Source organism: Schistocerca piceifrons, chromosome X (genome assembly GCF_021461385.2).
Source record: "Schistocerca piceifrons isolate TAMUIC-IGC-003096 chromosome X, iqSchPice1.1, whole genome shotgun sequence".
NCBI lineage: Eukaryota > Metazoa > Arthropoda > Insecta > Orthoptera > Acrididae > Schistocerca > Schistocerca piceifrons.
Window position 1 is genome coordinate 781,037,818 of NC_060149.1, and position 144,179 is coordinate 781,181,996.

The following is a 144,179-nucleotide window of genomic DNA, read 5'->3' on the forward strand; positions in this document are numbered from 1 at the left end:
GAGCAGGAGCACCAGAGATTTTCACTGGCTTGTCTACATACTGGACCCTGATTCGAACAGATGATCTGTCACCTGCATATTACTCAAAGACTCCACCTACTCAGGGTTTTCGACCATATTCCGCTAAAAGATGTTTTCCCTTCGGAGTGGCGTGGTAGGATCTTCGTCCTAATCCTTAAACCAGACTGAACCCTAACTTCATCGACAGCTACCGACCGATTAGCCTGACCAATGTGCTCTGAAAACTGATTGAGAAAATGGTAGGCCAACGACAATCCTGGATTCTCGAATCGTGGGGCCTTTATCCCCTTACCAATTTTTCCGGCAGGGACGATCCACATTAGACCATCTAATTACATTGGAAACAACAATCTGACGGGCTCTTTTTCTAAACGCCAACATAATACTGTCCACACGGTGCCGTGTATGCACTATGTGATCAAAAGTATCCGGACACCTGGCTGAACATGACTTACAAGTTCGTGTAACCACTCCGCCACAGGCTGTGCATTATGAACAGGTGCTCGATCGTGTTGAAAGATGCAATCGCCATCCCCGAATTACTCTTCAATAGTGGGAAGCAAGAAGGTGCTTAATACATCAATGTAGGCCTGTGCTATGATAGTTCCACGCAAAGGAACAAGGGGTGCAAGGCCCCTCTATGAAAAACACGACCACACCATAACACCACCGCCTCCGAATTTTACTGTTGGCACTACACACGCTGGAAGATGACGTTCACCGGGTATTCGCCATACTCACACCCTGCCATCGGATCGCCAGATTGTGTACCGTGATTCGTCATTCCACACAACGTTTTTCCACTGTTCAATTGTCCAATGTTTACGCTCCTTACACCAAGTGAGGCGTCGTTTGGCATTTACTGGCGTGATGTGTGGCTGATGAGCAGCCGCTCGACAATGAAATCCAAGTTTTCTCACTTCCTGCCCAACTGCCATAGTACTTGCAGTGGATCCTGATGCAGTTTGGAATTCTTGTGTGATGGTCTGAATAGATTACACATTACGACCCTCTTCAAGTGTCGGCGGTCTCTGTCAGTCAACAGATGAGGTCGGCCTGTACGCCTTTTTGCTGTACGTGTCCCTTCACGTTTCCGCTTCACGATGACATCGGAAAAAGTGGACCTAGGGATGTTTAGGAGTGCGGAAATCTCGCGTACAGACGTATGACTCAAGTGACACCCAATCACCTGACAACGTTCGAAGTCCGTGAGTTCCGCGGAGCGCCCCATTCTGCTCTTTCACGATGTCTAATGACTACTGATGTCGCTGATATGGAGCACCTGGCAGTGGGTGACAGCACAATGCACCTAATATGAAAAACGTATATTTTAGGATTGTCCGGATACTTTTGGTCACAGTGTATTTCTGAAACAGCCATTGGCATAGATGACACCATAACCGGACACGAGCACCGGTCCAATCACGATGACCACATGCAGTCGTAATTGACGAAGTCGTGGGTCAACGTAGACGACATAGGGGTCACCTGCTGTGGATACCCGTGTTCAACAATCTATGCTTAGGCGTTTGTTCTGAAACATTTCCGCCTGCACCATCACTGGTCTCTGCCATCAGATATGACACAGATCGCCGACTGACGTTCTCTACAGAGTGGGCTACCCTCCTATCTCCTCCTGTGATAATGTGTAGACAACTAACAGCTTCTCTCCTAGTCGTGGGTCCACCGTCCTTCAACCACTTGCCACAGATGCTCACGAAAATCGTCCACGAAAAGCTTATCGTCTCCGCCACTTCTCAGATGTTCTTTCGAAGTCGCCGGGGTACAACAATCTGGAATCGGATTTTCACTCTGCAGCGGAGTGTGCGCTGATATGAAACTTCCTGGCAGATTAAAACTGTGTGCCGTACCCAGACTCGAACTCGGGACCTTTGCCTTTTATGGGCAAATGCTCTACCTTCTGAGCGACCCAAGCACGACTCACGACCCGTACTCACAGCTTCAATTCTGCAAGTACCTCGTCTCCTACTGGCAGAATTGAAGCTGTGAGGACGGGTCGTGAGTCGTGCTTGGGTAGCTCAGATGGTAGAGCACTTGCCCGCGAAAGGCAAAGGTCTCGAGTTCGGGTCTCGATCCGGCAAACAGTTTTAATCTGCCAGGAAGTTACAACACTCTGCCTTTGACAAAGTCGCTTATGTCAGTGAATTTACTCATTTGCAGCTAGAATAGTTTCTGTTTCGTCTATGCTCTGCTGATATACTTTCCTAACTGCGAACGTGCCCGTAGTGCCATCAGTTTCGCGCTCGGCTGTGGTCATAACGCTTTTGCTCATCAGAGCTAAGTAGGTGCAGTTCCATGACGTATACAGAACAAAACCCACCTGCTGACAATCGCACCACTATCGTAATGCATAGCAGAGTTTTATATAAAAATAGTACTAACAAGGGAACCTCCCCATCGCACCCCCCTCAGATTTAGTTATAAGTTGGCACAGTGGATAGGCCTTGAAAAACTGAAAACAGATCAATTGAGAAAACAGGAAGATGTTGTGTGGAACTGTGAAAAAATAAGCAAAATATACGAACTGAGTAGTTCATGGGAAGGACAGTGGGACAGCAGGAGCGCCGTGGTCTCGTGGTAACGTGAGCAGCTACGGAACGAAAGGTCCTTGGTTCAACTCTTCCATCGAGTGAGAAGTTTAATTTTTTATTTTCAGTTTATGTGAAAAACTCTTATATTTTCATCACTTTTTTGGGAGTGATTATCACATCCACAAGAAAACCTAAATCGGGCAAGGTAGAAGAATCTTTTTACCCATTCGCCAAGTGTACAAGTTAGGTGGGTCGACAACATATTCCTGTCATGTGACGCACATGCCGTCACCAGTGTCGTATAGAATATATCAGATGTGTTTTCCTGTCGAGGAATCGGTTGACCTATGACCGTGCGATCAAATGTTTTCGGTTCCCATTGGAGAGGCACGTCCTTTCGTCTACTAATCGCACGGTTTTGCGATGCGGTCGCAAAACACAGACACTAAACTTATTATAGTGAACAGAGACGTCAATGAACGATCGGACGGATAATAACTATGCAAAAATAAAGAAAGTAAAACTTTCACTCGAGGGAAGACTAGAACCAAGGACCTCTCGTTCAGCAGTCGCTCACGCTACCACGGGACCACAGCACTCGTGACCTCGCATTGTCCATGATGTTGCCTATGTGGCCCATGGACTACTCAGTTCGTAAATTTTGCTTTTTTTTCACAGTTCCACACAACTTCTTCCTGTTTTCTCAATTGATCTGTGTTCAGTTTATCAAGGCCTATCCACTGTGCCAACTTATAACTAAATCTGAGGGGGGTGCGATGGGGAGGTTCCCTTGTAAGTAACGCGAAGAGTTTTTGTGCAATTTTTGATAGATAGATGGAGAAAATTTGCAAATTTCTTTATCAATTTTCGGGAATGTGTCTCCATGTCTTTGCTTCCCGTGCTCGGTTATGAAACAGTAAAATAATAACTTTTATCTTCTCTGTTAATTTGATGTAACGCTTATGTGTTTCTGGGAATTACATCCAGTGATATTCATACAAAATAACAAATAAGCTGTGACGTCGCCAGGACTCGATTACGTACTCTGCCGTGACCTTGCGCCCTCGGATGCCGGTAGCTCATCCGCAAGCGATTCAACTTTGTATCGCTCCATCAGCCATTAATGTTGCAAGCCTGTTCCATATGTATCCAAGTGGAGCGCGTGCAACTGAAGATCGCATGTATGAAACGTCTTTTACATCTAGTTTGACATCCAAATGCCCTTGCACATAACGTGCACCTTATGTTGATTTCAGGTACATTAATTTTTGAAGAAAAAACTGTACGGACAGAGCGATTACTTATGAAGTCAGATGGCCATTCCAATAACCGGTTATGAAGCAACGTTTTCTGCGTCGAACTGTCGGCTCTGCGACGGAGTACTGCCTTATTCTGTGCCCTCTGTCGGAAAGCCTCGTTTCCTAGTGACGTCAGTTTAACTTTGCGGAGAATCTTTCATCTACATCCACATCTACATTTACATCTACATCTGCATCCAACAAGTCACCTTACGGATGGTACTCGTGGCAGGATTATTTTTTATCCTATCCCTATTCCATTTGCGAGTGGCAGCTGAGAAGAACGACCATCGGTATACCTCTGTATTAGCCGTAATACCTCGAATCTTGTCATTATGGTCATTCCGCGACACGTATGTGAGGGAAGTAATTGGTTGCCAGAATTTTCCCGTGTTGTACGTTCTCGGAATTCCAACGGCAAACCACCCCATGCTGCACAACGCCCATCTTGTAATGGCACTATAGTGACTCTCGTGTGTCGAAGAAACGGTCCCCTCACGAAATGCACCGCTCTTCGTGGGATCTTGTCTATCTCTTCTATTAATCCAACCTTATAAGGATACCAGACTGTTGGAAAACACCCAAGGATGTGTCGAAAAAGTGGTTTGTAAACCATTTCTTTCGTGGATGAATTACATTTCCTTAATACTCTTCCAAAAAATATCAGCCGTTCATTTGCTTTTCCTACAATTTGTTCTATACGGTCGTTGCAATTAAGGTCACTTCGCTTTGGTATCTTACGGTACTTGGACCTACTGATAGCAAACAGACCCGAACTTTTCGACTCTGTAAGCGCAGAACAGGGAATCAGTGATCATAAGGCCGTTGCAGCATCCCTGAATACGGAAGTAAATAGGATTATAAAAAAAGGGAGGAAGGTTTATCTGTTTAGCAAGAGTAATAAGAGGCAAATTTCAGACTACCTAACAGATCAAAACGAAAATTTCTGTTCCGACACTGACAATGTTGAGTGTTTATGGAAAAAGTTCAAGGCAATCGTAAAATGCGTTTTAGACAGGTACGTGCCGAGTAAAACTGTGAGGGGCGGGAAAAACCACCGTGGTTCAACAACAAAGTTAGGAAACTACTGCGAAAGCAAAGAGAGCTTCACCGCAAGTTTGAACGCAGCTAAAGCCTCTCAGACAAACAGAAGCTAAACGACGTCAAAGTTAGCGTAAGGAGGGCTATGCGTGAAGCGTTCATTGAATTCGAAAGTAAAATTCTATGTACCGACTTGACAGAAAATCGTAGGAAGTTCTCATATAACGTTAAATCAGTAAGTGGATCGAAGTAGCATATCCAGACACTTTGGGATGATGATGGCATTGAGACAGAGGATGACACGCGTAAAGTTGAAATACTAAACACCTTTTTCCAAAGCTGTTTCACAGAGAAAGATCGCACTGCAGTTCCTTCTCTAAATCACCGCACGAACGAAAAAATAGCTCACATCGAAATAAGTGTCCAAGGAATAGAAAAGCAACTGGAATCACTCAACAGAGGAAAGTCCACTGGACCTGACGGGATACCAATTCGATTCTACACAGAGTACGCGAAAGAACTTGCCCCGCTTCTAACAGCCGTGTACCGCAAGTCTCTGGAGGAACGGAAGGTTCCAAATGATTGGAAAAGAGCACAGATAGTCCCAGTTTTCAAGAAGGGTCGTCGAGCAGATGCGCAAAACTATAGGCCTATATCTCTGACATCGATCTGTTGTAGAATTTTAGAACATGTTTTTTGCTCGCGTATCATGTCATTTCCGAAAACCCAGAATCTACTCTATAGAAATCAACATGGATTCCGGAAACAGCGATCGTGTGAGACCCAGCTTGCTTTATTTGTTCATAAGACCCAGAAAATATTAGATACCGGCTCCCAGGTAGATGCCATTTTCCTTGACTTCCGCAAGGCGTTCGATACAGTTCCGCACTGTCGCCTGATAAACAAAGTAAGAGCCTACGGAATATCAGACCAGCTGTGTGGCTTGATTGGAGAGTTTTTAGCAAACAGAACACAGCATGTTGTTCTCAATGGAGAGACGTCTACAGACGTTAAAGTAACCTCTGGCGTGCCACAGGGGCGTGATATGGGACCATTGCTTTTCACAATGTATATAAATGACCTAGTAGATAGTGTCGGAAGTTTCATGCGGCTTTTCGCAGATGATGCTGTAGTATACAGAGAAGTTGCAGCATTAGAAAATTGCAGCGAAATGCAGGAAGATCTGCAGCCGATAGCCACTTGGTGCAGGGAGTGGCAACTGACCCTTTAACAAAGACAAATGTAATGTATTGCGAATACATAGAAAGAAGGATCCTTTATTGTATGATTATATGATAGCGAAACAAACACAGGTAGCAGTTACTTCTGTAAAATATCTGGGAGTATGCGTACGGAACGATTTGAAGTGGAATGATCATATAATATTAATTGTTGATAAGGCGGGTACCAGGTTGAGATTCATTGGGAGAGTCCTTAGAAAATGTAGTCCATCAGCAAAGGAGGTGGCTTACAAAACACTCGTTCAACCTACACTTGAGTATTGCTCATCAGTGTGGGATCCGTACCTGGTCGGGTTGACGGAGGAGATAGAGAAGATCCAAAGAAGAGCGGCGCGTTTCGTCACATGGTTATTTGGTAAGCGTGATAGCGTTACGGAGATGTTTAGCAAACTCAAGTGGCAGACTCTGCAAGAGAGGCCCTCTGCATCGCGGTGTAGCTTGCTGTCCAGGTTTCGAGAGGGTGCGTTTCTGGATGAGGTATCGAATATATTGCTTCCCCCTACTTATACCTCCCGAGGAGATCACGAATGTAAAATCAGAGACATTCGAGCGCGCACGGTGGCTTCTCGGCAGTTGTTCTTCCCGTGAACCATACGCGACTGGAACAGGAAAAAGAGGTAATGACAGTGGCACGTAAAGTGACCTCCGCCACACACCATTGGGTGGCTTGCGGAGTGTAAATGTAAATGTAGATGTAGACTTGCTGTTTCCAGAGATTTGTCGCCAATAGTGTAATCATACAGTTGTGGATTTCTTCACCTATTTATGGGCAATACGTTGCACTTATTTACGTTCAGCATATGTCCGTAAACTGCAGGCAGATTGCGAGAAATGCAGGGTAAATAAATAAATAAATAAATAAATTCGCTCTGGATTCTTTGTTCACTAGCATTGCTAATATGTTCTGCAACAAAATTTTGACGAGTGCTCATTTTTGGTAGAAAAAGAACGTCAGACATTATCAATTTGAAAGATTAATCGCAAGTATCTGCATTCCGCACCTTCCAGTTACGCTCCCCCATACGCAAACTTTTGGAGATAGACACGATCCGGAGTGTGTGCGTATTGGTTTTCATTTTCTAAGTTTCGTTCATGTGGTATGTAATCTTGCAGTTATAGCAGTTCTTGTATAAATCACGTGCTGTTTCTCAATTCTAAATCAGAGTTAGCAGGATAAGTTGCCACGTTATTTCATTTTAGAGACATATTTTGCGTTCAGACATTTATCTTGTTCTCTTACAACAAACTGCGGCCCTCGATGCAGTGAAGTCCATTCCCCTATCTTCAGCTGTACACCTTGCCCCAAAGCGTCCGTCTATTCTTCCTCATCCTTCACCATTGAATGCATAGTTCTCCTATCTTGGTCCCCAACAACCATAAGCGTCAAATAGCCACGGCATTTAAGTCTAAGGGAAGGGCTTGTATCTTACTCGTTTCACCATTTCATTAGTGGTCTTATTTTATAGCAAATGAAACACAATACATAATCAGTTGTTTTTAATTTAATTGTCTTGATCGCAAAGTGTTTTGAACATTATTCGTTTTGGCTATGCATTACCCATTTTTAAAAACTACAACAGAAGTAAAGGAAGAAAGCGCTACTGTCTGAAACATTAAAAGGTTAAAAATAAAACAGGAATTATGATATAGAAACGATTTACCTAACATTCTGTTGCACTGCACCAATCACAATATGTAGAATAACACAAGTCAAAGTTGCCATGCTGTTTCAACTACTTTATACTCGATGCAAATGCTATTATAGAGGTCGCTGATGCATGTATGACGTGCAGATAAGTGTACAAAGTAATTAAATGAAGATTCTTTTAGAAGTAAAGTTATTAAAAATATTCTCACTTTTATTTAAATAAGCAAAAAACCCTTTGTATTGAAGGTCATAAAATCTATTAGTTTTGTGATAGTTTACAACTTATTAGAAATTTTGCAAATTGTTCAAATAATAAAATTTAATTACAAAAATCAAGCTAAAAGCGTTCTTTTTTCCCTTTATTGCTATTTCATCCGCCTCACCCCGTATGGGGGTGAGGTTGGGGGGGGGGGGGGGGGGAGAGGAGGGGGAGGCTGACAGCGGATGCAATGCGCCGCTTTTCAGCTAAAACTTTTAAAACATTAAAAAATTGTACAAAGCGATAGGAAGTAATGAATGGCTCACACACCAGAAAGACAGTTAGTCAGGTGCATAAACTAAAAGATAAAGGGTGAGTTCTTGATTGATTAAAGTATATATACAGACGAATGGAAAACTCATTTTTCACACAATATAAAAGGTAGATGGTCAGCTGCAGAAGATATAAAATAAAAAAGCCGATATGTTCCTTGATTAAAATAGATATAGAGGAGTGAAAGTGATGAGTGGATGCAGACTACGAGGGATATGGGTGGGAGGGAATTATAGCGTTTGGGATAGCGCATAGGAAGGGATGTTTGGAGGAGTGATTTGGTAGAATGAAGACCGATACTTTTCTGAATCAAGCCTTAGGATGTAAATGGAGGGCAGTGGTGAGGAAGGTAGCCCTGTTGCGCGGAGGAGGTGCGGGTTCTCCTATGTCCGGTAGGATTTGTATATATGAGGGCGGATTGCATGGTCGAGTAATGCAGGCGATTGAAATTTCGTTTGGTGAGGACGTGAATCGTGTGGATGTTTAGTGTTGGGGGAATGTGGAGGTCGAGGCTCCCAGAATACCAAGATCTGTATGTGTGTGTGTGTGTGTGTGTGTGTGTGTGTGTGTGTGTGTGTGTTGTGTAGGGGGGTTGGGGGAGGAAGTAGTGGGTGGTTAGTGTCGAGTTTTTAGGGAACATACGATATTCCGATATGTTAAGTATGGAAGAGTAGGGTGGGGAATTTTATAAGTTGGTTGATGACTCGGCTAAGGGGGGAAATCAGATCCGAAAGGCAAAATGGAGTGGGTGGCGTTCGAGTATCAGAGGAGTGCGACAGAAAGATGGAGTAGCGGAAGTCCATGTCATATCTGCATAGCTGAGAATGGAAAGGATCAGCGATTTATAGGTGTTCAGCATCACGGAAGGGTGCAATTACCATGATAGGCAGGTTAGTAGTTTTACCAGATTTGGTCTATTGTGGACTTTCTGTTGAATTGTTAGTAGATGGGGTTTCCACGTTAGTCAGCCATCGAGTGTTAGCCTGAGGTATTTTGGTGTGTTATTTAACGGCATAGAACGGTCGTAAATGGTAAGGTAAAAGTTGTGCGGGAGGAAGCTGCAGGAGATTTAGTTTATAATTCTTGCCTGGATTTTGGCAGGGTTGCACTAGGAGGTGAATTGATTGAGATGGACCTGGAAGGATCGTTGGGATTCCAGGAGCGTAGGGTAGAGAACGAGGAAGGTGATGTCATTGGCATATTGAAGGAGATGATTAGGAGGAGGGGGGTTTTGCCATCTTGGTGGTATAGAGGACATACAGGAGAGAAGAGAGGGCAGGGCCGCGCGGGATTAGCCGAGCGGTCTCAGGCGCTGCAGTCATGGACTGTGAGGCTGGTCCCGGCGGAGGTTAGAGTCCTCCCTCGGGCATGGATGTGTGTTTATCCTTAGGATAATTTAGGTTAAGTAGTGTGTAAGCTTAGGGACTGATGACCTTAGAAGTTGAGTCCCATAAGATTTCACACACATTTGAAATTTTTTTAGAGAGGGTAGATCCTTGGGGCGCACCTGCAGCGGCGTAGGATGATTTGGTATTGTTGATGGCGAGATACAACGAGGCGACATGGGATATCAATATGCATATATACAGATGGCTGTAGTGTCGCGTACACAAGGTATAAAAGGGCAGTGCATTGCCGGAGCAGTCATTTGTGGTCAGGTGATTTACATTAAAATGTTTCCGACTTGATTATAGCCACACGAATGGAATCAACAGGCTTTGGATGCGGAATGGTAGTTGGAGCTAGACGCATGGGGCATTTCATAGCGGAAATCGTTAGAGAATTGAATATGGCGAGATCCAAATGCAAAGAGTGTGTTAGGAATTTCAGCGGCCGACGGCCTTTACTTAACGACCGAGAGCAGCGGCGTTTGCGTAGAGTTGTCAGTGCTAACAGACAGGCAACACTGCGTGAAATACACGCACAATCAATGTGGGACGTACAACGAACGTATTCTTTACGACAGTGCGGCGAAATTTGTCGTTGATGGCCTACAGCAGTAGACGACTGACGAGAGTGCCGTTGTTAACAGCGCCACGTCACCTGCAGCGCCTCTACTGGGCTCTTGACCGTGTCATTTGGACCCTAGACAACGAGAAAACCGTAACCTGGTCTGACGAGTCCCGATCTCAATTGGTAAGAGCTGATAGTAAGGTTCGAGTGTGATGCAGGCCCACGAACCTATACAGTCAGGTTGACGAGAAGGCACTGAGGAAGCTGGTGGTGGCTCCATAATGGCGTGTACTGTGTTTATAAGGAATGGACTTAGTCCTGTGGTCCAGCTGAACAGATCATTGAGTGGAAAAGGTTATTTTCCCACTTGGACTCAATTTCCAGCCATTCACATACTTCATGTTCCCAAAAAATATGGGATTTTTATGGATGACAATGTGCCATGTCACTGGGCCACAATTGTTCGTGATTTGTTTGAATAACATTCTCGACAATTTGAGCAAATTATTTATCCATCCAGAACGGCCAACATGAATTCCATCAAACATTTATGGAACATAAACGAGAGGTCGGTTCATGCACAAAATCCTACACTGGGGACACCACTGCAAGAGTGGACAGCTACACAGGCATGAGACTTTCAAAAACTTGTTGAGCCCATGCCACGCCTAGCTATTGTCTTTGCCAGGCAAAATGAGATCCGACACAATATTAGGAGGCATCCCATGACTTTCACCGCCTCAGTGTAGGCTGGACGGTGAATGAGATGTTATGTAATGATGTGGACATAATTGGTACGAAGTGCATAGGTCTGGAGCTTAAATAGAAGACGGGAACGTGATACAAGGCGATATGCTTCTTCGAGCTCCAGGGCGACAAAATTAGCTGATTTGCAGCAGTTCATCTGGTGGGACAGGAGATGAATGAGGTACAGGAGATGGTCATCGGAGGAGATGGAAGTCACACTAATGGACAGGAACTGGTAGGAGTTGTAGTCAACGTTTATGTTTATGTTGGGATAGGATGGACTCAGAGTCCTTGATAAAAGCGGAGGTGAAGCTAATGGGACTGTAGGAGGGGGCGTCCCAGGAAAGTTTGTTAGGTTTCAGGAAGAGGAAGATTCGAGAGGTTTCCCACGGCACAGGATAGAAATACCGGTGAAGGAGTACATTGTAAATGGTGGTTAGGATACCCAGGAAGCAGACAGGGCATTCTTTCAGGTGTCTGTAGGTTTTGCAATGGTGACTGGTAGAGGTGTTGCGCTATTTTTAGGTATCTGTTGAATGAATGTCTTGTGTTGTCATAAGAATGTTGAGTTCTGTCTGTGGGAGGGTGTCCAGGTACTGGAAGCTAGGAGCGAGGGGTGGCAGGGAGGTATTATTGGTACGCTCACAGACTGTAGGAATAAGGAGTAATGGAAGTGAAACTGATGAGGGATAGTAAATGTAAATGTCGTGTAATTAGGGCCTCCCGTCGGGTAGACCGTTCGCCAGGTGCAAGTCTTTCGATTTGACGCCATTTCGGCGACTTGCGCGTCGATGGGGATGAAATGATGATGATTAGGATAACAGAACACCCAGTCGCTGAGCGGAGAAAATCTCCGAACCAGGTGGGAATCGAACCTGGGCCCTTAGGATTGACATTCTGTCGCGCTGACCACTCAGCTACGTGGGCGGACATCAGGGATAGTGAAGGAGTCAGAGAGGTAGGATGTGAAGTGGTTGGCTTTGCTTAAATTGTGGTTATTATCGTGCAGGAGAGGGTAGGATGGAGCAGGTTTGCCTTCCAGTACCTAGAAGAATCTATGAGCAGAGTGGCTTTGAGGTTTGAGCATGTTAGGTGCCAAGCTCGTTGTTTCTTTCCGTTCAGTAGATTTATGAAGTTTCAATGTAGTCGTCAATGGTGCCTAAGCGAGTCTCGCTCACAGGTCTGCAGGAAAAAGGAGGGCAAGTAGTGGGAGTTCAGGACGTTGTGGATAGGTGGACTTCGATGGAGTATGGTGAGTTACAGTGTTTGACAAGGTCTTGTGAGGTGGCGGGTGGAATAATTGTTAAAGTTCCTATTATTTATTTAATGCTGTTGTTTGCCATTCTCAACACTGGCTCTCTAACTACAATATTGGCAACCAGAAAGTGATTAGAATTCCTAGTGCCCACTTCATCTGAGAAATACATTTATAGCTACAGCTTATAGCTCTGAGGAATTAGGAGATTGTCTGGGATTCATAATCAGAAACCATTCTCTCTAAAATGTTCACTATATTCTGAAAGTCACAGACCTAAAAGAATCCACACAATCCAGCTACCAGAGCAGTTCAGAGTCTAATGCGCTGATGCAACTATAACTGTTCAAATTAAATGTTTAAGTGAATGCTCACCATAATTTGATGATAATGTTCATCAAACGCCACGCTAAATAATGGTAGAATGTCAGTCCTGCGGCGGCACGTGAAAATACGACATACACAAACTGAAGATAGATCATTAAAGTCATCCCAGAATTAACACTTCACTCGAAAACGATTTCATGGTTAGGCGTATCCCGAGGAACTTATTACAGCATCTGAGGCTGTTTATATCAACGATACCGACGCGACGCGACTCCCGGCACAGGTGGTGCGCTAATCAGCGTCTGGAGAGAACTGGGGCCTTCATCTTCTCGCACAGCGTTCTTACATATAAAGCCGCGGTGCGGACGGCTAAGGGAACGCCTGATCAAATCTGCTCTCCCGACTAGCCGCTGGGCTAGTAATGCACCACTTTAAGTTATCGAATAAATCATTGCTTCCTTTGCTGATGGCCAATGAAGCTTTCAATTTAATTGTGTAATCAGCACACAGGTAAGTAATCATAATAAAAGTCTGACGTGGTAAGTCAAATATTTTGGGCGAGAGAATTAATTTAATTACACTACACGCAGTAGACGAGCTCTGAACTTGCTCTTTGGAGATACGCTATAGCTATAGTTTTATAGTTATTCTGTTGAAATTTCTCACATTATTATGATTATAGCGGATCTCCCTTCTACTTAAATTTAAACATCCTAGCTTTAGTTATTCGCCTACTTAATCTATCTTGCTTCCTTAATTTCTAAGACAAAAATCAGAAAATCATGAATTTCAGCTAAAATTTTAATTTGTGAGATCCAGAATACTGTTTCTACTAAATTATTATGCAAAAGGAACCTAAATATAAATTTTTAAGTTTCTACCTCTTTTCTGTTCTGCCAATGATTTTTACAGAAAAACATCCAAATTTCGAAAATGGTTAAAGTTATTGAACTGATATCCAACACATATTGATCTTGTATTACTCCTGACATGCTAGAAACGTTTCAGGTTATTTATTTCATTTTAAAGTATTGCGCAATATTTATGACGTCAGAGCTAGTTACAGCGGACTAGGCTGGCACACAATGGAAAGACTGATGTGAATTTTATAAGGCGTGAGTATGCTGCTTCCCCACATTCTGTTGGAAGAAGGTGGCAGCATGGTGGATGTCATTGTGGTTTTGGAAGGATAAGGGATGGTTTCCGATTTGGATACCAATGGTTTTTCTGTAGGCATCCCAGTTTGTACGTGAATAGTCATGGATGTGTTTGCAAAAGACAGGAGGAGTAAGTGCATAGGTGGGTTGTGTTGTGTAGGCGATGGCGAGTAGGACAAGTAGAGGGTAACTTCCAATGGGTCGCTGAATGCAACAGTAATGCATCCAAGGAGGGTAGCAGAAGCGAGGATAAAACCAGAAGTGGAATTGTTTTCAGAGCAGTCTGCTGTGCAACATGGACTATATCGCCATAAATTGAGTCAGTATATCGACGCCACTGCTGAAGTTAACTGTGAAAGCTACTATGAATGTTAGTTCAAAAAAATGTTCAAATTTGTGTGAAATCTTATGGGACTTAACTGCTAAGGTCATCAGTCCCTAAGCTTACACACTACTTAACCGAAATTATCCTAAGTTCAAACACAAATGCCCGAGGGAGGACTCGAACCTCCGCCGGGACCAGCCACACAGTCCATGACTGCAGCGCCTTAGGCCGCTCGGCTATGAATGTTAGTGTCAGTGCCGATAATATATGTGGAGAATGTGTGGTCTATATGGGTGACTGAATTGTATGTGCTGGGATGGCGTGGTTGGATGTAGATAGTATCGAGGGTAAGAGTTATGGTCTTGAGGAAGAGTTCGAAGATGAGATGTTCGATAGGAGTACTGCAGACCAGACAGGGATGTTACTGTGGTAGCAAACAGGAAATCCATCTTTGGCGGTAAGTGTTGATGTGGTGTTCGATACGGTATTCATGATGAGGGGTTTGATGGCTGACAAGGAGGGGATATTGTGTAATACTATATTATGCTGCTGTTGTGACGCGATTTTGGAATAGGAATGTTTGTGTGGATGTTGGCTGGGTGAGTTTTGAACTAGAGTGTCGAGATGGCTGAAGAGGAAGTGGACATGATTGAAGGAATGGGTAGCTTATGTGTTGACACGACGCACAGAGTGTACAGTAAGGGAAATTTGTTGTAGAGTATGTGGCCTGTGAAAAGGGTTGACTATCGTCATAGATCAGTTGATGTCTTCTGCTGTGGGACGTGGGCAGAAGGAATTGTTGGGGTGGATGGGGTTGTCAGTTGGTTTGATGGTAATCGTCACCTGGGGTCTGGAAGATGGAGGTTGGGTTTTCTCTTAGTTGTGAGATGGAGCAGGTTACAGACCTTACATGTAGGAGTATAAGTATTGCTTGTGGAAATTGTGGGAATTATAATGGCGGCAGGTGGGAGTATCCTGCAGTTAACAGTGAGGTGGTCACCATACATGTGATATCTTTGGCAGTGGTACGATTGAAGACAGGTTGGACAGGATTTGTAAAACAGGGCCTTTTGTAAAGAAGGTGGTCGATTGTGGGTAGGGATTCACGAAGGTGTAGACTTTGAATGTTGGGTGTGCTTTCCAAACTCCCGGATCAGGATGACAGTTGATCTCGGACTCCAGCTCCTAAACCAAGGTTTCCGCGTCAACCCACTTGATCACACCGGTAGAGATTGGGGGAACAGCGAGGAGGCCGTGGTTGCTTGTTCTGCATTGGTGTGGGAAGGGATGGGAGGTTTGCAAAGGCATCTAAAGTGACACGCAGTATTTTCCAGAGGAGTTTGATGTGGAAGTCTGTATCAGGGGATCTGTTGTGATTGGAGTCGTTTATACGGATGATCTGAGTGATGGGTAAGGAAGAGATATATTTTCGGATTTCAAAGAGGAGAGTTTTGAATTTAAGGAAGTTGCGGGTTCGGATGGGAGAGGAGAAAGGTATAAAGCTCATAGAGGTGGTTTGATCCGAGATGGCAGTCCATGAAGTCTGGGCTTCCTGCTGGCCTTGGAGTCTTTTTGAGATCAGGATTGGGGCACTTTCAGTGCTGATGTTTTTTGATGACTTCCTAATGGGTGTAGACAATACGTAGTGGCGGGCAAAACTGTGGACAGTTGCTGTCAGGATTGTTTGGAATTGGATTTGGACAAAGAGGGTACCACAGTACAGCAACATGTTGCAGAGTCGTCTGTCTGAAATGGTGCAGGTGGATCAACAATGGTGGCACTGCAGGTGTTGGTGCTGCTGTCGATGATGATGGTTCTTGTGCTGGAGTGGCTGAGTGCAAAGATGGTGTTACTGAGGATGGCATGTATGGAGAGGAGAGGACTGGGAGAGGTGGACACGCCTGGTGGAGTGTAGTAATGCTCTACGTGATGGTTGGAGGGTTTTGGGAGGGGTGGCTGTAAACAATGGTGGTGGGAGAAGGCATGACGACATGGAGATACAAGAAGGAGATCGTCAGAAGACAGGCAGAGAAGTTACCGGCTGGTGAGCAGCGGACGGAGTCGTCAATGGCAGGACAGGCAGCGGTGGTGACTGTATGGGGAGAGATGGAGGTGGAGACAGTGACATTGACGCAGAAAGTGAAGTGATCGTGAACCTACACACACACACACACACACACACAGAGAGAGAGAGAGAGAGAGAGAGAGAGAGAGAGAGAGAGAGAAGTATCGCCCACACAATAAACGACACAGACGAACAGGTACAGGTACAGGTACAGATGCAAGTCGCATTGGAGTACCACAAACAGCTTCTGCAATAGGGTGAGTAGCAACAAGCGAAGTAATACTAGGAAGCAGAGGTGTGCACCTATGCTGCGCGGCCAAACCGTGACCCTATCCATTACTGTTGTGGGAGCCTCAATTCGCCTGCGGGGTAAATCGATGGAGACGCACCGAGGCCCGCTGGGCTGACCGGGCTCCGTCGCACTGAGTTCGGCCGAGCGAACGTGTGGTGCGACTACTCGATGAGGCGCGCACCAGCCAGGCACTACGGTATACGGGAGCAAAACGAAATCTCTGTGGCCCGTCTGCAATTTTTTTTTACTTCTTACAGTATCTACGGACACAGTTGTTCACCACCGCTGTTATACACTACTGGCCATTAAAATTGCTACACCACAAAGATGACGTGCTATAGACGCGAAATTTAACCGACAGGAACAAGATGCTGTGATATGCAAATGATTAGCTTTTCAGAGCATTCACACAAGGTTGGCGCCGGTGGCGACACCTACAACGTGCTGACATGAGGAAAGTTTCCAACCCATTTCTCATACACAAACAGTAGTTGACCGGCGTTGCCTGGTGAAACGATGTTGTTCAAAAATGGTTCAAATGGCTCTGAGCACTATGGGACTCAACTGCTGTGGTCATCAGTCCCCTAGAACTTAGAACTACTTAAACCTAACTAACCTAAGGACATCACACACATCCATGCCCGAGGCAGGATTCGAACCTGCGACCGTAGCAGTCGCACGGTTCCGGACTGCGCGCCTACAATCGCGAGACCACCGCGGCCGGCTAAACGATGTTGTGATGCCTCGTGTAAGGAGGAGAAATGCGTACCATCACGTTTCCGACTTTGATAAAGGTCGGATTGTAGCCTATCGCGATTGCGGTTTATCGTATCGCTACACTGCTGCTCGCGTTGGTCCAAATCCAATGACTGTTAGCAGATATGGAATCGGTGGGTTCAGGAGGGTAATACGGAACGCCGTGCTGGATCCCAGCAGCCTCGTATCACTAGCAGTCGAGATGACAGGCATCTTATCCGCATGGCTGTAACGGATCGTGCAGCCACGTCTCGATCCCTGAGTCAACAGATGGGGACGTTTGCAAGACAACAGCCATCTGCACGAACACTTCGACGACGTTTGCATTAGCATCTACTATCAGCTCGGAGACCATGGCTGCGGCTACCCTTGACGCTGCATCACAGACAGGAGTGCCTGTACTCAATGACAAACCTAAGTGCACGAATGGCAAAACGTCATTTTTTCGGATGAATCCAGGTTCTGTTTACAGCATCATGATAGTCGCATCCGTGTTTGGCGACATCGCGGTGCACGCACACTGGAAGTGTGTATTCGTCATCCCCATACTGGCGCATCACCCGACGTGATGGTATGGGGTGCCATTGGTTACACGTCTCGGTCACCTCTTGTTCGCATTGACGGTACTTTGAACAGTGGACGTTACATTTCAGATGTGTTACGACCCGTGGCTTTACCCTTCATTCGTTCCCAGCGAAACCCTAAATTTCAGCAGGATAATGCACGACCGCATGTCGCAGGTCTTGTACGGGCCTTTCCGGATACAGATAAGTTCGACTGCTGCCCTGGCGAGCACATTCTCCAGATCTCTCACCAATTGAAAACGTCTGGTCAATGGTGGCCGAGCAACTGGCTCGTCACAATACGCCAGTCACTATTCTTGATGAACTGTGGTATCGTGTTGAAGCTGCATGAGCAACTGTACTTGTACACGCCATCCAAGCTCTGTTTGACTCAATGGCCAGGCGTATCAAGGCCGTTATTACGGCCAGAGGTGGTTGTTCTGGGTACTGATTTTTCAGGATCTATGCACCCAAATTGCGTGGAAATGTAATCACATGTCAGTTTTAGTATAATATATTTTTCCAATGAATACCCGTTTATCATCTGGATTTCTTCTTGGTGTAGCAATTTTAATGGCCAGTAGTGTATTAAAATAACTGATGGCTGTAACGTCAGGAACAATATGGCTACTTAAATCTCCACCGTCGCTTGTTGTTAAATCAACGTATTGTTATGTGCCTGTGAAAAATCTCCATCCTACGCACCACTGGAAATAGTTAATTTTATTAACGGTCGTTCTACTGATTAGCGTATTTTTGTAATACTAACCTAAGTGTTTAAGGGTTCTTAGGGACACACACAGAAGTTTGATGGTTGTGTCATGGATGAACTGTTCTCATATTGTTTGACGTTTACCTTTTTCTCAGCAAGTAGGCCTTTCCCAAGTCAATGTCTGGCTTCAGACTGCGGATTATTTGACAGACATTTTGTTAAAAATCAAAAGTTTACATTTATTACTTTATGGACCAAACACAAACCTGTGTAATGTGTAATACCGTATCGAATTATCTTTTAAAGGCCTTACAGTTTGGGAAATGTATATAAATTCAAATCAAATTGAGTATACTTCGGTACCCTTCATGATTTTGTAGCAGAAATTCTTCTTACTTCTGATGTGAATGTTAAGAAATAAAAATGGTTCAAATGGCTCTGAGCACTATGGGACTTAACTTCTAAGGTCATCAGTCCCCTAGAACGTAGAACTACTTAAACCTAACTAACCTAAGGACATCACACACATCCATGCCCGAGGCAGGATTCGAACCTGCGACCGTAGCGGTCTCGCAGTTCCAGAGTGTAGCGCCTTTAACCGCTTGGCCACCCCGGCCGGCATATGTTAAGAATATTTTCCTGCTCTACCTGGTAATAACAATCGGATTCACAATCGCTTGAAAACGACAACTTTTGAATCCACTTGAAGTGCAAATTAAAACGAGTAGCTACTCGAAGCTTCCAATGAATCTTCGTCACAGATAAATTTCTGGCTCAACTTAAAGGTGGAGTTTCCAGTGTTATCAAATAAAGCGGTAACAAGTTTATTGCCTGCCACTTCCACATATCTGTGCGAAATGTCTTCTCTCTCTTACACTATAAGAAAAATCCAGACACAAACTTTACAGCGAAAGCAATGTGAAACTGTCTTTAACTTCTGTGGTCCCTAATTTCAAAGTTATGTCACATACAAAGCAGGCAGATCCTCCTCACCGAATTCCAAGAGAGGTTTGAGCCAGTTAATTCGATAATGAAAACTTGCAGAGAAACAGAAAAGTGTAAAATACTTTAATATACACGACATCACAGTGGTTCGATGCCGCCACTAAATTACTTGTAGGGTGCAAACGTATTTGTTAAAATTAAAAGAAAAGTAATGAAGGAACACAAACTGCAGACAAGAAAAAGTATCAAGTTTTCAATAAACTTTCTTGTTTTAAGAGGATAAAGAAATACTCTTCATATCTATAACGACCTTCTGGGTGAAATTATTTCTGGAACAAGGAATTAAGACGTTAGAAATCTATGACAACGAAATTACTATCTGAAATATAGAATGATAATGTAGTGCACTATAACCAGGTCATTCGTATTTTGCCGTAGATTTTCCATTAAGGCAAAGTTATCATTCAAAATCATCGAAAGTTAGATTTTTATTGCATTTTTTTTAAAGCTATATGTGTCTAGAATGTTCGGACGAAAAGGGTTTTCAATCCGTGAATTACAGAAGTTCCTACAGCCCATTGTTCGAAGCAGTGGGAGCTCTCAGCAGGAGGCGCCTGGCTCAGGTAGAAAACTTTTCATGCCGTGACGCAGGTTCACGAAATGATTTTTATTGGAGTATACATGCAAACATATTCGCCGAAAAAGCTGAGGAACAACGAGTGCGGGCTGCCGAACGCAGCATATCCAGCTCAGGTAGATCAGCTTTTCTCGCCGAGAAGAAAGAGGAAATTGCTCTCCACGAACAAGTCGAGTTAGCGGTAGGGTTAGTACATGGTTCTCGATTTGCCGACTAAACGTAAGTAAGGAAAAAACTTCTTTTGCTCAACTTCCGTTCAAAGTTTATCAAAACATAATTTGTGGTCCTCCATATTGGATTAGCCATTTTGCCTTTTGAAAACTGACTTCAGATTTGTGTTCAGTGATATCAAAAATATCTAATAACACGTAGTTTTTATGTAAATTGAATTAATAATAGAAATAAAAGATTATTCTAAACTTTAAATATATTTTTCTCGAGAAACGATTTTTCAAAACAGCACAAAATTAAAAAGATACAACCTCTTAACTTCTACCTTTGACCCCTAACAAGTAATATATGAAACTGGTTCTCATGAGCTGTTTTTGTAAAGCCATAAGGAATGAAAAATCTAAAATATTGAACTCAAAGTTCGAGTTAGTACCATATCGTTAAATTTAAGGTTATTTCATTGTGGTTAGGTGTAAGCTCCCATAAATTTAATGTAGTATCCACTAATGTTATCTATTTTTGATTTCAGATAACTCCTGAGGGTGAAACGTGTCTGTGAAGTCGTTTCATAAGACGCTTGTCGAAATCTGTACAACTTATTCGCTTTACTACCTGATTTTAGCTCAGTTCATGAACTCTTCCAGAAAGACTGAGCACTCAAATAAGGCCTATTGAATATCATACTTGTGTTTTAATGTGGGGTTTCGGTTTTGTTTTGTGGGAAACGCTGAGTTGGTCATCGTCTGCTAGGAGCAGACGATGTTGCTTCTCGTTCGAAACAGAGCACAGGATGACCAACTTAGGTCTCCAGTACCTGAACAGAGAGGTTTACCCATCTTAGTCGAAGGCTGTTTTTGTGTGTGACGTTGGTGACGGAGGGCTATCTCTCTGGTAGCTTCCGCTGCACGGGGAGCTAGGTAATCTCGAAAGAGCAAGCGGCACTCTTCGGTGAACGCTTGGTGAGTACGGATCGTAGTTCTTAAGGGGGGTTTCAGGTGATAGGAAGCACGTTGAGTTAGGACTTCGTTATATTTAACTGTTGAAATACTTAAGAACTTCAGCTTAACTGAAGCGTGTGAAACGAGTTACTTTTCCGAATGTACCATAATTATATTGCTTTAAATAGACGATTTTTTGGGATTTGAGTTAAAAGTGTGGAAGTTATTTGTTCATTTTGAACAACGATGAAGTAGAATTTCAAACGGTAAATCTGATTACGAAAAGCTGGTTAGGGTCACTTCAACCGTACGTGAGTGTAATACTGTGTCTTGCATTTTATGGAAGTTGCTTTTGTCTTTGTGTGTCGATGTTGTGCCACATGTTTGGTAATCAATGACCCTTCTGGTCCACCACGGCACCGCAATTGGCTTTATTTTAACAGTTTGCTTTTTAATGATCTATAATTTCTGCAAGAATATCTGTTCTTTCGTGCGCTTTGTACGAAGCAGCGCAACAGTTTGATTCGAAATGCACTACGTGTTCTTGTTCGGCTGTTTGCAAGCAGCAGACGTAGTTAGTATGTTGAATAATTATGGCACAACCTCGTGCATTGGTTAAACCTCTGTCCAGAATAGTGCATGCGTAGAATCTTAATGCGAATCTCACTGAGATATTTTTATGGTATGAATGCAAAGGAGATGATAGTATCATTGTGTCCCACCTCCGTTTTCTGTGTTTCTTCTTGCTGTAGTTAAGTTGTGCTCTGTTACATTCTCAAGTAATTCTTACTTAAATATTTCTAGCCAGGCAATACTTAGATACAATAAATAATCTACGTGAAAGATAAATTCTGTGGTGTTGATCTTACCCACTTACTCCGATTTCCAATGGAGTGCTATTTATCTGGCTACTTAAAGAAAATTGCATACTTGTAATTAAATTATTAAAGCAATTAAACTAATAATTTTCCAGCTCCGTTTTTTCTAAATGGTTAGGAAGGGCTAGGGCTGGTGGCGACCCTGAATTTCTGAATTTTTATCATTATTTGTGTGAGAGAACCAGCTAGAAATGCGAGATAACGTATATGGCTCGATGAGAAGCGTCGTAAAGATAGTAATACGTTACAAGGGGCTACACTGCACACAGTCTATGTATTTCAAACTCGCAGGCCCTTGACCAAACTGCACTTACGGGCGCCATTTTGTTTTCTATTGTATTGAAAATCTAAAATAAAGTTCAATGTATTATCAATCATAATCTCTGAAGTGCCCCAGCTGGGGCACTTTCGCAGTAAGTCAGTTGATTACGCTCAAATATAACTTCTGCGAGCTGCTAGCAGTTCAAAGCAAATAAGAAGGGTCGTTATTGAAAGTAAATGAATGACCTCTTCGACAACAAGTAAATCTCAATGTGAGACTATCTTCTGAAAAGTTCTGTTTCAAAAGAAACAGACTGTCATCTTCGGCATCAACAATAGGAATAAAATTGAAGTCCTGTCACATTAGCAGTAGCCGGCCTTGTTGGACGAGCGGTTCTAGGCGCTACAGTCTGGAACCGCGTGACCGCTACGGTCGCAGGTTCGAATCCCGCCTCGAGCATGGATGTGTGTGATGTCCTTAGGTTAGTTAGGTCTAAGTAGTTCTAAGTTCTAGGGGACTGATGGGCTCACAACTTAAGTCCCATAGTGCTCACAGCCATTTGAGCCATTTTTTTACATTAGCGGTACAGGTAGTTTCGCGATGGGTGGTGGTCACGGGTACCAAGAGCGACGTCGAGCCCGGGCGGCGGCGTGGTGCTGGTGACATTGCAATTCTGTTTTTTTTTGTTTATTTTATTTTTTTCTCTTTATTGAATTTCGATTCCCCCCGAAAGGGGCGGGCTGGCAGCAGCTTAGTACAATTCTGCTGCGGCGAGGGCTGTTATACCCACATGGCGGATGACTACCAGATAGCTATTGGTCTAACGACGTAGGCTCTGATTGGCTGAGAAAATGACGTGAGGGATGCAGCAAAAGGTCCGTAGATGTGGCGGCCTCTACTGCTCATGCGCGCGCCCTCTGAACTAGCCCGCTTCTTGCAGGTCGGTTGAAGTTCGGCTGACTTCAGCCGTTGCGCCTGCGGAGATGGAACGATGACCCGCATAGCGGTGCTTCATTGCGGGTTGGCCTCGTTGCAGGAGTCCCCCGAAAAACGCCAATCCCAGAACAGACCCTTTGCATGTCTTTACATTGCCTGTAAAAATTTTTCAAAACTTTGATTATTTTTTGCTCATTTGAATGAGGCCCTGGCCTGAAATTTGTTGGTAATAACAAGACCAACTCTACTAAATACTCTCTCGTTAGAACTTAGCGGCAAGAAACAATCAATGCCTTCTCTGCGCGATGACAAAGGAGATACTACCGAAGACAGTGCTGCCAAAGCAGATTTACTAAACACAACCTTCCTAAATGCTTTCACAAAAGAAGACGAAGTAAATATTCCAGAATTCGAATCGAGAACAGCTGCCAACATGAGTAACATAGAAGTAAATATCCTCGGAGTTGTGAAGCAACTCAAATCACTTAATAAAAGCAAGTCTTCTAGTCCAGACTGTATACCAATTAGGTTCCTTTCAGAGTATGCTGAATTAGCTCCATACTTAACAATCATATACAACCGTTCGCTCGACGAAAGCTCCGTACCCAAAGACTGGAAAGTTGCACAGATCACACCAATATTCAAGAAAGGTAGTAGGAGTAATCCACCAAATTACAGGCCCATATCGTTAACGTCGATATGCAGCAGGATTTTAGAACATGTATTGTGTTCGAACATTATGAATTACCTCGAAGGAAACGGTCTATTGACACACAGTCAACATAGGTTTAGAAAACATCGTTCCTGTGAAACACGACTAGTTCTTTATTCACATGAAGTGTTGAGTGCTATTGACAAGCGATTTCAGATAGATTCCGCATTCCTGGATTTCCGGAAGGCTTTTGACACTGTACCACACAAGCGGCTCGTAGTAAAATTGCGTGCTTATGGAATATCGTCTCAGTTATGTGACTGAATTTGCGATATCCTGTCAGAGAGGTCACAGTTCGTAGTAATTGACGGAAAGTCATCGAATAAAACAGAAGTGATTTCTGGCGTCCCCCAAGGTAGTGTTATAGGCCCTTTGCTCTTCCTTATCTATATAAACGATTTGGGAGACAATCTGAGCAGCCGTCTTCGGTTATTTGCAGATGGCGCTGTCGTTTATCGACTAATAAAGTGATCAGAAGAACAAAAGAAACTGCAAAACGATTTAGAAAAAATATCTGAATGGTGCGAAAAGTGGCAGTTGACCCTAAATAACGAAAAGTGTGAGATCATCCACATGAGTAGTAAAAGGAACTCGTTAAACTTCGGTACACGATACATCAGTCTAATCTAAAAGCCGTAAATTCAACTAAATATCTAGGCATTACAATTACGAACAACTTAAATTGGAAAGAACACATAGAAAATGTTGTGCGTTTTATTGGCAGGACACTTAGAAAATGTAACGGACCTACTAAGGAGACTGCCTACACTACGCTTGTCCGTCCTCTTTTAGAATACTGCTGCGCGGTGTGGGATCCTTACCAGGTGGGACTGACGGAGTACATCGAAAAAGTTCAAAGAAAGGCAGCACGTTTTGTATTATCGCGAAATATGGAAGAGAGTGTCACAGAAATGATACGGGATTTGGGCTGGAAATCATTAAAAGAAAGGCGTTTTTCGTTGCGACGGAATCTTCTCACGAAATTCCAATCACCAACTTTCTTCTCTGAATGCGAAAATATATTTTTGACACCGACCTACAAAGGGCGGAGCGATCACCACGATAAAATACGGGAAATCATAGCTGGTACGGCTTTCCGCGCGCTATACGAGATTGGAATAATAGAAAATTGTGAAGGTGATTCGATGAACCATCTGCCAGGCACTTAAATGTGATTTGTAGAGTATTTATGTAGATGTAGATGTAGAACTTCTCGTGGCACTTGCGACAGTCTGGAATAAGCTGTTGCTCTCAACTGCCACCACACCAGAGGTGACTGTATCTCATCTGGTTTTCACATCAACAGATACATGGAAACTTCACCGACAGTTTCCTCCTCCACCGCCTAAGTTCCAAAGACACATCCTTTGCACGGCTTGAAGGCGTGGACGCTGAAGCTTCGTCGTGTGTATGACATTCTGCAAATAATACGTCTGCGTGAAGGACAAAAGTGCTATATCACGTAGCTGCTAATAAATTCTGTACACTGTTCACACGAATTTACATTTCTCTATTATACGATCAAACATCAAGGATGTCATTACTGATAAACTATTTTTTATGCAAACCCATATAACATCGCATTTACCTTGAAGTGCAACACGGTGGAACCCGCTGCGGCATTAACTTCCTCTCTCTCAGTTATCGAGAATTGCTTTATATGACGCGCCTGTAGTACTAGAAATAATGTGAGCAAATGCACTGGCTTTATTTTCATTTTTCTCCTAAAATATTTCGAGCGCTTGCTTTCGGCGGCGCTGTCCCCCGCATATGTTTTACGATACTGAGGCACACCGTCTTCTTTAATTACGATCTCTTATATACAGAGGGGTCCAAAAAAATGTATCCACTGTTTAAAAGTCCATAACTGGCAAACTAATTGACGGAGTTGTCTCATCTTTGGTAGTGTAATAGTTTGTAGTTCCGGCAATCACCACACAAGCGTTGTATTGCATTGTTTTGTTTTGTCAGATGACAGTCGCCAGATAGTCTGTGTTTTGTTCTTAGTTTCACCTAGTTACTCGAGTAAACATGGCTGGCGCAAGGATTACATTCGATGAAAGGAAGTCAGTTTTGAAGTGGTATTTTGAGTACGAAAACATTATTGAGGTTCAACGGCAATGGCGAAATGGATATCAAACACAGCCACCGACACGTTTAACGATTCGTCGCATTCGAGACAAATTTGAAGCCGAAGTCTGTGTTAAAGATGTACACAAACAACGATCTGGACGACCTGTAACAGAAACAAGTCCAGCTAACTCCCATCGTGTGTTACAACAATTCACTCGCTCACCACAGAAGTCTGTGGGACAGTGTGCCCGTGAAACTGGAGTGAGTCGCTCAAGTGTTCGGCGAATTTTGAAGACAGCAAAGTGGAAGTGCTACATCCCACGATTGCTACACGCAATGAACGAGGACGACCCAGATCGCAGAATGGAGTACTGCGAATGGTTTACAAACATGGTGCGCAACGATGAAGAGTTTGCAGATATGACTGTGTGGTCTGACGAGGCATAGTTCAAACTCAATGGTACAATAAATCGCCACAATAGCATCTACTGGGTCGCCGAAAATCCGAACGTCCATGTAGACAAAGTCGTGAATTTGCCAGGAGTAAATGTGTGGTGTGGGTTGTTTTACCGGGGCTTGATTGGGCCGTTCTTCTTTGACGGCACAGTTACCGGTGAGCAGGGTGAGATTTGTGCTTTTACCAGTTGGGGGGATGTCTTTGGGGGTTAGTAGAATTATACAGGGTGTTTCAAAAATGACCGGTATATTTGAAACGGCAATAAAAACTAAACGAGCAGCGATAGAAATACACCGTTTGTTGCAATATGCTTGGGACAACAGTACATTTTCAGGCAGACAAACTTTCGAAATTACAGTAGTTACAATTTTCAACAACAGATGGCGCTGCGGTCTGGGAAACTCTATAGTACGATATTTTCCACATATCCACCATGCGTAGCAATAATATGGCGTAGTCTCTGAATGAAATTACCTGAAACCTTTGACAACGTGTCTGGCGGAATGGCTTCACATGCAGATTAGATGTACTGCTTCAGCTGTTCAATTGTTTCTGGATTCTGGTGGTACACCTGGTCTTTCAAGTGTCCCCACAGAAAGAAGTCACAGGGGTTCATGTCTGGCGAATAGGGAGGCCAATCCACGCCGCCTCCTGTATGTTTCGGATAGCCCAAAGCAATCACACGATCATCGAAATATTCATTCAGGAAATTAAAGACGTCGGCCGTGCGATGTGGCCGGGCACCATCTTGCATAAACCACGAGGTGTTCGCAGTGTCGTCTAAGGCAGTTTGTACCGCCACAAATTCACGAAGAATGTCCAGATAGCGTGATGCAGTAATCGTTTCGGATCTGAAAAATGGGCCAATGATTCCTTTGGAAGAAATGGCGGCCCAGACCAGTACTTTTTGAAGATGCAGGGACGATGGGACTGCAACATGGGGCTTTTCGGTTCCCCATATGCGCCAGTTCTGTTTATTGACGAAGCCGTCCAGGTAAAAATAAGCTTCGTCAGTAAACCAAATGCTGCCCACATGCATATCGCCATCATCAATCCTGTGCACTATATCGTTAACGAATGTCTCTCGTGCAACAATGGTAGCGGCGCTGAGGGGCTGCCGCGTTTGAATTTTGTATGGATGGAGGTGTAAACTCTGGCGCATGAGACGATATGTGGACGTTGGCGTCATTTGGACCGCAGCTGCAACACGGCGAACGGAAACCCGAGGCCGCTGTTGGATCACCTGCTGCACTAGCTGCGCGTTGCCCTCTGTGGTTGCCGTACGCGGTCGCCCTACCTTTCCAGCACGTTCATCCGTCACGTTCCCAGTCCGTTGAAATTTTTCAAACAGATCCTTTATTGTATCGCTTTTCGGTCCTTTGGTTACATTAAACCTCCGTTGAAAACTTCGTCTTGTTGCAACAGCACTGTGTTCTAGGCGGTGGAATTCCAACACCAGAAAAATCCTCTGTTCTAAGGAATAAACCATGTTGTCTACAGCACACTTGCACGTTGTGAACAGCACACGCTTACAGCAGAAAGACGACGTACAGAATGGCGCACCCACAGACTGCGTTGTCTTCTATATCTTTCACATCACTTGCAGCGCCATCTGTTGTTGAAAATTGTAACTACTGTAATTTCGAAAGTTTGTCCGCCTGAAAATGTACTGTTGTCCCAAGCATATTGCAACAAACGGTGTATTTCTATCGCTGCTCGTTTAGTTTTTATTGCCGTTTCAAATATATCGGTCATTTTTGAAACACCCTGTATATGTTACTAGCTTGGACCGTGGTGTTACGCATGGTTAAACAGCTATTTATAAATAGATGTTAATGCCGAAACTCACTATTGACGCGTATGCACTATCAGAAAAGCCATCCCTTGTTATATCTTTAAAAGTACATTATAGGTAAAGCTGTAAGTAGGCTGTTTATGTTTTCTCTATGTAAGTAGGCTGTTTATGTTTTCTCTATGTAAGTAGGCTGTTTAGGTTTTTTTATTGGTAATGCCACCTCTGTATGAAAATCACTGGCTGTGCTGTGTGCAGTCTGTGGCTGCTTTGCATTGTTGTAATACTCGCCATTGTAGTGTTAGGCAGCTGGCTGTGAACAGCGCGTAGCGTTGCGCAGTTGGAGGTGAGCCGCCAGCAGTGGTGGATGTGGAGAGAGAGATGGCGGAGTTTTGAAATTTGTCATGAACTGCTATATTTATATATGATGATATCAAGGTAAATACATTGTTCGTTCTCTATTAATATCTTTCATTTGCTAACTATCCCTATCAGTAGTTAGTGCCTTCCATAGTTTGAATCTTTTATTTAGCTGGCAGTAGTGGCGCTCGCTGTATTGCAGTAGCTTGAGCAGCGAAGATTTTTGTGAGGTAAGTGATTTGTGAAAGGTATAGTTTAATGTTAGTCAGGGCCATTCTTTTGTAGGGAATTTTGAAAGTCAGATTGCGTTGCGCTAAAAATATTGTGTGTCAGTTTAAGCACAGTCATGTATAAATTGTTCTAAGGGGAAGTTTCATATGTCGACCCTTAGCCGAGGATACCTCACTGGAATCTTCTGATTTTTCTTGTAGTTTGTGTAATTAGTGTAGATTTTGTTTATTGCTAGCGCGTAATTGTAGAGAGAATCTCCTTTGTAGTTGTAGCCTTTCATTGTTGTACAGTAAAACAGTTGTGGCATGCATGTAGATTTGCACCAAGTATTTCGCAGCTGCAATTAACTAGATATTTTTTCTGTGTTATGTTAATGTGTTCTCTTATTTTTGCTCTTCAAATTGTGCTTTTCTGTGTTGTCGTGTGAAATACTGTGACAATAATGGCGTGTGAAAAACGTAATACTAGGCTCCAAAGTAAACTGAGAAATGACAGTGAAAATGAAAGCAGTGTGTTAGCGCCACCGAGTAATGAATTAACAAATATTGAAAACAGTAATTTGGTAACTGTGCATAGGGAAATGGAGCGGGCGTCAAACAATGGCGTGGACAGTGAAACAATTAGTGAAGAGGGAAGCATTATCGATCGATCGGTCGGCAACAGCTCGCCTCAGGAATCCGAAATGACAGGACACAATTTTGCAAATACTGTAGATTCAGGTTTTGCGTCCTCACCGTTTTCTCAAATGAGTCAAGACACATTTTCCTCTTGTCAAAATGTGAATGTTGCCGGTGCAAATTCACTGCCGAAAAGCACTGACGAACATGTTTCAGACACCAGTGCATTGTTATTACAATTAATGCAAGAAATGGGACAAAAGCTTCAAAAGTTAGACACAATGGAACAAAATCAGAGACAAACACAGCAAAAGCTGCAAAAGTTAGACACAATGGAACAAAATCAGAGACAAACACAGCAAAAGCTTCAGAAGTTAGACACAATGGAACAAAATCTTCGGAAGTTAGACACCACACTTGAACAAACACGTGAAGATTTAACTACTGAGTTACATAACATTGAATCGAAATGTCAAAAAGTCTGTAATGACGTAAAAACACAAATTTGTGAGCATTTCCAACCTATTTTTTCGCGTCATGAGAATGCATTACAGAATCACGAAGCAGCCATAAAAGAGCTGCAAACCATTGTTCATGAAAATCATGAGACCTTGTGGGCTAAAATTGACTCAGTTGCATCTACCGATTCGGTTACGCAACTGGCAAAAACTCACGAAAACTTAAAGAACACAGTAGATTCGATTTCAACACAAATGGACACTCTGAAACTTGGTTCAGAAAAACACACTGAGGAAATGTGTTCACTATCGGAGAAAGTAGCCGAACTTTCGGATCAGGTCACTAACTTATCTACAAAGGTAGATGATGATCTGAATGACACAAGACCCGTAGCCTTCACTGACACAGAAGAGTATGAACAAATAAGAAAATTCAAACAAAATCAGAATCAAATTAATACGCAATACAAAAGAGAAATGCGGGAAGTACAAGATCAGCTGACACAGGTAATACAAGAATTACGTATTTCAGAGGACACTCGCGCCCCAATAAGGGAAGAGGGACATAGAAATACGGAACAGCCGCAAAATAATAACACAGGGCATTTCGGTAATTATGAAAGAAATTGGCAAGGTACACCGAATTTTGAGATGGAACCGCCGACACGACGTAACAATGACCGATATGCTACTCGCCGACACGATGATTTTGACTATAAGCTGTTCATTACTACACGTAAATTCAAAACGTTTAAGAATTCTGCCAACGACATTCATCCACAAGCGTGGCTCCATCAATTCTCTCATTGTTTCCCTCCCAACTGGTCATTGGAGCACAGGTTAGAATTTATGTGTGGCTACTTAGAGAATGAACCAGCTGTAAGAATGCGATCGGTCATTCACGATTGTCACAGTGAAGGAGAATTTTACCATGCGTTCCTCTCAGCGTATTGGTCTCAAGCTACACAAGACCGTGTAAAACGCAGCATCATAATGATGAAACACTTCGAACAATCTGAATTTTCCAGTCTTGTGAAATATTTTGAAGACATGTTGCACAAGAATCAGTACCTGTCAAACCCATACAGCCCCTCAGAACTCATCCGCATTTGCTTAATCAAATTACCTGAACATTTACGGCATATTATTTTGGCAGGACGTTGCAAAGACGACATTGAAGCTTTTGAGGGACTCTTACAAGAATTAGAAATTGACACAGACAATCGCGGAACGCGAAAACAAGGACACAACAATTACAGGTCACATCCGTCACAATTCCGTGACGACAGAAACAATAACTGGACACGACAGGTCTATTCTTACAACGCAAATCGTGACCAAAATAGACACCACCCGTACGACAACCGTTGGCAGAGTAATAATAGTTACAGAGAAAGATCGCATTTCCGTAGTAATGACTATCACAGAGACAATCAGAGAAACAGACAATATGGGAACCAAAACAAGTATTATCAAGGGAGGCAGAATAACTTCAGACGCAACAGTTCGGCGCAGAGTTACGATTCAGGGAGAAATTCTCCACATGACCGACAAACAAGAAACTATGTAAACTACTGACAAAACGACAGACGTGAATTTCATCAGAACTGGCGGGATTCTAACAGAGCTGGGCCCTCTCGGCAAAGCGAATTTGTAGAAGTTAGGTCTCCTAATCCCAATAACGGCGCTCGCCAACAAAGAGACAGACAATGACTCGCACAGCAGGCAGCCGCGTGCGCCCGCTGGCTCCGAGAAAAATAACATAAGATGCTAGCCTCGAGAAAAATTCCTGTATTCTTTACCGACGTATACCGCATGATAATTGCATTCAAGTTCAAACTCGGAGTACTATGACGAGTAAAGGCTTACACCATATTTCACACGTAAAACCATTTATTGAGAGATAATCGGCATTTTAACTTTGTCCTTGCCATATAACTTTTCACTTTACATTACTAGTATGCTTTGTCAGACTTAAGAAACTGTTAACATGCAACAATGTTTGAAGTTAAATATCCAGTCAAGAACCAAGAGAACTTATTTAAACAGAAATGACGAATGCATTGTTATAGTGAACAGACGTCACAGTGTTATTGTGTGTGTACATTCTTGCTTGTTTGTTGCACGATTACGTAACGACTATAAGGCTCACATACTTAGAACATTTACCAGTACTGCTAATGAGATTTTAATGCAACATTTTGGTTTATTTGAAAATACATTCTGAATTTAAAGTGCTTTCTGAGAGATACCAGATGACACAGAGGTTAGTTTATGTGACAGCTACACGATTTTTATCACGACACTACTAATGAGTGACAATTTACAATGTTGCTTTTGCGGTGTATCTGTTTTATATCTGCACAGTTTTCTGAATTCTTCTGGAAAGAAAAACATGTTTTAGTAGTAACTTTTGTGGTATAGCAACAATGAGACAGCCTTTTTCGTGGCACAACATTACGTTACAGTACAGTACTTTCTTCATCACGGCAATAAGCGTAATAACTAAGACATTTATACGCAAAGCATTTCACTTTTGTGTATTATGAGGTAAGTACATTGACTTCTGCAGAACTTAGCTTTCGGAGGACGATAACTACGACACTTCCACAGAGATTATGTTGCAACAAGACGCACATTTAGCGCTACAGGACACGCATTTGAGTGATTAATTTTGTACTTTAAAAATTTATTTTTTAAGATATTTGAAGTACAATGATACGAAGTTTTTCCATGATACATTTCATTCCATTGCTGTAATCTGTAACACCTGAGGGTATAATTACATTAATCCTCAGGGGGGTACACGCTTACTTTGTGTACCATGTGTGTGGCAACCACAAGGAACCCTAGCTAATATGGTATTTGCTTATACAACTTTACACATCGGTACCATATTTCTCTAACACATAAATTACACAGCTATCTGATCATTTAACTGAGAGAGACAAACCTTTTTACTACGTTAGTGACAGATGTTTACGCAATTACACAGTTGGGGAACTTCACACTTATGAAATTGTATTTTGTCTGTACTGTGTGAACTCTTCATATTTTTTCGGAACCATTGTGATACTATGAGAGCTTTGAATGATATATTTGGTAAGGGAGCATGATTTTAAAGTACGTTTGAGGTAGATGACATTATTGAAATGAGCAGAGAATATTTTTTTAGGGTTTGAAATTATTGGAGGAAGCTACGACGATTTTGAGATTTGACTGAGGTGTTATGATGTTATTTTTACGACGACGATGTGTATTATGCTGCTGAGGTATGTTTATGATTAATAGGCTGATGCTATATGAGTTATTTGATTATGATACTTATCTGTTATGATGCAATATTGAAGAAGTGTCGACGAATAAGGTAAGGAGTAATGAATAGTGGTTAGGGACGCTGACTTTTGAAAAAGGATGTTGGAAACCGAGAATCGTACTTTAAGAGTTATGAAATGTGTGTGTAAATGCGTGAATGTATCACAATGCCGTCGAAAATTTTTTTTGGACACTGTTATATTCATAGGATTTTGTTTCTACACACTTGCAACGCAAATTCTCGACCCGTGAAATTTTGTATATGAGACTGTCTCTGTAGCGGAAACTGCTGTCGTAAATATTTCCGTAAGAAAGTGACCACCTGCACGTGCGTCGTCGGCACACAGCTGTGTCAGACACCTGGAGAACAAGCCATTAGAGTGAGGGCCTTTCCAGAGGCACAGGTAGAAAAAAAAAGGAAAAAAAAAGGCAGGCCTTTATCCTCACCATTGACATTCCTTTAGAGAAAATATTGCAAATGCAACACCCTCATTACTTCCATTAACCTTGCTATTGATATTCCTTTGTAGAGGGCATCGCTAATGCGACACGCTCGTTACTTGAAAACATATGATTTTTGTAATGCGTTGTGGGCACACAGCTGTGTCAAACACCTGGAGAACAAGCCATTAGGGTGTGCCTTTCATCGCTAATGCGACACCCTCGTTACTTGAAAACATATGATTACTCGTACTTTGTGCTAATTACTGCAATGCTTATGAATTGATGGGAAATATTCGTACATCTGCACACCTGATTATGACAAGTGTCTTTCTATGAGAGTTGAGAGCTACTGACTTACGAAATGCCACATGACTATTGAATGATATTTTTATGCTTTGCTTTTCGTAGTTGCTTATTTCACTTCATATCTGGTTTCCAGCTGTGTTGCAGCATTGCTTTTATAAAATGAAATGCATTTGCTAATGTGAACACTTTCTGTCAACAGATCTATTAAATAATTATTTTATGATCCACATTCTTTAAAAAGGGAGCACTTGGAAAGGAAAGAACAATAAGAAGGAACTAGTAACAGTAACACATAATTTTCTTTTCAAGTACATGGTAATATTTTTTTTACAATAAGTTGTTATGGTGCACCACTTTAATTACATAGACATTAAGATGTGAATATACATTTCCCTTGTCTGCATTATCGTCTTTAGTATAATATTTTTTCTGCTTGCGCTATGTAATGTTTAGGTATAAGTTGCTGCTGTTTGCCAGGCATAGTGTTATTGAATTTGACTTTTGCTAATTTATGCTGCTAGCTTTGCCAATTTGCATTTTTTTGTCATTGCTGTTTGTGTTAATTTGTTATGTGATGCTGCATTGCCTCGTCCCTTGGTATATATGTCTCTGAGCTCAATAGATTTAAGTTAGCTTAAGAGGGGGTAGACTATATAAGAAACTGACTATGGAGAATAGGTAAAGAATGCAATGCGAAGTTATATGAAAAAGGATTTGGGCCCAAATGAGTATTGTACAATCAGAAATAATTATTTTGAAAGAAATAAATACAGAAAGCATGCTTGGATAAGATTTTTTTGGTGGAAGCAAAGGTTGAAATAAGACGAAAGATCTATGGAATGAAGTTTTGGGATGGACTGCAGTACCAAATGTTACACTGAAAACGAACCCTGTCCTTTCCTTTTGTGTTATCCCTCTATGTGTTTGTGTACCCTTGTGTATATATGTTCTTCCTGTCTCTGTGTAGTTTCATAGAATTTTTTTTTCTTTTAATATTAAGCTACATTCACTATGATGAGGAATACTGTTATCCTCGAATATAATTGGCATTAATAATATGTTATTTACTTTGTAAAGATGTTAGACATTATTAATTCTGTTTTGTTTTAATTCTCATGTGTAAAGTTGATGTTCCAAAAGTTATTCTGATATTTTATATATTTACTTATGTCATAATTCCTGTAACTCTGATGGATATGTTAGTTCGATTCTTTTGTAAAGCCTGTACTACAAATGTTATCTGTATTATTATGTTTTTAATGATGTATTCTGTATCTTTGTAATTGTATTCTCATGTTATAAAATTGTAATTGACACCAGTTTATCAAACTAAGTAACTTGTAAGCATTCATTTCACTGCACACATTTCCGTTGGTCATAGTATATGGACAATATGTGAGAAGTAGGGACTGATAGTGTTTGCACGTGTGTTAATAATTCAGCAAGGGACGGGATAACAGCATTGCTGGTTCTAAGGACAATTTCAAAAACTTTGTGAGTGCACAAGTGGTGGTTTATGGACTTGCTATATTATCCGCAAGACTCTTCGATGGTGATTGTGCACCTGCACAGTCACAACACATGGCTGCTGGCCATCTCTATAAGGACTACAGTGGGTCTGCATCTTTGATGGCCCACCAATACCATTATTTCTACAAGGACTGCAGTGGGTCTGCACCTCTGGTGGCCCACCAATACCGTAATCTCTACCAGGACTGCAGTGGGTCTACTCTGTGATGACCTACCTACCAATGTTCTTCAAAACGTCGAATGACTCTGCTGTGGGTTTGCTATGTTGTGGCCCATTACCTGTCAGCATGTCAAGAGTCAGTACTGTCTTTCCGTTGGAAGGACAACACTGCTTCTTCAAGACTCCATGGAAATCCGCTACTTCCGTGTGCATTTTCTTTTACTGCTCAGACTTTGAGAAAAACACTGAAATTTTACAGTGATGAACAATCTGGACTGTCTTTATGGACTGTGAAAAAAATTTTAGCTTTTGACCAGCATTGTATAAATAAGTGTGTGCATTTGATATCTTTGTTATTGTAATTATGAAAAATTTTTTTCAAATCATTATTGGCCACTGCCCAAAAATATTTTGTAAAATTTTTTGTGGGGAGCATGGGGGCTATGTAAGTAGGCTGTTTATGTTTTCTCTATGTAAGTAGGCTGTTTATGTTTTCTCTATGTAAGTAGGCTGTTTAGGTTTTTTTATTGGTAATGCCACCTCTGTATGAAAATCACTGGCTGTGCTGTGTGCAGTCTGTGGCTGCTTTGCATTGTTGTAATACTCGCCATTGTAGTGTTAGGCAGCTGGCTGTGAACAGCGCGTAGCGTTGCGCAGTTGGAGGTGAGCCGCCAGCAGTGGTGGATGTGGAGAGAGAGATGGCGGAGTTTTGAAATTTGTCATGAACTGCTATATTTATATATGATGATATCAAGGTAAATACATTGTTCGTTCTCTATTAATATCTTTCATTTGCTAACTATCCCTATCAGTAGTTAGTGCCTTCCATAGTTTGAATCTTTTATTTAGCTGGCAGTAGTGGCGCTCGCTGTATTGCAGTAGCTTGAGCAGCGAAGATTTTTGTGAGGTAAGTGATTTGTGAAAGGTATAGTTTAATGTTAGTCAGGGCCATTCTTTTGTAGGGAATTTTGAAAGTCAGATTGCGTTGCGCTAAAAATATTGTGTGTCAGTTTAAGCACAGTCATGTATAATTGTTAAAAAGGGGACGTTTCAAAGCTTATTTACAAAATCATCTACATACGGGTACAGATATAAGAGGGGAATTCAAAAAGTAGAGGCACATTTGTGAAAAGTTGGCCGGCCGCAGTGGCCGAGCGTTTCTAGGCGCTACAGTCTGGAACCGTGAGACCGCTACGGTCGCAGGTTCGAATCCTGCCTCGGGCATGGGTGTGTGTGATGTCCTTAGGTTAGTTAGGTTTAAGTAGTTCTAAGTTCTAGGGGACTGATGACCTCAGCAGTTAAGTCCCATAGTGCTCAGAGCCATTTGAACCATTTTTTTGTGAAAAGTTGTACTTATGCTGATGATAGAAAACTGTAACATATTAATAGTATTAATAGTATTATTAAAAACTTTCCGTGTTCGGCTCCACAAATATAAATTTTATGTAAAGTTTTACTCCAATGCGTGGGAAATAAACATCCCAGGTTGGGATGCATAAACTAAAATCAGAGGAGGGGATGGTCTAATGCAGAGGGGGGGAAATCCCCCCCATCCCCCCCTGCAAATCGCACACTGCCGGTGAGGTGTACCTTCAGAAGCTTCAGACATCCATTTTACCTGCCATCCGAGACTTCTATGGAGACGGAAGAGTTTAATTTCAACAAGATGGTGCTCCAGCCCACTACTAAAATCGTGTTAGGGCGTATCGCGACGAAAATCTACCAGGAAGGTCGATAGGCCGTAGAGGTGCTGTGGAGTATCCACCAAGTTCCCCAGACCTAACTCCTCTGGACTTTTACCTATGGGGAACACTAAAGGACGTCGTTTATCGAAAAAAGCCACGCACATTGGATGAACTTCGAGAATCCATCGTACATTCATGTGCAAATATCCAACTGAACTCGTTTTAGTCAGTAGTTCGTGCTGCAGTTCGGCGGCATCGCTTGTGTGTGGATGTTAATGGTGACCATTTCGAACACCTACAGTGATATCTTTAAGTTGGACTTTAAGCTACACTTTCACCAAAAATGAGACAACTCCGTCGATTAGTTTGCAAGTTATGGACTTTTAAAAAGTGTAAACATTTTTTTGGACCCCTCTGTAGTTCTGAATGTTTAAAATATTTAACCAAAATTTAAATTCTATTCTTTTACAAATGCGTCGTTTCACATGTATGAGAGCTCTTCCCTCACTGTCCGCCGCATTCTTAGCGCAGTGTTCCTGTAAATGGCACGCTAATGCCATAGGCAACTGCAGCGTCGGACCACAGTCAGCTTCCATAGCCTTGGTAGCTTCTTGAAATACTTAGAGAAACTCTACTGATTTGCCAGCTACCGGCTAATCCCAGTTCCCAAACAAGCGTATTTTTCCGAATTCACATAAAACTTCAGCGGTATGTTCATATTGCATAAGTACGAATTTTAACATGACACACAAAGTATTCCAGTGAGTCTCAACATATTGCTTTACGTAAACAGCAACCGCGCGACTTTCACTTGGCCATTCCTTTTTAAATAAGTGACGGCATTTTTCGTTTACTCCAGCAACGCGTAAATATTAGGATAATATTCCTGCAACTATTTATTCTCAAGGGTGTGGCGTAGAAGGGTGGTGATGGAGTGGTAGTTGTAAGGAAGGGACGGTAGTTATGTTCTGAAGTGCCTTTTCACATTTTCCCCCTCATGGGATCATAACCCTCTACAGATGGCTTGTAAATATCCCTAACTTGTTCAAATTTTAGTTTAGTTTCCTCCCGTATATTTACAGCACTTTCCTCCATATCACATGGAAATCCTGCAGCAACTGGACCCAACTTTTCCACTGGACTTCTCGCGGTATTGAATGAGTAGTAAGCTTTGCAGTTATTCAAGTGTCGCAACATGTTACTGTTGCTGCCATCATGGAAAGCTAATTACTTACTACAACATTTAGATTTCTTACAGTCTTTGTAAAATTTTGTCGTACCATGCAATCTCCAGAGTTCTTCAGACGAATGTAGTTTCCTTCCCCCTTTCTAATTTTGGTCGTTGCTATTCGATAAGTATTTCTGACATAATAATAATAATAATAAGTTAATAATAATAATAATAATTATTATTATTATACATAAATACATACATACGACAATCGAAAAGCAGTATCAACAAAGCTAAAAAAATTGCGAGTTGCTTTCAGCCTGGTCACTTCAGGGTCTTAGACTGAACTGTCTGCATAGGACTGTATAAGCTGTCCACACGCGAGTGGATGTTAAAGACGGGCCGCGGATATTTCCGACGGATTCTGGAACACGTGCAGTTTCCCTCTGTGAATCAGTGGCGACACGACCTTGCGGCAATCAGCTGCAGTTCTCGGAACAGCTGATACGGTCTCATTATCTGGGTGCACAGGTGCGGACCTCTGCAGCAACGGCCCATTCCACGTTCAGAATGTCCATGAGTTTTTCAGCCGTTTTCACGTGATGGCATGTTCTAGTTACTTTCTGTATTGTGAAGGAGTGGATCACAGACCACATCGAAAAACATAAAATTGTACCGCAAAAGATCTTGTTTGTGGAAAATAACCTAGGAACATTATAGAAAGAAGATTGTAAAGAGTAGAGTGGAGGAAGAGACTGTTGATACATTTATAGACGATGCTCCAGTTGTGGACCAAAGTGTAATAAAAACCTAGCTACAAAATTTTAGGTCATGTTTCCCAAAAAGGCTCAAAAAGTTTTAGGCTTTAGGACGAAACGTGAAAAGGAAAGGATGAATTCTATAAACCAGTGAAAAGTCACTTCTATATACACTACTGGCCATTAAAATTGCTACACCAAGAAGAAATCCAGATGATAAACGTGTATTCATTGGACAAATATATTATACTAGAACTGACATGTGATTACGTTTTCACGCAATTTGGGTGCATAGAGCCTGAGAAATCAGTACCCAGAACAACCACCTCTGGCCGTAATAACGGACATGATACGCCTGGGCATTGAGTCAAACAGACATTGGATGGCGCGTACAGGTACAGCTGCCCATGCAGCTTCAACACGATACCACAGTTCATCAAGAGTAGTGACTGGCGTATTGTGACGAGCCAGTTGCTCGGCGACCACTGACCAAACGTTTTCAATTGGTGAGAAATCTGGAGAATGTGCTGGCCAGGGTAGCAGTCGAACATTTTCTGTATCCAGAAACGTCCGTACGGGACCTGCAACATGCGGTCGTACATTATCCTGCTGAAATGTAGGGTTTCACAGGGATCGAATGAAGGGTAGAGCTACGGGTCGTGACAAATCTGAACTATCACGTCCACTGTTCAATGCGCCGTCAGTGCGAACAAGAGGTGACCGAGACGAGTAACCAATGGCACCACACACCATCACGCTGGGTGATACGCCAGTATGGTGATGACGAATACACGCTTCTAATGTGCGTTCACCGTGATGTCGCCAAACACGGATGCGACGATCATGATGCTGTAAACAGAACCTCGATTCATCCGAAAAAATGATGTTTTGCCATTCGTGCACCCAGGTTCGTCGTTGAGTACACCATCGCAGGCGCTCCTGTCTGTGATGCAGCGTCAAGGGTAACCGCAACCATGGTTTCCGAGCTGATAGTCCATGCTGCTGCAAACGTCGTCGAACTATTCGTGACGATGGTTGTTGTCTTGCGTACGTCCCCAACTGTTGACTCAGGGATTGAGACGGGGCTGCACGATCCGTTACAGCCATGCGGATAAGATGCCTGTCAACTCGACAGCTAGTGATACGAGGCCGTTGGGATCCAGCACGGCGTTCCGTATTACCCTCCTGAACCCACCGATTCCATAATCTGCTAACAGTCATTGGATCTCGACCAATGCGAGCAACAATGTTGCGATACGATAAACCGCAATCGCGATAGGCTACAATCCGTCCTTTATCAAAGTCGGAAACGTGATGGTACGCATTTCTCGTCCTTACACGAGGCATCACAATAACGTTTCACCAGGCAACGCCGGTCAACTGCTGTTTGTGTATGAGAAATCGGTTGGAAACTTTCCTCATGTCAGCACGTTGTAGGCGTTGCCACCGGCGCCAACCTTGTGTGAATGCTCTGAAAAGCTAATCATTTGCATATCACAGCATCTTCTTCTTCCTGTCCGTTAATTTTAGTGTCTGTAGCACGTTATGTTCGTGACGTAGTAATTTTAATGTCCAGTAATGTATATTTTAATTAGGTCGGGTGGGAGGTGGAAACGTTTGTGACCAATCCCAATTAGGTTGTTTAGCCTTTCCAAAGGTCTTCTGCATAGGCTATGACCTCTAGCACGAACTACAATTTGCTTAGCGTCATGCCACTGTCCAAGCACAGCTTCGCAGCTCTTCTTCTGATCAAGCACTGGTAGCGCGCTTCACCAGTGATGCGAGCGCCTCCGCTGCTCGAGCCCAACGTCACTGTACTCATACTACTATCAGCAACAACAGTGTTTTGCGTCAGCTGACCTCAGTCCTTTTGTGACTGAGGACTGCTGTAGCAGCACTCAAACCTGTGTAAACCCACTGACGTTGCAGTTCTCAGGTGCAGGTTTCAAGCTTGCAGCCTTTGCTAAGACGTGGCCTTTCGTGGCCACCTTCTACTGTGACGCCTTAAAACAGCGTCTAGGCGGTGGATACCGTTACCAGTTAATTGTCTGAAATGGAAATTCCCCGCTGGGACTTCTGCCCAGATCGTTTGCAATTTGCAGGGCTTCAGTGTTACTGTTTAGTTCCAGTAACGTAAACGCTACCACGTTTGTCTGGTCTCTGCTTTGTGTCCCTGATTTCCTATTTCGGACTGCTCTTGATGGCTCCCAACAGTCTTAAGCGTAACAACGTACAAGTCATTATATCGTCAATATACGGGAACACAATTCAAGGCACAGCTGTTACATCGGTGCTAACGGGTTTCCGTCGCTACCGCTGTAGTTCCGCGAGTATACGAGTCTCATAACTGTGGCGCTGCGGTCGATACATACTCGTCAACTCGTTTACTCTTACAGCAGCATGGTGGTCGTGGTAAGTTCATGTGGGACTTAACTACTGACGTCATCGGTCCCTAGGCTTAAACACTACTTAATCTAACTTTAATTTACGCTAAGGACAACACACACTCCCATGCCCACGGGAGGACTCGAACCGTGGCAAGTTGCTTGAAACCATGCCGGTAACACGCGCGGCACCGCAGCGTGCAGGAGTGTAAGGCTAGTGGTGACTTTCTGTTAGTACAGAAGACGAGTATACTGTTTTGCTGCCATAAAGTAGTATCGGCAAGACGAAATGACCCATTGTCGGGATCAGATGGCCTTTAACTCTTTGGAGCACGGTGGTATACATAGTATACCACCTTTTGAAAATTTTCTTGGCTCTTTGCACAGTGGTTTAACTGCACGACCACCACTCTAATATGCTCACCTAGTTCTCTACTTATCAGACAGATGGCACTCACTGCCTATAAGGAATCAGTTCCCGCCAAGAATTGCATAGATTACAACTGTGAAAGCTGCGTGCTGAGTTGTGCATGGTTTTTGCGTGTGAATAGTGGTTTATAACGAATTTCTTGTTGCGCCTGTGTTTTTTCCATATCTTGGACGTCACAGCTACGGTATGAACCCATGTATACATTCATATGCACAATCTTCCGTTATTTATATACAATTTATTTTGGTGGTATATTATTTGTACCACCGTGCATGTAGCAGTATTCTATTGCATTTCGTTTCCTAGTATAAAATTCGAAATCCTCCGCTACAAAGTTTAGTTTTTAATTGTGTTGTGACTTATTTTAGCTCTTTCTCCATTTTGTTTTGCTTACGTATTCTTTACTTGGATTCAGGCTGTTGTTTGAAAATGAAAATGTCAAGAAGAGGCTTACGAGATGAAGAAATCGAACGATTATTGTGTGAAATTCCATCAGACGAGGATTCCACTGTTGACACCACAGATGACGAATCTGATTATGAAGCAAGCATTGTTGCGGAGGCTATTGTGTCGTCTGAAGGCGAAGTTTCAGAGAGCGAGGAAGAAAGTGAGTCCACTCCGCCAAAACGCGCTGCTGACACAGCGCCAACTTGGGGACAACAATTCAATGCTACCTCAGGAATGCAGTTCGACAGTGAATCAGGACCAAGTGCTTTTATTAGGGACATTGATGATCCAGAACCTATCGATATATTCGAAAAAATATTTCCAAAAGAGCTAGTTCAGCTAATCGTTTTCCAAACAAATTTATATGCGACGCAATCTGGCAAGTCTTTCACTCCAACAACTGACAATGAAATACGAACTTTCCTGGGAATCAACATTTTGATGGGTATAAAGCGTATGCCAGCATACAGAGACTACTGGTCTAGTGCCCCAGAACTTCATGATCGTTATATTGCATCTCTGATGGCAGTAAATCGGTTTGGATGGTTACTGAGGAACATTCATCTGAATGATAACACATTGCATCCAGAAAAAGGACACCCAGGTTATGACAAACTGTACAAGCTGCGACCAGTGATCAAGATACTATCTGAATCTTTTTCCAAGTGTTACCAACCCAGCAAACACCTAGCAATTGATGAGTCAATGATCAAATTCAAAGGCCGCAACAGTATGAAACAATACATGAGAGATAAACCCATAAAGCGTGGTTACAAAGTGTGGATGCTGTGTGACAAGACCTCTTACAACTTGAAATTTGATATTTACACCGGAAAAGTAGGTGACACAGTGCAAACAGGCCTTGGGGAGCATGTAGTGCTGAGTTTGTCCTCTGAACTCGTAAATAAAGGCCATTATCTTTATTTCGACAACTATTTCAATAGCTATAACTTGTTGGCTGGTTTACAGCAGAGAAACATATATGCCTGTGGGACAGTTCAACCAACAAGGAAACATTTACCCAAATTAAAAACAGACAAAGAATTAAGCAGAGGTGAATTTGACTGGAGGGTCAGCAACTGTGGCATCCTCTACTTGAAGTGGAAAGATAAGAGAGCTGTTCATCTCCTTTCAAATTTTCACAGTCCTGAAGTTACTACAGTGACTCGCCGTGAAAGAGATGGTTCACGCATAGAGCTACCTTGTCCTCAAGCAGTGATGGATTACAATGCACACATGAACAATGTCGACAAGTTCGACCAACTGAAAAAATCATATGAAATAAGCCGGAGAAGTAAAAAGTGGTGGCACCGAATATTCTTTCACCTGCTTGATGTCAGTATCGTCAACAGCTATATAATTTGGAAGGAACTAGGCGATAGAGAAAAAATGACTGCCAAAGTCTTCAGGATGAGTATCCTGCAAAGCTTAGTAACCCAGAAAACACCATTGAGGCCATCTAGACTTCATGAGAGTCAAGTCCACGTAAAGAAAAACAAGCCATATGTTTCCTCACGCCAGCGTCTCGACAATTCATCCCACCAGCCAGAGCGTACTACCGCCAGACGTTGTGCGAAATGCAGTACAAAAAAGAAGCAAGTGCGCACTTTCTGGATGTGCGCTGAATGCAAAGTGCCTTTGTGCCTTAGCAAAACAAAAAGGTGCTTTCAAGATTTTCACAAAAAGGAATAAGAAACATATTTTATTTGTAAGGTTTGTAATTTGATTTTGTATTGTAAATGACCAATTGCCAGAAATAAAATTATTTTACATTAATTATACTAATTATTACTGCTTAGAGTAGAATTTAAAGGTGAGTTACAAGCACAAACCAAGATATCTCAAAAACTTTAGGTACGGCCCTAAGTGGCATGGTGGTATATTATATATACCACCATCTAAAACCAAAATCAATACAATAAAAAATTTTAATTCATGTTTTCCTTTATTAGCAACCCCACCAGACATAGAAAATGCATGTTTTATTAAAAAATTAATTAAACATAAAATCTGTGCATCAAAGAGTTAAAGAAACTGTATTTTATGAGACTGTGGAAGGATCGGTTAGGAGTGCGATGCCGACACGTGTCGTCCGTAGTATGGCGTCCCACGAATACCAGACAGCATGAAATAGAAGGCAGGATCCAGGAAATATCAGAGGTATTCCAATGTTCATGTATAATTTCGCGTATTCACCCGCCAAACATTCACAGTTCCTTATGGCACTCCCTGTTAGTTTACTGAGGAATGAGGCTATGAAGAAAGAAATTTCGGACATTCAACTGCAGATGAATTTTCTGCCAGATCAGGAGTGGAACCGTGATTTCCCCTTCATGTAAGTGGTCACCTTAACTGCCCCGGCTATTCGAGCACTTCCCCCCTCTGACCCAAATCTCGATATGATACAGAGTAGCGCCACCTATCGAATAGACTGCTTGCTCACAACCTAACTGTACTTCCGTAGGTGTTCGGGCACTGTTCTGCATCTGCACTGAAACATTGTAACGCTGTCAAGCGTACATACAGCGTGGTCCATTGATCGTGACAGGGCAAAATATCTCACAAAATAAGCGTCAAACGAAAAAACTACAAAGAACGAAACTTGTCTAGCTTGAAGGGGGAAACCAGATGGCGCTATGGTTGGCCCGCTAGATGGCGCTGCCATAGGTCAAACGGATATCAACTGCGTATTTTTAAATAGGAGCCCCCATTTTTTATTGCATATTCTTGTAGTACGTAAAGAAATATGAACGTTTTAGTTGGACCACTTTCTTCATTTTGTGATAGATGGCGCTGTAGTAGTCACAAACATATGGCTCACAATTTTAGACGAACAGTTGGTAACAGATAGGTTTTTTAAATTAAGATACAGGACGTAGGTACGTTAGAACATTTTATTTCGGTTGCTCCATTGTGATACACGTACCTTTGTGAACTTATCATTTCTGAGAACGCATGCTGTTACAGCGTGATTACCTGTAAATACCACATTAATGCAATAAACGCTCAAAATGATGTCCGTCAACCTCAATGCATTTGGCAATACGTGTAACGACATTCCTCTCAACAGCGAGTAGTTCGCCTTTCGTAATGTTCGCACATGCATTGACAATGCGATGATGCATGTTGTCACGCGTTGTCGGTGGATCGCGATAGCAAATATCCTTCAACTTTCCCCATACAAAGAAATCCGGGGACGTCAGATCCGGTGAACGTGCGGGCCATTGTATGGTACTTCGACGACCAATCCACCCGTCATCAAATATTCTATTGAATACCGCTTCAACCGCACGCGAGCTATGTGCCGGACATCCATCATGTTGGAAGTACATCGTCATTCTGTCATGCAGTGAGACATCTTATAGTAACATAGATACAACACTACGCAGGAAATCAGCAAACATTTCACCATTTAGATTGTCATCTATAAAATGGAGGCCAATTATCCTTCCTCCCATAATGCCGCACCATACATTAACCCGCCAAGGTCGCTGATGTTCCACTTGTCGCAGCCATCGTGGATTTTCCGTTGCCCAATAGGGCATATTATGCCGGTTTACGTTACCGCTGTTGGTGAATGACGCTTCATCGCTGAATAGAACGCGTGCAAAATAATCTGTCATCGTCCCGTAATTTCTCCTGTGCCCATTGGCAGAACTGTACACGTCGTTCAAAGTCGTCGCCATGCAATTCCTGGTGCATAGAAATATGGTACGGGTGCAATCGATGTTGATGGAGCATTCTCAACACCGACGTTTTATAGATTCCCGATTCTCGTGCAATTTGTCTGCTACTGGTGTGCGGATTAGCCGCGACAGCAGCTAAAACACCTACTTGGCCATCATCATTTGTTGCAGGTCGTGGTTGACGTTTCACACGTGGCTGAACACTTCCTGTTTCCTTAAATAAAGTAACTATCCGGCGAACGGTCCGGACACTTGGATGATGTCGTCCAGAATACCGAGCAGCATATATAGCACACGCCCGTTGGGCATTTTGATCACAATAGTCATACAGCAACACGATATCGACCTTTTCCGCAATTGGTAAACGGTCCATTTTAACACGGGTAATGTATCACGAAGCAAATACCATCCGCACTGGCGGAATGTTACGTGATACCACGTACTTATACGTTTGTGACTATTACAGCGCTATCTATCACAAAGCGAAAAAAGTGGTCCAACTAAAACATTCATATTTCTTTACGTACTACACGAATATGTAATAAAAATGGGGGTTCCTATTTAAAAAACACGCATTTGATATCCCTTTGACGTATGGCAGCGCCATTTAGCGGGCCAGCCATAGCGCTATCTGGTTTCCCCCTTCAAGCTAGACTAGTTTCGTTGTTTGTAGTTTTTTCGTTTGATGTTTATTTCGTGAGACATTTGGCACTGTCACTGTCAATGGACCACCCTGTATTAAATACAGCTGGTGTCTTTCCTTCCGGACATGCATGTCTGAAAGAACAGACACCATTTATTCGATTGCTTCAGTGAGGATGCACGACAGTATCTGACCCTTTCGGGAATACAGTTTAGCTGCGAGCAAGTGTAGGAACGGGTATGGGGCGCTACCCTGTAGAGTTCGGCATATGGAGATGTGGGTTGGATGGGGGATGTGCTCGGAGAGCGGGACTGCTCGCGTAAGGCTGTGTAATGGAAGCAGGTAGTAGTGCCTTAAATAATTACTCGTGGAGTAGACTGATTGAGTATACAATAAAAGGTCAATTTTACTGATCAAATCACACAATGGTGACCCAAGGTATAAATCCTATACTTAGTATACCCTAATGACTGCAAGTTAATATAGGAATGACAAACAGGGTGAATCCACTAAATGTTGAATTACTGAAGCAGAATCTTATGAAATACTGTTTCTAGCCTTTAACTTTCATAATACAAAAGGTGGGAATTTAAGGAGATGGGACCTGGATAAACTAAAAGAACCAGAGGTTGTACAGAGATTCAGGGAGAGCATAAGGGAGCAATTGACAGGAATGGGGGAAAGAAATACAGTAGAAGAAGAATGGGTAGCTTTGAGGGATGAAGTAGTGAAGGCAGCAGAGGATCAAGTAGGTAAAAAGACGAGGGCTAGTAGAAATCCTTGGGTAACAGAAGAAATACTGAATTTAATTGATGAAAGGAGAAAATATAAAAATGCAGTAAGGGAAACAGGCAAAAAGGAATACAAACGTCTGAAAAATGAGATCGACAGGAAGTGCAAAATGGCTAAGCAGGGATGGCTAGAGGACAAATGTAAGGATGTAGAGGCCTATCTCACTAGGGGTAAGATAGATACCGCCTACAGGAAAATTAAAGAGACCTTTGGAGATAAGAGAACGACTTGTATGAATATCAAGAGCTCAGATGGAAACCCAGTTCTAAGCAAAGAAGGGAAAGCAGAAAGGTGGAAAGAGTATATAGAGGGTCTATACAAGGGCGATGTACTTGAGGACAATATTATGGAAATGGAAGAGGATGTAGATGAAGATGAAATGGGAGATATGATACTGCGTGAAGAGTTTGACAGAGCACTGAAAGACCTGAGTCGAAACAAGGCCCCCGGAGTAGACAATATTCCATTGGAACTACTGACGGCCGTGGGAGAGCCAGTCCTGACAAAACTCTACCATCTGGTGAGCAAGATGTATGAAACAGGCGAAATACCCTCAGACTTCAAGAAGAACATAATAATTCCAATCCCAAAGAAAGCAGGTGTTGACAGGTGTGAAAATTACCGAACTATCAGCTTAATAAGTCACAGCTGCAAAATACTAACACGAATTCTTTACAGACGAATGGAAAAACTAGTAGAAGCCAACCTCGGGGAAGATCAGTTTGGATTCCGTAGAAACACTGGAACACGTGAGGCAATACTGACCTTACGACTTATCTTAGAAGAAAGATTAAGGAAAGGCAAACCTACGTTTCTAGCATTTGTAGACTTAGAGAAAGCTTTTGACAATGTTGACTGGAATACTCTCTTTCAAATTCTAAAGGTGGCAGGGGTAAAATACAGGGAGCGAAAGGCTATTTACAATTTGTACAGAAACCAGATGGCAGTTATAAGAGTTGAGGGACATGAAAGGGAAGCAGTGGTTGGGAAGGGAGTAAGACAGGGTTGTAGCCTCTCCCCGATGTTGTTCAATCTGTATAGTGAGCAAGCAGTAAAGGAAACAAAAGAAAAATTAGGAGTAGGTATTAAAATTCATGGAGAAGAAATAAAAACTTTGAGGTTCGCCGATGACATTGTAATTCTGTCAGAGACAGCAAAGGGCTTGGAAGAGCAGTTGAATGGAATGGACACTGTCTTGAAAGGAGGATATAAGATGAACATCAACAAAAGCAAAACAAGGATAATGGAATGTAGTCTAATTAAGTCGGGTGATGCTGAGGGAATTAGATTAGGAAATGAGGCACTTAAAGTAGTAAAGGAGTTTTGCTATTTGGGGAGCAAAATAACTGATGATGGTCGAAGTAGAGAGGATATAAAATGTAGGCTGGCAATGGCAAGGAAAGCGTTTCTGAAGAAGAGAAATTTGTTAACATCCAGTATTGATTTAAGTGTCAGGAAGTCATTTCTGAAAGTATTTGTATGGAGTGTAGCCATGTATGGAAGTGAAACATGGACGATAAATAATTTGGACAAGAAGAGAATAGAAGCTTTCGAAATGTGGTGCCACAGAAGAATGCTGAAGATTAGATGGGTAGATCACATAACTAATGAGGAAGTATTGAATAGGATTGGGGAGAAGAGAAGTTTGTGGCACAAGTTGACCAGAAGAAGGGATCGGTTGGTAGGACATGTTCTGAGGCATCAAGGGATCACCAATTTAGTATTGGAGGGCAGCGTGGAGGGTAAAAATCGTAGAGGGAGACCAAGAGATGAATACACTAAGCAGATTCAGAAGGATGTAGGTTGCAGTAGGTACTGGGAGATGAAAAAGCTTGCACAGGATAGAGTAGCATGGAGAGCTGCATCAAACCAGTCTCAGGACTGAAGACCACAACAACAACAATACAAACCCTGATAATCAAAGACTTAACAGGATGTTATTAAGGCAAGAATCTTTAAAACAAGAAATACAAAATACAAAATTATTACTTTTACACTACTGGCCATTAAAATTGCTACACCACGAAGATGACGAGCTACAGGCGCGAAATTTAACCAACAGGAAGAAGATGCTGAGATATGCAAATAATTACCTTTTCAGAGCATTCACACAAGGTTTTCGCCGGTGGCGACACCTACAACGTGCTGACACGAGGAATGTTTCCAACCGATTTCTCATACACAAACAGCAGTTGACGGGCGTTGCCTGGTGAAACGCTGTTGTGATGCCTCGTGTAAGGAGGAGAAATGCTGTCCATCACATTCCCGACGTTGATAAAGGTCGGATTGTAGCCTATCGCGATTGCGGTTTATCGTATCGCGACATTGCTGCTCGCGTTTGTCCAGATCCAATGACTGTTAGCAGAATATGGAATCAGTGGGTTCAGGAGGGTAATACGGAACGCCGTGCTGGATCCCAACGACCTCGTCTCACTAGCAGTCGAGATGACAGGCATCTTATCCGTACGGCTGTAACGGATCGTGCAGCCACGACTCGATCTCTGAGTCAACTGATGGGGTCGTTTGCAAGATAACAACCATTTGCACGAACAGTTCGACGACGTTTGCAGTAGCACGGACTATCAGATCGGAGACCATGGCTGCGGTTACCCTTGACGCTGCATCACAGACCGGAGCGCCAGCGATGGTGTACTCAATGACGAACCTGGGTGTACAAATGGCAAAACGTCATTTTTTCGGATGAATCCAGGTTCTGTTTACAGCATCATGATGGTCGCATCCGTGTTTGGTGACATCGTGGTGAACGCACATTGGAAGCGTGTATCCGTCATCACCATACTGGCGTATCACCCGACGTGATGGTATGGGGTGCCACTGGTTACACGTCTCGGTCACCTCTTGTTCGCACTGACGGCACTTTGAACAGTGGACGTTACATTTCAGATGTGTTATGACCCGTGGCTCTATCCTTCATTCGATCATGCGAAACCCTACATTTCAGCAGGATAATGTACTCCCGCAAGTTGCAGGTCCTGTACGGGTCTTTCTGGATACAGAAAATGTTCGACTGCTGCCCTGGCCAGCACATTCTCCAGATCTCTCACCAATTAGAAACGTCTGGTCAATGGTGGCCGAGCAACTGGCTCGTCACAATACGCCAGTCACTACTCTTGATGAACTGCGGTATCGTGTTGAAGCTGCATGGGCAGCTGTACCTGTACACGCCATCCAAGCTCTTTTTGACTGAATGCCCAGACGTATCAAGGCCGTTATTACGGCCAGAGGTGGTTGTTCTTGGTACTGATTTCTCAGGATCTATGCACTCAAATTGCGTCAAAACGTAATCACATGTCAGTTCTATTATAATATATTTGTCCAATGAATACCCGTTTATCATCTGCATTTCTTCTTGGTGTAGCAATTTTAATGGCCAGTAGTGTATAAAACTGTGATACAGTCATCTTCATTTACCCCTTTATCGAACAAACCATAATCGTGGGAATTACTTGTCTTCGACCCCAGTAGATGATACGTTTTACAGCATCATTTGCAGAAATACAGAAATCTATCATGAATACAAAATAATGATTCCCTTCTGTTGCCGCACGCCTCCCTCTACTATTCCCACTGTACTGTCCAGTAATTAAGCAGCCAGAAGGTGCATATGGCGTGATTACCTTTTACAAAATAAACATTACATGGAGTTCGTCGCACAGACCGTGCTCTCATATACATAGGACTTAGACACTGGTTTGATTGCAATGCAATAGGCATATGTTACACACTGGAAATAACAACATTTCATCAGCTTAACAAATAACATGCCAGCACCTCTAATGAGGTCAGTAGCGTCAGACTGCTACAAAAGCTATTAGAGAAATGCCATTTAGTTTCTCTGGCGCTTTGTAAGGATGCCTTTAATGTTGTTAGACACACTGCAAAGGACTGGCCACCATCAAATGCAGCATCCTGTCTCCAAGCCGGGAACAGTACTCGGTATTTCACACGAGATAGACCGTGACAACACAGTGGTGTACCGTTCCAATAGGCTTCTTCAGCAAAGCCTCAGCAGAAACACAAAACGATCATACCTTAGTTAAAACATCAGCTTCGTATGGGCTTACATCGCTACAAATGCATTTATCACGTTTTCCGATCAATTATCGGTTCTTCTGCAATAAAACTGTATGAGCAGGGCAACGAGAACACTGCATGTTCTCGGCCATTTTCCTTGGCCCACCATCCACGCCTCATCCCCCACCCTTGAGGTTGCCCTTTGATGCAACTGTCGGCATGTGCCAACATGGCCCATACTCCACCCTCGCCCCCCCCCTCCCCCACCCCCACCGTTCATTTCGGCCATCGCCCAAACGCACGTACGTACAAGAAGGATCCGGTTTTCGGTTTTATCTGCGAAAGGTCAGCCCTAAGCTGTTTGCCAGTCCCGAAGTCTGTAAGTTCACGGTAACAGATCTCCAATGGCCCCCCTGAAACGCAGCAGCAGCTGTATTGTGGTTCTCTCTGATACCTTATGGACTCTTTGAAAGTTTGTAATGAACACCAGGTCCCCAATTCGGCAAGTGTTCATTCAGCTGCCTCACTTAATTATAGCGGTTACATTATTTTTCGTAGGTTCGTAAAATCTTCTTTTTTCCTGACCGCCACTTTAAAATCACCTGACGAGGATCTATGTTCTCAGTGGACCACAAATTGCAGAGAGGGATGGGTAATCTATAATTCAAGATCACATCGCCCGGAGCAGCCTTATGACTCTCGTGTCGAGCAGTACTGAAGGCTGTGGCAACGAACGGTCTCATCCACTTTTATACGAGGGCTATCCACAAAGTACATTACGTTTTGGAATTGAAAATAAATAAAGTATTGGAAATTTTTTTATTATATACAGATGAAAGCCACACTTAAATACTACTTTTCTACATAGTTGCCATTTAAATTAAGGCACTTATCGTAGCGATGGACGAGCTTGGAAATTCCTTCGTCGTAAAATTCGGCCACCTGCGCCTTCAACCACGTGGTTACCTCTTCTTGGAGCTGTGGGTCGTCATCAAAACGCTGCGTAGCCAACAACTTCTTCATTGCTGGGAATAAGTGGAAGTCGCTCGGTGCCAGGTCGGGACTGTACGGCGGTTGAGGAAACAACTCGCACTTAAAAGATTCGAGAACTTCACGAGTTGCATTTGCCGTGTGGGCCCGGGCGTTGTCGTGAATCAGAAAGCTCTTTGAGCCCAACTTTCCCCTGCGCTTGTTTTGTATTGCTCTTCTGAGGTAGTGCAGAGTTTCAAAATACCTTTGAGAGTTTATTGTAGTGCCTCTTTCCAGGAAATCCACAAAAATCACACCTTTTCTGTCCCAAAAGAGGTAACCACGTGGTTGAAGGCGCAGGCGGCCGAATTTTACGACGAAGGAATTTCCAAGCTCGTCCATCGCTACGATAAGTGCCTTAATTTAAATGGCAACTATGTAGAAAAGCAGGATTTAAGTGTGGCTTTCATCTGTATATAATAAAAAAGTTCCAATACTTTATTTATTTTTAATTCCAAAACGTAATGTACTTTGTGGATAGCCCTCGTAGCTGCTATTGTATGCTGTTAATGCAGATTTCAAATTTCGAAGAGTTAGGGTGACAGGGTGTTGTTTTAAGGTGACGGATTCCCATATCAAGGCAAAATTGTTGGACTTGGTAGACGTAAAGGTGGTAGCATTATCCATCCCTAAACATTGGGGCGGGTCAAATGTTTCATTAATGCGTTGTAAATTCTGAATAACTCTCTTGGTGTTAGCAGCTCAGTTAGGTAACAATCAATCAAATTGAGTAAAAGCGTGTACACACGCAAAAATAAATTTATTACTACTAACTAATCGAGGCAAAGGCTCCACAAAGTCAGTGTAAATAAGCTGGAAAGGTTTCTCCACTACTTTGGACCCCAAGAATCCCACCCTACTATTCTGTGTAGGCTTACTAATGGCACAGACATCACAGACCGCTACTCCCTTGTGGATCCGCTTATCCATTCCACTCCATATGTACTTCTGCCTGATTTTCCCTGGTTATCCGAATTCCGAAAGGACCACCCCCAGGTGAGTCATGAAAGTAACGGAAGAGCAATGAGCACAGTTCCTTAGGAGAGACAACACTGAGTTGTTTTAAGCCGCGTTCTCTGCAATACACAAATCCATTCTTCATTACATATCTTTCTTCCATTTCATCCCTTTCCAGACTTTTTTTAATCAGACATAGATCCTGGTCCTGATCTTGAAACTCTAATTATACGAAAAAGAGACGGAATCTGAGTCAAAATAGACGCAAATATAGGATCCTCATTTCCATCCGTCGAACCCCGTTAATTCGCTTATTCCTCTATGCCACAAACATTCGGCTCCGTCCATAAGCGATCACATTCGACGAGCCCTTAATACTATACACATCAAATTTTAAACAGTAAATCATAGTCTCCTACCTCCCAACGCGTCCAGTTTTCCGGGGCCTAGCTGATTCCCAGCTGAGGCCTTGGCTGTCGGTTTCCATATAATTCAACTTTTCAATCCCAAATAACATCGTCAATGTCTCCAGTTGATAGAGAGAATGTCTCTTCTTTACTTCGTTCAGGTCTCCGGAGGCACAGGCAATCAATCACCTTTCTACCCCCTTCCTTTTCCAAAGCTGATGCATCTGTTTGTAATATAAACTCTATATTAAAACTCGGACCTGGCGAAGTTTTTAAGCCTTCCTTCATACTGGAAAACGCTGCCTGCTGAGATGGCCCCCAGTAACGTTTACGCCTCTTTTTAAGAAGTTCATTAAACGGTGTGGCCTTTTCAGCAACTCTACCAATGAAAGCTCTTAAAAAAATTTATCATCCCAAAGCATCGAGCTTCTTCCTTTCTGGATCAATACACAAACCTTCTCCCATTATAATATGTGCCAAGAACTTCATAGACGATCCAGCAAATAGTAACTTCATATGATTGAGAGTTAACCCAGCCATTCTCAAACTTTCAAATACTTCACGTAGAAGTTGAACATGCTGTTGTATAGAACAACTGCAAATGACAAGAACGTCCACATGACTGAACACGTATTCAGATTTGATATCAGAAAATACCATATCCATTAACTGGGAAAGAATAGCCGCACCTATCGCTAGACTGAATGGGAGTCAATTAAACTCGAATAATTTCCAGTCAGTAATACAAGCTGTTTCTAGCTTAAAAGCTTCATCCAGCGGTATCTGATTATAGGCCTGGTTCAAGTCGAGTGTGGTGAACACACAACCTCCATTAAACTATCCAAATGCCGAATGCAAACCAGGAAGATGTACTGACCATAACACGACCTTTTCATGAAGCTTCCGGCAGTCAACCACAGATCGCTGCTCTTCACTGGGCTTCGGCACCAAAACATAGGTGCAGCTTAAAGTAATTCTCAGATGCGAATGACAGTCTTCTGTAACATCTTATCCATTTTTCCCTTATCCATTTTTCCCTTAAAAGCTTCGTCATAGATGCAGATAATCTATAAGGTGGCTTCTTTACCAGTACTTGAACCGATAATTCAATAAGATAATCCAGTAATCTGGGAACTTCTAATTTATCCGTTAGAACTGTTGTGGCGTAACAAGCTAGTTACGCCACACTGAGAAGGCAGCCGAAAGGCACGCGTACACACACGCCGACTGGCGTCAAGTCTGGAACAGGATACGTTATGACTGCTATCAAGAAAATACGTAGCTTTGGAATATACTTAACTTTATTCTTTGTTGGTTTACAACGTTCTTCTTGAGACATTTATACGATAACTCTCAACTAGGTAAGGCTAATGGCGCCTTGCTAGGTCGTAGCCATGGACTTAGCAGAAGGCTATTCTAACTGTCTCTCGGCAAATGAGAGGAAGGCTTCGTCCGTATTGTCGCTAGCAATGTCGTCCGTACAACTGGGGCGAGTGCTATATCGTATCTCGAGACCTGCCTTGTGGTGGCGCTCGGTCTGCGATCACACAGTGGCGACACGCGGGTCCGACATGTACTAAATGGACCGCGGCCGATTTAAGCTACCACCTAGCAAGTGTGGTGTCTGGCGGTGACACCACAAGAACAACCCAATGCTCGTCGCACATTCCTTTTATTTCCTCCCTTATAGCCACATCCAAGTGAGCAAGTTGGCTCTGAGTACTATGGGACTTAACATCTGAGGTCATCAGTCCCCTAGAACTTAGAACTACTGAAACCTAACTAACCTAAGGACACCACACACATCCATGCCCGAGGCAGGATTCGAACCTGCGACCGTAGCGGTCGCGCGGTTCCAGACTGTAGCGCCTAGAACCGCTCGACCATGTTGGCCGGCGTGAGCAAGTTGTTCGTTCAACAGTTCAACCTTACCTTGATCCTCTTTTTCGCTTTTCTGTGCCTCACCTGTAGTAAACATGGTGGCCTACTGTTCATGTGAACAATAGAAGGGCATTCTTTGGGGGCTAAATTTAAAATGAACCTAATCACTAGACCGATCGAAAAAAAACCGAAGGAAGTTGTGTCGAGGTCCGGTGTGCCACCCTGCCTGTGGATGGGTTTTAAGGCGGTTTTCCGTCTACCATGTCGAATGCGGGCTGGTTCCCCTTATTCCGCCTCAGTTACACTACGTCGGCGATTGCTGTGTAAACACTGTCTCCACGTACGCGTTCAACATAGTTACTGTACCACGCAAACATTTGGGGTTACAGTCGTCTGGTATGAGACGTTCTCGGGGGGAGGGGGGGGGGGTTCTATTGGGGGCCGAACCGCACAATAACCCTGGGTTCGGTGTGGGGCGGTGGTGGTTTGGGTGGACTGCTGTGGCCTGTTGTCGGGTTGTAAACCACACTAAGGGCTACGGTGGGCGAAGCCTCTCCGTCGTTTCTAGATCCCCGGTTTCAATACAATACAATACAATACCTGTTATGTGATGTGCTGCAACGTGCGTACTGAATTTTGCGAGGTACTTCGTCTAGTCTTCCATCGCCTTGTCAAATTCACGAAATGGCGGCACATACGCAAGTGGTGCAGGGTGTGGCGCTGCCGTTGGGACTGCCGTCTTGTTTGAAGCCACCGAGCAGCTGCGCCATTTGTTGACTCTGAGTAAACTGAGTTGGATCAACTGCAGGCGGCGCAGCAGGTGACTGCGGCGCAGTAGCCATTATCAAGTAGGCAATGTACAAAGACAAACAGTGAGAAGCAAAAATAGCAAGACAATGAAGCATAGAGAAACCAAAAATGGGGTGCAAATGTAGCAACCCCAAAACCTAGAACATAAAGACCTAAACAAGGCAAACCCTGAGTAAGCAAGAACAGCGAAAATCAAGGAAAAAGGTGACAGAACAGGAAGCAGGTAACTTAAAGACAGCCACATATAGGTTCGATAGTTCGTCTCCAGATGTTGTGTACAGCTTCAAAAATGGTTCAAATGGCTCTGAGCACTATTGGACTTAACATCTGTGGTCATCAGTCCCCTAGAACTTAGAAGTACCTAAACCCAACTAACCTAGGGACATGACACACATCCATGCCCGAGGCAGGATTCGAACCTGCGACCGTAGAGGTCACGCGGATCCAGACTGAAGCGCCTAGAACCGCACGGCCACACCGGCCGGCTGTACAGCTTCATATACAATGGTAAGAAGCGGTGGGCTAGAGACTGGTGTGGCAATGTCATCGTAGGAAAGCTGGACAGGAGCGAACAAGCAATACAGCATTAGAAAACCCAAAGAGATTCTGTTCATACATAAAGTACACCAGTGGCAAGATGCAATCAATACCTTCACTGCGCGATAACAACGGTGAAGTCACTGATGACGCTGCTACCAAAGCAGAGTTATTAAACGAGGTTTTCCGAAACTCCTTCACCAAAGAAAGCGAAGTAAATACAGCATTCCTGAATTCCAATCGAGAACAACTGCCAACATCTACATCTACATCTACATCTACATGATTACTCTGCAATTCATCGAACCACAATCATACTATCTCCCTACCATTCCACTCCCGAACAGCGCGCGGGAAAAACGAACACCTAAACCTTTCTGTTCGAGCTCTGATTTCTCTTATTTTATTTTGATGATCATTCCTACCTATGTAGGTGGGGCTCAATAAAATATTTTTGCATTCGGAAGAGATAGATGGTGACTGAAATTTCGTAAATAGATCTCGCCGCGACGAAAAACGTCTTTGCTTTAATAACTTCCATCCCAACTCGCGTATCATATCTGCCACACTCTCTCCCCTATTACGTGATAATACAAAACGAGCTGCCCTTTTTTGCACCCTTTCGATGTCCTACGTCAATCCCACCTGGTAAGGATCCCACACCGCGCAGCAATATTCTAACAGAGGACGAACGAGTGTAGTGTAAGCTATCTCTTTAGTGGACTTGTTGCATCTTCTAAGTGTCCTGCCAATGAAATGCAACCTTTGGCTCGCCTTCCCCACAATATTATCTATGTGGTCTTTCCAACTGAAGTTGTTCGTGCCGGCCGCGGTGGTCTCGCGGTTCTAGGCGCTCAGTCCGGAACCGCGTGACTGCTACGGTCGCAGGTTCGAATCCTGCCTCGGGCATGGATGTGTGTGATGTCCTTAGGTTAGTTAGGTTTAAGTAGTTCTAAGTTATAGGGGACTGATGACCACAGATGTTAAGTCCCATAGTGCTCAGAGCCATTTGAACCATTTTTTGAAGTTGTTCCTAATTTTTACATCCAGGTACTTAGTTGAATTGACAGCCTTGAGAATTGTACTATTTATCGAGTAATCGAATTCCAACGGATTTCTTTTGGAACTCATGTGGATCACTTCACACTTTTCGTTATTTAGCGTCAACTGCCACCTGCCACACCATACAGCAATCTTTTCTAAATCGCTTTGCAACTGATACTGGTCTTCGGGTGACCTTACTAGACGGTAAATTACAGCATCATCTGCGAACAACCTAAGAGAACTGCTCAGATTGTCACCCAGGTCATTTATATAGATCATGAACAGCAGAGGTCCCAGGACGCTTCCCTGGGGAACTCCTGATATCACTTCAGTTTTGCTCGATGATTTGCCGTGTATTACTACGAACTGCGATCTTCCTGACAGGAAATCACGAATCCAGTCGCACAACTGAGACGATACCCCGTAGGCCCGCAGCTTGATTAGAAGTCGCTTGTGAGGAACGGTGTCAAAAGCTTTCCGGAAATCTAGAAATACGGAATCAACTTGAGATCCCCTGTCGATAGCGGCCATTACTTCGTGCGAATAAAGAGCTAGCTGCGTTGCAAAAGAACGATGTTTTCTGAAACCATGCTGATTACGTATCAATAGATCGTTCCCTTCGAGGTGATTCATAATGTTTGAATACAGTATATGCTCCAAAACCCTACTGCAAACCGACGTCAATGATATAGGTCTGTAGTTCGATGGATTACTCCTACTTTCCTTCTTAAACACTGGTGCGACCTGCGCAATTTTCTAATCTGTAGGTACAGATCTATCGGTGAGCGAGCGGTTGTATATGATTGCTAAGTAGGGAGCTATTGTATCAGCGTAATCTGAAAGGAACCTAATCGGTATACAATCTGGACCTGAAGACTTGCCCGTATCAAGCGATTTGAGTTGCTTCGCAACCCCTAAGGTATCTACTTCTAAGAAACTCATGCTAGCAGCTGTTCGTGTTTCAAATTCTGGAATATTCCATTCGTCTTCCCTGGTGAAGGAATTTCGGAAAACTGCGTTCAATAACTCCGCTTTAGCGGCACAGTCGCCGGTAACAGTACCATCGGCACTGCGCAGCGAAGGTATTGACTGCGTCCTGCCGCTTGTGTACTTTACATACGGCCAGAATTTCTTCGGATTTTCTACCAAATTTCGAGACAATGTTTTGTTGTGGAACCTATTAAAGGCATCTCGCATTGAAGTCCGTGCCAAATTTCGCGCGTCTGTAAGTTTTAGCCAATCTTCGGGATTTCGCGTTCTTTTGAACTTCACATGCTTTTTCCGTTGCCTCTGCAACAGCGTTCGGGCCTGTTTTGTGTACCATGGGGGATCAGTTCCATCTCTTACCAATTTATGAGGTATGGATCTCTCAATTGCTGCTGCTGCTATATCTTTGAATTTGAGCCACATCTCGTCTACATTTGCATAGTCAGTTCGGAAGGAATGGAGATTGTCTCTTAAGAAGGCTTCTAGTGACACTTTATCCGCTTTTTTAAATAAAATTATTTTGCGTTTGTTTCTGGTGAATTTGGAAGAAACGGTATTGAGCCTAGCTACAACGACCTTGTGATCACTAATCCCTGTATCAGTCATGATGCTCTCTATTAGCTCTGGATTGTTTGTGGCTAAGAGGTCAAGTGTGTTTTCGCAACCATTTTCAATTCGCGTGGGTTCGTGGACTAACTGCTCGAAATATTTTTCGGAGAAAGCATTTAGGACAATCTCGGAAGATGTTTTCTGCCTACCACCGGTTTTGAACAAGTATTTTTGCCAACATATCGAGGGAAGGTTGAAGTCCCCACCAACTATAACCGTATGAGTGGGGTATATATTTGCTACGAGACTCAAATTTTCTCTGAACTGTTCAGCAACTATATCATCGGAGTCTGGGGGTCGGTAGAAGGAGCCAATTATTAACTTAGTTCGGCTGTTAAGTATAATCTCCACCCATACCAATTCGCACGGAGTATCTAATTCGACTTTACTACAAGATAAACCACTACTGGCAGACACAAACACTCCACCACCAATTCTGCCTAATCTATCTTTCCTGAACACCGCCTGAGACTTCGTAAAAATTTCTGCATAACTTATTTCAGGCTTTAGCCAGCTTTCTGTACCTATAACGATTTCAGCTTCTGTGCTTTCTATTAGCGCTTGAATCTCAGGGACTTTCCCAGCACAACTACAACAATTTACAACTACAATACCGACTGTTCCTTTATCCAAGCACGTCCTGTATTTGACATGCGCCCTTTGAGATTGCAGCCCACCCCGTACTTTCCCGAGGCCTTCTAACCTAAAAAACCGCCCAGTCCACGCCACACAGCCTCCGCTACCCGTGGAACCGCCAGCTGAGTGTAGTGATGAGAAGATGAGAAACATAGAAGTAGATATCCTCGGTGTAACAAAGCAGCTTAAATCATTTAAAAAAACCAAGGTCTCCGGCCCAGATTGTATACCAGTCAGGTCCCTCTCAGAGTATGCTGATACAATAGCTCAATATTTAGCAATTATATACAACCGCTCGCTCACAGAAATATCCGTACCTAAAAACTGGAAAATTGCTCAAGTCACACCAATACCCAGAAAGTGAAGAAGGAGTAATCCGCTGAATTACAGGCCCATGTCACTAGCGTCGATTTGCAGTAGGGTTTTGGAACTGTATTCGAACATTATGAAGTACCTCGAAGAACACTTTTTATTGACAAATAGTTAGCATGCCGACCGCTGTGGACGAGCGGTTCTAGGCACTTCACTCCGGTACCGCGCTGCTGCTGCGGCCACAGGTTCGAATCCTGCCTCGGGCATGGATGTGTGTGATGTCCTTAGGTTAGTTAGGTTTACGTAGGTCTAAGTCTAGGAGACTGATGACTTCAGATGTTAAGTTCTATAGTGCTTAGAGCCATTTGAACCGTAGTTACCATGGATTCAGAAAATATTGTTCTTGCGAAATACAACTAGCTCTTTATACTCATGAATTAATGAGTGCTATCGACAGGGGATGTCATATTGATACCATATTTTAGATTTCCAGAAGGCTTTCGACACCATTCCTCACAAGCGTCTTCTAACCAAAATGCATGCCTATCCACAGTCGTGCGACTGGATTCGTGATTTCCTGTCAGAAAGGTCACAGTTCCTAGAAATAGACGGAAAGTCATAATGTAAAACAGAAGTAATAACCGGCGTTCCCCAAGGAAGTGTTATAAAAATGGCTCTGAGCACTGTGGGACTTAACAGCTATGGTCATCAGTCCCCTAGAACTTAGAACTACTTAAACCTAACTAACCTAAGGACATCACACAACACCCAGTCATCACGAGGCAGAGAAAATCCCTGACCCCGCCGGGAATGGAACCCGGGAACCCGGGCGTGGGAAGCGAGAACGCTACCGCACTACCACGAGCTGCGAACGAAGTGTTATAGGCCCACTATTGTTCCTGATCTATATTAACGACGTAGGAGACAATCTGAGTAGCCGTCTTAGATTGTTTACAGATGATGCTGTCATTTACCGTCTTGTAAAGTCATCAGATGACCAAAACGAATTGCAAAATGATTTAGATAAGATATGTGCATGGTGTGAAAAAAGGCAATTGACCCTGAAAAAAGGAAAGTGTGAAGTTATTCACATGAGCACTAAAAGAAATCCGCTAAATTTCGATTACGCAATAAGCCACACAAATCTGAAGGCTGTAAATTCAATTAAATACTTAGGGATTACAATTACAAATAACCTAAATTGGAACGATCACATAGATAATGTTGTGGGTAGAGCAAACCAAAGACTGCGATTAAATGGCAGAACACTTAGAAGGTGCAACACGTCTACTAAAGAGACTGCTTACACCACGCTTGTGCGCCCTCTTCTGGATTATTGCTGTGCGGTGTGGAATCTGTATCAGGTGGGACTGACGGATGACATCGAAAAAGTACAAAGAAGGGCAGCTCGTTTTGTTTTATCGCGAAATAGGGGAGATAGTGCCACAGGCATGATACGTGAATTGGAGTGGCAATTATTAAAACAAAACTTTTTCGTTGCGACGGGATCTTCTCATGAAATTTCAATCACCAGTTTTCTCCTGCGAAAACATTGTGTTGGCACCCACCTACATATGGAGAAATGATCACCACGATAAAATAGAGAAATCAGGGCTCGCACAGAAAAATTTAAGTGCTCCTTTTTCCCGCGCGCCGTTCGAGAGGGGAACTGTAGAGAGACAGCTTGAAGGTGGTTCATTGAACCCTGTGCCAGGCACTTTATTGTGAATAGCAGAGTAATCACGTAGATGCAGATGTAGATGAGAAACGATGCCACAGGAAATAGAGTTCAGCTCGTACAATAGCAACAACGGTGATGGAGCCGCGACAAGGCAGTGTGCTCAAAGTACAGGAGATGTGACCAGCAGGTGTGCTACAATGGGTCTACCAGATTCCACACGACAGCTATCGGCGTTGCGCAGAAACTTGCGCTTCTGTCGCCAACATAACGCCAGTGGGGTGGTATCGATGCATGATACCACAATAAGAACCTTCGTTATATTTAAAAAAATTTGACGGTTTTCACATAAAAAATTCGGAAGACTTAACCTGTCAGCACGCCTCCATAAAAACTCTAGTTCCATGGGGCGTAGGAGCTGACAGCAGTGAATAGTTCCAGACCGTTAGTTTAATAAATGGTGGTTGCAAAATAACCACGTGACTTGTTTACAGTAGAATGGAGAAGCTGGTACAAGCTGAGCTCGGTTAAGATCACTTTGGGGTATGGAAATGTGCAGGAACACGTGACGCAATATTGACCCAACGGCTTATCATTGAAGATAGGCTGAAAACGGAAAACCTGCACTTATAGAGTTTGTATACTTAGAGAAAACTTTTGACAATGTTGACTGAACTATGCTCTTTGAAATTTCGAAGCTGTCAGGGATAAAATACAAGGAGCGAAAGGTTATTTAAAACTTGTACAGAAATCAGACTGTAGCCATAAGAGATGAAACTGGAGAATAGTTGAGCAGCAATGTAGAGGTTACTCAGTCTGTACATTGAGCAAGCTGTGAAAGAAACCAAAAGGTGAGCTTGAAAGGAAATTAAAGTTCAGGGAGAAAAAAAAAACTCTTTAATATTTACCTTTGACACTGCAATTCAGTCACAGACGGCAAAAGACTTCGAAGAGCAGCTGAATGGAATGAATGGTGTGTCGATAAGAGATTTTTAAGGTGAAACAGAAGTAAAAAAAGGGTAACTACATGTAGCCGAATTAAATCAAGTGATGCTGTGTGAGTTAGACTACGAAATAAGATATTACACGTAGAGGATGAGTTTTGCTATTTGGCCGCTAAAATAACTCATCACGGACGAAGTAGAGCGTCTACAAAGTACAGACAGTCGATAGCAAGTATAGCATTTCTGAAGAAAGCATTTGTCAACATTCATTATAAATTTAACAATTATGAATCTTTTCTGAAGGTATTTTCTGGAGTGTAGCCTTGTACGGAAATGAAACGTGGACGCTAAGCCGTTCAGGCAAGAAGAGAAAAGAAGCTTTTGAAATGTGATGCTATTAGATAATGTAGAAAATTAGATGAGTAAAGGTACTGATGTGAAGGTACTAAATAGGATTGTTGAGAAAAGAAATTTATGGCAAAACGTGAGTAAAGAAAGAAATCGTTTGATAACACTCATACTGAGACATCAAGGAATTGTCAATCTGGTAGTGAAGGAAAGTGTGGGGGGCAAAAATTGTAGCGGAAAATCTAGGCATGAATTCAGTAAGCAGCAGAAATGGATGTAGGTTGTAGTAGTTATTGGGCTTGCACAGGATAGAATAGCGTCGAGAGTTGCATCAAACCATTCTTCGGACTGAAGATCACAATAGCAACAAAATTGTTATTATTTAAGTAATATATAATACATCATAAGAAAAGAAATGGATGTTCTGCGAAAATATTTATGTAAAAGTAGGAAGAAAAATAAATTACAGAAACATTTGACACGTCTTTGAATGGTGCTCGAAATGAAGTACAGGAGGATGTAGTGTGTGGAAGATAGTGTACCTAGGAATGCATCATGTGTGCTTGGCGGTGTTTTAGATTACTTACTTATTTTAGAATCATGTGAAGAAATGTGCACAAGAAACCTTCATAAGCAGTTCCGGCATTTTTTACTGTTTATGTTGTTTTGACACATGAGAGTGTGTTTTGAGCAGCTTTTGTAAATATTATGAACTTCACATATTTAAATTTTATACGATATATTGAAGGTATCTGGAGGATATTATGAATTCTTCAGATACGGAGTTTTAAGAAGATGAGTAAAATTCTGTATATTTTTTAAACTAATCACATAACCAGTGGAGGGTTAAGCCGCACTTCTTCGCTCGTGCACCGCCTTGTACCTTAAAGTGGAAGAAAGTCTTTTACCATGGAATATGTGATATTTGCAAAGTAACTGAGTTTCTTTAATGACATAGCAATTTTCCCTCTCTTAAAAATGGAAATTGATAGTACTTGCCAGCTTCTATTTCAAACTGTTTCAATGTGCAACTGGTTTTTGATAATACTTCTGCTCGATTTGATTTCACTTACTGAATATTGGTGTATAGTGGAGTAATAATGTAATACAAAGTGACATGAAATGTTCGTATGGCACTGATGGCTGGGAGCCTCCACCTAGCGAAGTTCAGCCGCCGAGTTACAAGTTTTTTCGCTGACGCTACATTGGGCGACTTGCGTGTCGATGATAACGAAATGATGATGATCACAACACGACACAACACACACTCCTCGAGCGGAGACAATCTCCGATCCGGCGGGAAATCGAACCGGGGCTCGCTGCGTGGCAGCCAGACGCACTGACAACTCAGCTAAGGGGGAGGACAAAGTAACCCATAAACTCTTCATTACAGTACTGACAAAATTTTATTGTTTGCAACACTTCTAAATTTGAATAGAGTAGTTGTTCATAGATACATGACGATGTACACAGTTCGAGAAACCATACTTCTCTAGGTACTTTTGGCACTTAGAGAAAAAACTGCAGAACACGTAAAGTGAATGCTATCATTTAGAAGTAAATTTTTTAAACTTGAATTGCAGCGCTGTCTAGAGTCGAAAGTGTGAAATGTGTTCCATAGTACGACATTCTCCCCTACAGCAGCTGAGATGTTCTACATGTACATCAACATGAGCCACCACAGAGTGCATAGTGGAGGCTACCTCCTACTAATTACTAGACATTCCATTTCCTGTACCACTCGCAGATGGAGCGATGGAAAGACAACTCCCTAATTTCTCTCCTTTAACTTAATGGTCCTTACGTGAAATTTACGTTGGCAGCTGTAGATTCGTTTTGCAGTTAGCTTCAAATACTTGTTCCTTAAATTTTCTCAGTAGTGACTCTCGAAAATAACGTTGTCTTCCCTCTGTAGTTGTTGTGGTCTTCAGTCCAGAGACTGGTTTGATGCAGGTCTCCATGCTACTCTATCCCGTGCAAGCTTCTTCATCTCCCAGTACCTACTGCAACCTACATCCTTCTGAATCTGCTTAGAGTATTAATCTCTTGGTCTCCCTCTACGATACTAAATTGGTGATCACTTGATGCCTCAGAACATGTGCTACCAACCGACCCGTTCTTCTAGTACAGGTGTGCCACAAATTTCTCTTCTCCCAAATTCTATGCAGTACCTCCTCATTAGTTATGTGATCTACCCATCTAATATTCAGCATTCTTCTGTAGCACCACATTTCGAAAGCTTCTATTCTCTTCTTGTCCAAACTGTTTATCGTCCACGTTTCACTTCCATACATGGCCACATTCCATACAAAGACTTTCAGAAACGACTTCCTGACACTTAAATCTATACTCGATGTTAACAAATTTCTCGTCTTCAGAAACACTTTCCTTGCAATTGCTAGTCTACATTTTATATCCTCTCTACTTCGACCAACATCATTATTTTGCTCCCCAAATAGTAAAACTCATTTACAACTTTAAGCGTCTCATTTCCTAATCTATTACCCGCAGCATCACCCGATTTAATTCGACTACATTCCATTATCCTCGTTTTGCTTTTGTTGATGTTCATCTTATTCCTCCTTTCAAGACACTGTCCATTCCGTTCAGCTGCTCTTCCAGGTCCTTTGCTGTCTCTGGCAGAATTACAATGTCATCGGCAAACCTCAAAGTTTTTATTTCTTCTCCAAGGATTTTAATTCCTACTCCGAAGTTTTCTTTTGTTTCCTGTACTGCTTGTTCAATATACAGATTGAATAAAATCGGGGATAGGCTAAAATCCTGTCTCACTCCCTTCCCAACCACTGCTTCCCTTTCATGCCCCTCGACTCTTATAACTGCCATCTGGTTTCTGTACAAATTGTAAATAGCCTTTCGCTCCCTGTATTTTACCCCTGCCAACCTCAGAATTTGAAAGAGAGTATTCCAGTCAACATTGTCAAAAGCTTTCCCTAAATCTACAAATGCTAGAAATGTAGGTTTGCCTTTCCTTAACCTATTTTCTAAGATAAGTCGTAGGGTCAGTATTGCCTCACGTGTTTCAACATTTCTACTGAATCAAAACTGATCCTCCCCGAGGTCGGCTTCTACCAGTTTTTCCATTCGTCTGTAAAGAATTCGTATTAGTATTTTGCAGCCATGGCTTATTAAACTGATAGTTCAGTAATTTTCAAATCTGTCAACACCTGCTTTCTTTGGGATTGGAATTATTATATTCTTCTTGAAGTGAGGGTATTTCGCCTGTCTCATACATCTTGCTCACCAGATGGTAGAGTTTTGTCAGGGCTGGCTCTCCCAAGTCTATCAGTAGTTCTAATGGAATGTTGTCTACTCCCGGGGCCTTGTTTCGGCTTAGGTCTTTCAATGCTCTGTCAAACTCTTCACGCAGTATCATATCTCCCATTTCATCTTCATCTACATCCTCTTCCATTTCCATAATATTGTCCTTAAGTACATCACCCTTGTACAGACCCTCTATATACTCCTTCCACCTTTCTGCTTTTGCTTCTTTGCTTAGAACTGGGTATCCATGTGAGCTCTTGATATTCATACAAGTATATATTCCCTCTATGGATTCCCATTTGTGTTCATGAAGCATTTCCGTATTATTTGCGTGCTAATGCAACCTGTCTGTTAGAAATCTAGCAGCAGTCCTTTCAACTGCTACGATATCCGACCCCACACATTCGAGCAGTACTCAAGAATAGGTCACCCTAATGTTCTACGCGTTGTCTCCTTTATAGATGAGCTACACTTTCCTAAAATTCTCCCAATAAGCCGCAGCCGACTATTTGCCTTCCCTGATACCTTCCTAACTTGCTCGTTCCATTTCACATCGCTCTGCAATTTTATGCCTACATATTCAGTCTACACGACAATGCCAAGCAGCACATGGCTGAAGTCTTATTCGGACGTTACCGGATTGTTTTCCCTACGCATCTGCACCAACAAACGTTATTCTAAATTTATGGTGTGCTGCCAATCATTGCACCAATGAGAAATTCTGTCCAAGTTAACTTGCATCCTCCTACAGTCACTCGACTACACCTTCCCATACACCACAGCATTATCAGCAAACAGTAGCACATAGTTACTCCCACTGCCTGCCAGATCATTTATGTACATGGGAAAGAAGAGCAGTCCTATCACATCTTCTTGGGGAACTTCTGACGATACCTTTGTCTCTGACGAACACTCGTCGTCGAGAACAACGTACTTGTTTCCATGACTTAAGAAGTCTTCGAGCTACTCACATATCTGGAAACCTAACCCGTATGCTTCTACCTTCGTTAACAGTCCGCAGTGGGCTACCGCGTGAAACGCTTTCCGGATATCAAGGAATATGGAATTTGCCTGTTGGCCTTCATAGATAGTACGCATGATGTCATGCGGGAAAAGCGAAAGCTGAGTTTCGCATGACCGATGCTTTCTAAATCAGTGCTGAATCGTGGGCAGAAGCTTTACAGCGTCAAGAAAATTTGTGATATTCGAACTGAGAATATCTTCAAGAATTTTGCAGCAAATTGCAGGAAATTGGTTTGTAATCATGCCGATCCGTTCTTTTACTCTTCTTATAATTGGGAGTGACCTGCGCATTTTTCCAGCCGCTCCGGACTTGGTGTTGGGCAAGAGATTCGCGACAGGTGCAAGCTAAGTAAGGGGACAATGCTGTAGAGTACTCTCAGTAAAAATGAACTGGAATTGCAGCTGAGCCTGACGACTTATTTGTTTCCTATCAGCACCCGTTTTCTGTACATGATTTTGAGCATTATTCGAAGGAGTGTGAAATGTTTCTCTGACCTGCTTTAGTTCGTACTTTTAGACTAATCACTTCACAAAACATCTGACCGTGTTCTTTTCCGTTTCTTTTGTTTTTTATTTTCAAGGTTTGTTCGGAAAACATGAAATATACCAGTGCGAGGGTTGCCCAGAAAGTAGTGCACCGCATTTTTTCTACAACAGTTCTTTATAAAACATAATGAGAATTATACACACCAAAGAATGGTGTTTTATCTACACATCCTATTTTTCTACGTAATCTCCATCCCGTTCTATGGCCTTCCTTCAGCGCGAAACGAGGGCGTGTATGCCCTGTCGGTACCAATCCTTGTCCTGGTGTCGGAGCCAGTGCTTCACTGTATGGATCACCTCCTCATCTTCCTCAAAATGGCTTCCACGAATGGGATGCTGTAATGGCCCAAACAAGTGGAAGTCCGAGGGCGCTAGGTGAGGGAGCTCCGCTGAACCGCTTTCTGATGATCTCACGCTCTGCGCCCAGTGACTAACTGTACTTACGTCGACAGCACATGCTCCATAGACTTTTCACAAGCGTTTGTGAATATTTCCCACAGTTTCTTTCTCTGCAGTGAGATATTCCATGACGGCACGTTGCTTGTAACGTACATCGTCTATAGACGCCATTTTGAAACTATCCTGCAGCTACGTTATCTGTCGGAAGTGATCGAAAGTTGGCGCGCTCACTCAGGAGAATTCGAATAACACATACGTAACGTTTCGCATTCGTAGTATTGTTTCCGGGCGAGAAATAAAACTGCAGTGCATTACTTTCTGGGCAACCCTCTTATTTAAATATCGATCGCTATTCTATTTGTGTTAAGAGTATATACATCAAAAGAAAGAGACACGTTTCAGTTTACGCTGTGAATTGATATTTGACTCTTTATTTACATATCTAGCACCAGCTGCTGGCGAATATTTCAATTTTCCATCAAATCAGTAATTAAGTTTCTCTTAGTAACTTGGATTAGTTTCAAGCAATTAAACCCTTTGTTGAAAGACTAGACTTGACGCTGGTCAGTTTCATACACAATTTTGTAACACTGAGACCGACGTACCAAGTGTAAAACGCGTAGAGGGGACCTAACGGATGCGCAGACTGATCCCTTACAAAGAAAGTTTTAAATTGTGTAATAATGATGTATCAGATTACAGATTCATAAAGGATACTTAATTACTATGTTCTTGATAGCGAGTACAAACATAATGCATAATTCACAAGTCAAAAAAATATAATCGACCGTTTAATGTACGGCTATTAATTTTCCTCAACCATACGGACTGCCGATGTGTCACCCAGGCTGCAGGTAAGGTTGGCAATACGATCAATTTCTGTCTCTGCGTAGCACACGATTGTGCTGCACCACGAGCCTGTAAAACCACGGAGACACCATCTGTTGTATTTCTTGGAAGGCAACACTTCTGTGCACAGTTTACGATGTACTGGCTTCCTTCAGCTTGAAACTAGTGTAAATTGACAGTAATCGGTGCTAGGTCTCTCGGACGCACATAGCCTACCTGTGTGTTTTATGTACTCTACTATGCTAACGGAGTAAGGACCGTTTGTGTCCATATCCGATATTCCTCATACCCAACTACGTGATGTACTCCCAAAAGCTATTATTTTTCTCTAAACGCGACACTCTACAGACTGGAAAATGAATGTTCTTGTTTTATTGAGTTTCAATGTATTTTACTTTTCGTGCAGGCGAACGGCACATCGACGAGTAGCTCAGAAAGGTAGATGGATGTCACTCTCTGTAATCAGCTTTTGGTCCAAAATCCTTTAATTACTCGATTATACTTCTTTGTTTTTTTCCCCTCTGCCATTTTAATATCATTTATTACGGCACCAGGATACTTGTAGCAAGAGGAGGAGTCTAATGTCTCCAGACTTAGCGGACAGAAGATACACTACTGGCCATTAAAATTGCTACACCAAGAAGAAATGCAGATGATAAACGGGTATTCATTGAACAAATATATTATACTAGAACTGACATGTGGTGACATTTTACCGCAAGTTGGGTGCATAGATCCTGAGAAATCAGTACCCAGAACAACCATCTCTGGTCGTAATAACGGCCTTGATACGCCTCGGCATTGAGTCAAACAGAGCTTGGATGGAGTGTACAGGCACAGCTGTCCATGCAGCTTCAACGCGATTCCACAGTTCATCAAGAGTAGTGACTGGCGTACTGGGACGAGTCAGTTGCTTGGTCGCCATAGACCAGACGTTTTCAGTTGGTGAGAGATTCGGAGAATGTGCTGACCAGGCAGCAGTCGAACATTTTGTGTATCCAGAAAGGCCCATACAGAACCTCCAACATGGTGTCGTGCATTATCCTGCTGAAATCTAAGGTTTCGCAGGAATCGAATGAAGGGTAGAACCACGGGTCGTAACACATCTGAAATGTAACGTCGACTGTTCAAAGTGCCGTCAGTGCGAATAAGAGGTGACCGAGACGTGTAACCAATGGCACCCTATACCATCACGCATGGTGATACGCCAGTTTGGCGATGACGAATACGCGCTTCCAATGTGCTTTCACCACAATATCGCCAAACACGGATGCGACCATCATGGTGCTGTAAACAGAACCTGGATTCTTCCGAAAAATTGACGTTTTGCCATTCGTGCGCCCAGGTTCGTCGTTGAGTATACCATCGCAGGCGCTCCTGTCTGTGATGCAGCGTCAACGATAACCGCAGCCATGGTCTCCGAGTTGATAGTCCATGCTGCTGCAAACGTCGTCGAACTGTTCGTGCAGATGGTGGTTGTCTTGCAAATGTCCCCATCTGTTCACTCAGGAATCGAGACGTGGCTGCACGATCCGTTACAGCCATGCGGATAAGAGCCTGTCATCTCGTCTGCTAGTGATACGAGGCCGTTGGGATGCAGCACGACGTTCCGTATTACCCTCTTGAACCCACCGATTCCATATTCTGCTAACAGTCATTGGATCTCGACCAACGCGAGCAGTAATGTCGCGATACGATAAACCGCAATCGCGATAGGCTACAATTCGACCTTTATCAAAGTCGGAAACGTGATGGTACGCATTTCTCCTCCTTACACGAGGCATCACAACAACGTTTCACCAGGCAACGCCGGTCAACTGCTGTTTGTGTTATGAGAAATCGGTTGGAAACTTTCATTATGTCAGCACGTTGTAGGTGTCGCCACCGGCGCCAACCTTGCGTGAATGCTCTGAAAAGCTAATCAGTTGCGTATCACAGCATCTTCTTCCTGTCGGTTAAATTTCGCGACTGCAGCACGTCATCTTCGTGGTGTAGCAATTTTAATGGCCGGAAGTGTATTAGCAGGTAATAGTTCGTTTGAATGCTAATAGGTAAATGATAACATCAAGGACAACTGACTGTGTAATTAATAACCGCTACAACGTGTGCACTTCCTACTTCTCCTTTGGTTATGAAAATTCCGACAAAAACCCACTGAGTAGTTTCTAAGATGTCTTGTCTTGTTTCTGCTCCACTCAAACATATGGCCAATTAACTACTACCTAAGGAAATCTTATTTTTCGGCATAAAGGTAACACATGTGTGATGCATCTAAGGACAGTAAAATTTCCGAGAAGAAATAATGACAATAAACCATACAATATAAGTAAAGTGTATTATAATCAACATATATTGCTCACTAGAAAAAAAAAAAAAAAACTTGTTCGTATAGGTGTTCCCACAGTTGTCCCGTCATCTGTTCTACCATAGAGTGATTCAAGTGTACCTATTTGTTCTTTTTCTTTCCCGTATAATCTGTAATGTTTATCATTACTATACTGCAAATGCTACGCTGGATTAGCTTACAGTCCCACAGACGCACAGAAACAAAAATGTAACGTCGATTTCTAGAACGAAATGTATTCGCCTGTAATGTGCGCAATTCTGGCGAAAATTCCAAATATTTCTCCGCCAGCAACGAGGGTTGCCAGGCTATTGAATTGATAATGGGGTTTGTCACTGATCACATGTATACTGGTATTCATATATTCCGTGCAGTTAATGAGATTTGCTTGAATCTGATCGTATGGAATCATGAATGTACCAACGTATGTATGAGATGTCAGAGCAGTAACGTACTACAGAGCGAAGGGCAAATTTCGTCTCAAAGTTCGGCTGTACTTGAGGCTGTCGCTAAAGCCGTTCAGTGACCCGTCGCGCTAATGCGCGCATGGTTGATTAAAACTTTAATTTCTCTGTATCCGGGTGAGATAGGAGAGACTGTGTACGAACTCCACTTTACATGTCCACATATATCAATGTTATACAACTACTAAATTGAATTCTGGTACTTTAAATTTTATTTCAGTATCTAACACCTTCCAAATTCGAAAAACATTACTAGAAAAAGAATGCAGTGCAGATATACCACCCAGGTTTCTGAACAACGTGATGCCAGACAGCCTCCTCAGATAAATATGCATGTAATACAAATATATTTATTTCTAGTAGACTATAAATAGCACATCTTCTTTAAATGAGCTTTGTCACACTCAGAAATGCAACGAAGGTTTCTCAAGTTACGTTAATGTTACAACCTGTTGTGATGTCCCCACTCCCCTTTTTGTTGTCGCTGTTGATGTTGAGCCGCTACTGGTACAGCTCGGTCGGTGGAATGGAGATGCGACGCGCAGTGATGGTTGTCCCCGTCGGATAACGTGGAACAGCACCTGAAAATCTCTAAAGAAAATTGTTCCTCGCGAGTCCGTACAGTCTTCTCAGCGATGCGAACTGCTGATTTTAATTTTCTGTTATGGTTTTATGATGATTTGCTGTGCTCGGTTAGTTAGTTATTGCAGTATTGAGTGAATCATTCATCACCGGCGTCGTTTCACACCACTGAAGCGAGGAAAATTTCATTTGCGGTTCGGTATCAGTAGTAGTTGTTACGTTGCTGGGCAGAATTGTTCACTACGTCACAACGCAAATCCAGAGATAATCTATAATGCTATCTTGCTTTCGTGCGTCGTAATATTATTTCGGCAAAACACTCTTTTCAGCGCTCAATGTTCATCAAATTACTCTTTCAATTAAAATGTTCACAGTTAATTAATTTTGATCATCAACTATCACACAGTTCAATTAATGATGGAGCCAACACGTGAGATTTCCATTACTGATGAACAATTTTTATTGTTCCTTCGTAGCAGTTAATTTATAATCATCACACCACACGCACACCGATGGATCAGATCAATTACGATTCTTTTCAGTTCGGTGATCGTGACAATTACGATAACTTTTAAAATCGGCGTATTTGTATTATCTTCGTGTGGTCGAATTAATGTTTCCTACTAAAGGCTAATCAGGTATTGCAGTCTTCGATACTATGTACATTCTTCGTTGTAACTGTTCACTTTGATGAAGGATGAGTCCAACAATAATATCTCCAGTAATTAAAGTTCATTAACTCGTCGTACACTATCAGAATATCACTTCAGTTCAAGTTCTCAAGTCAGAATAACTGAGAACAAAGTCCGCGCATTTCTATCACGCAATAGTACTTTTTTTGAATATAAACCATCTCGTAGCGTTCCTTTTGTAGTACTATAGCAAACGGTGCTCTTTCACGACTTGATAGCAAGCAAGCTAGCAAGTGACTAACATTTCCATGATCGAGCATTGTAGACGCATGGAATTTCCTTTCCGCCGCGTTTACAACTCTCTTTCACAATAAATGTTATCTCTGACCGATATATTACTTTGGACTTTCGTCGTACTGATTTGCAGTTGTTACTGTGATGTTTGATAGATAATTAAAAATAACCTTTCTTTCTTTCTGCCTTTATATCGTGACATACTCAGTAATTATTGAAATCGGTGTTCATCAAAACTTTAAGGTGTTATAATATTGTCAAAGTGGTCGTACCTGTCAGGATAACACTGTTCTCTACTTTAAATTATCATGACATTCTTATTTGGGTTTTCGGGTTTCTTGGGGTGTTACACTGTCAAAAGCCCGAATAACCACCTTTTGCAGTGCGGATCACTACGAGACGTGCAGGGAGGTAGAGACGGTGAAGTTGTAGAAGGTACCGACAGGGACGTGACGGCATGCCAACTCCGGTGCCGCGGCGAGCTGCGCTACGTTTCTCGGTTGAATATCAGCGAACAGCCACAATGATGTGGTTCCACACATTCTAGATTACGTTCATTTCCGGGAACTTCGGGGGCCAACGGAATACGGTTGACTCAACGTGGGGCTCTTTGACCAGGCACGTACACTGCAAGCTTTGTGACACGTTGCATTGTCTTGCTGATACATGCCATCGGGCGGAGGAAAAACAAACTGCGTACTCACCGAGGATGGATGCATACATGTGTTAATCCACTGGGTCATCCAGAATGATGAGAACAGCCAAAGTACGCCAGGAAGACATTCCCCAGACCGGAATGTACCCTCTTCCTGCCTGGACACTTCCAATGACCATTGCAGGGTCTTTGCTTTCAGACATTTCACGCCGTACACGAACACGGAAATCTGTCGCCCGAAAAGGCCACCTGTTGCCACTAGATGGACGTCCAGCTACGGACTGGCATGCAGTTGCCGTCCTTCGTCGCCGATGAACGGCAGTCAGAACGGATGGACGATCCAGATGCATGGTGTGGAGGCCCGTTCCCAGCAATGTTCGCTGAACGTTCTTTGAAGAGATACTGTTGGTAGCCCCCGGTCCATCTGGGCGGCTAGTTCCTCAACTGTTGCACGTCTGTCTGCCCGTACACATCTTCACAACCGTCTTTCATCCTTGTGATATACCGGGTGATCAAAAAGTCAGTATAAATTTGAAAACTGAATAAATCACGGAATAATGTAGATAGAGAGGTACAAATTGATACACATGCTTGGAATGACATAGGGTTTTATTAGAACCAAAAAAATACAAAAGTTCAAAAACTGTCCGACAGATGGCGCCTCATCTGATCAAAATAGCAATAGCTAGCATTACAAAGTACGACAAAGCAAAGATGATGTTCTTTACAGGAAATGCTCAATATGTCCACCATCATTCCTCAACAATAGCTGCAGTCGAGGAATAATGTTGTGAACAGCACTGTAAAGCATGTCCGGAGTTACGGTGAGGCATTGGCGTCAGATGTTGTCTTTCAGCATCCCTAGAGATGTCGATCGATCACGATACACTTGCGACTTCAGGTAACCCCAAAGCCAATAATCGCACGGACTGAGGTCTGGGGACCTGGCAGGCCAAGCATGACGAAAGTGGCGGCTGAACACACGATCATCACCAAACGATGCGCGGAAGACATCTTTCACGCGTCTAGCAATATGGGGTGGAGCGTCATCCTGCATACACATCGTACGTTCCAGCAGGTGTTTATCAGGCAGGCTGGGGATGATGCGATGATGCGATTCTGAAAGATATCGGCGTACCTCTCGCCCGTCACGGTAGCAGCCAACTTTCGGACATTCTGTCAACTTTGGTTTTTTTGGTTCCAATAAAACCCCATGTCATTCTAAGCACGTGTGTCAATTTTTACCTCTCTGTCTACATTATTCCGTGGTTTATTAAGTTTTCAAATTTATACTGATTTTTTGATCACCCGGTATGTCACACGGTGCACAGCCGTTGCCTCGGAGCCAGTTTGTGTAGCACCATTTGTCCACAGAGACACACGAACAGTTTACAATCTTAGCCGTTTTGTAAATGCTTCGACCTTCGGCCATAAAGCCAGTGACCATGCCCTTTACAACGACTGCACTGCTTATCGCGATCCCCGGAATACTCTATGTAGCCTCCAGTACTGGTGCTCCCACCTGCCGCCTATGAATGTTTATTGCACTTTGCGTCGAACATAGGTGACGGTATATTGATGTGACTGAACCACGTATGTACACTACTGGCCATTAAAATTGCTACACCACGAAGATGAGGTGCTACAGACGCGAAATTTAATCGACAGGAAGAAGATGCTGTGATATGCAAATGATTAGCTTTTCAGAACATTCACACAAGGTTGGCGCCGGTGGCGACACCTACAAGAGCTGACATGAGGAAAGCTTCCAACCGATTTCTCATAACACAAACAGCAGTTGACCGGCGTTGCCTGGTGAAACGTTGTTGTGATGCCTCGTGTAAGGAGGAGAAATACGTACCATCACGTTTCCGACTTTGATAAAGGTCGGATTGTAGCCTGTCGCAATTGCGGTTTATCGTATCGCGACATTGCTGCTCACGTTAGCAGAATATGGAATCGGTGGGTTCAGGAGGGTAATACGGAACGCTGTGCTGGATCCCAACGGCGTCGTATCACTAGTAGTCGAGATGACAGGCATCTTATCCGCATGGCTGTAACGGATCGTGCACCTGAGTCAACAGATGGGGACGTTTGCAGGACAACAACAATTCTGCACGAACAGTTCAACGACGTTTGCAGTAGCATGGACTATCAGCTCGGAGACGATGGCTGCGGTTACCCTTGACGCTGCATCACAGACAGGACCGCCTGCGATGGTGTATTCAATGGCGAACCTGGGTGCACGAATGGCAAAACGTCATTTTTTCGGATGAATCCAGGTTCTGTTTACAGCATCATGATGGTCGCAACCGTGTTCGGCGACATTGCGGTGAACGCACATTGGAAGCGTGTATTCGTCATCGCCATACTGGCGTATCACCATGCGTGATGGTATGGAGTGCCACTCGTTACACGTCTCGGTCACCTCTTGTTCACATTGATGGCACTTTGAACAGTGGATGTTACATTTCGGATGTGTTACGACCCGTGGCTCTACCCTTCATTCGATCCCTGCGAAACCCTACATTTCAGCAGGATAATGCATGACCGCATGTTGCAACTCCTGTACGGGCCTTTCTGGATACAGAAACCGTTCGACTGCTGCCCCGGCCAGCAGATTCTCCAGATATCTCACCAACTGAAAACGTCTGGTCAATGGTGGCCGAGCAACTGACTCGTCACAATACGCCAGTCACTACTCTCGATGAACTGTGGTATCGTGTTGAAGCCGCATGGGCAGCTGTACCCGTACACGCCATCCAAGCTCTGTTTGACTCAATGCCCAGGTGTATCACGGCCGTTATTACTGCCCGAGTTGGTTGTTCTGGGTACTGATTTCTCAGGATATATGCACCCAAATTGCGTGAAAATGTAATCACATGTCAGTTCTAGTATATTTGTCCGATGAATATCCGTTTATCATCTGCATTTGTTCTTGGTGTAGCAATTTTAATGGCCAGTAGTGTGTAAAGTAGTAAAATGGGTAACTGAGTTTTTAATGCTGAATTTTACGTGCACTTTCGAAAAAGCGGTCTAAAATGAGTCTACTGCGACGTTTGTTTTATGGCTGTGTATTAACAGGGACACTAAATAACTTTTCTAGTAGCGACTGGGCAGCGCTGCTGCTTGACGGTTGCAGTCAGCGCTAGTCGTGGCGATTCGGTCGCTGCTGGAGTAGTGCTTAGTCTTTTACTGTCCGTGTGAATACATATTGATAAAACTCGTATCGTACTAAACTAATGCGGGAACGCTCTATAGAATGGGAACGTAGAACTCCGCTTTATAAATAATTTTATTTGCAACTTGAAACAATCAGAAGCTTTCCGTGAAAACTGGGTGCTACATGAAACAGGTGATGAGCAGTACTTTTTTGGGCTGAGTCCAACAACATATTGCAAAATGAAATTGCGAATATGTGCAACACTAGAGAAAATGCACCTGACGTCTACTCCAGTCTTCTATTGGTCCGTCCACACCTTCACCCTGGCTCTGTGCATCTCCTTATTCACACCTTAGTGTTCACCTCCTCAACCACCTCTTTCTATCCACCTCCTCCACACCCACTCTCAGTCTTTCTCCTCCTGCCCCTCTCTTTGTTCATCTCCTCTACTCCTTCTCCCTAACCATTTGCATCTCCCCCCTCTGTCCATCTGCTCCTTCACTCTCTGTCAATCTCCTACTCTCTCTAATTCCATTTCTCCTGCTCCCTTTCTTTCTGCACGTTCTCCTTCCCCTCGCCCTGTCCATCCTCTCCCTTCCCCTCTCTCTGTCCCTCTTCTCCTCTTGCCTTTCACTGTCCATTTCCTCATAACACTCACCTTCTCCTCCCCTATCTCTCTGCCTATGTCTTAGTCCACCTGTCTCTGTCCAGCTCCTCTTCATTGCCTTTTCTGTCCATCTCCTCCTTCCCCTTCTCTCTCCACGTTATCACGCTCCCCCTATACAAGGCTGATGATTCTCGCCCCCACAGTATTTCTTCTCATATCGTACTTAACATGTGCATGAAATTCCGTTGCAATTGTTCCGAGACTTTAAGATGAGCTTTTCACCCTCCGATTTGCCAGCGTGAGCTGATATCAAATTTATTTCACATGTATTTAAAATATGTCAACCGTATTTCTAGACATATTTCACCTGTATCTCACGTGACTTTAGCCCTACAGCTTTATTTTCACGCAGCTCAATATTTATGACGTCATGTTGTTGTTGTTGTTGTGGTCTTCAGTCCTGAGACTGGTTTGGTGCAGCTCTCCATGCTACTCTATCCTGTGCAAGCTTTTTCATCTCCCAGTACCTACTGCAACCTACATCCTTCTGAATCTGCTTAGTGTATTCATCTCTTGGTCTCCCTCTACGATTTTTACCCTCCACGCTGCCCTCCAATACTAAATTGGTGATCCCTTGATGCCTCAGAACATGTCCTACCAACCGATCCCTTCTTCTGGTCAAGTTGTGCCACAAACTTCTCTTCTCCCCAATCCTATTCAATACTTCCTCATTAGTTACGTGATCTACCCATCTAATCTTCAGCATTCTTCTGTAGCACCACATTTCGAAAGCTTCTATTCTCTTCTTGTCCAAACTATTTATCGTCCATGTTTCACTTCCATACATGGCTACACTCCATACGAATACTTTCAGAAATGACTTCCTGACACTTAAATCAATACTGGATATTAACAAATGTCTCTTCTTCAGAAACGCTTTCCTTGCCATTGCCAGCCTACATTTTATATCCTCTCTACTTCGACCATCATCAGTTATTTTGCTCCCCAAATACCAAAACTCCTTTACTACTTTAAGTGCCTCATTTCCTAATCTAATTCCCTCAGCATCACCCGACTTAATTAGACTACATTCCATTATCCTTGTTTTGCTTTTGTTGATGTTCATCTTATATCCTCCTTTCAAGACACTGTCCATTCCATTCAACTGCTCTTCCAAGTCCTTTGCTGTCTCTGACAGAATTACAATGTCATGACGTCATATATCCTGAAATATGTGATGTGCGATGATATACTATTGTAGGTAAATTCAGTGGTATATACACTACTGGCCATTAAAATTGCTAAACCAAGAAGAAATGCAGATGATAAACGGGTATTCATTGGAGAAATATATTATACTACAACTGACATGTGATTACATTTTCACGCAATTTGGGTTCATAGATCCTGAGAAATCAGGACCCAGAACAACCACTTCTGGCCGTAATAACGGCCTTGATACGCCTGAGCATTGACTCAAACAGAGCTTGGATGGCGTCTACAGGTACAGCTGCCCATGCAGCTTCAACACGATACCACAGTTCATCAAGAGTAGTGATTGGCATATTGTGACGAGCCAGTTGCTCGGCCACCATTGACCAGACGTTTTCAATGGGTGAGAGATCTGGAGAATATGTTGGCCAGGGCAGCAATCGAACATTTTCTGTATCCAGAAAGGCCTGTACAGGACCTGCAACATGCCGTCGTGCGTTATCCTGCTGAAATTTAGGGTTTCGCAGGGATCGAATGAAGGGTAGAGCCACGGGTCGTAACACATCTGAAATGTAACTTCCAATGTTCAAAGTGCCGTCAATACGAACAAGACGTAACCAACACGTGTAACCAATGGCACCCCATACCATCACGCCGGGTGATATGCCAGTACGGCGATGACGAATACGCGCTTCCAATGTGCGTTCACCGCGATGTCGCCAAACACGGATGCGACCATCATGATGCTGTAAACAGAAAATGGATTCATCCGAAAAAATGACGTTTTGCCATTCATACACCCAGGATCGTCGCTGAGTACACCAACGCAGGCTTTCCTGTCTGTGATGAAGCGTCAAGAGTAACCGCAGCCATGGTCTCCGTGCTGATAGTCCATGCTACTGCAAACGTCGTCGAACCGTTCGTGCAGATGGTTGTTGTCTTGCAAACCTCCCAATCTGTTGACTCAGGGATCGAGACGTGGTTGCACGAGCCGTTACAGCCATGCGGATAAGATGTCTGTCATCTCGTCTGCTAGTGATACAAGACCGTTCGTATCCAGCACAGCGTTCCATATTATCCTCCTGAACCCACCGATTGCATATTCTGCTAACAGTCTTTGGATCTCGACCAACGCGAGCAGCAATGTCGAGATACGATAAACCGCAATCGCGATAGGCTACAATCCGACATTTATCAAAGTGGGAAACGTGATGGTACGCATTTCTCCGCCTTACACTTGGCATCACAACAACGTTTCACCAGGCAACGCCGGTCAACTGCTGTTTGTGTATGAGAAATCGGTTGGAAACCTTCCTCATGTCAGGACGTTGTAGGTGTCGCCACCGGCGCCAACCTTGTGTGAATGCTCTGAAAAGCTAATCATTTGCATATCACAGTATCTTCTTCCTCTCGGTTAAATTTCGCGTCTGTAGCACGTTATCTTCGTGGTGTAGCAATTTCAATGGTCAATAGTGTCTGTGAAATGCGTTGTGAATAGTGTTAGCATTAAAAAAAGTAATTACTTAAAATTTCAATTTTTCACGCATCTTAGTATTTGACCTCATATTTCCTAAACTTTGTGTCGTAGAATGATCTGTTCTGTGTACTTAAATTCAGTAACATATGTGGATACTCTCCGTTATGTATCTTGTGAATAGAGTTAGTAGTAAAGAAATGGCTAAATGGCTCTGTGCACTATGGGTCTTAACTTCTGTGGTCATCAGTCCCCTAGAGTTTAGAACTACTTAAACCTAACTAACCTAAGGACATCACTCACATCCATGCCCGAGGCAGAATTCTAACCTGCGACCGTAGCGGTCGCGCGGTTCCAGACTGTAGCGCCTAGAACCGCTCGGCCACTCAAGCCGGCAGTAAAGAAGTGATAAATTAAAATTCCATGCATGATGTGGTAGTTTTTCACGCATCTCAGTATTTAATATTATATCTCCTGAACTATGTGTCGTACAATGATAGAATTTTGCTGGTACAGCTAGTGGTATGTGGGAATGCTGTCTGTAAAATGTGTCACCAGAAGTAAAAACTTAAAACGTCATGATTCGTTCGACAGTATTACTGCATGAACAGCTAAAATGTAGTAAACGATAAACCAATTTCCTTTCATCACATTCGGGGGTTGTCAGCGGGAGAAATTTCGTAAAGGTTTAAAATTATATTTAAAGCTTTTTGCAAGACACTAAATGCTCTCACTCCCAAATAACGGATGATTAATGTATGGGTATTCGGGTTCGTGGGTTACACGTTTTCTTCACCCTTACCCGCACCTCTTTGATAAGTGGGTGGTTCTTACCCCCGCAGCAATTCTTTCCAGACAGTAAATCATATGTGTATGAAGTTTGGTTGAAATCAGTCCAGTGAATTAGGATGAGATGTGGAACATATATACATACATCGATTTTCATTGTGTGCGCATGTGTGTGGGTTGTGGTGTGTAAAGAAATATATTCCCACCCACAAAAATCCAGGAAAAACGCGCTCAACGGCAAACACCATTTTCCACGATACTGTAGGAAAAATGGGCATGTCTTACTTATACAAAAACTGCATCTTGATAAATTGAAAGTATTCGGAAAATTTAGCACTAAAATAAATTATATTTTGACATGTTAGGAATTTTAAATTGATTTAACAATGAAAATCATTAGGTAGCTGTATAGATTTAGAGAAATTCCTTATAATTGCAGTGGACGATGGTTCTGTGTCAAGTGCAAAGTTACGTCGTCTGTAGTAAGCTGGAAAAAGTTAGAGCACAGGGAACGGGCGAGTCGTGAATGCAACAAGGACTACTTACACGGTAAGGACATGCTAACCAACACCTGGACCCGGATACGAAATCGTGGAGTGCCTTTAAACAAACATATCAACAACGGAGTAGCACTTATCGTAGAAATTGGTGTTTAACATTGAACGTTTTTTCCATGCATTTCTGTTTATTGGGCTGCCCCACATTAGTCTATTGCGATATTTGTTTTGTCGATATGTATTCACGCGGTCAGTAAAACTAGAAGAATAAACAGTAGCCCAGCAGTAAGGGCACTACCCTGGCTCGCGCTGACTGTTGCCGCCAAGCAACAGCGCTGCTGAGTCGCCCCTGGAGTACTCGTTTTTCTTCATGTTTCACTGTCTCCGTTACTACATAGGATAAAACAAATAATAGACTAATATCTGGCGGTCTGCCGAAAGACCGTGTAAAATTTCGGTTTAAAAATAATTTTGTTTCCGGGAAGAAAGCAGACGCTTTCCGTCGGCAATGGGCGTCTCATGAAAAACGGGATTAGGTGTATTTGTTTGGGATGACTCCACTTACACATTGAAACAACGAAATTGCAAATAACTGCCGAAAATTAGATACAATGTGACTGACGACTCTCAGGAGGAACACCAGGTGTATATGCGGGGTAGTAAGAAACAACCTGAAAAGCTTGTAAGGGTGTTGCAGAGTAGATTGTGCTGGGAAAGAATTGTTAGGAAAAAATTCGATAGTTTGCGATGTTTCGGAGTCAATTTGCATTAATGTTAGCCAATCAGGCGCCTGCGCTGAGAGTGATATAAAAATTGGACATGGGATGACAGTAAGGATCGAACTCGAGCCCAAGTTTGACAAGGGAACCTCCCCATCACACCCCACTCAGATTGAGAGGTAAGAGGGCGCAGTGGACAGCCCGTCGAAAACTGAACACAGATCAAGCATGAAAACAAGAAGAAGGTGTACTCAACTGTGAAAAAAAGCAAAACAGAAGCAATTGACGGTCCAAGGACAAGAAGTGCGATGCAGAGCAACCAGAAAAAGCAACGGCGTCTTTCGTTAAGTACTTATGGTGTTGGACTGCTAAGCAGGTGAGCCGCGTTCAAATCTGCAGCGAGCAAATTTTTTTTTTTTTTTCGCTGTTCGCTCTAAATTTGTGTCTTTGTCGTGGTGTAAGGTCCGTTTGATGCAATGAGGTGTAAGGTGGGACCTATAATGACAGTTGATTCTGCACAAGTACACTATTAGCAGCTGAAAAGAAGTGGTTCTCGAAAGGGAACGGAAAACGTTTAATGACAAGGAGCAAGTCAACCTCGTACGTGTGTCACATAAGAATCTCTTATCGACGCACCTAACTTGTACGCCTGGTAAGTGAGTGATATATGCTCCTTGCCCGATTTAGGTGTTCATATGAATGTTCGTATGAATATGATCACTCCCAAGGTAATGATGAAAACTATTAAATTGTCACATAAGCTGCAAAAACTGAACGGCCGGCAGCTGTGGGGGAGCGGTTCTAGGCGCTTCAGTCCGGAATCGCACTGCTGCTAGGTCTCAGGTTCGAATCCTGCGTCGGGCATGGATGTGTGTGATGTCCTTAGGTTAGTTAGGTTTAAGTAGTTCTAAGTTCTAGGGGACTGATGATCTAAGATGTTAAGTCCCATAGTGCTCAGAGCCATTTGAACCATTTTTTTCGAATCCTGCCTCGGGCATGGATGTATGTGATGTCCTTAGGTTAGTTAGGTTTAAGTAGTTCTAAGTCTAGGGGACTGATGACCGCAGATGTTAAATCCCATAGTGCTTAGAGCAGGGGTAGGCAAGTAGTTTTCCGTGAGGTCTGGATTCGGTGTAAAATTTTTTATGGAGGTCCGAAAAAAACTAATAACTAAAAGGTACTGTTTTTTATTTTGTTTTCAAGTCGAGTTAGTTTCCAAAAAAATGGTAAAACAAGTAAAACAAGTAGTCCTCAGAAAATTTTGTAATATATTCAATGTGAGAAATTACATCGACGGTCTTGAGCCAGTTTTTTGAAATTCGATGTACGATGGGTACAGCAAATGCGAAGTATGTCTTCGAGGTGGGCGTCCGTCAACCTTGACCGATATGTATTCTTCGAGAAATTCATTTTCGAGAACGACGATTCGCATATATATGTCGAACCAAACATAATGGCCAGATTTATAGCTACTTTCTTATAATTTTCAAATTTTTCTGAAACATGTTTAACCCAAAATTCTTCAGTGGATACAGTTTTATACATTTGCAAAGAAATATCTTATTGCAAGTCGATTATGTCCACTTGAAGTGAAGACTTTGAAACGCTGAAAAACTTAGCAGCCCCATCAGTCCATTCTGCCGATGTATTAACTTCATAAGGAAATTTTAGGAATTGAGACAGCTTTCCAATTTCTGCAAAGTCTTGAATCTTGTAGCAAATTCGTCCCTTAGATCGGACAGAAATCTTACAAACACTGCAATGTCTTCTTCAGAGTTCTCCTTTTTATACTCAAGAATTGTTAGGAAATGAATAAATTCGTACCTTGCAATATCTTTTTCAAAAATATCCAGCTTACGATGAAAAGCAGACACGCTGTGTATCAGATCACATATTGATTTGCTAATCTACTAGACCAAATTTTTGTGTTTTAGACACGTTTAGTTACTAAATTACTCAGTACTCGACTGAATTACTAGCCTAGTGCGAACGAGGCTCAGGGATACTTAGTTGGACGTCGGACTGTATTTAAGAATATTTGGCGGTCTGAGGTTGGACCTTCCGCGGTCCGTATACGGACCGCGGTCCGTCTGTTGCCGATCTCTGGCTTAGAGCCATATGAACCAAAAAATTAACGCAACAAGTTTCACAATCACGCAATTTCTCTGTGCTCTCTCAAAACATTTGTTTTTAACATTTTTGAAGTTGTGTTGCATTTGGAAGTTTTGACTCTTGAATTCCTTTGTTGTAATATAGTTCACACCCGTTTATTTGTTGTTTTCATTTCTGTGAGACGTCTATATGGTATGTCGCCTGCTCTCGCTATTTATCACATTTACTTGCGACGGTAAGGTATTCTTACCAGATGACTCAAATTCTATAACCAATGTATACATAACCACTGATAAGACTGCAAAAAGAGAAGAGACATTTCAATGATCAGATGGACAGTTCATAATGTTGTGAAAAAAATAACAATTAATTGCTCGAGGGAGATTTACACTCGGCTCGCCCGCTTGGTAGTCCTACACCCTAACCACTTAACCACGACGCTGCAGTTGTTCAACTTGTCTGTAATGCAGTTTTTAAGCTTGGAGCGTTCACGGTTTTCGTTTTGCTTTTTTTTCCACAGTCGAGTAAACCTTCTTCCTGTTTTCATGCTTCATCTATGTTCAGTTTTCACGCGCTATCCAGTGGGCCATCTTACCACTAAATCTGAGGGGGTACGATGTGGAGTTTCCTTTGTGAGCAAATTCGCTCGCTCTCATCACGCTACAAAAACAAGTGACACTGGCTGAACCTCGCCGGACACTTGAATTTGCACGCGCAACAGCGTGATTGACTAACTTCAAACTAACGGCTCAAATTATGGATTTTTTTCCGACAAACGATTTCTCAGCAAATCCTACGCTGCAACACTCTTTCACGCTTTTGAGATAAACCTGTGTATACAAGTGTATTTATATACAGGGTAATTCACCTAAAACTTGCACCGCAAATATAGTGGAAATACAAAGTGTTATTGACGTGCAGTTTTAACAGAATGGGTTGGTATCCAGGGGCTCGTATTTTTAGCCAATCAACAAATTATAATAATACTTAGTGACTGTTTTTTTTGTGGAAACGTACACTCTTTAAATGGAAAAATGCCTGTTGACATTAACAAACTAAAAATGGGGTAAATTAGAAGTCAGTGGTAATTGTTATAAGATTGTGCTCTGAGTCGTTAAGGTGATAACGTATTCTGAAAAGATTCCACACCAACACTTGTTTGCGCCATTCAGTCTGCATAATTGGAGGTACGATATTGTTATGTTTGCTTACATTGCGCTTGTATGCTCCTTCAGTGTCTTGCTACTTGCTAGTCAGTTGGCGTGCGACAGTCCGAGCAGTAAGTCGTCAGTGGACGATGGGATTCACCAATGCAGGTAAAGCCAACATGCTCATTGCGTATGGAGATTGTAGGAAGAATGCAGTTCCTTCTTGTACGGTGCATGCGGAAGATATCCCAACCTATATCAACCCCCCCCCACCCCTCCCAAATATTTATCAGCCTCTTCGATGAGTTATGTGAATGTGGGATGTAACACCTGCACAACGTCACAGTGGGAAAATAATGTTCTTGCCGCTGTTACAAGTTAGCTCCTGCGCAATCACTCGAGGAAGTGCTATGGGTCGCGCAGGTGTCCTATGCATTCTCCATCGACATAGGTTCCATCCCTATCACGTCTCAAGAACTGCATGGAAACGACTGTGAGAATCGTGTTAACTTGCATACGTGGGCATTAAGGCAGGATACTCCAGCTGTATCATGTATCTTGTTGAGTGATGAAGTCACATTTACCAGTCATGGCCAGGTAAACCGCCGAAACATGGACTACTGGTCTGTCGACAATCCCTGTTGGCTTCGTCAGGTGGAACGTCAGCGGCCGACTGTAAACGTGTGATGTGGTATAGTGAACCTTCAGATCATACGCCCGTTTTTCATAGACTGAACACTGAACGCGCTCAAGTATCGCAGCCTCCTAACAGACCATCTCCCACTGCTGCTAGAAGACGTTCCCCTGCAGACTGGACGGAATCTGTGATACCAACGTGATGGCTGTCCAGCCCATATTGCACGAAGTAGTACAGCTTATCTTCACGAATTGTTTCCAAATCTTTGGACTAGAAGCAGAGGACATGTACACTCGTGGACAACACGAGCGAGACCCCTCGCCTTTTCGTTACGCTGATCTGCACAGCTTTAGAGTCTGCTACACAGTATAACAGGTAAGGCGAGGAGTGCTACCAACATACTATGCACAGGCGTGAAATTGACGAACTATTCAAGCTTTGTCAGATTGTTTTCAATCATATGTAAGACTATACGAGGGTTGGAACTTAAATAGTGGCAACTATTTATTCACAACCGATACAAAAGAGTTACATGTTTGCACCTGTTACTGTCCTTCAAAGTAGTCAGCAGCGTTGTGTAGAACCCGTTGCCGCTCCTCGCTAACAACAGTATTTTGTTATTTCGATAAACATCCCAAATGATTGTCACATAAGAGGTGACATTGATGCGTTGGCAGAAGAGCCAACGCCGTGTTGCTAGAGGAGGCCGAAATGCACGCGTTTAAGCTCACGCAGACTGACGTAAGGTCTGGAACAAGGTAAAGTAATTATAGTAGCCAAAAATAGTACATAGCTTCTGGAATACTTACCTTTAATCCACAATTGGAGAACATCGCTCTTGATGATACATAATTACAATCTCAATATAACTGGTAATGGCGCCTTGCTAGGTCGTAGCAAATGACGTAGCTGAAGGCTATGCTAACTACTGTCTCGGCAAATGAGAGCGTATTTGTCAGTGTAGCATCGCTAGCAAAGTCGTCTGTACAACTGGGGCGAGTGCTAGGAAGTCTCTCTAGACCTGCCGTGTGGCGGCGCTCGGTCTGCAATCACTGACAGTGGCGACACGCGGGTCCGGCGTATACTAATGGACCGCGGCCGATTTAAAGGCTACCACCTAGCAAGTGTGGTGTCTGGCGGTGACACCACAGACATAAAGGTAGAAAATTCATGTTTTAGAGTCCTGAAAGCTCTATGCAACAGAAACTGCAGATCATTTTGCCATTTTCATTGCGAAATTGCCGGCTTATTCATGTATGGGCTAATAACAGAAGGCTGTTTGCTTGGGTTGTCTGCTAGCGTAGTGAAAGGTGTTTGCTACTGCAAGGGGGGTCTGGTTTGTTTTCGGTTCTAATCTCGATGGAGGCAGATAGACTATCAGTAAAGCAATTTTAAGAAATTCTTGCCCTCCCAATACGTTTTATTGCTACATTTATTCTGTAGTGGCGGCCTGTGGATGTCAATATGAAACTCTTGTAGAATTTCATACTTGTTACTGCCTTCCTTTTTCCGCTTCTGTCAATAATTGAATTGACTTACGTGTGGCACTGAATGATTTTTAACTAAATTTCGTTATGAATCTTCACCCATTGCTAAATTTGCACACTTTCATGGTAGGTCAGCAACGGTAATCCACTATGACTTGTCTGAAAGTTGACACAAATCGTTTCGCGGACGAGTGAGCACAATATTTTGCTAATTCGTAAAGATCTGGGGTACTTTGTCTTACTAGAACAGTTGTGTTATCCCAATAAGCTGAAATTCATTTTTATTAGTACAGCTCATACTAATTAGCGTTTGTTCTTTCATTTATATGTTATATTTACGTGTTGTGTTTAACAAACTAATCAGAATTAATATAGTCTTACACATGATTGAAAACAGTCTGACAAAGTTCGGATGGTTGTCAATTTCAAGCCTGTGCATAGTATGTTGGTAGCACTTCGTCGCCTTGCCTGTTATGCTGTGTAGCAGACTTTAAAGCTGTGCGGATCAGCATAACGAAAAGGCGAGGGGTCTCGCTCGTTTTGTCCACGACTGTACCTTGGCCGCCTTGTTCCCCTTTTTGAGACATGTAGTTTTTTTCTGTGAGGAAAGCTGAAAGACGCTGTCTACAAGGATATATCAACAGCACCCGATGATATGCAACGACGAATTATTGCAGCCTGCTCGGACATCTCCACTGAAATTCTAGCACGTGTGCAGCAGTCGTTGCGCACCAGATACGGTGAGTGAGTGTAATGTCGCTGCCGGTGATAATTTTAAACACAGTTGTCAGGTTTCTGGTCAGAATCCACATAATTGGTGTATGCAGTTGTGTTGTTCTTTAGTTTGTGCTACCACTGGTATTGTACAAGTTTTGGTGTGGTTAACGACTCGCACTAGAATTCTGCAACTAACACCACTGACATTCTAATTTAGGCTACGCTTAATTTGTTAATGTCAATACGCATTGTACCATTGAAACCTGTCTCCTCTATATCTCTTTTGTTACGCAACCTTCCCTTCTACAATAACCTATGAAACCTTCCCTTAGGATTTTTGCTTAAAATAACAAATGAAATCTTCCCTTTGAAATTAATTCTCTTTCTCAATCTTCGCATACAAATTTAAATACTGGTTATTAAAAGTGATTTTCTGGTTATTTCGACGAAACATAGAATGTGTCGTCGTCGTGGCTCTCAGTCGTTACCTGCAATAACACAAAACTGTTCCTTACCTTTTTTCTGTTACTGGATCACCATCTGACTGCTACATCGAACTGCGACATGAATATACTTACTCTGTTTTACTATAGTCTATTAGCTGCTGGTGGGCTGTCATAATAAGTGGCTGTATTTATTACCAAATCTGACGTTATTCTTTAATTAATTTGACTGAAGCTACGTAATTCATAGTTAAACTTTTTCTTGACCACAATAAAATTTTGCAAAGTTTTACGTTGATGGTTTTTGGGATGGATTATAATCAGTAATGCAATATTGTTGGCAAAAATTAATCATATTCTGAATGAAATGATTTTACAAACGTTCAAATGGGACTTAACTTTTTACAATAATCTTACAACTAGCATTGCGCAAACATACCTTCAGTAGTCTTGAATTTCTCAAAAAAATAATTCAATAATATTAGTTCCTCTTTTGATAATATTTAGCTGATGTCTCTGTACATCCGTTTATAATCTCTTGTAAATCATCGCTGGTGGCTGGCAGGCACACCGCTCCTCTCAACCTCTCGCTTCAGACCTGCTACCGAGTCGCTTCACATCTCGCTTACAACTAACTTCCTACGAACGCTAAAGTGAGGTCTCTCCCGCCAACAATGCTTTCTGGTGCAGACAATCCCTGCTACCATTATAAAATGTATCAACGCGTGGTCTTCCCGCTCTTTTCTTAAAATGTATCCATACGCGGTCTCTCCCGCCCTTTTTAGAATTATATCAATGTGCGGTCTCTCCTGCCAACAATACTTTGGTGCAGACATTCCCTGCTACCACTATTATTTCCAACATGACAAATATGAATTATTCCTACATAATCCAATTAATAAAATATAAACATCTTTCATAAATCGTGCTTTGACAATAGACAATAGAAATATACACGTCTTACACCATTTAAAAAAGTGTATCTTTGCACAAAAATACTCTTTCTAAGTGTTACTGCAATCTGTTGACTGGCTAACGATACGAGTTCCCGACAACCAATCCATTCTGTGAAAACCGCACATCTGTAACACTTTCCATTTTCGTAATATTTACAGCTTGTGTTTTAGATGATTCACCCTGTATATAATGAATCGGAACTGCACTGTCAAATTTTTAAAGGTTTCTCTGGGGTACCGTCACAGTATTTAAGATGTACATGTAACAGCTAATAATGGTATAAAATTTTATTGTATTCTATTTTCATCATTTTAAATTAGTCTCAGGCAGTGGCGTGAGCAGTTACGCAAACTACTCCGCAGTACTTGTGGCCGGCCCCTCCGCGCTACTACGCTAAGCTAGGAACGCCATCATGGTATGGCTGAGTTAGAGATACCAAGTTTCTGTCACAAACCCGTCAATGGGAGGACCGTGTGATGTCACGTGAGGAACGCAGAGGCAGGTCGTTCTCTTGCCTGTCAGCTTCCTTACCCTCTTTATTCTCATAAAGTGTTGAGTGCTATTGACAGAGGATTTCAGAGCGATTCCGTATTTCTGGATTTCCGGAAGGCTTTTGACACCGTACCACACAAGCGGCTCGTAGTGAAATTGCGTGCTTATGGAATATCGTCTCAGTTATGTGACTGGATTTGTGATTTCCTGTCGGAGAGGACACAGTTTGTAGTAATTGACGGAAAGTCATCGAGTAAAACAGAAGTGATTTCTGGCGTTCCCCAAAGTAGTGTTATAGGCCCTTTGCAGTTCCTTATCTATATAAACGATTTGAGAGACAATCTGAGCGGCCGTCTTCGGTTGTTTGTAGATGACTCTGTCGTTTATCGACCAATAAAGGCGTCAGAAGATCAAAACAAACTACAAAGCGATTTAGAAAAAATATCTGAATGGTGCGAAAAGCGGCAGTTGACCCTAAATAAAGAAAAGTTTGAGGTCATCCACATGAGTGCTGAAAGGAACTCGTTAAACTTCGGTTACACGATAAATCAGTCTAATCTAAAAGCCATAAATTCAACTAAATACCTAGGTATTACAATTACGAAAAACTTAAATTGGAAGGAACACATAGAAAACGTTGTTCAGAATGGCTCTAAGCACTATGAGACTTAACATCTGAGGTCATCAGTCCCCTAGACTTAAGGACGTCACACACATCCATGCCCGAGGCAGTATTCGAACCTGCGACCGTAGCAGCAGCGCGGTTCCAGACTAAAGCGCCTAGAACCGCTCGGTCACAGCGGCCAGCTAGTAAATGTTGTGGGGAAGGCTAACCAAAGACTGAGTTTTATTGGCAGGACACTTAGAAAATGTAACAGACCTACTAAGGAGACTGCCTACACTACGCTTGTCCGTCCTCTTTTAGAATACTGCTGAGCGGTGTGGGATCCTTACCAGATAGGACTGACTGAGTACATTGAAAAAGTTCAAAGAAGGACAGCACGTTTTGTATCATCGCGAAATATGGGAGAGAGTGTCACAGAAATGATACAGGATTTGGGCTGGAAATCATTAAAAGAAAGGCGTTTTTCGTTGCGACGAAATCTTCTCACGAAATTCCAATCAGGAATTTTCTCCTCCGAATGCGAAAATATTTTGTTGACACCGACCTACATAGGGAGGAACGATCATCACGATAAAATAAGGGAAATAAGAGCTCGTACGGAAAGATAGAGGTTTTCATTCCTTCCTCGCGCTATGCGAGAGTGGAATAATAGAGAATTGTGAAGGTCGTTCGAAAAAAGCCTCTGCCAGGCACTTAAATGTGATTTGCAGAGTATGCATGTAGATGTAGATGTGGCCATGTCCATCGGTGCTTCCTGTTGAGGGCGAAATGCCCTTTCCGTACCATGTGCGGTTCGCCTCGCGGCCGTAGCCAGTTTTCGTGAATATTGTAGCCCCAAGTGGAAGTTCTTGGGAACAAACCCAATTTTTTCTCTGAAACCTAGCATTTCTCATTTTACTCGCGGGAAAATCATCGCGGATGCCCACCTGTTACCAACCTGACACATACAAACTAGTGTCAGAAGTGGGATCTTTCTCACCGTTCGATCCGTCTTGATATTTTCCTGCCGATCCTATGTACTGGTGGCAACCACAGCCACGCCTAGCGGTTTGCTGCCGCGGGCCGCTTAGCTCTTTGCGCTTGACCCGCCTTCGGGCCCGACCGACAACGTGTTAAGCCGTCGGCATACGGACCGTGCATCCGAACGTTGAGTGTTGAGCGTGCCGAGTTTTTGACGTCATAGCGTGGAATAGCACGTTCGGTAATGTTTCCGAACGTGCAGAGCAATATCTGGCATGTCAGATGTTGTGAGCGTGCGTCTGAGCGTTGACCAATGAGATGGCACAACGCCACCTACGTACGTCACACACGCCCTTCAGTACAGAGTTGTGAGGCGCCATATTGGCATTCATTTCAAGCCTATACGTATATATGCGGTTTCTGAACACCAGCAAATTGAGAATCACTGGAAAACCCGTTGTTAACTGTGTGATTCATTCCAATAAAATAGTGAGAAACATCATATTCGTGGCAAAAGAATTATTGTAACTTGCGTATTATGAGAATATGCTATTTGAAGACGGCGACACACTAAGGATCCACTCAAAACGGATTGTTCTTGGTTCAGTTTGTTATAATTAAATTTCAATTAGTAACATATCTACGATTAAGGTTTTCAGGAACGTTAAGCTAATATGAATACATGCGCAGATACTATTGTTGGTTTAGCGTAATGAGTAGCGTCTCTGTTTTAAATTAAGTTGTTTGTTGGGGCGGTGGTTCGCGTCTTGACCCTTCGAAAGTTTTTATTCCTAACATTCGCGTTTTTATTAGGTTCTGAATACTTTATTGTTAGTGAAGTATATACTATAATATTTGATGTTATGTAAATATAAGTTCACCTTTTTTGAGGGGTGACTTTGTTCGATTGGCTTAACCTACAGGACAGCTTGCGCTACTTGTATAAAGATATTTTGATCCTTTTTCTTTTACGCTTCGTAATTCACAAGTTGCAAGGATTTTGCTACTGGGTAGGAACAGTGATCAAGTAAGGCTGACCTCGGGGTTTTAGTGAAATGTGGGAATGATGAAATAATATTTATCTTATGCGGAGAAGTATTCCAAATTTGTACCGCACTGTTTGTAATGGAACATTTATAAGCCTGTGTCCTTATTGATTGGACAGGGTACTTTCCTTATCGTGGACGATGGAGGAAATGGGCGTTTTAATAGAGCTAATGTGGGAATTCTACGCGCGCCCGTTGAGTGAACACTGTGATTTACGAACTAGAAACATCCCGCAAACCACCGCTGGAGTGCGTTGCGATCGCGTATACCACGTTGGGGCCCACGTACCGTATGCACATGTCGCATCGTTCTTGAGCGTTCAACAGCACGTTGAATTCGGCACGCTCAACGTTAACGTTGGACAGCACGGTCCGTGTGCCGACGGCTTTAGGCCGTGCATGCGAGGGCACTATATGACCGCGCGCCGCTACATCGCGTCCCACGCCGGGGCGAGCCGCAAGCAGTAGATGAGTCGCCATGGGCCGCGCCGCACCGTCCGCTGGGTGCTGTAACGTCTGTCGCAGCCGCCCCCGACGCCGACGCCAAAACCGCCGCCGCCACCGTGTGATGTAAGTGTCGCTGCAATGCATTCTGCTATTTAACCCTAGGACGCCTAAGGGGGGGGGGGGGATTGTTGAACCCACAATTTTTTTATGTCCCCTGCTTTTGCCCAAGTAACTTTCATACTGCATATTCCCTTTGAGTTATTGTTTGTTGGCTATTTTATTTAACGTTAGTGTCAATATATTTTACAGAAAATTCCTGCTTTGAAAGAAAAAATAAATAAACTTATTATGGGTCCAACAACACCCCCCCCCCCCCTTAGGCTTCCATGCTATAGAAAATTTCCCTTAGTAGGATTTCGTATTTCTCATCTCTACAACAATGCCGGTTAGTTTCTTGTTGGCTGGTATTCTTGATATTCACAACAATCGGTTTACTTTCAGTGAAAGTGATTGTTGATGTCAGTCAACTGTTATTTATCTTGTAAACTTACAGTGAGTTAGTGCAGTCCCTACTGTTCACACCCAGACTTAGAAATGACTAAACGAAAACGTGACTCGTCTTTAGAAAGAGTTCTGAATGAAATTTTAGATGAAGATTCTGTCTCGGGGAGTGAAAGTGAATATGAGGATGGTGTTATGGAGTATGATTCAGGTCGGGAAAGTGATGTGGATGTTAGAGAAGATGAAGATAGCGCAGCTTCAGGCAGTGACCATCAGGATGTTATTGTGGCCAATTCTGGAAGAAGGTACGTAACCACACAGCCTAGAATTCCTCGGAGGTCTGTTGTAATATAGTAAGAGAGCAGGCAGGTGTAACTCCAGCTTGTGTTTGCCATTCACCTGGAGAAGCCTTGAAGTTACTTCTTACGCCTGACATGATGGATGTTATAGTAAAACATTCAAATGAAGAGGCAGTTAGGCGAAATGTTACTTTGACTAATGAGAAAGAATTGTATGCCTTTATAGGAATCCTGATACTTATGGGGGCAAATAAGGACAATTCTGGCAGTGTACACGATCTTTGGTCAGACCTAAAGGGTCGGCCAGTTTACAAGGGTATTATGGCAAGAGAAAGTTTCAAGGAACTTATTGCAATCGTAAGGTTTGATGACATAAGTACCCGCCAGCTAAGAAGGGAAGCAGACAAGTTCACAGCAAACGGTGATGTTTTCAACAAGGTGAATGATAGATTTCCACTACTGTATAAACCAGGGGTCCACCTCATTATTGATGAAATGCTCAGTTTATTTAGAGGGCGCTGCCCCTTCAAAGTATTTATGATGGATAAACCGGGCAAGTATGGCATCCTTATACGCATGATGTCCGATGCAGTTGACAGATACGTCTTGAATATGGAACCCTATGCAGGTAATGTTCAGAATTTGTCGAAAGAAGAACGGGGTTCAGCAGCTGTCGTCAAACGTCTGGTAGCACCTGTGAAAAATATTGGTCGAAATATCACTACAGACCGATACTACACATCGGTGGATTTGGCGGAAGAGTTATACCAAGACTACAAAGTTACTAAGGCAGGAACAATCCAGTCAAACAGGAAACATATTCCAGACATAATGAAGAACACGTCAAATCGAGAGCTATATTCATCAGTGTTCTTGTTCACAAATCCATCAACAGGTGGGCCTCTAGTAATTTTGGTTTCCTACATAGCAAAAACGAAACCAAGTAAAAACTTACTGATATTGTCAAGAATGCACCAAGATAAATGCACTGTTGGAGGAGAGAAGAATAAAACCGAGATAAATGCATATTATAATTCGACTAAAGGTGGAATTAATACCATTGATCAAATGACGCGAATGTACACCTGCAAGAGTGGAACAAAGAGATGGCATCTATCCGAATTTTACTCTCTCGTCGACATTTGTGCTATCAATGTAACCATCATATTCATCCAGCAACATCCAAGATGGAATGAAAAGAAACACAATAACCGGAAACTTTATCTTCTGCAAGCTGGGATGGAACTAGTGAAATTGCAGGTAGAAGAAAGACGCGCCAATGCAAGAGGGTTATCTAACCAAATTTTTCAATCAATGGAGACTATTCTACAAAAGAAAATCAAAGAAGTGACAGCAGAAGCACGTCAGCCTCCTGCAGGGAAAGGTCGGTGCAATATTTGTGTAAGAGAAGCTAAAACAAAGAAGCAAAAGTACAACAATGTACTTAAACCAAAACAGTATTTTTTACAGTGTCATAAACATGTGTGTAACACACATTCAGAAATAGTTGTGAAGTGTGTCTCTTGCCTTGATGTTGAGGACTCAGAATAGTCTATTGTATTTGAACACATCTGTATTTTGTATTGTAATATGTCAATTTTTTATTCACCCAATCCACTATTTATAACAATTAACAATATTTATAAACTGATGCCTTAGTTAAAATACAAAAACCATTCTAAAAGTTGTAATTTTTCGTCAGTGAACTTATTTAATACATGTGGGCTCGCCGAACCCCCCCCCCCCCCCCCCCCGCCCCTTAGGCACACAAGTTAGAAAAAAAGGTTTGGGCGTCCTAGGGTTAACAACTCCAACGAACTTCCGCCGAGGCATCTTTTTATCGTTTAGAGTAGAGCGAGACCTTTTCTTTTGTGTACATCTGTTCGGTCTCAGTCCCACTTTTGTACCCATGCCTGATTTACGGCCTCGCCAACCAGCGGAGAGGACCGAATCGGCTCCCGACGCTGCATTTGCACCCTCTAATTAACCTGATCGTGTTACTTTACTGAAACAGCAGATAAGCACCCTGTCATCTGAAAAAATAGAGCTGCAGGAACGGCTTAACGCGATAACTCCCGACCGTGAAGCCAGAGCTGCCGAAAATGCGGCAACTCCGGGTCCTTCTAGAGCATTTAAAGTTGAATCAGACAAATTAGTACCAGATATAGCCAGTACTGTTCCAGCCGTAACTTTTGTACATTCTTTGCTGGAAAGTTAGGCGAAAATGTAACATTATTTTGCACAACGTCAGGGAAATGTCACCGAACTGAAGCATTCGAGTGATCTACATCTACATCCATACTCCGCAAGCCACCTGATGGTGTGTGGCGGAGGGTGCTTTGAGTACCTCTATCGGTTCTCCCTGCTATTCCAGTCCCGTATTGTTCGTGGAAAGAAGGATTGTCGGTATGCTTCTGTGTGGGCTCTAATCTCTGATTTTATCCTCATGCTCTCTTCGCGAGATATACGTATGAAGGAGCAATATAATGCTTGACTACTCAGTGAAGGTATGTTCTCGAAACTTCAACAAAAGCCCGTACCGAGCTACTGAGCGTCTCTCTTGCAGAGTCTTCCACTGGAGTTTATCTATCATCTCCGTAACGCTTTCGTGATTACTAAATGATCCTGTAACGAAGAGCGCTGCTCTCCATTGGATCTTCTCTCTCTCTTCTATCAACCCTACCTAGTACGGATCCCACACCGATGAGCAGTATTCGAGAAGTGGGCGAATAAGTGTACTGTAACCTACTTCCTTTGTTTTCAGATTGCTTTTCCTTAGGACTCTTCCAATGAATCTCAGTTTGGCATCTGCTTTAGCGACGATTAATATTATATGGTCACTCCATTTTAAATCACTCCTAATGCCTACTCCCAGATAATTCTCGGAATTAACTGCTTCCAGTTGCTGACCTGCTATATTGTAGCTACATGATAAAGGATCTTTCTTTCTATGTATTCGCAGCACATTACACTTGTCTACATTGAGATTAAATTGCCATTCCCTGCACCATGCGTCAATTCGTTGCAGATCCTCCTGCATTTCAGTACAATTTTCCATTGTTACAACCTCTCGATATGCTACAGCATCATCCGCAAAATGCCTCAGTGAACTTCCGATGTTATCCACAAGGTCATTTATGTATATTGTGAATAGCAACGGTCCTACGACACTCCCCTGCGGCACACCTGAAATCACTCTTACTTCGGAAGACTTCTCTCCATTGAGATTGATATGCTGCGTTCTGTTATCTAGGAACTCTTCAATCCAATTACACAATTGGTCTGATAGTCCATATGCTCTTACTTTGTTCATTAAACGACTGTGGGGAACTGTATCAAACGCCTTGCGGAAGTCAAGAAACACGGCATCTACCTGCGAACCCGTGTCTATGGCCCTCTGAGTCTCGTGGACGAATAGCGCTAGAGGGGTTTCACCCTCCGCCACACACCGTCAGGTGGCTTACGGAGTATGGATGTAGATGTAGATCTTTTTGAAACTCATGCTGATTCCTACAGAGTAGATTTATCGTCTCCAGAAAAGTCAGTGTACTGGAACATAATACGTGTTCCAAAATTCTACAACTTATCGTCGTTAGGGATATAGGTCTATAGTTCTGCACATCTGTTCTACGTCCCTTCTTGAAAACGGCGATGACCTGTGCCCTTTTCCAATCCTTTAAAACGCTACGCTCTTCTAGAGATCTACGGCACACCGCTGCAAGAAGGGGGGCAAGTTCCTTCGCGTATTCTGTAATGTATGAACTTATGTTGAATCAGTAGACTCGTTGCGGAAAGCACCCACTTTTGAGTTCTTGGAAAAGGGGTTTGCGGAGCGCTACTCCGACAAGCATGGGATTAGCTATTACCGTGATCGGTTGTCCATCCTTAGACAGAAAAGCAAGGCGGACTTTGAAGCATTTGCAGACAGAATTAGGGCAGTATCTTGTTGCATGGACATCCTGGGAAGGGACAATACACGTAACTAAGGGTTAATTGAAGAAGCTGAAGAGAGAGCTATCTATTTATTCATACGTGGAATTAATCCAAAAATAGGGTTCAAATGGCTCTGAGCACTATGGGACTCAACATCTTAGGTCATAAGTCCGCTAGAACTTAGAACTACTTAAACCTAACTAACCTAAGGACATCACACACACCCATGCCCGAGGCAGGATTCGAACCTGCGACCGTAGCACCAAAAATAGGGAGTGAGGTAAAGGTAGCCTCCCCCATCTCCTTGCATGATGCAGTCAAACTTGCTCTATTGCGCGTGGAAGCACGAAGTTTTGTATCCGCCCCCTTGCGGGCCAGTGAAGCGCGCCATGTGTTCATTAATGACACGGATTGCCAAAGAAGCGGGAAACTCAGCCATACGGTCGAGCACTACTGCGCTTCGTGTTGTAAGAAATGCCATACCGCCGGACACGAACGGAATCGTTGTACTCAAAATAAGTGGCCGAATTTCCCCAAGAGGAACTTGCCTGGAAATAAAATAAGGAAGTAGGTCAAACAGGAGTTCCACTCGACAGGGAAACGAGCGTGCGGCAGATTTTGCCACGCACCTTCGCCCACAATGAAATATATGAACAATTGATATAAAACAGCCCTCGGTCACTATTTTTAACGAATTAACCGAGTTTCAACACTGCTAGGAGTGTCTTCCTCAGAATTTAAATCAAAGAATGGTCTATAACATGGTCACAAAATTTTGACTAAAAACGTATAATACAGAGTGTAAGTGCAGAATCACCGTGAAAGACTGGCAGTACTTATATGTCATTTATAAAATAATAAATATGCCAAAAGGGCAGTAGTCACAAAGATATTTAAGATAAAAATTGTGATGGCGAGCCACTGAGGGCTGCTCGTTACTTGCGCGGTTACAGGTTGCAAATGGACTGAGGTGATCGCATTAACGAATGCGGCCAGGTGAACATGGCACTGCAACGAGCGCGCCATCTAGTAGCCGTAGATACAATTAGGCTACTTCACATTGAAATATAGGCAGAAATGATTGTAAATGAACAGTATTTAGTGCATAAATGAAAGCAATGTTTGCTTGTTAAAAAAAAAAAAAAAAACTTCAGTCATAATTTACATTCTATTCATTCCCCTTTAGAAAATTCTGGTGTCTACAAAATTGTCTGTGATATTTGCTCCTCTTACTGTATAGGACAAACTGGACGAGACTTCAGTACCAGATATGAAGAACATTTGCTAAGAAAAATTGACACCCACCGCCTTGATCCCCCTCACCCCCTGGTTGCTCCTCTCCTCTCCCATCCCTGCCCCCTGCCACATCTTCACTGTTGTGTCCCCCCTACCCTCCATCTCTACACCCTTCATCTCCTTTCCCAAGGTGGCTTCCATCAACTCCCCCTCCCGGATGATGCCCTCTCTCCCTCCATCTATCCCTCCTATCAACTCTGATCCTCACCCCCCTCCTTTCCTCCGTCCTTTTCCTGGGCTCCCCCTCCCCCCCCTTCCATCCTCTTTTTTTCCCCACCTACCCTCTCTCTGCCCCCCTTCTCTCCTGCGAGTCCTTTTGCATTCCCCCCCTCTGCCTTTTCCCTTTCCCTCTCCTATCTTCCCTGCCCCTCCCTCCCTTATGAGTCCTCTCCCTCCTTTGGTTCCCCCCTTTCGTTTTTCCTCCCCTCCCTCCTTGTTCCCATCCCCCCCCCATCCCATCTGTCCAGGTCCCCCCCCCCCCCCCATCTGCCCTTGGCTATGGTGTCTCATCTTTGTGCTGACATTTTAGGGCAGTGTTTAAAGTAAGTGTTCAGTGTTGTGTGTCTTGTCCGAAGTGTTGCGAACGGACATCATACTGTAGCTGGGTATGATTTTTTTATCTCTTGTGAACAGAAACCAGACTGTCACCGTGTTTTTTTAATTGTCTGTCTACTATGTTACCTGTCTGCCTCCTGTGTATTTTATTAGCTTTGCCAACCCTTTATGTTTTAACTTTCCAAAATTTTCCACCGTTTTACAATTTAAGTCACCGTTTTATCATCTGCTTTTATTGTTTCTTATCTACTTCTCACGTTTTAAAAAGTCTGCAGGCTGCAGAGCAGCGTAAGAAGCTGCTGCCAGCCCGCCCCCTTCTGGGGGAACCGAAATTCAATAAGTGAAAAAAAAATGGCACTAGCCCCCAAAATTCGTCTTTTGCCGACCATCTTCTAATTACAGGTCATTCACCTAAAGCCATCTACGATAGCAACATTTTGCTCACCGAAAAGAAAGGACATAGACTAGATATTCTAGAAGAATTAGAGATTTTCAAACACCTTGCTCTAAAGGACAGCCTCATCCTTAACGAACAGCTACAGCTACGTAACAAAAAATTTTTCAACGGTATAAAGCCATTACTCGATATCTGACTTCGGATCTCCTTGTGCAGGTTGCCGAAATGTTCTTTTCCTTCTAATTTTTTTTTTCTTTATTGTGATTTTAAACACCTTATACAAAGGCGGGCTGTCAGCAGCACAATACGCCGCTCTTCAGCCTTGAGTGTGACAACAAGTAGTACATAAAGGTGGCACAGAGAAGACAGTCAAAACGGTGGGCAAAAAATGTAGACACTAAAGATCGAAAAAACATGGAGCCATTCACGCTGGACGAGAAGCATCACTAACACTTGGCGACACGGTGCACATAACATGGATGATGGCAACGGCATGTGAACGGTGGTGGCGTGACGGCGAACAACACTACACACAAACGAAGGCACACACACGAGAGACTGATGGCGATGATCTCCGGCGCGCGAATGTTCACTGTGCGTGTGCGAGTCCGAGGACCTGTCAAGAGAGGAGGAGGAGGAGGAAGGGGAATGGGAGAGGGAGAGGGGAGAGCAGAGGTGCCATGGGCAGAGGAGAGAGGGGGAGGGAGGAAGGGGGAGGGGAAGCCCGGGGGAAGAGGGGAGGAGGGAGGGGACGGGGGGAAAAGGAAAGAGAAGGGAAGGGAAGAGAAGGGAGGGAGGGAGGGTGCCTAAAGGAAAGGACACAGGAAGTGGGGGGTAGGATTTGCTTCTAAGGTAGTCCTATGTTTTCTAATTATCAAATGTTTCTTGGCTGTATTTCAAGTCAATATTGCTTTCTACAAGTTGTCATTTAGTCCTATCTACATTTTAATAATGATGTTTTCATGTTTTATCTTACTGTTATAAGCTTTGATTTAGACAAAATTTTATGTTGTATGTTACTATCAAACAAACATTGCTTTCCATTATGTACTAAATACTGTTCATTTATAATCATTTCTGCCTATATTTCAATGTGAAGTAGCCTAATTGTATCTACGGCTACTAGATGGCGCGCTCGTTGCAGTGCCATGTTCACCTGGCCGCATTCGTTAATGCGATCACCTCAGTCCGTTTGCAACCTGTAACCGCGCAAGTAACGAGCAGCCCTCAGTGGCTCGCCATCACAATTTTTATCTTAAATATCTTTGTGACTAATGCCCTTTTGGCATATGTATCATTTTATAAATGACACATAAGTACTGCCAATCTTTCACGATGATTCTGTACTTATACTCTGTATTATACGTTTTTAGTCATAATTCTGTGCCCGCATCTCGTGGTCGTGCGGTAGCGTTCTCGCTTCCCACGCCCGCGTTCCCGGGTTCGATTCCCGGCGGGGTCAGGGATTTTCTCTGCCTCGTGATGGCTGGGTGTTGTGTGCTGTCCTTAGGTTAGTTAGGTTTAAGTAGTTCTAAGTTCTAGGGGACTGATGACCATAGATGTTGAGTCCCATAGTGCTCAGAGCCATTTGAACCATAATTTTGTGACCATGTTATAGACCATTCTTTGATTTAAATTCTGAGGAATACACTCCTAGCAGTTTTGAAAACCGTTTAATTCGTTAAAAATAGTGACCAAGAGCTGTTTTCATTCAATTGTAACTATTCACGGCCTCTGAACGTGCAGCCATGTACAAAATTTGAAATATATGACCCCTGTAAAAAGAGAGAGAGACCACTGAAGTGGGAAATTTAGTTTTAGAAGGGAAGCTCAGAGAGTAGACTGTAAAAATTCTTGTAGATACCCGATCTCAGCGAAAAACTATGTCTTTGATATGGAAGTAGTGAGGAAACACACAACGGGATTTTCATCTCATCCGGCGAAACGATTTAATAACACGCAATCTGTCTGTGATAATCATAGGACGTGCAGTGTTCGGTTCAGTGATACAGACCACTGTCCGGACGGTGAGCGTGCGTCTCATTTGCAAAGAACCTGTGAAGGGAGGCCTACCCCACAATCTCCCACTAAGAAGCGTACATTAACACTGAAAACTATCACGACTGTAACAGCTAGCGGTGGAACGGGAAAAGTTTTCTGTATTGAAGTCAATACCGGGTACCGCCAGATCGGATTTTCTGGTCGACCTGCTCGCGCAAAATGACTTTCTTGACGGGCTGCACATCCATCAATGTTAAGAGAGGTTTAAGTAGACCCGAAGTAAAAAGGAACAGTATTCAGTTTTGGTCAACGGGTAATAGAAATCTCACGTGACACAATAGTAGCCAGTTGCGAAGCACTTACGCAAATAGAAGATTCGAACCAGAAACAGTGTCAAGAGAATAAGCGTAAGAGCTACCTGTGAGAAAGGTTTGCGCACTAGCATCTTCGATGAGAAATCAGTTGAAAGAGAAGTTCGCACGTTTGCCGGAGTTAGAACAAAGTCTTTTGTATCCAGTTTTAGAGGAATATGCATGTTATTCGAGGAAAGGCAATATTTGCCAGCAGCTCACCTCGTACAACAAGAAGTTATTACGGGAGATGCTAGTTAAATTGCACAGAAGCCGTATCGTTTACATCATCATTTACAATCTGTTGTTGAAGTTACGATTCAGCAGCAATTGATTCCGGGGATAATTCAACATTCAAATGGTTCAAATGGCTCTGAGCACTATGGGACTTAACATCTGAGGTCATCAGTCCTCTAGAACTTAGAACTACTTAAACCTAACTAACCGAAGGACATCAAACACATCCATGCCCGAGGCAGGATTCGAACCTGCGACCGTAGCGGTCACGCGGTTCCAGACTGAAGCGCCTAGAACCGCACGGCCACACCGGCCGGCTAATTCAACATTCTGCAAGCCCTTGGGCCAGTCCAGTTGTAATAGCGCCAAAAAATTCAATCACTGGGGAGGCAGCATATTGTCTATGTGTCGATGTGAGAACGATAAACAGGGTTGCCTCACCGGATACTTACTCCCTGCCATATGTCGACGAGACCTTAGACAGGTTAGGAAATTGCAAATACTTTACCACCCTGGACCTGCGTTGTGGATATCATCAGATTCAGATTGCACCACAAGATAGACGTAAAACTGCCTTTGTGGTCCCACCTGGACTGTAAGAACTCTTCTCATGCCTTTTGGTCTAAGAAATGCGCCTGCCACTTTTCAAAGATTTGCCGATTTGCTATAGCGAGGTTTAAGGCCTACTATGTGTCTTTTGTGTCTCGACGATAACATAATTTTTGCAAAAACAATTCAGGAACGTGCAGAAAGATTAAGAAATGTATTGCCTAGATTGCAAAGTGCACACTTGAGTCTAAAAGTAGAGAAATGTTCTTTTGCACATTTACGGGTTCAGTACCTGGGCACATCATTAGTTCAGATGGAATTAAGCCAGATTCTAGGCTAACTGAAACAGTGGATAATTTTACAACTCAAAGAAATGTTACAATCTTTCCTAGGCTTAGCCTAGGTGTTTTGTGCAGGATTATGCTATAATAAAAAGCCATTAACAAAATTACTAAATAAATATGCAGTATTTTAATGGACAGATCAGTGCGGAGCATCAGTGAGGAAAATTAAAGAAATTTTGACTAGTTCACTTTTACTAATATATCCAGATTTTGAAAAACCTTTTATTCTTTCGATGGACGCATCGGATTACGCTGTCGGACCTGTTTTAAGTCAGGAAAATAATGGCGAGGAAATACCAATTGGTTACGCTTTCAGGCAAATAAATTGAACAGAAATTAATTACGGTACTACCGACAAGGAGTTGCTAGCTCTCATGTTTGGAGTAAATTACTTCAAGTGTTGCTTGTATGGACGTCAGTTCACTGTGGTTCCGGACCACGCTGCTCTAGTATTAATGTTAAGTATAAAAGACCCCAGTAGTCGCTTGACTAGATGAACATTAACATTATCAGAATATGATTACACAGTTCGGCCTAAGCGGGAAGGTTAGAGTTTCGTAAACAGGTGATGTTCCATAGAACAATTGAAATAATCACAAGAGAGAGGTGTAGAATGCCACCAGCATGCGTCACTCTCTGATTTTGTTACAGAAGGTGGTATACTACACTACTGGCCATTAAAATTGCTACACCACGAAGATGACGTGCTACATATGAGAAATTTAACCGACAGGAAGAAGATGCTGTGATATGCAAGTGATTAGCTTTTCAGAGCATTCACACAAGGTTGGCGCCGTTGGCGACACCTACACCGTGCTGACATGAGGAAAGTTACCGACCGATTTCTCATACACAAACAGCAGTTGACCGGCGTTGGCTGGTGAAACGTTGTTGTGATGCCTCGTGTAAGAAGAAGCAATGCATGTCGAGATGACGGGCATCTTATCCGCATGGCTGTAACGGATCGTGTAGCCACGTCTCGATCCCTGAGTCAACAGCTGGGGACGTTTGCAAGACAACAACCATCTGCACGAACAGTTCGACGACGTTTGCAGCAGCATGGACTATTAGCTCGGACATCATGGCTGCGGTTACCCTTGACGCTGCATCACAGACAGGAGCGCCTCCGATGGTGTACTCAACGACGAACCTGGGTGCATGAATGGCAAAACGTCATTTTTTCGGATGAATCCAGGTTCTGTTTACAGCATCATGGTGATCGCATCCGTGTTTGGTGACATCGCGGTGAACGCACATTGGAAGCGTGTATTCGTCATCGCCATACTGGCGTATCACCCAGCGTGATGATATGGGGTGCCACAGGTTACACGTCTCGGTCACCTCTTGTTCGCATTGACGGCACTTTGAACAGTCGACGTTACATTTCAGATGTGTTACGACCCGTGGCTCTACCCTTCATTCGATCCCTGCAAAACCCTACATTTCAGCAGGATAATCCACGACCGCATATTGCAGGTACTGTACGGGCCTTTCTGGATACAGAAAATGTTGGACTGCTGCCCTGGCCAGGATATTCTCCAGATCTCTCACCAATTGAAAACTTCTGGTCAATGGTGGCAAGCAACTGGCTCGTCACAATACGCCAGTCACTACTCTTGATGAACTATGGTATCGTGTTGAAGCTGCATGGGCAGCTGAACCTGTACACCCATCCAAGATCTGTTTGACTCAATGCCCTGGCGTACCAGGGCCATTATTACGGCCAGAGGTGGTTGTTCTGGGTACTGATTTCTCAGGATCTATGCACCAAAATTGCGTGAAAATGTAATCTCATGTCAGTTCTACACTCCTGGAAATTGAAATAAGAACACCGTGAATTCATTGTCCCAGGAAGGGGAAACTTTATTGACACATTCCTGGGGTCAGACACATCACATGATCACACTGACAGAACCACAGGCACATAGACACAGGCAACAGAGCATGCACAATGTCGGCACTAGTACAGTGTATATCCACCTTTCGCAGCAATGCAGGCTGCTATTCTCCCATGGAGACGATCGTAGAGATGCTGGATGTAGTCCTGTGGAACGGCTTGCCATGCCATTTCCACCTGGCGCCTCAGTTGGACCAGCGTTCGTGCTGGACGTGCAGACCGCGTGAGACGACGCTTTATCCAGTCCCAAACATGCTCATTGGGGGACAGATCCGGAGATCTTGCTGGCCAGGGTAGTTGACTTACACCTTCTAGAGCACGTTGGGTGGCACGGGATACATGCGGACGTGCATTGTCCTGTTGGAACAGCAAGTTCCCTTGCCGGTCTAGGAATGGTAGAACGATGGGTTCGATGACGGTTTGGATGTACCGTGCACTATTCAGTGTCCCCTCGACGATCACCAGTGGTGTACGGCCAGTGTAGGAGATCGCTCCCCACACCATGATGCCGGGTGTTGGCTCTGTGTGCCTCGGTTGTATGCAGTCCTGATTGTGGCGCTCACCTGCACGGCGCCAAACACGCACACGACCATCATTGGCACCAAGGCAGAAGCGACTCTCATCGCTGAAGACGACACGTCTCCATTCGTCCCTCCATTCACGCCTGTCGCGACACCACTGGAGGCGGGCTGCACGATGTTGGGGCGTGAGCGGAAGACGGCCTAACGGTGTGCGGGACCGTAGCCCAGCTTCATGGAGACGGTTGAGAATGGTCCTCGCCGATACCCCAGGAGCAACAGTGTCCCTAATTTGTTGGGAAGTGGCGGTGCGGTCCCCTACGGCACTGCGTAGGATCCTACGGTCTTGGCGTGCATCCGTGCGTCGCTGCGGTCCGGTCCCAGGTCGACGGGCACGTGCACCTTCCGCCGACCACTGGCGACAACATCGATGTACTGTGGAGACCTCACGCCCCACGTGTTGAGCAATTCGGCGGTACGTCCACCCGGCCTCCCGCATGCCCACTATACGCCCTCGCTCAAAGTCCGTCAACTGCACATACGGTTCACGTCCACGCTGTCGCGGCATGCTACCAGTGTTAAAGACTCCGATGGAGCTCCGTATGCCACGGCAAACTGGCTGACACTGACGACGGCGGTGCACAAATGCTGCGCAGCTAGCGCCATTCGACGCCAACACCGCGGTTCCTGGTGTGTCCGCTGTGCCGTGCGTGTGATCATTGCTTGTACAGCCCTCTCGCAGTGTCCGGAGCAAGTATGGTGGGTCTGACACACCGGTGTCAATGTGTTCTTTTTTCCATTTCCAGGAGTGTAGTACTGTATATTTGTCCAATGAATACCCGTTTATCATCTGCATTTCTTGTTGCTGTAGCAATTTTAATGGCCAGTAGTGTCTATCGCCAGAACCCGTTGGGTAACAGAGTAGTAATACGTAAAGGATTGCAATAATGAATATTAGCACAGTGGTAAGACATATTACAGGTCTACCATAATGGGCGACGAGCCACAAATGCAAGAATAGCCCCAAATTATTGGTGGAGAGGTCCACAAACCGACGTTCGGAAGTATATACAAAATTGTCTGCCTTGCGCGCGAAGAGCGCCTCCACCAAGGATTATAGTTCCTTTACCAACACTACCAGAAGCATCCAAACCATCTATCCTCGTCAGACACAGTGTTAGAATGTCTAGAAACGTATTGTACACGCCATATCAAGTTTCCATTGTGCCAGACTTCAATTTGACAGTTTTAAAAGAAGAAGAAGCAGCCTTATAACAGGTTACCAATCGGTTTATTTCTTATAAATCAGTACTGCGCAATTTGGGCCATACTGAGACTCTTCGTACCCTATGAGATGTCAAACGGATACTCAATGCTTCGCAGGAACAATTGGGAAGCATTGCAGACGCAGTACCAATTCATCGTGTAAAACGAGCTTCGTTAATGCAGGCGGCACGATATTGAAAATAGTATTTGGCTCTCCCGATCAGAACGATGCTGATAGTTGGGACAACGCTTTTAAACAAGCCACGTCGCTTTCCATGCAAAGTCACGAGATTCTCGTACGCCAACATATACGTCTTGACCGTGTTGAAGACAATCTTCTATCGACCACCCAACAAATCCGTGACATAGCCGCCTAACTAATACATCACTATAAAGAATTGATTAACCGAATACAATTAGAACTGGTCACTGTGCAGCAAGAGCGGATGAATATAACATCTTCTCTAGAAGTCACCAGGGCACTGCAGATTTTACTATACAATACACATGCGCTCCAATTGCATATCATTACACTGCATGCTATTATTCAGTTAGGCCTGCAACAAAAACTCAGCCGTAACTTACTAACCGCAAATATGTTCTTACACACTCTCACTATGTCATTCCACTTGATGCTACCCATGCAGATGATTTATCTCATTGCGGAATCAACTCTATCACGACATTACTCCGCCGCTTGAGTACACTTTTCACCGTCAGCGGGCACGCTACGTGCATATTCTTTACATATTACTTGTACCAACTGCGAACTTGAGTGTTACCATTTACACTCATTTCCAGTTGCGCGTCCTACAATTGAAAAAACACGAACTCTGGCAAACAAATGACGTCCTAATAGTTAGTAAAGGTCGTCAATTACACGCTACTATGCTTCTCAATGACTTTAAGTCTTGTCCACATACTAATTACTACATGTGTCCTACTTCATCACTCAACAGTAGGGTAAGGAGCTGTGAAACTATTCAGGAAGAAATTACGACCACTCCTTACCCTCGCATTGTTCTGGCAATGCATGGACCTTGGTTGGAAATAGTCTAATGTAGTCCGTACATCAACCCACTACCATATTTTTAACTCATTACCAACCCATGGCCATGTCCCAGACCTATCATGTCGCCTTAGCGGACAGTGGATATTTAATTAATATTTCTTCGTGCGACGTAATCATCCCTTCTATTAATTTTTCAACTCATTTACTTTATACACGCAATGTTAGCCTAAGACCATTGCTATTGTACCTGACTGAAGTGCCAGTACCCTTACCACAATTGAATAGCTATCTAGAAGAGCGTAACTTTCCAAAGGATTGGAAAAGGGCACAAGTCATCCCCGTTTTCAAGAAGGGACGTCGAACAGATGTGCAGAACTATAGACCTATATCTCTAACGTCGATCAGTTGTAGAATTTTGGAACACGTATTATGTTCGAGTATAATGACTTTTCTGGAGACTAGAAATCTACTCTGTAGCAATCAGCATGGATTTCGAAAAAGACGATCGTGTGAAACCCAGCTCGCGCTATTCGCCCACGAGACTCAGAGGGCCATAGACACTAATTCCCAGATAGATGCCGTGTTTCTTGACTTCCGCAAGGCGTTCGATACAGTTCCCCACAGTCATTTAATGAACAAAGTAAGAGCATATAGACTATCAGACCAATTGTGTGATTGGATTGAAGAGTTCCTAGATAACAGAACGCAGCATGTCATTCTCAATGGAGAGAAGTCTTCCGAAGTAAGATTGATTTCAGGTGTGCCGCAGGGGAGTGTCGTCGGATCGTTGCTATTGACAATAAACTTAAATGACCTTGTGGATAACATCGGAAGTTCACTGAAGCTTTTGGCGGATGATGCTGTGGTGTATCGAGAGGTTGTAATAATGGAAAATTGTACTGAAATGCAGGAGGATCTGCAACGAATTGACGCATGGTGCAGGGAATGGCAATTGAATCTCAATGTAGACAAGTGTAACGTGCTGCGAATGCATAGAAAGAAAGATCCTTTATCAGTTAGCTACAATATAGCAGGTCAGCAACTGGAAGCAGTTAATTCCGAGAATTATCTGGGAGTAGGCATTAGGAGTGATTTAAAATGGAATGATCATATAAAGTTGATCGTCGGTAAAGCGGACGCCAGACTGAGATTCATTGGAAGAATCCTAAGGAAATGCAATCCGAAAACAAAGGAAGTAGGTTACAGTACACTTGTTCGCCCACTGCTTGAATATTGCTCGCCAGTGTGGGATCCGTACCAGATAGGGATGATAGAATAGATAGAGAAGATCCAACGGAGAGCAGCGCGCTTCGTTACAGGATCGTTTAGAAATCGCGAAAGCGTTACGGAGATGATAGATAAACTCCAGTGGATGACTGTGCAGTAGAGACGCTCAGTAGCTCGGTGTGGGTTTTTGTTGAAGTTTCAAGAACATACCTTCACCGAGGAATCAGCAGTATATTGCTCCCTCCTACGTATACCTCGCGAAGAGACCATGAAGATAAAATCAGAGAGATTAGAGCCCACACAGAGGCATACTGACAATCTTTCTTTCCACGAACAATACGAGACTGGAATAGAAGGGAGAACCGATAGAGGTACTCATTGTACCCTCCGCCACACACCGTCAGGTACTTTGCGGAGTATGGATGTAGATGTGGATGTAGATCTCGGAGCCACGTCTTACAGAGTCCCTAAATGAACTCCTGACCAAGGAATATGGACAAATTACTGTCGACCGCGGTACCGCGCACATTGCTGAATGACACACTCAGAGTTATTCCAGTCGAGTGGTCATTCCAAGCGTTACCTCTGTACCTGTAGCTCTACTAGTCATTGCCTTCATTGTACGAATTTTGCATAAATATGACTACTGTAAATCCCGGGAGCCACCATCGAAGGTTGTACCAGATCCCCAGCCAGGCTGTGAATACCGTGGGTAACGTCTGATGAGGCACACTACTTTACAGGCACAGCCCTCCAAATAGGTTAAGCTATATAGTTTTGTATAGCTGTGTACTCATGTTTCATGCAAATTTGTTACAAACAATTTTATGGGGAAGTGGTTTTCAGATACCAGGAGTAAAAACAAACAAGCCATTTGTAATGAAAATGTTTGATACCTGGTTTGTTCAATTGCCAATTACGGCTCTTACAAGCTCATCCTGTATTCGTACCTACCACTTATTGTTGGTTTACCACCTGTTTATTATGAGTCACTTGAGCCTCCATTAACGCGATTCCTGCCTGCGAGTGTTGCAGCCGCTAGTACTCGACACACTCTCATTCGGCCAGGTGGCCCTCTAACCATCTCGAGTACGGGTCGACGATGCACTTCGGCTCAGCTGGTCGCTGCCACTGCGCCCATCACCGCCTTGGCTCCAGGCAAGCAGCCGACTACCGGTCGCTGCACCGACTCCGACGGCTCCGCAAAGTGTGTAAAAAAACATTATATTATCAGAGACTTCCAATTATCAACGAGTCAAGTGACACCAATTGATAATGACACTGAAAAGCAAAAACACAAAGTTTGTACCCCCTGGCCCTACTGTACCAGGTGTACCGGTATGAAATGAGCGTTTTTTGTGAAAATGAAACACTAATTTTGAATTAAAAGGTGAAAACATTTTATTCAAAGTACTGACCATTGCTTTCTATACATTTTGACCACCTTTCTGGCAATTTGTGGACACCACGCCAATAGGAATGTTCGTCTTTTGAAACAAATCAATCAGACACCCAATTTTCGACTTCTTCTTAGGGATCGAAGTGTTCCTCAGCCAATGCGTGTCCCAGTGATGAAAACAAATGGTAGTCGGAAGGGGCCAAGATGAATACGGCGAGTGGGGTAGCAGCTCCCAGCCAAGTGTTTTGATTGTATCCTTGCTTTGTGTGCAGATACATTGTCGTGTAAAAAAATTACTTTGCCATGTCTTCTGGCCCATTCTGGTCCTTTTCCGATCAATCTATAGTTCAAATTGATCATTTGTTGTCTGTCGCGATTAGTATTCACAGTTTCACTGGGTTTTAGACGCTCGTGATACCTCATTCCTTTCTGATCCCACCAAACACAGAACATTGTCTTCTTGCCGAATCGACCTGGTTTTGCAGTCGATGTTGATGGTTGTCCCGGATTAACCCATGATTTTTCCAGTTTAGGATTCTTAAAATAAATCCATTTTTCATCGCCAGTAACAATTCGATGCAAAACTGATTTTCTTTCATGTCTTTGAAGCAAAATTTGACAAATGGATTTTCGGTTTTCCATCTGTCTTTCATTCAGTTCATGTGACACCCATTTTCCACACTTTTGGATCTTTCCCATAGCTTTCAAACGGTCAGAAATTGTTTGTTGTGCAACATTTAGCATTGCTGCCATTTGCTTCTGACTCAATGTATCATCTTCATCCAATACTGCTTGCAATTCGGCGTCTTCGAACCTTTTTGGTGGTCTTCCACGTTCTTCATTTCTTACATCAAAATCATTATTTCTGAACCGTTGAAACCATCTTTTGCATGTTGCTTCTGATAGAGCATGATCACCATATGCCTCGATAATATGCCGACCGAAGTGGCCGTGCGGTTAAAGGCGCTGCAGTCTGGAACCGCTAGACCGCTTCGGTCGCAGGTTCGAATCCTGCCTCGGGCATGGATGTTTGTGATGTCCTTAGGTTAGTTAGGTTTAACTAGTTCTAAGTTCTAGGGGACTAATGACCTCAGCAGTTGAGTCCCATAGTGCTCAGAGCCATTTTTTGAACCTCGATAACAAGTCGATGCGACTCTGCAGCACTGTTTTTCAAATGAAAACAAAAAATTAATGCTTTCCGCAAATAATCACATTCTGGTACAAAATTCGACATTGTTAACACGATGAAAACATATGATGTTGTTTGTTCCATGACTTGATGTATACTAAATATCTTTGACAGATGTCATACCAACCAAACAAAAAAAAATTAAGGGTCGTTCGCAACAAATGTTCCCTATCGGCACATTTGTATCTTAACACTCATTTCATACCGGTACACCTGGTATATTTCATAATCAATTTCTTAAAGTGAGAATTCAACCCTCCATTCGCTCTAAGAGCCCCCTTTTAAATAAAAGACACTAAATGTTGGTTGCCTTCAATGTACGTCAAAAGAAAACCTTTTTGTGTCTTGAATTGGTCATTAAGGGAGATTAGTGTCAACAATTGTAACGATCACAGACCCGTAATCGGCTGTCATGGAAGAGGGACAGAATTGTACGTGGTAACGGGTAATAATGCTAAAAATTGTTATTGTGGTCTACTTCAATCATTTTAAATTAGCGTCATGCTGTGCCGTGAGCAGTTACGTAAGCTACTATGCAGCACTTGTGGCCGGCTCCCACGTTATTACGATAAGCTAGGGACGCCACCACGCTGTGGCTGGGTTAGAGACCCCAAGTTTCTGCCACAAACCCGCCAATAGCAGCCCTGCCGGCATCCTTACCCTCTGGACGTGTCCACCAGTCCTTCAAATTGAGGGTGAAATGCCCTTTACGTACCATGGGCTATTCACTCCGCGGCTGTAGCCAATTTTCGTGGATATTGTACACCTTAGTGGTAGTTCTTGGGAATGAAACCTATTTTTCCCTTAATTCTGACATTTCTCATTTTGCGTTTAGGAAAAACACCCCGGATGCCCACCTGACACAATCCTGATGTGTACAAGGTATTAGAGACCCATAGTCTCTGGCTGATCGTAACAAAGTTATTGCATACTGCATTTCGTTTGTCTTATTGTCCCACGTATACCTTTGTGTCTGTACAGTGCAAATGTCGACAGTATGCAAAGTGTGTCTAGCTTTCATTCGCACACGGTACTTTCTTTTGACGACAGTAATACCCTTTTTAACTCGTTGCCCTCATGTCTGCAATCATTACTGACCGTTCCCGTCTAAGGTTTTGTTTACCGACAGTGCTAGTTCTGTGTTACGAGTGATATATAGCAATACAATACATAGGTTTAATGATAAAGAGTTGCCAGATATGTAGTTCATGTGTAGGTTCACTAACCACAGCGCAAGGGTGGCGCAACGCCACTACTGTGAGCTGCTCCTGACCGTCGGCAACCAAATCACATTAATTTGTCATTTGTCTGAGGCTTGTTGCGTTACTCTTGTAACGAGCAAGCTATTACGAGATAAAGCCTAGTTTACACGGCGACACTGACTTGCGCCACTCGTTGCGTGAAACGAGTTGCATGCAAATGGTTTCGTATATGTCTGTAGACACGCCACCATCTGTGTACACTTCAGTTTCGTCGTTTGTGAGTGCCGTATATTCTCGTCTAAAATGAAAGGTTTGGCAGCTGCACGAGTTGTGGCGGAGTTAATGCTTCTTGGCGTGAAATCGCTGCATAAGAAAAAAGATAAAAAAATTAAGAAACGTTTTTGGGTTCGCGAGTGGATCAAGAAAAGACATCAGTTCGGTTGCTCTGCGACATTGCTAAAAGAAATTGTAGTGCAAAACCCAAGACGTTATTATAATCACCTCCGAATGACACCAGACCAGTTCACGTATCTTTCAAATATAGTGAGCAATGCAGTAAGCAACGAAGATACTGTAACGCTTGAAGCATAGTCGCCAGAGCTAAAGTTACAAATTACATTGCGTTCCCTGGCGAGTGGCGATTCATATTCTTCACTACAATACCTGTATCGTGTTCCTAAGTCCACAACTGCCAAATTTGTTCCAAATGTTTGTGATGCCATCTACATGGGACTAGCAGAATACATGAAGATGAAGCGTAACACTGTTTAATTATTTTTTAATATTATTATTAAAGATCAAAGAAATACATTTGCAGCAAGACCACACCATTACAATTTAACTTAATTCATTGTGGGAGCATAGTATAAGTTGATGGATTCTGACTGTGCCAGCCCTTCTTCCCCACCAGTATTTCCTCGGCAGCAACTAACTGTTCTGAATGAATCTGTTCTTTCTTTTGCCGTTCAGTCAAGAAAAGCTTCCGCTTATAGGTAATTAGAGACTGGATTTTCTCCATCAGTCCTGTGTTTATTCCTCTGGCAATTTCCGCATTTGCTTCGTAATGCTCTTGCAGAAACTGGTAATTTCATCCTCCTCGTCAGACTGATTTGTAATTGACCTTAGTGCATCGACAGCATTTTCGAGATGCTCTAAAGGATCTTCTACACGTCTTTTCTTTGTTCTGTGTTTTGATGATGACTGCAAGCTACTGTTGCAAGATTGAACACTCACACGGTCACTGATTTTGTCCATTCTTGATGTGAGTAGAGACTGTAGTTCATTTATTAGTGTGTTCTCCATTGCATACCGATTTTCATCTTCTTGATTTTCTGTTTTGTCATCCTGGAAGGGAGAGAATAGATTGTTATAACCAGACTTGTGATATACCTGATCATAATTTAGTATCATTATAATGAACTGCAATGTTTGGATCAGTAATCCTGATTACTTTTTTACAAATACCGCAGACTGAAAATGAATGGAGGGACATAATGAAAAACTTCGAAGTTAGATGGATTTCCCATGCTTTGGTGCAGTAGATGGGATGTAGTGATTAAATGTCCACGAAAAACTGTTTCTCAATGCCAAAATTATAAGGGAAGCTTCAGCATTGTTCTTTTTCCTGTTGCAGAGAGTAACTACTGTTTTACCTATGTTGATATAGGCGAAGCAGGGAGGGCGTCTGATGGTGGTATTTTTGAAAGCTGCACATTAAAATCGGCAATAGAATCCAGGACTCTCGGCTCGCCAGAAGATGCAGTTTTGGTTGGTGATGATGCTTTCCCGTTAACACCATATATATATATATATATATATATATACACTCCTGGAAATTGAAATAAGAACACCGTGAATTCATTGTCCCAGGAAGGGGAATCTTTATTGACACATTCCTGGGGTCAGACACATCACATGATCACACTGACAGAACCACAGGCACATAGACACAGGCAACAGAGCATGCACAATGTCGGCGCTAGTACAGTGTATATCCACCTTTCGCAGCAATGCAGGCTGCTATTCTCCCATGGAGACGATCGTAGAGATGCTGGATGTAGTCCTGTGGAACGGCTTGCCATGCCATTTCCACCTGGCGCCTCAGTTGGACCAGCGTTCGTGCTGGACGTGCAGACGCGTGAGACGACGCTTCATCCAGTCCCAAACATGCTCAATGGGGGACAGATCCGGAGATCTTGCTGGCCAGGGTAGTTGACTTACACCTTCTAGAGCACGTTGGGTGGCACGGGATACATGCGGACGTGCATTGTCCTGTTGGAACAGCAAGTTCCCTTGCCGGTCTAGGAATGGTAGAACGATGGGTTCGATGACGGTTTGGATGTACTGTGCACTATTCAGTGTCCCCTCGACGATCACCAGTGGTGTACGGCCAGTGTAGGAGATCGCTCCCCACACCATGATGCCGGGTGTTGGCCCTGTGTGCCTCGGTCGTATGCAGTCCTGTTTGTGGCGCTCACCTGCACGGCGCCAAACACGCATACGACCATCATTGGCACCAAGGCAGAAGCGACTCTCATCGCTGAAGACGACACTTCTCCATTCGTCCCTCCATTCACGCCTGTCGCGACACCACTGGAGGCGGGCTGCACGATGTTGGGGCATGAGCGGAAGACGGCCTAACGGTGTGTGGGACCGTAGCCCAGCTTCATGGAGACGGTTGCGAATGGTCCTCGCCGATACCCCAGGAGCAACAGTGTCCCTAATTTTCTGGGAAGTGGCGGTGCGGTCCCCTACGGCACTGTGTAGGATCCTACGGTCTTGGCGTGCATCCGTGCGTCGCTGCGGTCCGGTCCCAGGTCGACGGGCACGTGCACCTTCCGCTGACCACTGGCGACAACATCGATGTACTGTGGAGACCTCACGCCCCACGTGTTGAGCAATTCGGCGGTACGTCCACCCGGCCTCCCACATGCCCACTATACGCCCTCGCTCAAAGTCCGTCAACTGCACATACGGTTCACGTCCACGCTGTCGCGGCATGCTACCAGTGTTAAAGACTGCGATGGAGCTCCGTATGGCACGGCAAACTGGCTGACACTGACGGCGGCGGTGCACAAATGCTGTGCAGCTAGCGCCATTCGACGGCCAACACCGCGGTTCCTGGTGTGTCCGCTGTGCCGTGCGTGTGATCATTGCTTGTACAGCCCTCTCGCAGTGTCCGGAGCAAGTATGGTGGGTCTGACACACCGGTGTCAATGTGTTCTTTTTTCCATTTCCAGGAGTGTATTTTTTTTAATGGCTCTGAACACTATGGGACTTAACATCTGTGGTCATCAGTCCCCTAGAACTTAGAACTACTTAAACCTAACTAACCTAAGGACATCACACAACACCCAGTCATCACGAGGCAGGGAAAATCCCTGATCCCGCCGGGAATCGAACCCGGGAACTAACACCATATTTGACGAAGCCTTTCTCAAAACATGACCCACTCAGTGTAAAAGAAAAGAATATTCGATTACAGACTTTGGAAAGCTCGACGTTTGTTTACTGTTTACTGTAAGTGTGTCTGAAGCTGGGAATCGTAAGTTCAGCAGAAGGTTGCAACACTTTATTAGAAGACACATACTTAACCAGAATGTTTCCTTCCTTCCTTCAGATCACCTACGAGTTTTGCAGACTCTCTTGCGGTTTCGTTTCCGCAAAAGGCAACAGAAAATTCAGTGGTCTAGAAACGTTAATTATGCACATCCTGCAGGATACTGACATGCATTATACTCAAAATTCTCTTCGCTCAAGTTGTTGATGTTCAAGGCAAAAAATACCACGTATAGTACCTAGAAATGTTAAATATTCCTGAAAACTCGGTATTTAGTTTCTTCTTGGGAGAAATCTATTGTTACATTCTAAGTATGTGTCGAAATGGCATGGAGTAGTAACGTTAATGCTGGCAGACAATACATCATTCCAGATACAAAGTATGTAAAAATTTGTTTCGCTTCAGTTTGAGAAGAAAGTGAATAAACTTATTGTAATATCAGGTTACACTTAATTAGTAATTGCTTGGTTCACGTTGAACGTCGTTCGTTAAAGGTCAACCGTCAAGTTTTTCATTCTTATGTGAGTTCTGAATGGCAGGTTTGTTGCAAAAACATTCGGTACCGAGTTATACATTGCTGAATGTGTTAACAAAGTCTTTGATTAGTCGATTGAGGGCCCATCTGCCAACCAATACATTGGAGGCGGGGCATACTGCCCAGTCATAGGCCTGCGAGAGCCTTGTTGCACGTTTGAAGAGTCCAGGAAAAAAAAAAAAAAAAGGATGAGGGTCCACTTTTTACGAATAATGAGCTTGCAGTGAATTTGTATAGTTTAACCCCAACAGAATATGCTGAACTACTCCAAGAAGGCTAAAAGGATGTATGTCTGTGGATACACAGCCAACAAAAATATGTGATTTAGGCAGGAAAGATGAGGATGCCATGTATGTGAGCTACAAGGCTGAGGGTCCACTCAATTGGCTGTGCTGACTGCAGAGTGCTCTGCTTTTAGGTCACACAGCTGTTGGTGGTTTAATGTTGTGTTAACTGTTGAAAGGTGTTACCCCTGTGTTGGCTTATTGGTTGTTGCGCCTTGTTTGGTCTATAAGTTTTAGCGGATTCCTGATATTCACGGAAAACTCGTGAAATGGTCGTACGGCAAAATTCCCACTTCATCACTGACTCGGAGATACTGTGTCCCATCCCTCGTGCGCCGATTACACCACGTTCAAAACCACTCAAATCTTGATAACCTGCCCCCCCACCTCCTCCTTTTCCTTGAAAGGATACAGATCCTGTACACCTCCCGCAAACTCGATCCTCCTCACCCACTTGTCTCACCCATCCTCTCCCACCCCCGCCCACTGCTGCACCTGTATTCCCACATCGCACCCAGTCTCCATCTCTCCACCCTCCTTACCCTCTCCCAAGGTGCCTTCCGCCAGCTCCCCCTCCCTGATGATGTCCTCCTCCCCTCCATCTACCCCTCCTATCAACTTTGATCCTCCCCCCACTTCCTGTGTCCTTTCCTTTAGGCACCCACCCTCCCTTCCCTTCCCTTCCCTTCTCTTTCCTTTTCCCCCATCCCCCTTCCTCCACCCCTCTTCCCCCGGGCTTCCCCTTCCCCTTCCTCCCTTCCCCCTCTCTCCCCTGCCCATGGCATCTCTGCTTTCCCGTCTCCCTCTCCCACCCCCACGCTCCTCCTTCTCCTCTCTTGGCAGGTCCCCGGACTCGTACACACTCAGTGGACTTTTTGCGCGCCGGAGATCACCGCCATCAGTGTCTCGTGTGTGTACCTTCGTTTTGTGTTTCGTGTTCTCTCGCCGTCACACCTCCACTGTTCACGTGTGCCATCGCAGTCATCCGTGTTATGTGCGCCGTGTCAACATGTATTAGTGTTTTTTCTCGCCTAGTGTGAACGGCTTCATGTTTATTGTTTTTTGTATCTACATTTTTTGCCCGCCGTTTTTATTCTATTGTCTGTGTCACCTATATGTCATATTATTGTACCACTTAAGGCTGAAGAGCAGTGTGATATGCTGGTGACAGCCCACCTGTATGAGGTGATTAAAAATACAATAAAGAAAAAAAAAAGATAACCTGCCATTGTAGCAACAGTAACCGGTCTAACAACTACACCGGTCTAACAACTACACTGGACACCAGTTGTCTTAAATAGGCGTTGCTGACCGAAGCGCCGTATTATGCCTGTCTACTTATCTCCATATTTGAAAACGCATGCCTATACCAGCTTCTTTGGCGCTTCAGTACACATGCTCTTGGTTTCATGGTAACAGTGGAACGTGTGCGGTGTGATTACGCCAACTGTGCTACCAACCGACATGACACAGATAGTGCACAACACTGCGATAACAGGTACTGGCAGCAGCACCACATGAATAGAGATTCACCTAGTTATCATCAAGACGTTAACCAGCAGTGAAGAAGGTTAACAGACAGAGAGCAAGGAGTGACCATAACGGAGGTTCACTCCATGCAAAAGAGAACAGCCTTGGAAAATTAAGGCAGACCGCAGGTGCGCCGCTGTCTCACTCTCAGAGAATACTGAGGCCCATGATAGAAAAAATGGTTCAAATGGCTCTGAGCACTATGGGACTCAACTGCTGTGGTCATCAGTCCCCTAGAACTTAGAACTACTTAAACCTAACTAACCTAAGGACATCACACACACCCATGCCCGAGGCAGGATTCGAACCTGCGACTGTAGCAGCAGCGCGGCTCCGGACTGGAGCGCCTAGAACCGCACGGCCACCGCGGCCCGGCTACCCATGATAGAGATAAAGAATTTAATTCGATAAACCCACGGGTTTGACTGTGGGATGCGTTATGTTTCAAGCATAATTATTGCACTAAAAATGCGGAAATGGAAATGAGCGTATGGCATTGTGGGCCGGGAGTCCCCCATTAGTGGGCGTTCGGCCGCCGAGGGCAAGTACTTATTGCATTCGACGCCACATTGGACGACATGCGGGCCGGAGATGGGGATGAAATGATGATGAGGACAACACAACACCCAGTCCGTGAGCGGAGAAAATCTCCCGCCCGGGAATCGAACCCGGGCCCCTTGGCGTGGTAGGCGGTAAGGCTACCGCTACGCTACGGAGGCGGACCTAAAAGTGCGGAGCATGTAGTGCAGTTCAATATCAAAGCACCAGTGACCAGATTAACAGTTTTGGTGATCTTGGATCCCAGTGCCATCTTTGTTAGCTTATGTAAAGGAATCTGTATGCACCAGAAGGTTCTGACATTACGAGAGAGGTCAGCACCAAACCAAGAACCATGACTTACTACAAATCAACTTCAAGGAAATAATGTTAGATCACATATTCCTTGTGGTTGATAGTGTCGCGACTCAATGTATGGTAGACATGAGCGAGAAATATTCAGTAATTGACCTCTCTGTCTGTCGGTTAAGAAGGAACGTATGTTGCCAAGACTTAACCATTGATTTAGTCATTTCTGATGCAAGCTATGCGACATGGTATCGGAAAGTAAAGATTGGATTTGTAAAGGACTTTAGAGAAGACTGCCCACCAGAAGACCAGAACAGCACTACTGTAGCTAATGCTATAATCAGGATGGTTAACGAATCTGAATACCTCGATGTTACACAGACATGTGATCTGAAAAATGTGCTACAACAGTTTGAAACTGTATTCAGAGAGTTCCCTCGCATAGCCTACGAATACATCTGTTTGCATGAAACATGTTGTCACGCGATATAGAATTTTCCTGGGCCAAGAGTCCATCAGTTACCAAGGAAATTACGATAATGCATCACAGGGATGTTACAGAAACTTCCAACAGCACACATTAGTATGCCTCTTGCTGTTTTCAAACCATGCGACAAAGTTCGATTATTATTCTATGCCAGAGCCATCGATAGAATTCTTGTTCTGGTAAGCATTAGGCCAGAAAATCTAGAGGAGAAAACCCAGAGTTTCTATGGGGTGAACTATGTAATCAATAATCATGTCAGAGCATTATACTGGCAAATTCCACTCACAAAATTACACTGTATGTCTTTTTGCATGTCCTGGCTATTGGTACGTAACTATTGCCATGTGTATTCTGTGTGATCTTGGGGTTTTCGTATCAATGCTCGACATAGTATTGGAACAGAAACTGTTAAATAGTCACTCTATTTGTGGATGACTTCCTCATTGCTACCTCCTCCTGGTCACAACACATCAACTTATTAAAGAAAAGTTTTCCAGAAATCCAAAGAAGTTGGTAAAACTGTGGTGTTATAGAAGTCCAGTTTTGACAGAAACAGCATCACATCTTTGGGTCACATAATCCTGAAAGGATTGAACCTGACAGAAGCAAACTGAGTGCACTACAGAACAGTTTAAATCGTTCCTCTGGTTTGTGTCTTTCTGTAGTAGATTTTTATAACAATGTATTAAATAATGTAGCGTTATTTCAACTGCTTAAAAAACATCCAATCATACTGGTCCAAGGACTGTCAAAGAGGCGTCGACAAACTTAAGCAAGGATTATACGAGCAAAGCTTTTATATCACACAGACACGAATGAGGGTTTTTGTGTTTTGACTCATGCCTCAAATATCGGATTAGGTCCATGTCTGTCCCAAAGCCGCAAGATGCAAGGGAGACATGCTATTTGTACTGTTGCCTTCACAAGCAGGATTTTAAAGAGCTGTGAAACGTGCGGCCGAGCGGTTCTCGGCGCTACAGTCTGGAACCGCGCGACCGCTACGGTCGCAGGTTCGAATCCTGCCTCGGGCATGGATGTGTGTGATGCCCTTAGGTTAGTTAGATTTAAGTAGTTCTAAGTTCTAGAGGACTGATGACCATAGCAGTTATGTCCCATAGTGCTCAGAGCCATTTTTTTGTGAAACGAGCTAGATACACTAGCTGTAGTATGGCCATTTAAACACTTACGCTGTTATTTCTTCGCACACCACACGAATGTTTACTGTGATCACCAAGACGTTAGTTATTCGTTGAATTTCAGATTGTTACATACCGAGCTAACGAGATGGTCGTTAGCGCTGCACGAGTACAGCTTCAAAATAATTCATGTTAGAAGCAAAGATTACGTTGTGGCCAACGACCTGTCTTGTCTACAAGAAGGCCTAGATCATATTCCTCTCTCTCTGACACAACTAAGAAGTCGATATGGTAATATACAGGGTGATTCAAAAAGAATACCACAACTTTAGGAATTTAAAACTCTGCAACGACAAAAGGCAGAGCTAAGCACTATCTGTCGGCGAATTAAGGGAGCTATAAAGTTTCATTTAGTTGTACATTTGTTCGCTTGAGGCGCTGTTGACTAGGCGTCAGCGTCAGTTGATGCTAAGATGGCGATCGCTCAACAGAAAGCTTTTTGTGTTATTGAGTACGGCAGAAGTGAATCGACGACAGTTGTTCAGCGTGCATTTCGAACGAAGTATGGTGTTAAACCTCCTGATGGGTGGTGTATTAAACGTTGGTATAAACAGTTTACAGAGGATGGGTGTTTGTGCAAAGGGAAAAGTTCTGGACGGTATCTTGAGATGTTAGAGAATTGGCTGTTCCCTCAGCTCGAACAAGAAGCACAACAATTCATATTTCAGCAGGATGGAGCGCCACCACATTGGCACTTATCTGTCCGTAACTACCTGAACGTTAACTACCCGAGGCGATGGATCGGCCGCCAGGCAGCCCGTGACAGAGCACTTCATCACTGGCCTCCAAGAAGCCCTGATCTTACCCCCTGCGATTTTTTCTTATGGGGGTATGTTAGGGATATGGTGTTTCGGCCACCTCTCCCAGCCACCATTGATGATTTGAAACGAGAAATAACAGCAGCTATCCAAACTGTTACGCCTGATATGCTACAGAGAGTGTGGAACGAGTTGGAATATCGGGTTGATATTGCTCGAGTGTCTGGAGGGGGCCGTATTGAACATCTCTGAACTTGTTTTTGAGTGAAAAAAACTTTTTTAAATACTCTTTGTAATGATGTATAACAGAAGGTTATGTTATGTTTCTTTCATTAAATACACATTTTTAAAGCTGTGGTATTCTTTTTGAATCACCCTGTATTTGGTGAAAGATTACATAAGTCGTAGGTACTTCTTGGAATTGTGCAAGAACACGGCTGCAATGCAGGATGCTGACATACGCTCAAAAGGAATCAAAGTACAGCTAGCACAGAATTCAACTAAACGGTTAACCAAACATTCTAAGATACGAATCGGAGTATTGTTTAATTCCACGCATCCAGAATCAGAAGCATGATGAGTGTGCATACCAGACGAAGAGGAAGACCAATTAATTTAGTACACCCATCATGCATGGTGTCACTTTGGCGTGATAAAATGCCCTTCAAACTTGTCTAATGCTACTATTTTAGAAACATCAGCAAGTGGGTACAAGAAACACTGAGGAATTGTCTCAGTTGCCATAAGAGAAAGGCTTCACATATGTGTACAAAAAGTAAACTGCACCCCATCATAACAATAAAACCATTACAGCTGGTAGCATCCGACGGTCGTGGCCCTCTTCCACGTAGTCGTATGCATGTTAAGTTTGTTTGTAATGTTGTTTTGTTATATATTTACAAAATATATAAGACTATATGTAACATGCACTGCAGTCAGCAAGCCAATAGTTGAAAAAACACATCAAAAAAAGTTTTTAATCACCCCAGTTCCCAGAACTACTGAAGATAGAAGTTGACTGTGGATGTTGTATCACAGACATAGTCCCTTTGACTGTTCAGAGATGTCACTAAATCCGCCCAAAGATGTAAACAACCATGCACGAGCAGTGCCTATTAGACGGAGGGGGGCCGACAGCCGATCAGTTCCAGACATTCCATCAGTAATGAGGTACACAGTTCGTGTTGTCTGTAGTTCAACCATGCCTAGACGGTCAATACCGCGGTTAGATCGCGTCCGCATTGTTACTTTGTGCCAGAATTGTCGAGGCGCCTCGGAGTGAACCAAAGCGATGTTGTTCGGACACGGAGGAGATACAGAGAGACAGGAACTGCCGATGACATGCCTCGGTCAGGCCGCCCAAGGGCTACTACTGCAGTGGATGACCCCTACCTGAGGATTATGGCTCGAAGGAACCCTGACAGCAACGCCACCCTGTTGAATAATGCTTTTCGTGAAGCCACAGAACGTCGTGTTACTCCTCAAACTGTGCGCAATAGGCTGCATGATGTGCAACTTAACTCCCGAGGTCCATGGCGAGGTTCACCTTTGCAACCACACCATGCAGCGAGGTACAGATGGGCCCAACAACATGCCGAATGCACCGCTCAGGATTGTCATCACGTTCTCTTCACCGATGAGTGTCGCAAATGCCTTATACCAGACAATCGTCGGAGACGGGTTTGGAGGCAAGCTGGTCATGCTGAACGCCTTAGACACACTGTCCAGCGAGTGCAGCAAGGTGGAGGTTTCCTGCTGTTTTGTGGTGGCATAATGTGGGGCCGATGTACGCCGCTGTGGTCATGGAAGGCGCCGTAACAGCTGTACGATACGTGAATGCCATCCTCCGACCGATAGTGCAACCATATCGGCAGCATATTGGCGAGGCATTCGTCTTCATGGACGACAATTCGCTCCTCCATCGTGCACATCTTGTGAATGACTTTCTTCAGGATAACGACATCGCCCGACTAGAGTGGCCAGCTTGTTCTCCAGACATGAACCCTATCGAACATGCCTTGGATAAATTGAAAAGGGCTGTTTATGGACGACGTGACCCACCAATCATTCTGAGGGATCTACACCGAATCGCCGTTGAGGAGTGTGACAATCTGGACCAGCAGTGCCTTGATGAACTTGTGGATAGTATGCCACGATGAATACAGGTATGCATCAATGCAAGGGGACGTGCTACTGGGTATTATAGGTACCGGTGTGTACAGCAATCTGGAAGGTCTCGCTGTATGGTGATACAACATGTAAAGTGTGGTTTTCATGAGCAGTAAAAAGGGCGGAAACGATGTTTATGTTGATACCTATTGCAATTTTCTGTACAGGTTCCGGAACACTCGGAAGCCAGGTGATGCAAAATTTTTTTTCATGTGTGTAATTCAGAATGATTGCGCTGCAATATTGGGCAATCTGGGACTGTTTTCTCTTATAATTGGAGAACGTTTACCAGAATAAGGTAGAATAAGTCCTTATAACGACAGGGAATGTGGCAGTCCTAACATCCAAGTGCTATTGCACATCACAGTGGTGCACTTGGTGCAGCCAGAGAAGTTTCAAAGTTCTTTCCTGGACGTGCCTGAGGCAGAGCTGCATGGGTCAATAGCCAGGTGAAGCGTCAGCAAGAAAGAATACCTGACTGAGCAGCAGCGAACAATGAAGCTAAAGCGACACCCTGAATGAGTTGAGCAGCCAATACAGCATCATAGCAAAAGGACACCATGCCGACATATGAATATCGTCGTAATAGTGCTGCGCAAAGTTTCGTAAGAAAGCTCAAGCAGGACACGTGAGTAAGCATTTAGGTTCCTGACGCAGCAGAAAGGAAGTCTGAAAGGTGACGTTGCGAAATCCTGAAGCGACCGAGAGAGCTGCCCAAACGGAAAAAAATGGCTCTGAGCAGTATGGGACTTAACATCTATGGTCATCAGTCCCCTAGAACTTAGAAACACTTAAACCTAACTAACCTAAGGACAGCACACAACACCCAGTCATCACGAGGCAGAAAAAAATCCCCGACCCCGCCGGGAATCGAACCCGGGAACCCGGGCGCGGGAAGCGAGAACGCTACCGCACGACCACGAGCTGCGGACCCAAACAGAAAAGCCAGCATGAATGATGTCATTGCCGCCTCACCGTAGAAGAGCACGTGAGCTCGTCCTGTATATGTACTGCTCCTGTTCTGGTGGATTTCTATTTAGTTTGCAGCAATCCTGTCGAGAACTGACGCTTATGCCGATCGACGCTATGCTGATCTAGTCGGCTTCGAGCTTCTGGGTAACAGTAGCTTAGTCGCTCTGAGCTACAGCACCAACTACCTAGTCAAGACTGATGCTGAGCTGTGGCCTTCTGGGAGCCTAACCAACAGTCACTGGGAGCGGATCGTCACTCATCTGCGTCTGAATCTACGTACATAATCCGTAAGCCACCATATCGTGCGTGCTTGAGGGTACCTTGTGGCGCTACTAGTCCTTACCCTCCATGTCCCACTCGCAAACAGAGCAAGGGAAAAACGACAGTCTATATGCCTCTGCAGGAGTTCTCATTTCTCGTCATGGTCCTTAAGCAAAATGTACATCGTTCTGCTGTCAGTTTCAAGTGCCGCTTCTCTTTTCATCAGTAGTGTTCCGCGAAAAGAAGGTCGTCTTCGCTCTAAGGATTCTCATTTGAGTTCACAATGCACCTCTATAAATCTCTCGTGTTGATCAGACCTACTGATAACAAATGTAGCAGTCTACCTCTAATCTGATCTGGCAGGGATCCCAAACACTGAAGCAGTACTCAAGAACGGGTAGCACTAGCGATCTATATGCAGTCTCCTTTACAGATGAACCTCACTTCCCTAAAATTCCCCCAACAAACCAAATTCGTCCATCTTCCTTTCCTACTACTGTCCTAACATGCTTCTTCTATTTCATATGCACTTGAAACGTTACGCCTAGATATTTAATCGATGGGACTGTGTTAATCGGTACAATACTAATGCTACATTCGAAAATTGTGGGCTTGGTTTTCCTACTCATCTGCATCAACTTTCATTTTTCTCCATTTTGCGCAAGCTGCTATTCATCACACCAATGACAAATTGTATCTAAATCATCTTGTATCCCCCTACAGTGACTCAACAACTTTTCCTTTCCGTACACCACAGCATCATCAGCAAACAAGCGCATACTGCAGCTCGTCCTATCCTTCAGATAATTTATACATACAGGGTGGTCCATTGATAATTACCGGGCCAAATATCTCACGAAATAAGCATCAAACGAAAGAACTACAATGAACGATACTCGTCTAGCTTGAAGGGGGAAACCAGATGGCGCTATGGTTGGCCCGCTAGATGGCCACGCCATAGGTCAAACGAATATCAACTGCGTTTTTTTAAAGTAGGAACACCCATTTTTTTATTGCATATTCGTGTAGTACGTAAAGAAGCATGAATGTTTGAGTTGGACCACTTTTTTCGCTTTGTGACAGATGGCGCTATGACAGTCACAAACGTATAAGTACGTGGTATCACGTAACATTCCACCAGTGCGGACGGTGTTTCCTTCGTGATACATTACCCGTGTTGAAATAGACCGTTTACCAATTGCGGAAAAGGTCGATATCGTGTTGATGTATGGCTATTGTGATCAAAATGCCCAACGGGCGTGTGCTATGTTTGCTGCTCGGTATCCTGGACGACATCATCCAAGTGTACGGACCGTTCGCCGGATAGTTACGTTATTTGAGGAAACAGGAAGTGTTCAGCCACATGTGAAACGTCAACCAAGACCTACAACAAATGATGATGCCCAAGTAGGTGTTTTGGCTGCTGTCGCGGCTAATCCGCACATCAGTAACAGACAAATTGCGCGAGAATCGGGAATCTCACAAATGTCGGTATTGAGAATGCTACATCAAGATCGATTGCACCCGTATCATATATCTACGCACCAGGAATTGCATGGCGACGAGATACCCTTAAGATTCTACAGTGATTATGCTAAAGAACTTGCCCCCTTTCTATCAGCAATTTATCGTAGATCGCTGGAAGAACGTAAAGTACCTAGCGACTGGAAGAAAGCGCAGGTCGTTCCCATTTTCAAGAAGGGTCATAAATCAGATGCGAATAATTATAGGCCTATTTCGCTTACGTCAATCTGTTGTAGAATAATGGAACATGTTTTGTGTTCTCGTATTATGACGTTCTTAGATAATACAAATCTCCTTCATCATAACCAACATGGATTCCGCAAACAGAGATCATGTGAAACTCAGCTCGCCCTATTTGCTCAAGAAATTCACAGTGCCGTAGACACTGGCGAGCAGATTGATGCCGTATTCCTGGACTTCAGGAAGGCATTTGATGCGGTTCCGCACTTACGTTTAGTGAAAAAAATACGAGCTTACGGAATATCGGACCAGGTTTGTGATTGGATTCAGGATTTCCTAGAAGAAAGAACACAACATGTCATTCTTAACGGTTCAAAATCTGTAGATGTAGAGGTAATTTCGGGAGTACCGCAAGGAAGCGTGATAGGACCTTTATTGTTTACAATATACATAAATGACTTAGTTGACAACATCGGTAGCTCCGTGAGGCTATTTGCAGATGACACGGTTGTCTACAAGAAAGTAGCAACATCAGAAGACTCGTACGTACTCCAGGAAGACCTGCAGAGTATTAATGCATGGTGCGACAGCTGGCAGCTTTCCCTAAACGTAGATAAATGCAATATAATGCGCATACATAGGGGCAGAAATCCATTCCAGTACGATTATGCCATAGGTTGATATTGGAAGCAGTAACGACCGTAAAATACTTAGGAGTTACTATCCGGAGCGATCTGAAGTGGAATGATCACATAAAACAAATAGTGGGAAAAGCAGGCGCCAGGTTGAGATTCATAGGAAGAATTCTAAGAAAATGTGACTCATCGACGAAAGAAGTAGCTTACAAAACGCTTGTTCGTCCGATTCTTGAGTATTGCTCATCAGTATGGGACCCTTACCAGGTTGGATTAATAGAAGAGATAGACACGATCCAGCGAAAAGCAGCGCGATTCGTCATGGGGACATTTAGTCAGCGCGAGAGCGTTACGGAGATGCTGAACAAGCTCCAGTGGCGGACACTTCAAGAAAGGCGTTACGCAATACGGAGAGGTTTATTATCGAAATTACGAGAGAGCACATTCCGGGAAGAGATGGGCAACATATTACTACCGCCCACATATATCTCGCGTAATGATCACAACGAAAAGATCCGAGAAATTAGAGCAAATACGGAGACTTACAAGCAGTCGTTCTTCCCACGCACAATTCGTGAATGGAACAGGGAAGGGGGGATCAGATAGTGGTACAATAAGTACCCTCCGCCACACACCGTAAGGTGGCTCGCGGAGTATAGATGTAGATGTAGATGTAGATGTAGATGTCGTGTACAGTTCTGCCACTGGGCACAAGAGAAATAACGGGTCGATGACAGATTTTTTGCACGCGTTCTATTAAGCGACGAAGCGTTATTCACCAACAGCGGTAAAGTAATCCGGCACAATATGCACTATTGGGCAACGGAAAATCCACGATGGCTGCGACGAGTGGAACACCAGCGACCTTGGCGGATTAATGTATGGTGCGGCATTATGGGAGTAAGGATAATTGGCCTCCATTTTATCGATGGAAATCTAAATGGTGCAATGTATGCTGATTTCCTACATAATGTTCTATCGTAATGTTACTACAAGATGTTTCACTGCATGACAGACTGACGATGTACTTCCAACATGATGGATGTCCGGCACATAGCTCGCGTGCGGTTGAAGCGGTATTGAATAGCATATTTCATGACAGGTGCATTGGTCGTCGAAGCACCATACCATGGACCGCACGTTCACCGGATCTGCCGTCCCCATTTTTCTTTCTGTGGGGAAAGTTGAAGGACATTTGCTATCGTGATCCACCGACAACTCCTGACAACGTGCGCCAGCGCACTATCAATGCATGTGTGAACAGTACGGAAGGCGAACTACTCGCTTTTAAGAGGAATGTCGTTACACGTGTTGCCAAATGCATTGAGATTGACGGACACTATTTTGAGCATTTATTGCATTAATGTGGTAGTTACAGGTAATCACGCTGTAACAGCATGCGTTCTCAGAAGTGGTAAGTTCACAAAGGTACATGTGTCACATTGGAACAACCGAAATAAAATGTTCAAACTTACCTAAGTTCTGTATTTTAATTTAAGAAACCTACCCATTACCAACTGTTGTCTAAAATTGTGAGCCATATGTTTGTGACTATTACAGCGCCATCTATCACAAAGCGAAAAAAGTGGTCCAACTAAAACATTCATATTTCTTTACGTACTACACGAATATGTAATAAAAAAGGGGGTTCCTATTTAAAAAAACGCAGTTGATAACCGTTTGACCTATGGCAGCGCCACCTAGCGGGCCAACTATAGCGCCATCTGGTTTCCCCCTTCAATCTAGACAAGTTTCGTCTTCTCAGTTTTTTCGTTTGACGCTTATTTCGTGAGATATTTGGCCCGGTCACGATCAATGGACCACCCCGTATAGTGAATTAGAGTTATATTATCACATTTCTTGGGGGCACTGCTTAAAATATCCTCTTATCTTTCCTTTGAACACTTGCCATTGAGGACGACATACTGTGTTCTATTGGAAAAACACCATATTGATTAATTCTGTAATTTTACTGTAATTTATTGGCTACACATGTTTCGTTATTAGTTTTGTCAGTGTGCGTTATTTAAAAATTGTAAAGGAATTAAGAAAAACTACTGAAGAATGATATTGAAAAACTATGTTAGAAATGCTGCCCAAGTTAGGGAAATTTCTGCTATATAAAACCCAAAGCATATGTTTGAAGTATGGCAATAATATCATTGGGCGCGAGCGCACGTTGAGAGAGAGGCAGAAGGGACAGTGTAGTTGCAAGTTGTCAGAGATGGCGTACTGTCTCATTGGGGTGGTGATCAAACGTGTAATGGAGCGTGTAATGGAGGGTGTATTGCCGAAATGGGAGCTTAGGTATGACAAGGCATTGTAAGTGGATAACTGAGCACACATGTGGTTACAGTACAAAGCATGCAAGAAAAATAGTGCTGTGCGACCTACAGCCGCTCGTTATTAAAGAAGAGCCCGTTTCAATTAATTAGCACTATTCAAAGCATTATGCTGCATCCGTTCAACTTGTCCCAAAGTAACATTGAGCAAATTAGTTTCTTAGTTATGTATATGGATTTGACAGCGCACTTTTAATTGAGCTGTAAATGACTTGAGTGTTGCTCATTATGAAAGTTCGCTAACCGTCACTAGGATCCTACTTTAATTATCGACTAAAGCAACTGGTAAGTCCTTTCGTGAATTTCCAAGTACACTCTAAGACAAAAAAGACAAGAAAAAGAATAAAAACGGTGCACCACGATGAAATTATTCGAATGGGTCGGAAATCGGTAGATGCAGTGTACATGTACGGACAAACAAATGATTACAGTTTCAGAAAAATTGCATTATTTATTCAAGAAAAAGAGCTTCACAAATTGACCAAGTCAACTGCGCTTAAGTCCACCTCTGGCCCTACGCAGTCATTGACAGACTTGATGGATGTCCTCCTGAGAGATATCGTGCCAAAATATATCCAATTACCGTATTAGATCGACAATATACGGAGCGGGTTGGAGGACCCTGCCCAAATTGCCCCAAATGCTCTTAGTTGGAGAGGTATCCGGCTACGTTACTGGCCGGTGTTTGGTTTGGCAAGCACGGAGACAAGCAATAGAAACACACGCCGTGAGCGGGTGTGGTCATTCTCTTCGATGTGTTTTCCAATATTCCTCTTGTCGTCACGCAAGTTCGCGATGGAGATGGCACACAGGATCAAATAATATCAAGATCTGTTGACTGTGTTGGCCGTGGTGGAAAAGGGAGGGGGGGGGGGAGGAGATTATGTATGTTTCTGTACGTAAATGAAATATACACTACTGGCCATTAAAATTCCTACACCCGAAGAGGACGTGCTACAGATTTCGAAATTTAACCGACAGCAAGAAGATGCTGTGATATGCAAATGATTTTCGGAGCATTCACACAAGGTTGGCGCCGGTGGCGACACCTACAGCGTGCTTACATGAGGAAAGTTTCCAACCGATTTCTCATACACAAACAGCAGTTGACCGGCGTTGCCTGGTGAAACGTTGTTGTGATGCCTCGTGTAAGGAGGAGAAATGCGTTCCATCATGTTTCTGACTTTGATAAAGGTCGGATTGTAGCCTACCACAATTGCGGTTTATCGTATCGCGACTTTGCTGCTCGCGTTGGTCGAGATCCAATGACTGTTAGCAGATTATGGAATCGGTGGGTTCAGGTGGGTAATACGGAACGCCGTGCTGGATCCCAACGGCCTCGTATCACGAGCAGTAGAGATGACAGGCATCTTATCCGCATGGCTGTAACGGATCGTGCAGCCACGTCTCGATCCCTGAGTCAACAGATGGGGACGTTTGCAAGACAACAACAAACTGCACGAACAGTTCGGCGACGTTTGCAGCAGCATGGACTATCAGCTCGGAGACCATGGCTGCGGTTACCCTTGACGCTGCATCTGACAGGAGCGCCTGCGATGGTGTACTCAACGACGAACCTGAGTGCACGAATGCCAAAACGTCATTTTTTTCTGATGAATCCAGGTTCTGTTTACAGCATCATGATGGTCGCATCCGTGTTTGGCGACATCGCGATGAACGCACATTGGAAGCGTGTATTCGTCATCGCCATACTGGCGTATCACCCGGGGTGATGGTATGGGGTGCCATAGGTTACACGTCTCGGTCACCTCTTGTTCGCATTGACGGCACTTTGAACAGTGGACGTTACATTTCAGATGTGTTACGACCCGTGGCTCTACCCTTCATTCGGTCCCTGCGAAACTCTACATTTCATTAGGATAATGCACGACCGCACGTTGCAGGTCCTGTACGGGCCTTTCTGGATACAGAAAATGTTGGACTGCTGCCCTGGCCAGCACATTCTCCAGATCTCTCACCAACCTAAAACGTCTGGTCAATGGTGGCCGAGCAAGTGGCTCGTCACAATACGCCAGTCACTACTCTTGATGAAGTGTGGTATAGTGTTGAAGCTGCATGGGCAGCTGTACCTGTACACGCCATCCAAGCTCTGTTTGACTCAATGCCCAGTCGTATCAAGGTCGTTATTACGGCCAGAGGTGGTTGTTCTGGGTACTGATTTCTCAGGATCTATGCACCCAAATTACGTGGAAATGTAATCACATGTCAGTTCTAGTATAATATATTTGTCCAATGAATACCCGTTTATCACCTGCATTTCTTCTTGGTGTAGCAATTTTAATGGCCAGTAGTGTATATATCTATATATACTGAAGTGCCAATGAAGCTGGTATAGGCATGTGTATTCAAATACATAGATATACAAACAAACAGATTACGGCGCTGCGGTCGGCGACAACTATATAACACAACAAGTGTCTGACGCAGTTGTTAGATCGGTTACTGCTGCTACAATGGCAGGCTATCAAGATTTAAGTGAGTTGGAACGTGGTGTTATAGTCGGTGCACTAGCGATGGGTCCTATCATCTCCGAGGTAGCGATGAAGTGGGGACTTTCCCGTACGACTATTTCACGAGTGTACCGTGGATATCAGGAATCCGGTAAAACATCAAATCTTCAACAACGTTGCGGCCGGAAAAAGGTCCTACAAGAACGGGACCAACGACGACTGAAGAGAATCGTTCAACGTGACAGGAGAGCAACCCTCCCGCAAATTGCTGCAGATTTCAATGCTGTGCCATCAAAAAGTTTCAGCGTGCAAACCATTTAGAGAAACATAATCGACATAGGCTTTCGGACCCGAAGGCCCACCCGTGTACCCGTGATGACTGCACGACACTATGCTTGACGCCTCGCATTGGCCCATCAACACTGACATTGGACTGTTGATGACTGGAAACATGTTGCCTGGTCGGACGAGTCTTGTTTCAAATTGTATCTTGCGGAAATAATAGTATGGAGACAACCTTATCAATTCACAGACCCTGCATGTCAGCAAGGGACTGTTCAAACTGATGGAGGATCTGTAATGTTGTGCGGCGTGTGCGGTTGGAGTGATATGGGACCCCTGATACGTCTAGATACGATTCTGACAGGTGACACGTACGTAAGAATGCTGTCTGATCATCTGCATCCATTCATGTTAATTGTGCATTCCAACGAACTTGGGCTATTCCAGCAGGACAAAGCGACATCCCACACATCCCGATTTGCTACAGAGTGGCTCCATGAACTCCCTTCTCGGTTTAAACACCTCCGCTGTCCACCAAACTCCCCAGACATGATAACTATTGAGCATATTTTGCATGCCTTGCAACGTGCTGTTCAGAAGAGATCTCCACCCCTCGTACTCTGAGGGATTTATGGACAGCCCTGCAGGATTCATGGTATCAGTTCCCTCCAGCAGTACTTTAGAGATTAATCGAGTCCATGTCACGTCGTGTTGCGGCACTTCTGCGTGCTAGCGGGGGACCTACCCGATATTAGGCAGGTCAACCAGTTTCTTTGGCGACCAAGGTAAGTCATTTTCTTTGTGAGTTACGCTGAAAAATGCAGTGCGTTTGTATAACTGATTTGATAAAGCTAATTACACAATTTGCGTAACACCTTATGAGGCAATAACACAGAATTAAACATAAAATTTCAGGGAAACTTGCGGGACACCATAAGAAAATTTATGTCGGACGAACATCTGAGCAGTGGTGACGTTCGGCAGCTAGGCCCGGCCAGCGCCTTCTCCAATCGAGTCTGTGGTTTGCGGTAGTCGTCGTGAAATTCTCGTGTAGTGTTGTTAACCAGTTTACTGTCTGTCATATTGAATTTTCATTTGCTGTCCAACCTGTAGTTTGCTGTTGTGGTCTTCAGTCCTGAGACTGGTTTGATGCAGCTCTCCAAGCTACTCTACCCTGTGCAAGCTGCTTCATCTCCCAGTATGTACTGCAGCCGACATCCTTCTGAATCTGCTTAGTGTATTCATCTCTTGGTCTCCCTCTACGATTTTTACCCTCCACGCTGCCCTCCAATACTAAATTGGTTATCCCTTGATGCCTCAGAATATGCCCTACCAACCGATCCCTTCTTCTAGTCAAGTTGTGCCACAAACTCCTCTTCTCCCCAATTCTGTTCAATATCTCCTCATTAGTTACGTGATCTACCCATCTAATCTTCAGCATTCCTCTGTAGCACCACATTTCGAAAGCTTCTATTCTCTTCTTGTCCGAACTATTTATCGTCCATGTTTCACATCCGTACATAGCTACACTCCATACAACTACTCTCAGAAACGACTTCCTGACACTTAAATCTATACTCGATGTTAACAAATTTCTCTTCTTCAGAAACGCTTTCCTTGCCATTGCCTGTCTACTTTTTATATCCTATCTACGTCGGCCATCATCAGTTATTTTGCTCCCCAAATAGCAAAACTCCTTTACTACTTCAAGTGTCTCATTCCCTAATCTAATTCCCTCAGCATCGCCCGAGTTAACTCGACTACAATGACTATGTAAAACATGATTTGCTAAGGTTTCCCTGTGATTGATTTCGAATCGAAACGCTACAGTAATAATTAATTGCATACGTCTGCAGTGTCAACTTCTCATTAGCCGAATATTCTACCACTATTAAATCAATCCAAGTGATTACTTTTCCGGAGGCTTTAGCGATCACCCATTCTCCGAAGAGTTGGAAACTTTGTTTAGGATGTCGAAGCACGTGGGCTAATAAGGAGTGCCATACCCCCATTAAAAGGAGACCTCCATCCAGCCAACCTCCCGCCCCACCTCCCACACACACCTTACTTTCTGTGCATGGCTTTTGAAATGCTCCGGAGACTCAATGAGGCTTCAAATTAAACATTTTCGCCCAATTTGCATGTACAAGTCACTTCATGCCTAACGTACGACGCCTGACGTCTGACGTAAGACATATGACGCAAGATGCAAGACACATTACGTAAGACACATTACGCAAGACGCTGCAACAGCCTCCCCTGGCAACGCCACGCCACGTAGTCCGGTGTGAGAAGGGCACGGAGATGGCATGACGTTATCAGCAATGCAACGTAATCAAGGTCGAGAACTCGAGAGCTGTCCGACTTGCTGCCATTCCTGTCGGCTCCTGCCAACACGGCTACGTGCGGAGGCAGGCACCACAGCGCATATGCTAACACTACTTGCATTTTCCCCTCCGCAAGCAGACGTACCAGTTTATCTCAACATGCTTATACGAGGGTTGTAACTTACAAAGTGGCAAGCATTTATTCACAATTCACAATTCACACGGGCGGATACAGCGCAAGTTGTGGCTGCTCTGTTCGGTCGAGGGGGCGGGGAAGTACCGTACTTAGGTTAGGTTAGGTTAGGTTAGGTTAAGTACCATCCACCATACTCCCCGGACGTAAGTCCTTGTGACTTTGATTTGATTCCGAAGATGAAGGAACCACTTCGTGGCATTTGCTTCAGAACCGTTCCAGAGATTCGACAGGCAGTACACCACTCCATTCGCACCATCAACAGAACAGGCTCTGCTAACGGTATACAATGTCTTCCACACCGCTGGCAACGGGTTTTACACAACGCTGGTGACTATTCTGAAGGACAGTAACAGGCTCAAACATGTACCTCATTTGTATCGGTTGTGAGTATATAGTTGCCACTATTTAAGTTCCAACCCTCGTGTTAATTTCCAAATGGGGTCTGCCTCTCACAGTCTGAAAGTTGTCGTGTGCGATTCAGATATTGATACACTACTGGCCATTAAAATTGCTACACCAAGAAGAAATGCAAATGATAAACGGGTATTCATTGGACAAATATATTATACTAGAACTGACATGTGATTACATTTTCACGCACTTTGGGTGCATAGATCCTGAGAAATCAGTAATAACGACCTTGATACGCCTGGGCATTGAGTCAAACAGAGCTTGTATGGCTTGTACAGATACAGCTGCCCATGCAGCTTCAACACGATACCACAGTTCATCAAGAGTAGTGACTGACGTATTGTGACGAGTCAGTTGCTGAGCCACCATTGACCAGACGTTTTCATTTGGTGAGAAATATGGAGAATGTGCTGGCCAGGGCAGGAGTCGAACATTTTCTGTATCCAGAAAGGCCCGTACAGGACCTGCAACGTGCGGTCGTGCATTATCCTGCTGAAATGTAGGGTTTCGCAGGGATCGAATGAAGGGTAGAGCCACGGGTCGTAACACATCTGAAATATAACGTCCACGGTTCAAAGTGTCGTCAGTGCGAACAAGAGGTGACCGAGATGTGTAACCTATGGCACCCCATACCAATACGCCAGGTGATACGCCCGTAAGGCGATGACGAATACACGCTTCCAATGTGCGTTCACCGCAATGTCGCCAAACACGGATGCGACCATCATGATGCTGTAAACAGAACCTGGATTCATCCGAAAAAATGACGTTTTGCCATTCGTGCATCCAGGTTCGTCGTTGAGTAAACCATCGTAGGCGCTCCTGTCTGTGATGCAGCATCAAGGGTAACCGCAGCCATGGTCTCCGAGGTGATAGTCCATGCTGCTGCAAACGTCGCCGAACTGTTCGTGCATCTGGTTGTTGTCTTGCAAACGTCCCCATCTGTTGACTCAGGGATCGAGACGTGGTTGCACGATCCGTTACAGCCATGTGGATAAGATGCCTGTCATCTCGACTGCTAGTGATACGAGGCCGTTGGGATCCAGCACGGCGTTCCGTATTACCCTCCTGAACCCACCGATTCCATATTCTGCTAGCAGTCATTGGATCTCGACCAACGCGAGCAGCAAAGTCGCGATACGATAAACCGCAATTGCGGTAGGCTACAATCCGACATTTATCAAAGTCGGAAACGTGATGGTACCATTTCTCCTCCTTACACGAGGCATCACAACAACCTTTCACCAGGCAACGCCGGTCAGCTGCTGTTTGTGTATGAGAAATCGGTTGGAAACTTTCATCATGTCAGCACGTTGTAGGTGTTGGCACCGGCGCCAGCCTTGTGTGAATGCTCTGAAAAGCTAATCATTTGCATACCACAGCATCTTCTTCCTGTCGGTTAAATTTCACGTCTGTAGCACGTCATATTCGTGGTGTAGCAGTTTTAATGGCCAGTAGTGTAATATTGCTTAATAGATGTGTAACACACCATGAAGTTTGCGGGTGGTAATGTGTTTGAATATTGTATCCACCTCACCCTTACACAGGCGAGTATCCTGAACGGCATGCTGTTCAGAAGACTGCTTTGTTCATAATATCCGCCTGAAGTGTAGTGTTTGACACATCGTTTGCTGTAAATAAGGCATTTTTTATTTCTCGTTCGACAGATAGTATTCACAAAGTACAGTAAGTGTCCTTCAAAACGTGTTATAACCCCAGAGCGGATACTGCAGAAGGATCATCCTCTTTCTACAGTACAATATAGACCGTAAATGAAAGGAATATGCAATGGTACGAACGGAAATAACATTTTTAGTCAAAGATTACAATTACACTAAAGTCACCGTGACTTACGATAGCCCCTGGACATTATAGATGTGATTCGTGCTTCTTAATGGGGCAATGGCAATGCATGCTCTGCAACGTGCTCCCGCGCTGGGAACAAGGTTGGTTAGGAGTTTTTGAGATATGTGTGTATGTATTCGACTAAGGACCTAGAAACAACGTAGCCCTCAGTGGTACACAACCCCACAACAGGCTACAGCAGTCCACTCACCCCACCGCAGCCCCACACCGAACATAGAGTTATTGTGCGGTCTCATTTCACTCGAGTGTAACCCTAACGTTTGCGTGGTAGAGTAATTACGGTGTACTCGTACGTGGAGACAGTGTTTGCGCAGCAATCGCCGACATATTGTAACTGAGGCGTAATTAAGGGAACCAGCCCGCATTCGCCGAGGCAGATGGTAAACCACCTTAAAAACCATCCACAGGCTGGCCAGCACACCGGACCTCGACACTAATCCGCCGGGCGGATTCGTGGAAGCAGTGTGTTAGTCCGCACGGCTAGTCGGGCGGGCTTTTGAGATGTGGTGTTCCATTCTTCCAACAGCATGGTTGACAATTGCTGGATAGTCGTTGGTGTGTGGTTCAGGGATACTTTCCGAGTATTTCGGTAGTACAGACAAGAAATAGCCCTAGAGAGCTGTAGCGTAATGCAGGATCGACGGCTGGAGCAGCGACTGGCAGTTGACATCAGCACAAACAAATTTAATGCATCGCGCGAAATAGACGGAAGGGTCACTACTGCATAATTACACGACTGCAGAACAATCAGTGGAAGCTGTCCCATCCATAAAATACATATTATTATGCGCACGGGGCGATATAATGTGCAACGACGTGATGAAGCTAATCACAGGTAAGGCAGAAGCCTTACTAAAATTAATTGAAGTAGCCGTCATGAAATACAGTTCACTAACGAAGGTGGTAGCTTACAAGGAATGCTCGTCAATTTGGTATCATTATCAGATATTGTTGATACAAGACGAGTAATGTGCTTCCTTACGGGTCCAATTAGAAGGCACAGAGATGATCAACCAACCCCAGTGGCAGCCGGTGCATGAGAGACGTTCTGCATCACGGTCATTTATTGTTAAACTTGCTTCACAAGTGGTGTTATAAGGCACTTAATTTTGATCCTATTTGAAATTTAACTTTTACTTGAAACCATCTTGAAGTGCATTGTCAGAGCAAATGGTTATAAAGCATTGCAAGATAATTAATATGAGGTGGCATTGGAAACCAGTATTATTATAATGAAAAGTATTTCTGTAAGATGTACATAGTTGATGATAAAGGAAGGGACAGTTTAAGGGCCCCCACTTTAATCTTTGCCAGCAGAAGGAAGTTAAACTGAATCTCGTTTTTGCTCATGAATCTGAAACATTACCACTGTGGAATGAATATGAAATGTGTTATTTCAGTGTTATATTATCGCATTTGTGATGTATATATGTGTGTTGGTCAAACTTGAACTCTTGTCAGGTGCCACTTAGTCTCGTGTTGTCTTTGGGAACGTTTTTGTGCTGAATTAGGTGATGATTATAGTTAACAGGGGTAAAGCCTCTTTTACATTACTGTGATTGCTAACCCACGCTGTTGATAATTACTTCTACCCTCTGTGTAGTTCGTCAGGTTGTTTTAGGTGTTCATTGCACTTTACTAAGAATGAATTTATGAAAGTTCCTTTTGCAAGAGTATATACAAATCCATCGAGAATAATGTTTGCACATAATTATGCCTAATTAGACTGGCGACCGTTTTTGATTCATTTACATGAACTTTATTTCTCTCATTTCTTATAAATTTATGATCTCCTTGCTTTCTACTAACTGACACCCTTGCGAAATTCATGTTCGATTCCCTCTGTCCGTTAGGTTAAAGCACAGTCAAACTTTTCAAAATTCCTCTCAGAGGGTAACGCTTACTGCATGTTTAGGTCATATTTGGCATTATACGCAACGCCAGTAGCGTTATAACGTTTGTACGTTTTTCTTGAATAACTCGAAAACCGTACCCTCCAGCGAAAACGTGTCGCAGTACAAAATTAAACTACACTAAATTTCCTACAAAAAGGGCCCTATTCATTTTTTCTCTACAACCAATGGTTTGTGCGAAGAGAGCGCAAGGATGTTGAAAAACTTGCTCGACGCGCATGCACTGTGCTTACGTAGTTTTTGTAGGCCAATTTGAGGTAGCATATTGAGGTAGCAAGTTGAGACGAACAGTTTGATACGGGTCACTTGTGGTCTATCAAGTCGGGAAACACGTTTTCTCTAGAGGGTGCGGTTTTCGAGTTATTCAAGAAAAACGTACAAAAGTGATATTAAATGTGTTCTATCTCGGAAACAATTCGGAATAGGGCACACATTCATATGAAGTTTTTTGTTCAGAATCACTAATACTATCACCCCTCAACGCACGTACCTTTCCTCCTGACTCACTCTGTATATTGCATATCCTTAGGAACATCTCAGAGATAAAACTTTATGGAAAAATTAAAGGGACTGTAAGGTAGTCATGTCATTTTGATTTTTTGTATGTCATCGATGTCCACGTCAGAGGGAGAGCAAGTTACATAACTGTTAAACAATCTTTAGTCTTGTCATGGCACAGTCTTTGCGTCTGCGCAATCTGATACATTCTTAGTTGATGTGTGGTACATGATGGACGTATTTAGTAGTGCTATGTGGATTTGTGATTGTATCTGTTACACGAAGAAAGGACAGCAAAGATGAATATCGTGTACTCATTGAAGGGTTAAAGGAATAGATATTTTGAATAATGTCATTATTTTTGAAGGGAAGAAGTTTGAGGTGAGACTGTAGCATTGCGCAGCTAGGAATGATTATTGTCAGCTAGTTAACTTGCGCAGAGCTGAGAGAAAGACCACCTAACTTCCCTGAGCCATTGATCTGCATATCAATTGATTAAACTGTTCCATTTTTAAAGAAATTCTCTGTTAACTTTGTACCCTTTTTTAAAATCATTGTTCACTTCGTTAACCATAGTATTGTTCAGACCAATGTTATGTGTCGAGATCACGCAAAGTATTACTCGGTGTTTTATAATATATATTTCATTCTAAAATCGTTGTCTTGGCATAACGTTTCATAGGAATACTTACTCTCGCCACCCCACTTTTTATCATTAGACATTACCACATGCAACAGTTTGAAATATGTATTTAGAAACAGAAATACAGCTTAGGCGCTGCCTGCTTGCTGTTTGCTATTGTGCTTCCGAGAAATCAGCAACAATGTTGTCAAGACGCGAGGTAAATGGAAATTTTAATTAGGGTCAAATAATTTCTTTACTTCCATTGCGCATGTAATACAAAGTCAAACTGCATGTAGATCATTTACAGTTAAGTTCATATTAGGTTCTGAAAAGTTGGGCTAAATATCAGACTCGGACAAAATATAGAGAGCAACTTACATATGGCGACCTTTCTGCCTGGATAGTTGGTTGGTTCTTTTGGTAGTACGTAGTCAGATATTTCTCGAAAGCATAAATACCGCTGAGGTAATTTTACTAATGTAGAACTTCATTTTCAGGCAAGTCATTTAAAATTCTGTGTTCAGTTTGTGAAATTTTTTGTCGTGTGACGATTATCGATTACTTTGTTGTATAAGCAGTTGGCATAATACACACATCAAAAAAGGTGTTGCATCACCCCGGTTCACAGAACTCCTGAAGACAGACGTTGGCTGTCCATATTGCATCACAGACACAGTCCCTTTGACTGTTCAGAGATGTCACTAAACCCGCCCAAAGATGTAAACAACCATGCATGAGCAGCGCCTATTAGACGGAGGAGATCCGACAGCCAATCAGTTCTAGACATTCCATCAGGAAGGAGGTACACGGTTCGTGTTGTCTGTAGTTCAACCATGCCTAGACGGTCAATACTGCGGTTAGATCGCGTCCGCATTGTTACTTTGTGCCAGGAAGTGCTCTCAAAAAGGGAAGTGTCCAGGCGTCTCGGAGTGAACCAAAGCGATGTTCTTCGGACATGGAGGAGATACAGAGAGACAGGAGCTGTCGATGACCTGCCTCGCTCAGGCCGCCCAAGGGCTACTGCTGCAGTGGATGACCGCTACCTACAGATTATGGCTTGGAGGAACCCTGCCAGCAATGCCACCATGTTGAATAATGTTTTTCGTGCAGCAACAGGACGTCGTGTTACGACTCAAACTGTGCGCAATAGGCTGCATGATGTGTAACTTCACTTCCGATGTCCATGGCGAGGTCCATCTTTGTAACCACGACACCATGCAGTGAGGTACAGATGGGCCCGACAACATGTCGAATGGACCTCTGAGGATTGGCATCACTTTCTCTTCACCGACGAGTGTCGCAAATGACTTCAACCAGACAATCGTCGGAGACGTGTTTGGAGGCAACCCGGTCAGCCTGAACGCCTTACACACTGTCCAGCGAGTACGGCAAGGTGGAGGTTCCCTGCTGTTTTGTGGTGCCATTATGTGGGGCTGACGTACGCCGCGGGTGGTCCTGGAATGCGCCGTAACGGCTGTACGATACGTGTATGTCATCCTCCTACCGATAGTGGAACCATATCGGCAGCATATTGGCGAGGCATTCGTCTTTATGGACGACAATTCGCGCCCCCATCGTGCACATCTTGTGAATGAGTTCCTTCAGGATAACGACTTCCCCC

General features: G+C 43.5%; 1 protein-coding gene across 1 annotated transcript; it reads left to right on the forward strand.

Annotated features, from left to right (window-relative positions):
• Positions 1-42,570: 42,570 nt before the first annotated feature.
• LOC124722705 (piggyBac transposable element-derived protein 4-like) lies at positions 42,571-94,641 on the forward strand. The gene is made up of 2 exons (XM_047247842.1): positions 42,571-43,419; positions 94,465-94,641. The coding sequence occupies exons 1-2, from the start codon at positions 42,571-42,573 to the stop codon at positions 94,639-94,641; spliced, it is 1,026 nt and encodes a 341-aa protein (XP_047103798.1).
• The last annotated feature ends 49,538 nt before the right edge of the window (positions 94,642-144,179 follow it).

Coding starts and splice junctions, on each gene's coding strand:
- LOC124722705 (XM_047247842.1), top strand. CDS start 42,571: ATGTCAAGAAGAGGCTTACGAGATGAAGAAATCGAACGATTATTGTGT. Junction 43,420..94,464: donor TTGATATTTACACCGGAAAA/GTAGGTGACACA, acceptor CGACGGCTTTAG/GCCGTGCATGCGAGGGCACT.